The sequence below is a fragment of the Hydractinia symbiolongicarpus genome, chromosome 11, assembly GCF_029227915.1.
Source record: "Hydractinia symbiolongicarpus strain clone_291-10 chromosome 11, HSymV2.1, whole genome shotgun sequence".
In the NCBI taxonomy this organism is placed as follows: Eukaryota; Metazoa; Cnidaria; class Hydrozoa; order Anthoathecata; family Hydractiniidae; genus Hydractinia; species Hydractinia symbiolongicarpus.
Window position 1 is genome coordinate 7,858,140 of NC_079885.1, and position 105,155 is coordinate 7,963,294.

General features: G+C 33.6%; 8 protein-coding genes across 9 annotated transcripts; 6 read left to right on the forward strand and 2 right to left on the reverse strand.

The window, feature by feature from the left end:
• Positions 1-3,921: 3,921 nt before the first annotated feature.
• On the reverse strand, positions 3,922-13,484 carry LOC130614106 (CCR4-NOT transcription complex subunit 11-like). 2 transcript variants are annotated; one of them, XM_057435507.1, is made up of 7 exons: positions 13,445-13,484; positions 8,160-8,390; positions 7,446-7,632; positions 7,025-7,284; positions 6,160-6,305; positions 5,575-5,749; positions 3,922-4,406 (listed from the first exon to the last, which is right to left on the reverse strand). In XM_057435507.1, the coding sequence occupies exons 2-7, from the start codon at positions 8,385-8,387 to the stop codon at positions 4,188-4,190; spliced, it is 1,215 nt and encodes a 404-aa protein (XP_057291490.1). In that variant the 5' UTR covers positions 8,388-8,390; positions 13,445-13,484; the 3' UTR covers positions 3,922-4,187. The 2 variants fall into 2 exon arrangements, with proteins under 2 accessions (XP_057291490.1, XP_057291489.1); XM_057435506.1 differs by lacking the exon at positions 13,445-13,484 and adding an exon at positions 10,693-10,880.
• A 509-nt stretch (positions 13,485-13,993) lies between these two features.
• On the forward strand, positions 13,994-23,534 carry LOC130614220 (uncharacterized). Its single transcript, XM_057435643.1, has 5 exons — positions 13,994-14,378; positions 20,582-20,635; positions 22,193-22,274; positions 22,804-22,844; positions 23,385-23,534. The coding sequence occupies exons 1-5, from the start codon at positions 14,025-14,027 to the stop codon at positions 23,448-23,450; spliced, it is 597 nt and encodes a 198-aa protein (XP_057291626.1). The 5' UTR covers positions 13,994-14,024; the 3' UTR covers positions 23,451-23,534.
• A 2,086-nt stretch (positions 23,535-25,620) lies between these two features.
• LOC130613829 (collectin-10-like) lies at positions 25,621-33,437 on the forward strand. The gene is made up of 6 exons (XM_057435178.1): positions 25,621-26,670; positions 29,805-29,850; positions 29,954-30,136; positions 30,615-30,811; positions 31,812-31,830; positions 33,231-33,437. The coding sequence occupies exons 1-6, from the start codon at positions 26,590-26,592 to the stop codon at positions 33,353-33,355; spliced, it is 651 nt and encodes a 216-aa protein (XP_057291161.1). The 5' UTR covers positions 25,621-26,589; the 3' UTR covers positions 33,356-33,437.
• Positions 33,438-41,813: 8,376 nt separating this feature from the next.
• On the forward strand, positions 41,814-63,554 carry LOC130613828 (uncharacterized). Its single transcript, XM_057435177.1, has 30 exons — positions 41,814-41,954; positions 42,652-42,885; positions 43,241-43,456; positions 44,503-44,970; positions 45,053-45,205; positions 45,581-45,745; positions 46,276-46,440; positions 46,616-46,946; positions 47,641-47,966; positions 48,782-48,978; positions 49,419-49,546; positions 50,066-50,320; positions 50,691-50,886; positions 51,804-51,975; positions 52,578-53,117; positions 53,594-53,722; positions 54,109-54,345; positions 54,752-54,964; positions 55,694-56,122; positions 57,298-57,459; positions 57,727-57,888; positions 58,433-58,585; positions 58,866-59,027; positions 59,423-59,544; positions 60,027-60,085; positions 60,593-60,726; positions 61,322-61,438; positions 61,744-61,813; positions 62,077-62,201; positions 62,710-63,554. Exons 2-30 carry the CDS (start codon positions 42,741-42,743, stop codon positions 63,060-63,062), a joined length of 6,084 nt encoding a protein of 2,027 aa, XP_057291160.1. The 5' UTR covers positions 41,814-41,954; positions 42,652-42,740; the 3' UTR covers positions 63,063-63,554.
• A 2,378-nt stretch (positions 63,555-65,932) lies between these two features.
• On the reverse strand, positions 65,933-71,692 carry LOC130614250 (vesicle-associated membrane protein-associated protein B-like). The gene is made up of 7 exons (XM_057435668.1): positions 71,502-71,692; positions 69,474-69,626; positions 69,101-69,213; positions 68,603-68,692; positions 67,447-67,629; positions 67,054-67,107; positions 65,933-66,460 (listed from the first exon to the last, which is right to left on the reverse strand). The coding sequence occupies exons 1-7, from the start codon at positions 71,572-71,574 to the stop codon at positions 66,314-66,316; spliced, it is 813 nt and encodes a 270-aa protein (XP_057291651.1). The 5' UTR covers positions 71,575-71,692; the 3' UTR covers positions 65,933-66,313.
• A 3,684-nt stretch (positions 71,693-75,376) lies between these two features.
• Positions 75,377-80,707, forward strand: LOC130614347 (small nuclear ribonucleoprotein Sm D1-like). The gene is made up of 3 exons (XM_057435770.1): positions 75,377-75,532; positions 79,040-79,116; positions 80,278-80,707. Exons 1-3 carry the CDS (start codon positions 75,519-75,521, stop codon positions 80,568-80,570), a joined length of 384 nt encoding a protein of 127 aa, XP_057291753.1. The 5' UTR covers positions 75,377-75,518; the 3' UTR covers positions 80,571-80,707.
• A 3,185-nt stretch (positions 80,708-83,892) lies between these two features.
• LOC130613401 (interferon-induced, double-stranded RNA-activated protein kinase-like) lies at positions 83,893-86,585 on the forward strand. Its single transcript, XM_057434751.1, has 9 exons — positions 83,893-83,919; positions 84,131-84,227; positions 84,515-84,585; positions 84,672-84,739; positions 84,871-84,925; positions 84,967-85,062; positions 85,254-85,688; positions 85,880-86,017; positions 86,382-86,585. The coding sequence occupies exons 1-9, from the start codon at positions 83,893-83,895 to the stop codon at positions 86,583-86,585; spliced, it is 1,191 nt and encodes a 396-aa protein (XP_057290734.1).
• Positions 86,586-94,763: 8,178 nt separating this feature from the next.
• On the forward strand, positions 94,764-104,484 carry LOC130613838 (thyrotropin-releasing hormone-degrading ectoenzyme-like). The gene is made up of 19 exons (XM_057435185.1): positions 94,764-95,535; positions 96,014-96,161; positions 96,435-96,557; positions 97,927-98,047; positions 98,149-98,303; positions 98,840-99,085; positions 99,556-99,621; positions 99,709-99,774; positions 99,940-100,109; positions 100,274-100,347; positions 100,659-100,792; positions 100,904-100,959; positions 101,082-101,229; positions 101,812-101,885; positions 102,064-102,168; positions 102,665-102,838; positions 103,464-103,607; positions 103,893-103,971; positions 104,303-104,484. Exons 1-19 carry the CDS (start codon positions 94,826-94,828, stop codon positions 104,468-104,470), a joined length of 2,961 nt encoding a protein of 986 aa, XP_057291168.1. The 5' UTR covers positions 94,764-94,825; the 3' UTR covers positions 104,471-104,484.
• The last annotated feature ends 671 nt before the right edge of the window (positions 104,485-105,155 follow it).

Consider the following 105,155-nt stretch of genomic DNA (forward strand, 5'->3'; position numbering starts at 1 on the left):
ACGGGCAAAACCGTGAATTTTTCACGGACCACCGACTAGTTTTAATAAAATTGAACTTCTGCAATCTCATGCCCAAGCCTTTATTTGTTCCACTATTCAAGTTACATAACCTACTCAATAACCTCCTTTATAAGGCTTCATAACGTCAATGGAAATATGACAAAGTCGTTCCCAGAGCTGATATGTTGTTCTTAATAGCTGTCGGTATATCACAAGCATAGAATACCAATTGGGACAAGGATGCTAATGTCGGCATTTTAAACGCCATACACTCCGATAAACGTTTTTTTATAAGAATTCTAAAATTATATATTTCTCTATTTTTCTAAACAATAGACCTCCTTTATTAGGATAAATTTTCGCAGGGATTAAATTTCGCAGATTTTGGCTATATCCGCGAAATTAAGTCCCCGTGAAATTCTGGAAAGTAGCCGTCCGCAAAAATTTATATCGCGAAGTTTATATAAGAAAATTTCCGTAAAATTTTATAGTGGAAATTTCCACTTCCACAAGCGTTCGTACATAGTTTTCCTTACTTCCCTTGTCACCTCCCTATTATTCTATAAAAAAGTAAAAATTATGAGATACAATTTATTTTATCTTTCAAAATAAACTACCTTTAGTCATCGATTACAAAGAAAAGTATTTACTTTTGAACATTCTTTCACAATAGATTTCGCTGTTTGTCAAGAACATTAACCTAGACATAGAGCTAATTTTGCCAGTTTTGAAAAATAGACTAAAATGTCGAAACGCTACAATAAGTCCTCGCGAAACATTAGAAAATAGCTCATCCTTGAAAATAAGTCCGCGCGAAATGCTCGATTTTCGCGAATAAGCTTAACCACAAAATTTAATCACTGCGAAAATTTATCACAATAAAGTATTGTTTTTAACCTGAAATCCTCGTGAAAAAAAAGTGCGTATTTGAATTCAGACTTGTAGCTAGCCAATAATTTTGGCAATTTTTTTTATCTGCATCAACGATCATAACCAATAATTGCATTTTATAATTCATCAAGTTGCATTGTTTTTACATCATTTAAACTTTTGAATTTGCAAAACATTCTAACCCTCGACACTAATACTTACCGATCTTGTTTTTTGTATCTCTTTTATACTAAACTTGATTAAATTAATACCCTGGGAATAAAGTTGGTTTATGAAAAGACCGATATAGATTCTTTGAAAACTGAAATTGGTTTTTGGTATTGGTTGAGCGTATTTTCTCACAGGAAATATAGTTTTTAGAAATATATATTTCAAGATGAAACTTTTGCAGTGGTTTCGAGAGACGGAAAATTTCAGGTCAGAAATATTACTTGTTTGATACACGAACTTTAACGCATATTTCTGCGGAAGGGGCAAGTGCGTAGTCCAGTAACTAATCTTATATTTTTTAATTTTTGATATTTTTGACGAGAGGAGGGAAAAAAGATAGCGCACTAAAAAAGCAGAGTTGCAAAATCAGGACAGACATTGAACCGTGAGAGCAGAAAAAAGAAACAGGTATCCTGTCTTGCAAATGCGCTAATATTTAATGCTGGCTAAAATAACCTAATTCGTAGAGATAGGAAAGCTTCATTCTAGCAATTGAATTTCGTACAGAATCTTAATAGAATAAGATAGCACGTTTTTTTTCTAAACAAAAGTAAATAAAAGTAAACTATAGAGGCTTTTCCTATAAATATCCATGTTTTCTACTCCCCCCTTTCCCCACCTTTCCCTTTTTATTTGGTACCTCGCAGTACTTTATTTTCCCCCATTGTGAACAACAAATTTTTACCCTAATTTTCTAGAAGATATTCCCAACTGCCAAACATGTCAACAGAAGAAAATACGGCGTCAAAAATTAACATACGACGTTCTTCACTTTACCAGAACGGTAACAAAAAATATTCGCAGTTCACATGTTCTACAGGTAGACGAAAAACCATTGATAACGTACTCCCTTCAAATAATGAAGCATTATCCTCCACCAGCATTTTAAACCGAAGACATTCAGCCAAACCATGTTCGAAAAACACATACAGAATGGCCGGCGGATAAAATAGAGGAACGTCGAAGAAAGTCGATAGCTGAAAGGTCGTCGTCAATGCTGCCGACAATTGATGCATCGACATTAAAACGCCTGCAGCGATTAGCTCTTCAAAAGTCGTTTGAAGAATGGAAAAAAGAAAAGGATGAAGCCTCTAAGAAACAACTAGAAAAATAAAAGCGAAAAGAAGAAGTAAGAGAGGCGAAAACTAACAAAGAACACGAAGAGTTAAAAAATAAAAAATTGAAGAATGGCTGAGAAAGAAACATGAACAAGACGTTGAAACCGAGTTGACTAAAATACAAAAACTTCATCAAACGAAATCTTTGAAAGCTATACCTTAAATTGATTAATTTTCGCGAATTTTATCTATACTTGCTAAAACTTATCTCCGCAAAAATTCCCGGGAATTCCAATTCGCGAAAAATAAATCTTCTCGAAGTTATTAAATGAAACTTACGGAGCGTTTGAAAAGACATATTTCGTTTTATTTTCTTCGGTATTTTATTTTTTATTATTTTTATAAAAATAATCGTCAGTCTTAACGATTTGGCACAAGTTTAAAATAACTACCTTATCTCTAAATAAATCTGAAATGAATCAAAATAACAAATTAAACTGGATTAGTAAAAATAACTCATTGCAAAAAACTGGTTTATTCGCGAAATATCTGGACATAAGTGATTCACAAAAATTAATCTCCCCGAAATGCATTTTTTGGAACTCAAATTCTTCGCACTTATTAATCAAATTAAGGTATTAACTATTTAATCAAAAAATTAAGAACCTTATGTTAGTCAACAGTATATATCTGTAGTTGGATTTAAATCATACCTTTCGGATCATATGGATTGATTTTTTTTGTTTTATTTGGCAGGAAACAGTGCTTCAACAATATCAGTGTTTGGAATGTCAGTCGGATAATTGCACTTGCTACATATTTTGTGTAGCGAGGAAGAACACTGGAAGTACGTCTAAAAAAGACATTATTGGTTAAAAAAGGGCCTGCTTTATAGAGATATTTATATAAAAGTTTGACCTCAGAGTCATTTGACTTTATTACGAAGTTTCACAATGCACAGGTCTGGGCACTAGCGATTCTTACAGCAATTTGAAGCAAGGAAATTCAATACATATTGAATAAGAATGTATATTATCAAGAAGAAAACAGTTTCAAGACCTAAACTTGGTTATCAATTTGTTTATGTTGTAGCTACAATCCCGGTCAAAATATATTGGCAGTAAGCTACAAAAAGTGCAGTATAATCCTTTCCTACCCCCTCTCCCCCATTATCAATGTTTGGAAACGTGTTAGCACAACTTTTGAACATTGATGCTGGGGAAAGGGGGCTTTGTACTTATCTTGCTCTTGCTGCACGTGTAAAAAGGGTTTACTGCCATTATTTTTCACCGGGATTGTAGCTACACTCAGTTTTGATGATAGCTACACGAAAAGTTAGCAGTCAAATGAGAAATAAATTTTATTTTTGGTAGCATCGCAAGTTTTTTTAAAAAAATGCTTCATTTTAATGAAAAAAGGGGCTAAAATTACCTTGGCTTGGCAGTCCTAAAAAAAGGCAATTTGTTCCATTTTGATTTGCTCCTAACAAAGATTCTTCGCCAAAAAAATCAACACTAGTGACTGCATTCAAATTGACTAGAAAGGCAAAGCAAGACGGCTACAAAAAGCAAGGACTGTATTTATTTTTCTGCCACGCCAATTTTCAACCGCTGAAAGATTTTACTATAAAATCTGCTGTCAAAATTCATCGCGCAAATTACATAAACACTCCCTTGTTGTTTTTAACGTTAGTCACTTAATAAACGGCCATTTCGCAGCTGTCATAAAGTGAGAAATAAAAAAATAAATAAAAAGTACAACATTTTAAGGTATTCAAAAAGCTCTTTAGTTTTAGTTTTCTATACATACAAACATTCGTCCACAAAAGATTCAATTTCATATTTCTAGTCTTTTTATTTTTCTCGGATAGCCTGTTTGTTTCCAACGAAATCAATCTACCATCTCCACCATTGATTTTAATGGCACTTTAGATCTTCTTTAAACAAAACTTGAAAACAAAACCAAATAGCGGTGCTTCTGTCACGTCACTTTGCAATAACACAGTACAAGGAATCCAACGAGACCACATCAGGGCTTACTTCCAGTTGGACTAGTGTTGTTACTGCCACCAGCTTTCGCCGTCATACCGTCACTTCCGTCGTTACTTTCAACAGATCGTAAAAGGCGAAACAAACTTGCGGCTTCTCGTATGTTACTAAATTCGATGCAAAAAGCTTTGACTTCGATGGCTATATCTTGTATGTTTATGCTTTTGTTTCGTATCAATGACTGAAGAAAAACGCACACCTATGATGAAAAAAGTTAGTATGTGTGAACAGGTACATCAGTAAAATACGTAACACTGAAATTCTAGGATGCGCTGGAAGGTTTAACATCGATTCTGAAGAGAAGATACATATTAAAAAAGAGTAATGGAAGAAAATAGACAGGGCAGGTAAATTAAAGCGTCTTAAAAAAGGATAAAGTGCTAATTTTTTAGTATTCCTATTTTCCCAAACTTCGGTTGTATCCGCGTATATTAATACAGTGGAATATCTCTATCTCGACTACTCTTTATCTCGAACTTAAGTCTCGGTCCCTTTGTGGTCCGCCTAAGGTTTTTCCTTTATTTATCTCGAACTTTCTCTATCTCGAACAAATTTTTTGGTCCCTTGCAAGGCAAAAGACATTGCATTGATTGTAAAACAAACTTCTGTAAACATTATGTGTTTTTTTCCCAACTTATACGAAGTGACCCTGTCACTTCGTATAAGTGACCCAGGCCAAAAATAAAGCTGACATCGACACAATTACGAAGAAGTATAAGATACTCAAAGAGACAGACGAAGGAAAAACTTTTCAAATACAATATAAAAAGTAAACCTGGATATGATTGAGTCTTGTTTATAAATTGCGTTTATAGCCTTTCAGACTAAGTTGTACGAAAAAAATGAAAAATATCTCGATAACTGAGACAAACTAAGCCATTTTATAAAAATCCTATTCACAAGGAGATTCGGTTAAGCAGAACACCCGCTGACTAGGACATTTTTTCTCGGTTCCTTGAGCGTCTTAAAGAAAGTACACTGTACTTGCAAATTCTTCGTGAAAATTCACGTCAAAGGCTTAAAAGATTTTTATTCGCAAAAATAAGTACTCGTAAAATAGGATTTTTTAAGAAAATTCAGAAAATTAAGTCATGCAATATTAGTATACCTAAGATGAAGGTTACACAGATTACACTGGCTGTCTGTTAGCTACATGTACTAATGATGTGACCTCCAGTCATAGACACGGGTTACTATTGTAAATTTGGGTCATTCCAAAGTTTAATTGCTGCTTTGGACATGAATTGTTACAATCTCTTAATAGACCTGTAGTTTTGGTCTGCATGCTAAGATTTTACAAAATAAATACTAACAAATCTACGTTGCAGAAGGAATTACCGAACTCAACAAATGGTTCAATGGCTTACCAATCTAACCAAACGACTTTGCATGTATTTGTCTTTTATCGTTTCACATTTACTGATGCAGTTCGAGATGTAGAAGTGGATGAATTCTCGCGGTAAATCGACAGCTGTCGTTAATCTGTTGACGACTTCCATGGAATGTAACGACATCTCCATGTTAACAAGCACAGAGAAGTATCTGCGAAAAAAATAATGATGTTTGTGATAGAAAGAATAGCTTAACTGGTAAAATTTAGTTGATATTAACATGATATTATTAAAATTTCAGGACTGATTCTAGTTCCTAATTTCGTTGTTCACGCTTGACTCGAAATAAAAAATCATACAGCACATAAACTAAGGAAAAATGAGGGAAGAAGGGTAGGTGATTTTCAACTGTACGAAGAAAATTCTTAAGGATAATAAAAAAAAACACAAAAAAACGGGTCTAAAAGAAATAACACTTCAAGAAAGGCAACACCATATAAAACTTCATAAGGGATAGAAATTGTCTCTAAGACATTTTTAGGTTTGTCCTGAGGCAAAAACCATGTCCTGAGTATTGCATCTTTCCGTACACACGCGCGCTGATAAAAAATCAACACGTACTCTGTTATTTGCGTCGATTGCATCATCTTGAGAAGGACTTCAATGGCGACCAGAGGATTATTCTCGACGAGGTCCGGAAGTTTACTGGGAGTGAGTCCAACATGATACACAAGTTTGCTGTCTTTCTCAAGTGCAACTAACAATTGCTAAAGTAAGAGGTACAAAACCAAATCAAAATAAAGTCCAACAATTTAAACTGAACATTTTATATTTTCTACAAAATCAAATTCTATCTTAAGACAATTTGGCACAGCTTAGGAAAGACTTTTGTAAATCATGGATGAGTCAAATAGCTACATACAGCTTGAAACAGGTTCCCCTTTAGAACCATTCTCTGCCCAAAAACGTTAGTGAATACGTTTTTTTACAAAGCAATTATATACAAAATAAGGGTTGCCATAAAAATTCAACTTCGTTTCTGTGTGTACAAAACACTGTGGCTTATACACGTTAGCTATAGAATAAATAGCAAAATAATTTTTGGTTGACGGTCTGGTTAGTCAGGGTGGCCACAGGTTTAAGATTTTGCTTGATAAGATTTTTTGAAGAATTTAGGAAGAAATCATTTATTTTAGGATATTGTAACATGGCAATAAAGAGTTACTAATATTAAAGTCTGTTTTTTTCAAAGCGTAATAACAAAATATAAATAAAATATAAATACTGTGAAAGAATAAAAATGCATGTGGCTTAAAATAATTCTAGATTTTAGGGGCAATCAAAATTTTGGGTTATTTAGGAGATTTTAGGTGTTGCTATGTGGTCAGTTTTGCTAGTGAACCCAAGCAATGTTATCCACATTAATATTCCCATAAGAAGCAATGCACTAACAAAAAGCATAATGGAGGAAAAAGATGAAATGTACCTGTTGTTGTGGCAAAGATAATGCACCTTTGAATGCTTTTGCCATTAGCTGGCGTACTTCAACTTCTAAAGAATTTTCACTGCACATCATTTCATCCCATTCGATTGAATAGTTCTTTTCCAGTGGGTTCATCCACACAACCTCACCATGCTCAGGTTTATGTAATGGTGGAGCAAGACTTACAAGCGGTGGTTGGAAGGGTTGCTCTAGTTGAGGCTTAGGAGCATTGCAGATTAGAGCTTCAATTACTTGGTGTGCAGCTACAGGACAGAGACACCCAAAATCTTTTTTAGTTACAGAAAATTAAATCAAGGCAAAAAAATTGACAATATTAACATTTTGAATATTGTTTGATTCTGCACAGGCTTATAAATTTTTTATAGGTTTGAAGAAACAAGACTAAATGTTATCTGAATCATACCTTGAAGATTTACACTTCCATTGCCATCTAGATCAGGGTCAGGTATAACTGGACTAATGCCTGATCTGCTTACTTGAGGCAAATCTTTTTGCCTTTCTTTTAACGACATTTCCAAGCCGTTAACATCAATACTGACAGTTGAGGGGATCTCAGCAGAAAGCACTTGGCGAGGTGTTTTCTTTAACAACTGTGAAATAAAATATAACATTTAGTTCTAATCGATGCTTAATAAGCTAAAATGCATTGTAGATAAACAATGTGTCATAGTAGGAAATGGTTGACCCTGATGGGGAATCATTCCCTGCATTACACACTTTCATTGCGACCAGTGTTATTTGTGATCCCCGGACCTCTTAAGTAGACAGGCAAAATAATGCAGACGGTAAGCCGCCGTCTATCCCATTTTTTTATTTTCAGGTAGAGGCATTTTTTGATCTGGAAATTAAAATATAGCTTGCATGTTGTTTAGATTTAGAGCATATATCAGTTAAAGATGCTAGTATATAGCCACAGTACAAAAGCTTTTAACCATAAATTGACTTTCTTCACCTAGGGTCTGCATTTTTTTGCCTGTTGATTTTTATGAGAATTCCTTAAAAAAGTAAACATTGAAACTTGTCTATTAGGGTACTGTCTTTGAGTTGTTTCCACCAGGCCAAGCACAGTTGTTGTGGTACAATTAAATATTTTAAAAACATGTAAAGCAAAACAAACCTCTCTCGTTAAAGCAGGTGAGGTTACCAACTGATACAAAAAGACTTTCTCTTGTTTTGAAATTTCCATCACTGGGTTCTTATTTGGATTGTCAGACAACACATGAACAAATAATGGAGCAAATGGATTCTTCACCACCGGCTGACTGCGATACATTTCAAAAAGAAGAAACAAGACGCTGACTCGTTGGTTTGGATCTGGGAGTAAGTCAGGTTGCTGAAACATCATTAGCTAAAAAAAACACCAGCTGTAAAAATGTTTTTTATGGTTCTGTGTAATTTTTGTCAAGCAAATATATATACATAGAACTAAATATATATAGAACTACTTATTTCATGAAATTGACATGCATATAATCATTACGTCACTCAAATTCACAGTGAAATTAACAAATGCCAACAGAAAACTTTTGTTGTCAATTGTTACATAAGTTATTTTTATGGTTTATTCTTTCCTTTTTGACATTTGTTATCCTCTTCAGCCCTCTCCTCAGAGTGGAACTTGACCTTTCTTTGTAATTTTTTTAAGTTCTAAACCCATTTTTTATCCCATTTTATGAAAGTCTTTTGCAGGGTCATTTGCATCAAATGTTAGGCACCTTAGGACGCCTAAATGGTTTCAAGCGTGTGATTAATCGCACGCCTGAAAAATAAATATTGAGTTTTCAAAATCAACCTATAAAATCCATTTTTTCGCTTGCGATGGCAGCCCTTGAAATAATTTTTGAAGACTCCTTAGAAAAAACGTCCGATAAATTTCGGACTGGGTCGGACACTTTTAGATCTCAGAAATTATTGAATAGTCCTATTCATAGCCAACCTGACCATCCTAGCTAATTCACTGCTCCTGACTTAGTTTAAAGAACTACGTAGACATAAATATATTTTGCCTGGCCCCTTCATCATTGATAACCAGGTCTTACCAAAAAATCCAGCCATGTAGGTCTTAACTGGAGGTGAACACTGACGGAGCACGGATGAAGCAAGTCTGCAAATATGCACTTACAGGCAGAATAGACACTTTATCATGGATTTAATTGTATATAATTACTTTATTTGACAAAACAATTGGAAACCATAGCAGGTCGGAATTTAATGGATTTTTTCTTTATGCCTGTAAAAATGAAACCCATGTGCGGTATAATTTTTTTTTGTAAAAATTTTGTTAAAGTGTAGCTGAGCTTTCTGAATGAATTTTGAAGTTTTATTTAAGCCACATGGATGAAGATTTTTTTCAATTCGAAAACAAAGCATATCTTTGCCTATTTGCTTGTGATAACCTGAAAAATAAAAGAGAAATATAAAAATGACAGTATAGTCATGCATACTATTTCGGACATGTAGAAAAGGAAGTTAAGATTGAGAGAGTTGCTATACCAGTAGACGCTCGATCATCGTGTTTGGGGTTCATGATTTAAAACGTCCCCCAATTTTCTACGGCACAATGAATGCGCAACAAAAATAACCTCAGAGCCCTATCACATGCATAACATTCTTTGCATGTGCATTTTATATCGCACATGTTACTTGATTTACACGTGCGAATCATCGCACACCTACTCAATTGTTCCTGAAAAAGGCTGTACTTTCGTCCAAGGTTGTCCCATTAATAAACTGGCTGTGCCAACCATGAACGTACTGACTACAGATGCGGTCAAACTTTAGACACAGGACTGGGGGCTGGCAAACAACTTACAAAAATACAAAGCAAAATACGAATTGAACGTTAGTCATATGTGTGCATTGAAGTGTATTTTTTGAAGTGCATTTATTTGGAGTGTATTTTATTTTGCCTAAAAATGCGTCTGCATTTTATGACTTACAAAAATCGAAGGCCATAGTCTTAAGTCAACTAGTCACATACTTTACTGCAATGAAACTTGGGCCGACCAGGTCATCACTTCATTGACTGTATTTACTGTCTTCAACGTTGCGCATTGAGACTCATCTCATTTGAACGACAACTATCCCATTCCACCCCCCCTTTTCTTTTATCTTGGCATTTTGAAATTTCCTAATTTGGTTCATATGAAAAAGATACCTTTTCTTTACAATCTATTTCATGAGAATCTTCCTAGGGCAATTCTTTATACTTTCAATTTTGACTTTCCTCCTTCTCATCGGACTCGTGGATCTACTCTTGGTCTGATAAATCCCCCCCACTGTGTCCATCAAATCTTTGGGCTCAAATTCTATTCGACTATAGTCCATTTATTCATGGAATTTTGTGCAAAACGACGGTGTTAGCTCTATTTCGAATATTTGCTATTTACCTAATCTTAACCAACAATGTAAAGCTATACTGTTGAATAAATAATTTTATTCTATTCTTTAAATTGTTTCATTTTAAAATGGGATTAAAACTACCCTTTTAAAAACATTTTAAATTTAGCCAAAGTACCATATATAAAAATATAAATGGAGAAATTGACAATTGGAGAACTTTATTTTTTTCAACAAACACGCTCAAAAAGCAGAGTCTGGAAGGTCATGCAAAATTGATATATAATCAAATCTTTGTCCTAAAGTCTTACCAAAGTAGTGCCAACTCTGAAGTAGTCATTTGGTCCAAAATAATGATGCAAAGCATTTGAGATAACTTCAAACGATGAAGAACCAGACACTGCTTCTTCCGATAAAATGCTAAGGATAGATGTCAGCTCTTTTGGAGAGAGCGTCATATTTACTTTTTCTAAGGAAATTTGTATAAAGGTATATAAATTTTAGGAAGCTAGCTAGCTATATAGAAGACTTGCTATCTTGGTAAAATTTTTAGTTTTTCGGCAGGCAAAATAAAGCAATTCAATTAGCTAATAATTCTTTTTGGAGGATCTATTTGGTTAAAAAACTATTTGCCTACTGAAAAAAATATAAACAAAGCTTATAGCAAGTCATCTATTATATACAGTACTGTGAAAAGGTTTGTTAACATCGTGTTCGTGTAACGAGCGTGGTGCACACGAACCACGATAAAATCGTGGTCTTCGTGTATAACAAATATTCAAACATTCTATCGTGGCCACCACGCTAATATAATTATCTCCACGAAGGATCGTGTGTCCCACGATCTTTTTCGCGAGCTCCACGATTTATATAGATTTAATTTTTTTTCTTTTCAAAAGCGTCGGTAATTTGTTTTATTGAGTTTAACGAACGGACGCAATTAAATGTTTTGTACGAAATGTTATTTTGTAAAGAAAAGTTAAATTTGTCTGACCATAATTTAATTTCAGTTTTTAAAACTTTAATAACGCCTGTCTCAAACACATCTCATTGTTTTGCCGATATTTTTTTGCCAAAAGAACTCTGTTCAAGAAAACGTTGAACTGAAAATATATGCAAAATATTTAACAGTCATTAAATTAAAGTAGATTTTAAAAGCGTATTTGGTCATCGAGTTTTTCTTTCTTTTATGTCTTATCTATTTTGCCGATGTATCTTTCTCTAATTTTGTCGGCGTCTTTAAAAGTCAGCTGAGCAATTAGTTTCTCTTTGAAAAAAAAAGTTAAATATGGATGCTCTGTTTGGCGAAACCATTTATACAATTTACAAATCAAGACATGGTGCTTCCAAAATATTTCAGACAGCGAATAATAAATCTTAAACAAAAGAGAATGACCTATACGCAGATTAGCAAAATTATTGAAGAGGAAGATGGCAAAAAGATTTCACGGCAAACAATATCAAAAATTGTTCGAAGATTTAATGAAACGAAATCGCTAGACTTAATAAAAATTAGTTTATAAGAACATGCTCAGCCTAAAATCCCGCGCAATATGAGTCTAAAATTCATGAAAGAAATATTATTTTCAAACATTTTTGTCTATTTTATTTGTACAGAAAATGCTTCGAAACTTCACATCATTAATAATTAATTTTCAATAACAGAAGCCACGTGGACTTTTTATGAACGTAAAACCTGATGCAGGTATTTTGTTGTTATAAAAAAATAGTTCATAAGAACGTGATCAGCAGTTCAATGCGACTTTATTTCTGAATCTATTATTTTACTTTTTACGTACAGATTTTTAATAGTATAATTTTAACAATCTATTTAAAAATTTTAATATTTTGGAAGAAAACAAATAAGGAAATTTAAGGCTGAGAAAGGGTTACGAAAAAACTCTTATAAAAAACTTTAAAAAAATCAACTCGCCCCCAGGGTTGAAGCCCTGGCGTGGAAAAAGAAAGTGTAAAAAAAATACTAACCTCGCTCTTTTAAAAAAAATGTATAATAACCAGAAATCGCCAGATAATATTAGACCTGTTTCACCAAGTAATAAAGCGTTAGCGACAGTAAGGTATATATGTTTAAAAACCGTAAGAACAAGTATCTTGACTTTCATATTTTTTGAAGCGCAACCATGGGAAAAGAAGTGGATATTCTGCGTAAAAACGTCCGTATTGTTATAAGAACATATAGTCGTATAAATTTTTTTTCATTTGACCTCAAAATTTAAATTCATGAAATAAAGTCGCTTGATTGTATATACCATGCTTGTGACGATGAGTAACACTAAAATGAAACAACCTTTATAACATTTATTTAGAACAGAGATGCGTTTTTAAAAAAAAAATAGAAATAAATTTGTGAAAGAATTATTTAAAATTTTACAGTTTTATTTAATACCCTATGGACGGCGCTTGATTCACGAAGGATTAAAATCTTTTATATAGCTAGCCTTATAACAACGAATTAAAACAAAAAAATGTTAATTTATTTTTTTGCCGTCGGTTTTTAATTTAATTGATAAACTAATACGGTCTTTGTTGTTTTACAATAGAAGTTATCTATCGTGGAAGCCACGATGTAATATTTAATTTTCGTTCGTGTAGTCCACGAAACATGATCGTGAGGTCCACGATTTTTAAAAAAATACGTATCGTGGGCTATCGTGGTTCGTGCGTAACATGAAATAAACACGAACCACGATGTTAACAAACCTTTTCACAGTACTGTAGATAGCTTAGCAGCTAGCTAACAGATGTGTGTCATTTATGCATGTGCTAAATTAAAGGTGTTATACTAGTTTTATGCAAGGAAAGTTTGCAAGGGAGCTGAAATTGTGTGCAAAATGTTTTTGTCATTCTAGCAATCTCTAGGCTAGCAGCTAGCTACACAATGTTTGTTTCTTGAGAAAAAAAAGATGGGGGCTTATCAATTTCAGTGCAAAATGTTTGGCACACTTTGTAGCTATAGATGAAATACCGTGCGACATAATTTGTTTACTTTAAAATCTAGATTGTTGCTAAAATGCAAAAAACGTTGATGCAAAAACTACGAACCCACAACTACTGCCATGGACGCCATTTTACCTAACCTCAATGAACCATATTGTCGAAATTTGTACTATATTGATCCTTGTAATACAAAATAACACTGCGATTGGAATTAGTTTACGCATAACATCGTGCCCAAGACATTTTGCCTTTTTTAATAGCCGAATTCTTGGTCGCGCCAAGAATTCGGCTAATAACTTTGCCCCATAACTTTGGGGCAGGAAACCTTGGACGAGGACAGTTTTGCACTGCGTCAGCGTTTTAAAGTTTAATTAGGCGCATTATTTGCGATTAGTTTTTTTATAAAAAAAAATATTAAGTTTTAGGAGATTTTATCTAAAGGAAGATTATGTGCTTTATTTGTTTTACTTTGTCACAGTAACAACAAAAATCCGTCTCGGGTGGTGTAATAGTAGCGAAGGCGAATTTTTACTTACGTTATTTTTGCCTCGGAACCAAACTCGTCCCCAGTGCCTTTTGTCTCTTTTTTTTTACTGAACGGCGAGCCGTTCAGTAAAAAAAAAAGAGACTAAAGGCACTGGGGACGAGTTTGCCTCGGAACAGATCGATCTGTTACACGGCAATAATGGAGATTGAAGGTAATAAATTTTCGTTACAACTTTTCGAGAGGCAAAAAGGCATGTGTAAATGGAAATTCGGCTTTATTAAATTCGTTCTCTCTTATTCACTCACCCTCTTGTACCCAGATAAAAAAGGCAAAAATGCCTGGGAACGAGGATGTCCTTTATTCCGATGCGTACAGGGTTATAACGCTAAGTTAGCGAGCCACAAATGTGTGGACAAAACCAAAACAAAAATGGCTGCCTTGCGGATAGGGCTCAGACAAATTATTGTCTGCACTCGTAGTTTTACAAAAGTTCCTACACGTTCTATATTTATAAGTAACTTACATAAAGAGAAGGTTACGCATACAGGACAGGTATGTTTGTTCTTTGCCATTATTAATAAAAAAATTCTGAACTGTTTTGCATTAATGCACTGTTATGAAGAAGGGAGACAGATAGATAGATAGATGTGCATATTTTACATGGCTAGCCTCACAAATATCGAGGGATATACCCTGTCTATTATTTCCAGGAGGGGCCATGGCGTAGATGGAGAGTCCTAGAGTATTTAATGCTCATTTTGAGCTACGCAGACCCAATTAGAGCCCGCGGCTCTACTAGACAACTCCCGGCAACATCCAACGGCCCACACAGTGTGCCATCTTCCCAATTTCCCTCACATGGCTTGGGTTAACCCGGGGCTATGGTAACATTCACTCGCCCATGTTGAATTGCCGTCAAGAGGAATCGAACCCCGGTCTCCCGCACAGAGTACGAGAGCCATAACCACTAATCTACGGCGCCAGACAAAGCATATTTTGTAGTGTTGATGATGGTCCCTTACTTACCCACCACTACTACTGTGCTTCACTTTAAAGTGATGGCCATGTGAATGCTAAGATTCATGCAGACTAGTTTAAAATGACATAGCAATAATCATCAAGAGCGGTGTTTAATGGTTGTGGTGACCATAAAAATGATAAACAACGCTCTTCTTGATGGCGCTGCTGGATATATAGCTAGCTAGCTATCTCTAACAAAAAAGACAAGAGTAGACGCATACCCCAGACAAATAACCTGGAGTATGTGGTTTGCTTTTCTGTTTACAGTGTAAGTTTAAAATTAGCAATGCCCCCTTACCCAGGGGACATTATATTTTGTTCTGTGACTGCTCCCAGGGCCTGTCTGGGTACAATTTTACTTGACCACATCAGCATAATAATTTATGATATATAATTAAATAACCAAATAAAAAAAATTGAGGGTCGTACTGGAGGACATTAAACCTTGCCATGTAGCTTGCATGTTTTTTAAAAAAGCAAAATATGAGTATATATTATTAGCGTTGAATTTTCTCTGAACTCTAAAAATTTAGAAAAATTATATACTAAACTTATTGCTAGCTATATTTTTATTTTAAACTGTCTAGCGTATATATATACATCCTTATTATCTGATTATCTGAACAAACAGCTTTAACAAAGATCTGGCAATTCCACTTGCTACATAACTTTGTCGTTTAGATTATATATAGACGGGTTTTCCAATATTCGGTCCTATGCTTTTACGCAAACTGGCAGGCAGAACATAAGCAAATATGGCACACAACTTTATGAATTCCTGCATGTTTCTCAATGCCTTGTACTTCCACTGAGGCCTGTTGAATGATAGAAAGCGAAAACAACCTAAAACATTTTTAAAGCGCTGAAAAAAGAAAAATTTTAATTACGGAACCGAAAATTGCTGCCAAGCGACGTTGTTTATTTCCGCTTCTTAAAAAAGCATGTGGAGAAGATGGCGAGCGAGTATTATGAAAACTTAGACAATGAAAACAAAAAATATTTGATAAAAACTTACATTGAAAGATGGAAGTAAATTACCCAATCCATGTTTTTTACAAACTTGGGACTGTGATGTTTTAAACCTTCCAAACATGGGATGGGGAGATATGGAGCACTATTTAATACACTCTCCCAAGCAATTTACTCAAGAGTCTTTGAAAGCGTACAAATCTTTAGAGGCCTATGATTTTTTATTTGTGGGCACGTACAAGATGTCTACCACCACATTATCAGTGATCCAGATTTCTGTTTCATAAAATCAGAGGTGGGTGGAATAAAGTATTTCAATTCGTTTATGAGACATTCTCTAAGAAACTAAAGTTTAGGTTAATAATGGGTACTGCCAAGTCAAAGACAGGGACAAATGCAAAAATTATGCAATTGTTGGGTTGCACAAAACAGGATGGATTCTCACTAGCAACTGTACATGCAGTGCAGGGTAAGAAAAATAAAATAGATTATTTAAACTATATAAATATATTTTATTAGCTATTTACAAACTTGTTATTTAGACTTGGTTCTGCTTGCAGTCATGTTGCTGCCCTTTTATTTAAACTACAAGCATGTGTTCATTTGAAACTCATTAAAATTGCTTGCGCTAGCACATTGTGTTGGTGGAAGAAATCAAGACGCTAAGCTTAACCAACTTAATTAAAAAATATCATATTCAAAAGACGTAGAAAAACGATTGTTTACCTAAAATAAACAAGAAAACATAGTCAAATGTTACAGCTGCTATGATCCAACCTTACATGATGGTCATGAAAAACAAAAATTCACAAAATTGTTTCAAGTTGCACCAAAGGCAGCAATTTTAAATATTACAAGGAATATATACAATCAACATATGAGCATCAGCTAAAAAACCTATGTAAAATAATAAAAAAGCAAAAATTATCGGATAAATGGAACGTACATATAGAAGTGGGGGAATCACAGCATCCATATCTAAAATGGCTTATTCTAAAAAATTAGAAGCATCATCTAGAACTTTTATTCAGACTGTCATGCAATATTGTGACCCTGTAAAGGTGGCCGCCACTACATACGGCACTAAAATGGAAAATGCAGCCAGGAGAACGTATTTCAATTTGATGAACAAACATCACATTGACTTTCAAGTATTAGAAACAGGATTATATATTGATCCAAATAAAGAACGTTTCGACCACATTTTCCACCTATGATTGCATGTGACAGACCTGGCTGCAAAATAGAATGGTTTCATTTTTCTTGTGTCAATTTAAAGCGCACTCCTCAAAACATTAAATGGTTCTGCCCAGATTGTACAAAGCTAAAAACTAATTCACAACACTAGGATTAGCATTTATTAATGCACAAACAACTACCATAATATCATCTAAAAGATCAACTTGTGATATAGAAATCTTAGTGTTTAAAATGTTGTATTTTCTCAATCGGCCAATAACTCTTTCCATATGAATTCTTTGCCAGCATTCTTGATGTATTTACTTCCTTTACAGATAATTGCTTTTTCCCTTTTGTAAAGGCAGAGATTTTTAGTGTAGCACCTCTAGTAGCTAATTCATGATCAATGGTAAATCCTCTATCAGCTAGAATTAAATCTCCACTTTGTCTAAAAAACCACAATTGTTTGTGATTTCTTTATCTGACACACGACCTCCCCATCCACTTGATAAGAAACTCAACACTGGCTGGTGTAATATCAATAAAATACTTTATTGTATTGTTTTTTTTATAGGTTGACCAGGTTTGAGCCCTTACATTCAAATTTAAGGGGCGCTCGATAAATATTTCTGTGCAATCAATAATGCATATACAATTTTTGAACTTCTTAAAACAATTTGGTAAATTTTTTCTCACCACATCACATTCCCACCAAACTTTAAAGGACATTAACTCATTTGTCAACTTTGGTAGCCAATATCAAACAATTTTTAATATAATAACAGGCTTGACACCAAATCGATATGCAATATCTTTATTAAAAATCCCAAGTTTAAGTTTCATTAGGACAATCAGGAGACTATCCTCTTTGGTTAGACGCACCTTGAAAATGTTGTTCATTCAACATTTGAAAGTATCCACATAAATACTTCTTTTGTTACGCCAGTAAAAAAATTTAACTTTTCTTGGTCATTTTTTATGTTTGTAAATGATAATCTTGCATTTGCTAGCTCCTTTTTAGCAATATTCAATTTATTCTGAGACGGCACATCTTTTTATACAAAAGCAGTTTCAGTCTTTCTGGTGATCCAACTTGAACACCTGAAAGTATAAAAATAGATAAAGATACACACTAAATTTTCTTTTTTTTATAAGATACATAAGAGTCATATTTTTTACCTTTATCATTATTGCTGTTTTCTGAACTACTTGACTCAAACACCTCCCTCTCATCTTCCTGTCCTACCTCTTGTGATTCGATTTTTCTTCTTTCCAACAATCTTTTATGTCTTTCAACTTTTTGCTGTTTAGTTTTTTGGTCAACTTTTTTATGAGTAAATACAGATGGAACATAATCTGGATTGCTGGGGTCATCTGATTGATGACCTAAAAAAGATAATTTTTACCAAAGCTTTTAGAGCTAGCTAATAACCATTTATAATAATCTACTGGGGAGAATAGTTTACAAACCTGCGATTTAATCGCTGTTAACCAGAGCTTTCTTCAATGACCATGTCTCTTGCCAGGAATCCGGTAAAAACTTTAACACTACCTTTCTCTCTCCTGTTTGCACAGCCAGCAACTATCAGGCATCCCCTAAATAAACGTTTTAAAATATAAGTAAATTTAACTGTAAATAAATTGCTAAATATATTTATGCTTCCAACTAAAAATAGCATGTTGCGCATTTGTTTTGCCTGCCATGTTTATCGCGCATGCGCATTACATAGAAAATTTCTAAACAAATAAATCTGTCTATAAGCCATCCCTTAAAACACCTTTGCAAAAATGTTGATAAAAAGGACAAGTGTTTCCGCAGAGTCAAGAAATAAATCAGCTAAAATGTCGTAATCACATAATTTACATCTCAACTCACCCAATTATTTCCACTTCTAATTTCATTTACTCAGTCACAAAAAAAAAATTCACGTAATTTTTGTCCTTTTTAGTGCAAATTATTTAAAACTGAAAAATGTGGTAGATAAACTTATTTGGCTATTAAAAAAAGACCTATCAAAATTTGAAAAGGGGTGGCCAAATCTTCGGGTATTTAGGGTTAACAGTTTTAGTACTGGTTAAATTGTTAATATGGTAGATTCTATGATATCAGATATAAAGTCTAGCTTTGCATTGTTGCCAATGAATAGGGAAAGTTAACTAAAAAAGCGAAATCACATAATTTAGTTGCCCGTAGTATAGATGGTAGAAAAAAGTCACTTTTTCGTGGATTCAGGATTTTTTTTGACCTTCTGTTAGCTAATTATATATCATTCCATTTCCTCGTTTTTAGCATTCCTTCCGTTATGAGCTAGATTTTTTTATCACCAGTCTAATTATAAAAATGGTCATATGATTTAGCCACACGTCAATCATAACAGCAAGGATTGGTGTAAAAAATTAGAAACAGTGTCTTCGGTCAGCACATATTCAAACATCTTCAAACAGTGTTTGTTAATAAGAAAAATGTACCAAACAAGAAATACAAAGAGTTTACAAAATTTTGCTTGTTTCCTATCAACAAATTCTTCAAAACTGAAGATAAAAACAAATATTACTTTTTGTGCTTCAACACTTCATCATCTTCATACAATCTTTTGTTACGTTTTTTATGAAAAGGAAATGTTTTTTAAAGTTTGTTTTAGGCTGCATCAGAAAGCTGGGATTTTTAATTAGAGGAATTACGGTACTGCAATCTAGTGTTTAGCAGTTTTCATGACTATAATTGTATCTACAACAGAATAATGCTTTACGATTATCCTGCATTTACAGTTATTCAGTTATTCAAGGTCACGGTTGACTAGATCAGTTGGACACAATTTTTTTCTTAGAATTTTGGAGTTTTTACTCACTGACCAACTGACCCTATTTTTAGAGTTGAAATGACTGTCATGACTGCCATGCAAAGAAGTATTTTGAATAAAGATAGCAATTATATACTGTGTATAGTAAATATATTTGATAAAATGTGAAGCCATATTCATTTTTAAAATGTAAACATGATCATAGTTTTATTTTGAAACATATAAAAAAACTTTTTAAGACAACTGTCAACAGTCTAAAAAAAGTTAAGTTGTAAGCCTCTGTCTGTCTGTCTGTTTTTGTTGGGTTTTTTTATTACTGTTGTACAATATGATTTTAAAGAAATAAAAATTTATAGCAGAAAATTGTAATTTTTTATACATACAATTTTAAAAAGCTATGAAGACTTATTGTGTGGATCTTCTGATTATTTGGGGCAAAAAATTGAACATACAAGTGCAAAATTACTAAGATAATTTCGATGAGTCTAAATTTTTGGCAAAAAAGTTATTAAAAAATATCAAACATCTAGATATATGCATATACCAGCCAAAAAGCTGTTTGTAGTCTTCTGTACCCAACCATGAAGATCTCCATCAGATTGTTCACAAACATTGCGTAATACACTCGCACAATTAAGTAAAAATCATGTCTCCAGACAAGTCATTTTGCATGTGGTAGACTGTGGCAATTAAAAAGTGGAAAAGCAACCCAATCTACTTGCATGGTGACTAGCGTAGGTACCTAAAGGCTCAAATGTCTGACATTGTTACTATAATTTATTTTAGAAATATGATGAAGGAGACTGGAAACAAGTACGATTTATTGATAAGAAAAAAGTTGTAAGTTTTAATTTTTGAGTCTTTTTTGATTTTAAGGATCAGTAATATCAGTAATGAATTTAAGTTCCTTTAGTAGTGAAATAAATCAGGTCCCCATCATGACTATAGGCTGTAGCCCCTCTCCCTGGTAAGACTTGACAATGAACCGAAGTTTCAAACAAAGATGCCCTGCGTTGGGGTGACATTCACAAATTGGAAATGGTATGCTAAATGTCAATCCCAAGTAACACGGGGAATTCTTTCTTGTTTGTGATACTTCTTATCGTAAAACATTAATTCTTTGGAGTAAAGACGTTATTTTGAAATGATTTGTTTTCCACACGGTTGACAGAAGGTTACCATCATCTGCTCATACCCTCAGGTGATACAAGGGGAGGGGGGATGCCTATTAATTTTCAGATGTTTTTCCTACCACCCACAACTTATAAAGAACCCCCCCCCTCCCACTCTCGCTTATTAATTTCGTCCAATAAATAAGCTCCTGATGGTCAAAATTCTTTTTTGTTTTGAACGTTCATACAATCTGTATGTATCTCTTCTCTCAGTAAACATTCTGACCCACCTGTTTAATACCTCCCCCCCCTGCTTATTGGGTCTCAAAAACAGGACAGGATAAACTGCATCAGTTTAGCAATTATGAAACTTTTTGCTTTGTCGGATTAAAATTGAGATATTACCTACTGAGCCAGCCCACCTTCCATGAAAAAGGTAGATGATGACAAGGTACCCAAAATTTAAAACGTATTTAATATTGATGAAGTAGTTTGACATTAATTAGAAATCTTTACACTTCACATTCAAAAAATACGTTTATTTGCTATATATAAAGTGGAAAATATTACAATTTACAGTAATGCTTCGAATACACTCTCTTTTATTAGACGCCTTTTTGATTAAACGCCCCTTTTGGTAAGCCTCCCTCTACAAAATTACTTTATAGTCTTTATAGTCGATCATAGTTAAGAATGTTGGTGGTATTTAGATATGTCGAAAATACATATTCCTTTGTCAGTATTATACAGAAAAATGCCAAAGTTTATTAAATGCTGCTTTCGCCCCTTTCCCTAAAAATCGAAACAATAAAGGCCCCTAGGTGTTTTTTTATAGCATTGCGGTAGCCAATTTTTTTTAAAGGGATTCCGGAATATCTATATTATAATACCCGAATACGTCTGTCTGTCTGTCTGTCCGTAGCTTAGCTGCGCAATAGCGAAAAGCACGCAATGTGGTATAAAAAGGACGGGCGAACTCGTGGATTTTCCACGGGCTAAGGACTAGTCTGTCATAATGCTTCAAATAAAAAATTGGTATGCAATTTGGAGGGTGGAGGTTATACCTAATATGGGGTGGAGTATAAAATAAAAAGAGAAGGGAGTCGCTTTTATGCTGTTGAGAAATGTGTCTTTGATTTCAAAGAGAGCTTTAAATGTGCACGATGTTTTTTGAGCTCCAATATCTTTCAATGTCAAAAAAAACGTTTTTTAACTTAAATTCGGATAATACGAATGTTTCGTGTATCAGTAGCACAGTAGTAGTACACGATTTAATTCTTTGTAGGTAAACCCAAATTTTGCGATAGATTTAATAGACGAAATTCCACCAATGGAGGTTAGTGAAAGAGTGGTGTCCTGTGATGGAGGTAAGACTTGTTGTTTACATGGAACTTTAGCACTGTTATAAAAGTTACTGGAATTAATAGAGACGCTCGACTCGCTGTGTTGAAAAAATACTTACTGGTAACAATACAGAATGCGGTAATAAAAACCTTTAAACCTTAAAATGAAACTAGGAAAACTTACATATCCCCGAAAACCTTTATGGCGTTTTTTTATGGGCTTTGGTTATAACCAGGGATTTTTCTTGTTTCTGTCTGCCTATGGCAAATATTATAAAAAAAACTTAAACAGCCAAGCCTGGTGAATGTGTTTGGACAAGCCACCTTGTCGATGCTTTGTATTTTTTTGGCTGGCCTCTGTTGTTGACAAACAAAAGGACGTGTTTTGATAATATTGTTTATTGCCTGTTCACCACGTGTGATTAGTTGTGTATTAATTTTTGTCAGGTAAAGTTTGTCTTTGATTTATGTTAGGATGAAATTTCTGTATTAATTATTTTCAGAGGAAGTTAAAGTGGCCATACGATAATCACCTGATTTTTATTTTTTATAGGAGGAGGTGCTCTTGGTCACCCAAAAGTATTTATAAATTTGGTATGTATAGTTTGACGAAAGAATATATATTTATATCTAAATCAAGCACTTTTTCAGGGAGATAGTTTGAAAGCCTTAAAAGGTAAACCTAAAACATCTATTTTAAAGCGATTCTAAATCCATTCAACCATAACTGTAGAAAATTAGCATAGTTTAACCGGATTAAATTTGGCACGTGTTTGTTTTCGTGAATAACATTTGAAGAAATTAATTTTCGCGATTTTTGCTTGAAATTCGCAACGTCTTTCGTAGTATAGCCAAAATTAACTTTCATGGAGACTTCGATAGCCTAGGTGTGGTGTTCTTAGTGCCACCCTATAAATAGAGAAAACTTTAGATGTATTACACATGACCTGTTTTCTACGTTCTGGGCAGACATAAAAAAAAAAAAGCGAGAACGTTCTTTTTAGGAACTGCACATAAATGCTTTGCAACTTGTTCGTCTCGAAATATATAGTAGAATAAATAGTAGATATATTCCATTTCATAATAGTAGATATATTCCATTTTGTAGAAAGTGTTTGTTTTTTATTATTTCAGGACAAACCAGGAGATCATGCGTGTGGTTATTGCGGATTACGTTTCGTCAAGAAGGCTCACCATTAATAAATTCTATTGTCAAATAAATTGTCCTGTATATTATGTGTTTTTAAAAAATTGAAAAAAAATGTTTGGCCTTGTTTCTCACAGGTAGTTGACGATAAACTCAACATATATTTGACCTAGCCAACACGCGATTAAATTTAAAAAATTTTTTTTTAACGTCTATATTATAATGCCCGTATACGTCTGTCCGTCAAAATGGTAGCTAAGCTGCGACGGGCGAACCCGTGGGTTTTTCCACGGGCTAACGACTACTCTAATAAATATGGCATAGACTACCCAAAAGAAATAAAGCCTAATATAATTTATTTTACGTTAGATAAAATTACCGACGTAGAATGCCAGGTCCCTGACACGTCGGCAAACTTGTGTTTCATATTGACACTTTATATTTTGTTTAGTGTTCCCATGCACGAACTGACAAATGAAATGGTTACTTACAGCTTGGAGTTAAAAGTGAACGAAAGTTGGATCGTTTTGTGTTAGATTTTGACTATAGCTACTAGCAGTTAATTCCTGGTAACTTGAACCTCCAAGGGACTAAGTAAAATAGTGGAATGTTGAAGTAAAACAGGGGAAGTTATACAAAAAACGAATGCAGACAATTTAAAACAAAAATGTTTATATTATTCGCTTGAAGGTTTGTACAGTCAGACTTGTATAAGGCGACCCTATGTGGTCGCCTGAGGCAGGTGATCGTCTCATACTACATCTGTCTCAAATATAATAAGTTATATTCAACTTTGTTTACATACCTAAGGACACAATCTTCATTGCCGCAAAATGACATTTAGTCTCGGAGTACTTCTAAGGCTCGACAGCTGATGACAGAATCATCAGCAGAGGAGATATCCGTGATGGGTTTGTTCTAGAAAAACTCCGGGTTGTGAAAAACAAGCTTATTAATTGTTTCTAGAATCGTCAGCGTCTATCCAAGCTTTACATTACGTCAAAAAATTGTCGAAGAAAAATAATAGTTCAAGATAATCGAGTTGTCCGGTGTTCGAGTTACTGAGGGGCTAATTTAAATCTGTAAGAAATTCCAAAAATCGCCAATAGATGCAAATCCTCCAATATGGTTTACCACAGTTGCAAATCCTCCAATATGGTTTACCACACCTTTATCGTTTCTACTAGTTGTTCCAATGCAAGGTGGTAACGTAAAAACAGTAAAAATGTCAGAATTAGCTCGAAAATTCTGAACATATAGTTTTATAAGCAAACCAATGTGCCTCGCCCATTTTACATACGATGAGTCATCACGTAAGCAGAGAAACAAAATTCACCATTCAAGAATTATCAGGATTTGTAATCTACTCAACTTTGATATTGTCCAATTTTACTTCCACTTTCCTTACCAGGGATTTTTACGTTCTCTCGTATCAGAAAGGAAAAAAATCCCTGGAATCGAGGAAAGTTTCACCTTGTTACACATTCCTTTCTCACGTACGGAGGAGTTTATGTTTGTTTTAAGTAAACTTGTGTTGTCAATGCGATGATAATTTCGACATTGTTCACAATGTTGACACTACAAATACACCTCCTCAAGAATTGTATTGATAGATCTGCTTATACTCATCCTCAGGGTAAATTTTCCAGATGTTAAAGGTATCACCCGATGTAAGAGAAAATTGATTATAATTTCATGAAACTACTATAGTCTCTTCTCTTCTTGGTTAACCTCGTCCCCAGCACCCCTTGAGGTACCTGATATAAAAAGCGAAAGGAGGACGAGGTTGCTTTTAGGTAAATGTCATTCCAAGATCACATCAAGAATCTCATCCCTTTTTGCTTTTTGTGTGACGAAGAAAACGTCCTGGAAACGAGATTGCCTTAGGGCTTTAGCGGATATCTTTTTCGCGAAATAAAACATTCTTACTTAGAGTATGCGCAGCAAAAATTTTTACAAAACAAATTATGAAAATGAACTATTTTTTTTCCTTCTCTTGCTACTACAAACATTTTTTCCCAATCTAGTCAATAATTAAAGTGTCTATTTAATGGATCTATTCAAAGAAATAACAAGGCAAAGAATTAACGATCACGAAATTATTATCGAACCCACAACCTCTGAATTAGATGCCCAACGCGCTAGTCCTTTGCGCCACAGCTGCACTGATAGACATATACTGGACATTATAGAAACAGGATAGTTATATTTAACACAATAAATGTTTATGGATTAGGGAATCATCTGGTAACATAAATAATATTTTAAGAGTCGTGTCCAAAGTAAAAAACAATACGTACACTAAATGTCTAAACACCTCGTAAATATCCTAATTGATGACCTGTTTCGTTTTGCTTTTCATTTGATCAAGTGTCATAATGCAGAGAAAGTAATTACTACAAACAAACCTCGGCGTATGAAATGACTAACCATTTTCTTCAAGACGTTTGCTTAATCGTATTATTAGATGAGTGAACTGTAATCAGTATTCGTGTGTGAGAGGGCTTTGTATTGCGATTGATCGAAAAAGGAATTTCTAATTAACTCAAATTTTGAAAATTTTGTGCCTTGTTAATTTTCTGGAATAACAAGGAATGCTTTTGTCAGCACGGTTTGTGAGTCAGAAATTGTTTGTTGGTCCACGGTTGCGTTGGGTAACATGTAAGCTAAAAAATCTTAAGCAAATGTTCCAGATCTTAAATCGTTGTTGTTAGCACACACAAACTCTTAATAACTTTGATCTATTTGCTTCCTCCTCCGTAAAAATAAACTGAAGCATATTTTCAACTCTCCTTTCCTTGTCTTTCAATTCATCTCTAACTATATTTTCTCCAGAAAATTACATTTCGTCAACCTCCGCGTTGAAGCGTTTTGTTTTAGTAAGTAACAAAATCCTTACGGTCAACATTGGGCAAAAACTTATAAAGTTTGCGACAAACAAAACGAAATTTTATACAAAGATTGCAAGGCTGGCTGGCCAGTTCTCTACAATCATTACAATTTTAAATTCGCTGGGCGAATGAAATATTCTTGTTCCTAAAGTTACATGTTCGAGTCGCACTATAGTTATTGAAAAAACCTTAGAAAAACAAATATTGAAGAGATTTGTGTGCGCTTTGTAAACACTTGTGCGTAAAAGATCTCATTGCATCTGTCTTCCTTTACTACAAGAAGAAACAAAATCGAAAAGAAATGTCGAAAACGTTGGTGTTATTTATAACCACTTTGCTTTGTCTATTTTGTTATGCATGGTCAAACGATATCTTAGACAAGGTATGTTGTTGCTTTTACAATCTGAATCAACAAATTTGTCTGCATGCTCAGTTTAAAAAGTTAAAAATGAAAATTTTCTTTCACACGCATCTAGCCGGCATGTAATTTATCTCTCCAGAAATTCTGTTGCATAATTGGCTCGAACGTTATTTTTTTTTTCTCCCGCCACTAAGAAACTTTTATTTTTTTAGAAAGCGCGAACTTTACAAACCTATCTCTCCAACTCTCCTCTTTACAATCAAACTCTCCTCCACAAAAAAATCTGGAAGACACAGGACACCACTTTTTATAGAAAGCGTTTAGGGTGTAAAACTACTATGATGTCGTTGTACTGAAGAAAAAAAAAATTTTTGACAAGACTTTTTTTTTTATCAGCTTCAATCAAATATAACATATAAACCAACTTTACTCCAAGCAATTATGACGTTCATGGGTTGGCGTCAGAGTAGTGAAAACTGGTAACAAGGTGGGGGAAACCTTTTCTATGTCCTGTTCAAATATTTAACATATTTATTAAAATCTTTGTGTAAACAGACAAAAAGTGAAAAAAATAAAGAAAACGATAAAAAAGTTGGAACAACCACAACCATATTTAAAAAGAATAAGGCCGCTAATCAGCCAACCTCGTTCCCATGGCTTGTTTCTTACCGGCGCTGCGTAGACAAAAAATTCTAGGATATTTTGTCTATTACAGCGAAGCTCATAATTAATGTTTCAGCTGATGCAGTATCGGAAATTTATGTGTGCAAATTTCTTAAATTATTGCTGTGCACGATTTTTTTAATCACTTAAAGGCTTTGCATTCCTCTTTTCACATGATTAGAGCAAACACTTCGTCCGAAGTGTCCTGATTTTTCGTTTGTCGTCCTATTGTTTAAAATATATATGCAACAACTTCACATTGCAGACTGTAGTAAATGATGTAAGTTTTTTTGCGTGGGGAGTACAAATAAAGTTAAAAGAGGATTAATTCTTAGTCAAAAAGTAGTGAGAATATTTTGTTTGTTTGTTGATAATGCATGTAGTAACCATAGCAACATTTCTCACATCCAATACAAAGAAAAAAGAAAGTATGTGTCAGCGAGAAACCTTTATAAGGGCGTAGCAATCTTTGGTAAATATGGGCGTAGATTTGTGCGGAGGATGTGATTCTACACAATTCCTACCCAATCTAGGACGTAACAATCTAAAAATTTTACTCCAGCGCCAATGAGTTTTATTTAACATTAGAATCACGAAAATTTTTCATTTCACCCAGGAGACTTCACTAAAAAGTAGGTTTATATAAATTATCATTTTTTTATACAAAACGCGTCAGTTGTTTTTATTATAAAACGAGTCTGTTTTTTAATAAAAACGCGCCGATAATTCACTACTCAACGGATCGGAGTTATTTTTATTACACAACGTGGCAGGTGCGTTATCGGTAAAAAAAGTCGGCAAAAAGTGATCAAGTTTTTGTTAAGTGACTTGATATTTTTTAGCTATTTTTTTGCTCGATCAAACTTTTTTGCCGAAACGGCCTTGTATCATTCATTAGTCTCTGCGCTTTTCTTTCTAAATAATATTTCAAGTGAGCTTTGTAAAGGAAAGAGGAGAACCGAGGAGAAAAGAACGTAGCAGAAGTTAAAGACCAAAGCAGCGAAGGTGTCGAAATAAAGGAAAAAGAAAAAATAATCATTAAAATTGACTGATTTGATATAGTTTCCATCGGCCTTTTGTCGTTTTATTGAAAAAAAGAATTTAAAATTTGTTTTTGATCTGAACATTAGTCGGCAAAACGAAGTCCAAAGTGACTAAATGTTTCCCCGGATATTTTTTGTCGACCTTTTTTGCCGACTTTTGCTTATACCAATATTAAGGTATTACAAAGAGGGACGCTTTTGTACAACCTCGTCCCCAGGGCATCTTGTATCTTTTCTGACCCGGGGTCAGAAAAGATACAAGATGCCCTGGGGACGAAGTTGGCTTTTGTAGTCTTAACTCTTATCCATCAACGGCATAAATACTGCTGAATAAGCGCTTTGAATCTGTATTCTTTTGGGAAAAGCCATGCTCGGCCACAGAGCTCTTTGAGATAAGCTCAAAAGTAGTTTATCTCAAAGGGCTCTGGGGTCGAGAATGAGGGCTAACCTCCTTAATATTTCGGGGGTAGAAGAAGATGGCATACAGCGGAGGAGAGTTCACAATTCTTGGAAACATGGCGCACATGTGGCTAGGGTTAATAAATACTTTGTTTACTTATTTTTTCTCATATGCTACTTTTGCATGGTAATTACGTTTTTAAAATGTTTGGAAAACTATATATACTGCGTACTTAAAGAAAATATGTCAAGACAGAAGGGAAAAGGTACATAAGGATTTAATTTATGCACTTTTTTCTGTTAGGTTATGCCATCACAAACTAATTAGTGTGTTAAAATAATACAGACGTTGCCAAATCACCACACAGAATATTCATTTTTGATTGTCTTAAAATGTCCTAATTTAATAGATTATAGCTGACCTAGCGCATGTGATTTTGGAATTAGAATACCATTTTGAATTCTTTATTATGGTTGACCTTCTCTGTTAGTGTTTGTAGTGCCGAAGCTTAGAGTGGTAATAACTCTTGTGCTTGAGACCAGGGTTAGATTCTCCTTAGCTGCAATTTAATATGGGCAGGTGAATGTTGCTATAGCCTCTAGTTAACCCAAGAGATGTAAGGAAAATTGAGAAGATGGCATACTATGTGGGTCTGTTGGATGTTGCAGGAATTTGTTTGGTAGAGGGAAGACCCTAATTGGACTGAGTAGCTGAAAATTAGCACTAAATACTTTAGGGCTCAGCATCTACGCCATGGCACCTCCTGGAGATAAGGGTATATCCCTTAATATTTATGAGGCTAGCCATGTAATATATGCACATCTATTTATCTGTAACGCAATACGGTAAATAATCATGCAAAAACATACACAAAAGGGCTTGAGGGCTTGTTGACTAGTGAATAAATAAAATAATAACTAAGGCACATGTCAAGTTATACAACAATGAGTATATATATTTTATTTTTCATAACATTTATTTAAAAAAATTGAATTCTTGGCTTTTTTTAATATAGGCATATATTGATGTGAACAACTTTCTTTTTTTAGAACCAAAATAATGACTTTTATGCAAAAAACTACAAATGTCCAGAAGGTAGGTAGATGTGTTAACACGATGTCATAATTGTAGTAATTTTTTTTAACTTTTTTCTTTGTTACTGTTTTTACTTTTCATCAATTTATCTAAAAATGTTCAGGATGGCAACAACGTTGTGAAAAATGCTACCTGGTCGTAAAAGAGGAAAAAACATGGACAGATGCAAGATACCATTGCAAACAAAGAGGTGGCGATCTTGTCACTATCAAGGATTTTGCCACAAATATGTTTTTGACGAGATACGTAACATCTGTGAGTGATTCAACAAGAACAATATGGATTGGTAAGCTAGAGTATGTTTTTTTTGCAATAACAGGATTAAATGAGTACTTGTAGATCAGTGGCTAGAGCTCTTGTCTCAGGCCTTTGTGAATTCAGATTCTATGTGTAGGTTTCATGCGCATTTCATAAATTGATAGGCATGTGTGTCTTAGTTAATTAATTATTAGATAATTATTTTGAGGAAGGTTCTTTATGTATATATCTAAAACACTCAAATCTGTTGTTATCCTTGTGCCTGTGTACTGCATCAGTAGATCTATTTAGGGTGGTTTTTTGGAGAAATATCATGTTAATTAAGTGAAATATGTGGGGATTTTGTGGTCCCTTTTCTAAAATGTTCAAATTTGTTTGGGTTAAATATTTTTAAAGAACTTGTCTTTTCGTTTTATTAACATATGATTACCTGAAGGGATCTACATGCATTACACAACACCAGTTTTGATTTTTATTATTACTTCAGATGATCCTTTTCTATACAGGTTTAAATGATAGAGTGAATGAAGGGGAGTTCCAATGGGCAGATGGTTCAGAAGCAGTTAAACAAGAGTTTCGTTGGTACCCAGATGAGCCTAAAGATTCAACTCCTGGAGAGGATTGTGTGGAAATGTATGTACGGTCTCATCAATATCTTTGGAATGATGCACCTTGTGGTGACAATCTTCATTTTGTGTGTCAGGTCTGTAACATTTTTTCTATTATGGCCTATTTGTTACTTAAAGTATTCACATTCGATACATATATTCTGTGACGAAAAGAACCCAGCATAGCTTACTCAACTGACTTTTGCATAGCTATAAAAGCTGAGTGGATTTTGCAATAGATCAGACTGTAATGATTGTTCATTATTCAAATTGTTATGGTCACTGCACTGGTTTTGTCAATCAGTTAATCACAAAATTTATAAGTAAGAAATGGTTGACTATCTTTATTATTAGTTTTGAGTGCTTTGACTCCTCACCTGAACCAGATTTTATTCCAAAACTGAATTCTACTTAAAATGAACAATTGTTGTTTCAACTTTCACTGCTAACCCAGTGTATATTCAGAGTTTTGTAATTAGTCTAAGTACACCTCGTCATCATTCCTCACACAATGCCTAGCTAATCTATATCTTCATTTAATTTTTAATTTTATCTTGAAAAGTTTACGCTATAAATTTTTGTTTGTAATGTGCTGTTACCAGGAAGTATTATGCACCAAGTATTCTAGCAGTTGGAACATCCAGATTGCAATGTCGGGTAGCAAGGAAATAACCACTAAGAATTTGCTTGTTTTTTACAAATAAATGTGAGTTAGAAAGTAATAGCGTGTGGATTTTATATTAAGTAGATAAATTACAGAACCATTTTCAAGAACAAACTAAACCACTCTTTCATTGAGCTGTCATTAGCCAAATTTTTTTTATTCTGCCAGTGCATTTTCATACTTTTATTTATTTTCAGAATAACTTACTTCATACTTAAATTCATGACTGCTACGGATATTAGAAATGGTGGTTACCTCTAAAACAAATATTTCTCAACTAAGTTTCATTATGTTACTAACTGTTGGAACAATGTGTTTTCAAAAAATTTTATGTTTGTTAAAAACATCTTAAGAAAGAGCTAGAACTTTTTATTGTGTTCTTCTGTTGCAAGTTCATGATCATGATGAAATAATTTTTTTTGTTATTCTAGATTGACGGATGTGTAAATGGTGAGTATTACTTTTTAAGTTTAAAATAACTAATTCAGAATCCAGATATAGAGTTTACAAGTTGCAAACCCAAGTGCCATTACTATTTGTGAATTGTTTTAAGAAGGAAATGTTATATTTGTGAATACAATTTTTCTTTTCTTTCCGTTATTATCACAATATTTCTGTAAGAAGTATTTAATTGCACTTCTTAATGTCCTATACTGCAAGGCGTTTTTCTAGTCCTAATTAAATGTTGTGCAACCCAGAATCTTAAAGGTCTTACACGTAGCAAAATTTGCAATAGCAATTAACGTGCAAGTAACATAGTGTCCTCTCCAATCTGACGAGGGGAAGAAAACTCAGATATCCGATATTTTCCTATTTAAGGAAACTTTCCCCTAGGGAATTAAATTATTCTACTATATTACTTGCACCTACTGTGCCCCTGACCCTTAAGGGCTTTGTATTTGACTATGTCTCTCTAAGAGCTAAATTTCCTTATGTAAAAAAAAATAGAAGTCATCTTTTTATATTGTTTTCGCAAGTCACAAAGGAAGAAAAAAACATGTTCCAGTTTTGATGCTCTTGGATTTAAAGTCACTTGATTTGAAAACTTTTTTAAGTTCACAAAACAAATTCGAATTATTGTTTATGTGAATTTAAACAAAAGATGGTTTTAAGTGAGTGACCTCTATATTTTATGTGTTATGTAAATCTGTTTTTCAATTTTAGTAAGCTTTCCATAAAAATTAGTGTGGTTCCATACATAACCCTGCATTAAAGAGCCACCAATCAAATCATCAGATTTTTCCATACTAACCGGCTTTTTGTATTAGTCAGGTAATAATATGAGTAACAGCTGCTATTACGCTATTACAAGTTGTGATTTTTTTATATGTTTTAAAGCAAACAATATTTGCTGTAGCCAATAAACATTAAAAATGGGTATAGGTACAAAACTTAATATCAATAATTTAATATTTTTGTTTCTATTGTTAATTTCATTTAAAATTAAAGGAATGGAGATGTGACGTTACTGTAAATAAAATGTTAAAGAAAAATGTTTTAGTATTTTGAATTTTGTGCAAATAATTGTGCAAGCGCTTGAAAAATTACTTTTATTGTATTTGCTGTTGCAAATTTTGCTATGTGTAACAGACTCATGAGGTTGGTATTTATCAAATGCAGATCTAAAATTGACCTAGATCTATGCATATTAAAAGTACCTGGTCACTTTTATACTGATGAATAAAATAGGTAAATTAAGGGCAGGAATTTGTGAAAGAGTGGACATTGATTCGTATTAAATGTTTTAAAGAAAAAGACTTCAAAAAACTGGCAAACATTTAGTTAAGCTTCATTTGATATCACAATTATATAGATTTGAAAGCCTTTAGTCAATTTTTGTTTCACGCCAGGAACTCAGCGTTGTGATAATGGTAAATGCGTTTCCAAACAAAAAATATGCGATGGTGTTAACGACTGTGGTGATAACTCTGATGAGAAAAATTGTTGTAAGTTTTATTTGAAATTTTTGTGTTAATGTTTTATTGATGTAAAATTTGTTTTGTATTTGTATTTTTTTTTCTACCTTTCTCTTATTAAGTACATAAATGTCACTGTACTTTTAGCAACCTCATGTGGAGGATATATGTATGGAATGGCTGGTAATTTTACTTCTCCTAACTACCCAAACAAATATGGGGACAATCGAGATTGCACCTGGACAATAGAAGTACCAGAAACATATAAAATCGAATTAAAATATCTGACATTTTCTGTGGAAGAAGGTTTTGATTACGTTGAAGCTTTTGATGGAAAAACGCTGGCCTCAAAATCATTTGGTCGCTTTAATGGTCACGTTATACCAAAAGCTGTGATGACAACCTCAAACACACTACGAGTATCTTTGGTGACAGACCCTAGCGACAGTTTTTCAGGATTCTTTGCACAATACAAAGCAGGTATTAAATTACTATCATGTTGAATCCACCATGATTTTTATTTTTATAGTAGTTTACCTATTTTCTAGTTAAGGGATAAATGCTATATAAGAGTACCGTTATTAAAGGAGTTTGTACCTAAGAAATTTTTATAATAGTTTGTCTATTTCTTAATACCAGCTACAGGATTATGGTTTTTTAAATGAGTTTGAAAGTGAGAAATACTTCAGTATGCACTAAATTTAATTTTAAAATTTTTAGAAGTGTGACTAGATGAAAAAATGAGAATACTTTTGCTTTTTTTCGCAATTTAATAAATTTAAAATAAAGTTGCTAACAAATCACTAGTCCACACTTAAAATGGTCTATATTATCTTGTTAAGCATTATTTTGATAGAGAGGTCAGGTTTTTACTTTGTTTACAAATATGTTATTTTGTTATTTTTATTGATAAAAAAGTAACTAGGATTGATATTATAAAAAAAGAATATAATAAATCAGACTAGTGCACATAAATTTTGGATTTTCATACATTTTCTGCAGTTGGTTAAGGTAGGGTTAAGCAATACAACAATTTTGTTTTCATTGTGTAAGTCTTTAGCCATAAAAAAGTATCAATAATCAATAAAACACTTGGTTAAAAAATAAATCTTTTCACGAAGCTTTTCGTAATCTAAGTTACATTACAATTTATTTTCATGAAGCTTTTCGTAATCTAAGTTACATTATCATAATGTAACTCAGATTACGAAAAGCTTCATGAAAATAAATTGTTTTTTAACCAAGTGTTTTATTGATTATTGATAATTTTGTTTTCCTTTTTTACTTTTGGTAAGTTTACCAAAAGCACCTACTGTAACTACCCCATATATAGCAAATCTTAATTTTGTAGTAGTTTTATATTGATACTGTGTTATGTTTTAGTGAAAGGGGATTGTGATATTGAAGTGACTATCAAAAAGGGTGGTGTATATTACTTTAATTCGCCAAACTACCCCAGTGATTATCCAGATGAGACCAAGTGTATTTGGAAGTTCAAAAACGAAGATCCACTCAAAATCCTTACCTTAATAATTCTTGATATTGAAACAGAAAAAGATAATGATATTATTGAAGTTCGGGATGGAAATTCCAAAGATAACTTTCTTATTGGCCAGTACTCTGGTAATAAAATTCCTGACACAGTTTTTTCCTCGAAAGACAAATTATGGGTGAAATTTCAATCAAACTTTGTGAACACCAGGAAGGGTTTTAGAGCAGTAATTAAATCAGGTAGGAGCGTATTTTTAATAAGATGTATTGTTTAGAACCAAAAATAAAATAGCGAATAATCATGAAAAGTACTGGAAATATTTATCTATTTTTTTTTAAACAAAATTTTTAAAGCTGGTGTTTTATATTGTGCTTTTTACAACAACCTTGTTGAAATGTATTTTTCAATTGCACTTTTTACAATTAATTAATTTAATACCAGTGTTACCAGCTAAAATGTTTTATTGTATTTAGGATGCCTTGTTTCAATAAATGCTAGTCAAGGTATTGTGTCCAGTCCTGGTTTTGGCCGTTCTACATATCCCAATTTATTACGATGCACATGGTTGATAACAGAGCCAAAGAACCGGCCCTTGACATTTATTTTTCATCAATTTGACACTGAAAGGAAATATGATGTTTTGACATTGAAAACAAAAGGAGGTGAGAAGATAACTGAATACTCTGGTCAAAAAACAAAAGGATGGCTAACACATTCCTGGATTCTTGAAACAAACCAATCTTTCGTGGAGGTAAAATTCAAGTCAGACGTAACATATCAATTGAATGGTTTCAATGCAACGTTTTCCATTGGTATGTTGATGTATTTTTTTGAAAACAGATATGTTGTGTTTTTGTTTTGTGCAAAAAATGGTTAATGATAAATTTAAATTTTTCACAAGGTTGCTCACAGTTACCGAAGATAAATGGTGGAGTTATCATTGGACGGACACATTATGGCGCTGTTGCATCATATCAATGTGGAGATAAATATGCCAGAAAAAATGGCAACAGCAGGACATGTGAATATGGTGGAATTTGGTCAAAACCCATTCCATACTGTGATAGTAAGAAATTTTGAGCATTATCAAATTTGCTTTTGTTCCTTTTAAAAGCATTTATTAAAAGCATATTGTGTTATAAATTGTTTTCGTGTGATTTGCTAATTAAAAGAAATCAAGTCCGCAGCAGAGGGCATAACATGAAATTAAAAGTATACAGAACATAATACAAGTTCTGTAAGTTACAAAAAATTAAAAAAAAAAGTTTTTAGGAGTTACTTGTTATAACGGACAGTTGTAATAGCATACAAATTTATTTGATTAACGAAATATTGAATTGCAGAGTGCAATTTTTGAATTCATGATTGTTTAATAGCTTTTATGTCATTGCATGTATTAAATATGGCTTAATAACAATGCTTGCTATACATAAAAGATTTAGACTTAACTTTTTGTTATTTACCACATATCACCTTGTCAAAATTTTGTGTTACAAATACAAGTTTGTGTATTGTTGAAAAATAAATGTGAAAAAAGTATAAAAATATAACTAATATAGATATCAACACCATCTTCTACATTATTTTTGTTTTCAATCTTGTAGAAATTGATTGTGGCCATCCTGGGAATGTTAATAATGGTGGATTTCTTGTTTCTACAAAAAATAATGGAAGCTTTGATTTTAACACTATAATATCGTACTACTGTAATGCTGGATTTAAACTTGTTGGAAACGTGAATAGAGTTTGTCAAAACACATCAAGCTGGAGTGGGACTCAACCAGTTTGCAAAAGTATGAAACTTACGATCAGTTTTGGTGTTTATACCAAAATTTTAATTATTGTTGATTGAAAACTAAGTGATACATGGTTCTTAATAAAGTAAGAAATAACTGTTTTTTATTTTAGTAAACCTTTGCAAAGATCCAGGAACACCAGAAAATGGAATGAGAAATAGTGACAACTTCCAAGTTGGAAAATCTGTTTCATATTCATGCAAAAAAGGTTTTATGATTGAAGGAGCAACAACAATTGATTGTAATGCCGATGGGACTTGGAGTTCAAAGACACCTACTTGCAAAGGTAAACATTACTGATAATGCATATCTAAGTAAACCTTAACTGTGATGTCCTTGGAAATATTTTTTAGTAAAAATTTCCGAGTTTATTTTTTCACACAAGGTTAAGGAGGGGTGCACTTTAAAGTTATCATTTCATTATTCAAATAACATTAACCGATGATATCAGACTGATGACAAAAATGTTTGGAGATAGTCTAAAGTATAGTTTTCTATGAGATCTGTACAGCAGGGTGTTACTATGCATGATCAGTACAGAGAATCTTGACAAAGACATCTTGTTTTGAACCACAATGCAATATCTTTGTTATTTATGTAGTTGTTATTGCTTACCTGTTCAGGAAGAACATATCAGAGAAATAATTTACATGTTAAGAATATATCGGAGAAATTAAGTATGCTCACAGTAGACAAAACATAGAATTATGGGAAAGTAGCTTCTTGACTAATTTGACATTCGCTTGTTACTTTGCACAGAGACTGTTGATATTTGCCCTAATTTTGTCAGAAACAAGATGCAACTATGCTAATATTTGTTTTAAACTGTTTTAGCTATCTATTGTTTGAATCCAGTAGCACCAGATAATTCCATAATGACAGGCGTATCTATGAACACCACGAAGGTGCCCTTTGGTACAATTCTTAATTTTAACTGCAAAGCCGGATTCAAGTTGAATGGAGATTCTCAAGTTAAATGTGATGGTATGGTTCTATTTTTTCTACTTATTGTTTTTACTGGAATTGTGCTATTAAGTCATGTTGAAAAATATTTATAACAGCTCCAATGTCTTTTAAAGGATGTTATGTAAGCTTCAAATTATCTGAAATCATTTGATTTTTAAAGCAATGGTCTGTGTACAATTTCAAACTTTCTATTTTCACTGCAATTTCTTGGATTTGCCACTTATGATCGGTCTGAACTAACTAAATAATATCTTTAGCTTTTAGCCTACAATATACAGGTAAACAAGTAGATTTAAAAATTTAACACCAAATGAAACCATACTGCTTTTTTCATAATTATGAATTTTGTAGACTCAGGAGATATTCTCTGGTTGCTGAATATCAAAGGGTAACTCCACTTGTTCTTATAGTCCTTATGGTATTTTTAGCACCTGGTATATGGACTCCAAATCTTCCAACATGTACGGATGTAAACGAATGTGACAGACGTATGCCATGCAAAGGAGAGGGAAGCACTTGTGTAAACAACATTGGAAGTTTTCTTTGTATATGCGAAACTGGATATGAACGGGTGAATACGACAACATGCAAAGGTAACACTGTGATATTTAATTTGCTTGAGAATTGTTATTAATGGGGATAAGCGTTGTTTTTATAATTGAACTTGGAAATTGGTGTTTTTAAGGAAGGAATGGTTGCTTCAAGGTCTTTAAATCACGAAAAAAATAGACTAATGGCTAAAAGTGTTGTTTTGTGAAGTGAATTTAAACTTGTTTGTTTAAATTTGTTTTAAATTTTAATCATCATAATAAACTTCTTGCCAAATTTTTCTATACACCCAAAAAGCCTGAACAAAAAGATATAATTCTACAATTCTTTAGACTACAAAAATATATCAAATTCACATACTACGCATCACCATCTTTAGTTAAAATAGAACAGAGAATTTCATTTTTGCAATGCGTAACTTTATGAAAGTTTATGCTTGACCTTTTGTTTATACTCCTTTTTATGTTTAGACATCGATGAATGCAAAAGAACAAATAACACTATTAAATGTAATCAAATATGCAGAAACCAACCAGGAGGATATAAATGTGAATGTGAAGATGGATATTTCTTATATCATGGTGACAACACAACCTTGCATCGTGTCGAATTGAGAACTGCTATCGTAAACCACACATGTTTTGGTAAAGCTCTTTTTAATATATTAATACTGATGTTTCTTTTCAAGAGTCAACCGTAGTTGTAAAACCATGTTTTCATTATGTTGGCAGACACAGCTAACTATTAACCTGGGAACAGTAATTTTGCCTTAGCTCGCCTTTTAAATAAGGAGTTTGTTGACAGCAAATACCATCATCTCAATTTACTATTTTTTTATAAAGATTAAATAGCTTTATCACTTATGTTTTTTAAATTTTAAAAGTCCTAATTTAAACCTAAAAATAATTATTTAAATAGAAATTGTTAAAACTAAGTTTCCTTTGTAATTCCAGGTAATCCGTGTCCTGTTCCTGATATTCCTAATCATGGCTATGTAATCAACTATGGTAATCGTTATCCTGTCGTCCTTCAGTATTACTGCAACAATGGTTATGTTTTGAAAGGGAATCGCAACGTCAAGTGCTTAAAAGATGGAAAGTGGGATAAAACATTTCCAACCTGCGTTTGTAAGTTTCTCTATCGTCTTACAGCAAATTAAAAAGATAATTTGCTGTTTTCAACCTTCAGTTACGTTTCTTTTTCTGCTATTAGGATGACTTTTTCTGCCATTGTATGTGTAATTTCTTAATATTTTTGGGTTAACAAAGAACTATTTAGAAACCTTTAGAAGCCGCTAATTTACATGTTACAATGCTGTAAATTAAAAATTTGTAAATCTTCTTTTTTTGGTTGTTTACTTAAATACTTTATGCCATAAGAGTTTAAATGGACAATTAAAGTACTTTTTTTAAAGTACTAATTTTAATTGAGAAAGTTTACATGCATAAGTCATAATAAACCATACATCTGTAGTCATGTTTATTAGAAACTAAGATTTAGATCCACGTAAAATTCCCATAAAACCATGATATTTTGCTTTGTTTCATGACCTGAAGTAGGAATCCTATAGGTGACATTTGTTTAAGAGGATTTCACTAAGTGATTTTGCTTGGGCTTTGTAGAGTAATCAATTTTAGCATAGGTATTTTTCAATCTTTGTTGGTATATGTACAACTTTGTGTTTAACTATCATGAATTAGTCTACTAAAGATCGATTAACTCAAATACCAAGGCATTTAATAACAAAATAATCCTGCTAGCTTTTCATATATATTTTTTCTATGTATTATTATTTTGCATTTTAAGTGGCAAGCTGTGCAGAACCAAAACAAGTTGAAAATGCAGTATACACAGTAAATGGTACAAACCATACTACCGCATCTGGATATAAAATTTCCACAACCGTCACCTACACTTGTAACTCTGGTTATGAAAGAGCTTCTGGAAATTTGAATCGTGAATGTGTGCACAACATCAGCCATGCATTCTGGTCAGGAAATCTTCCTGTATGCAAAAGTATGTAAAAAATCCATTTTTGTGACCAGTTACTAGTCTCATGGATACCAGTCAGTCCCGAAGTTATCATTAGTATTTTGGCACTGCCAGCGTTATTATTGGCAAAATATGGCAGTTGTATCACAATACAAATAAGTTTTAAATCCTCTCATATTATTTTTAAAGTAAGAAATTCTGCTTTTATTGGCTGATCAACTTAATTTGATTTTCATGTCTCTCACGGCCTCTGTTTTTGGCTATATTGTTTTGGTTTTTCGTTCTTATCCGGCGCTATCTGTAATTGTGCTATTTGTAATATATATGTATAATACACGCAATAAGAATTTACTACCATGTAAAATGGTCTTCAAGCAAAACCAAGTTTAGAGTATAGTTGATTAAAACCGAACGAGGTATAGTACATGGTGTTTATTCAAGATTACAAAATAAATAAATTAAGGTATAGTCTAAGGTTAGCACTGAATGTTAACCAACACAACAAGACAAATCACAAGTTTTTTTGTACATTTTAAATGAATTTGGGTCAGCAATAGGCAAATATCAGTAATCAACCAGCCTTTCTAATTTACGTTGGCACGTTGCTCTCATTTTTTCTTTCAATTCAACTATTGTTTGCTTATGGGAGAGTGCAATCATAAAACAAAATATAAATCACCAACATAAAACATACGTTTTCTGGCCTGAAGCAGACAAATAGCGACGTAAATAAATTAAAGAAAAATGCAGTGAGGAATTGTTTACCTTGTTTTAGAGAAATCATGTGGAAGCTTGCCGAATCCTAAGAACGGTGCTGTTTCTACGACTGGTACTGTCTTTGGTGATGTAGCAACATACTCTTGCAATGGAGGTTATGAAGTAATGGGTGTGATCAATCGGACATGTGATGAATATGGTCTGTGGACAGGAACTGAACCAGTTTGTGCCGGTAAGGTTTGCAGCTCTGGATTCGAAAACAGTATATATCTTAGCATTTAACATTCATAATTTGCTTTTGAAAACTTGGGAATACCATAAAATTATAACAGATAAATATGTAGTATTTTTAATTTCAGATATCAACAGCTAATTGGAATCATTATTTTTGATTTTCTATATCATTTCAGCATCACCTTGCCCTGATCCTGGTGTTCCAGAACATGGGTTGAGAATTGGATCTGTAGCACTAGGCGAAACAGTAAGATACCTGTGTTTTAAAACTGGATATACCTTAAAAGGTGATGAATACCGAACATGCATGTATTTCAAAGACAAAGGAAATCAGTGGAATGGAACACTGCCAGAGTGTAAAGGTTAGGTTTGATTAGATCTGATAATAAATGCTGAAAAATTCTAAATTAAACTTCTCACACTAATGAGGTTATAAATTCTGTCTGGAAATCCAGTATTGCAAGTAATGAAGTTTTGCTTATTGGAAGTTTTAGATTTAAAACCTTTTATTTCTGGTTTTCTTGTACTGATATTATATATTTCGTGTAATTCATTAACGGACAATTTGATGCAGTTTCACAGTATTTTGTTTGCTTGACAAATTTTATCAACCTTCATAAATTGAAACTTCCCCATGTATTTATTTTTGTCATTTGAATAGATACAATGAAGCCAACTTTCAAAAACTGCCACAATGCTACCAACTTTGTGTTACCAAGATCTGAGAAAGAAATGTTCGTCAACTGGACCATACCAACTGTTACAGACAATAGTGGAGAAAAAGTGACTGTAACCGTATCTCCAAAGATATCACCACCTACCGTTCTAAAAGCTGGTGTTAATTTGATTACTTACATGCAACAGATAAAAATGGAAATAGTGCATCTTGCAAAGTTTTTGTAAATGTTCAAGGTAGGTTTGCGCAAATTTATTTTATTCCACTGGTCCTGGTGCTCAACTCTTCCGCAAGTACTGAGAAATCGTAAGACGATGCTGAAGAGTGATTACAAAACATCAAATGTTCAAGAACAGCAGTAGCCTAAGGAGCAAGTTTACTTTTAAGTGCCGAAATATACCCATGTGCTCGGACATACACACTTTAAAATGACGTTCAGTTTTGCCATAATATAAGTGGTGTTGCAGCCACAACTCTTTAAACAGTAAACGAGCCTGGAGCATATTGATGTAGACATTTTTTCTTGAAAGGCAAAGCAGTTACCTAGCCTCCTTTTAAGGAAAATATAAGCTTAACATCACAATGCACCAATTTCCGCCTAATTTCTTTGGTTCAAATGTTTTCCAATTTGTTAAAAAAATCTTTCGTGAAAAGGTCTAACTCTTTCTTGGGAGCAAGAGTTTAAGACACAGAATCTAAATACCTTCGAAAGTTTTTTATTCCTTCTATGAATAACCTTCAGGTTTTTCCTACTTGCACAGCACTAATTCAAAAGAATCCATTAACCAGGTTCCAAAAACTGTATAATAATACCAAAGGAGCACTAAAGAAGAAGCTGTTTGGACGTGTAAATGATTAAATACATATATTAAGGTTGAAAAACCAATAATATACTAACACGTACATTAAAGAAGAATTTTGTGTTTTTATTAGACAAGGAAATACCACGTATAAGATGTCCAAAGAATGTAGTTGTTGAAAGTGACACTTCAACTCGAGTATATTGGGGTAACGTTATATCAATGGACAATGTAAATACAAAAAGCATTACGTTTAATCCGCCAAATGGAACTATCTTTCACTCAAACAAATACCATAAAGTTGTTGCTATCGTAACAGATACCAATGGAAACAAAGACAGTTGTGTTATTGAGGTTTATGTTAAAGGTATAAACACGTTTTTTCTTTGGTTGATTCAGTTTGTGCTTTTGAGTAAGTTCTTTGATAAGAAGCTAATATTGTTTTTTTTTGCATTGTAGTTTCTTTTCCTGATTAAAAGAAAGTTGACTTAAAATAAAAATGCTGTGGGTGAACGAGAGTAATATTATGCCAGAGCTTTTGATAGTTTTCAAAAATTGTTTGACTTTTTTCTAAGCTGCTCTCTATGCATTCTAGTCATTCCTTTGGCAATTCAAGTTTACAGTAGAGTTGCTTATGAAAAATATGTGTAGTACATGAATATTTTCATGCTATTGGAGAGGGGCATAATAATTATGTTTACACATTTTTATTCAAATAACAGGTTGTGGATGTCTAAAACGGACGTGTCCCAATTACAAACCAGACAAGGGTATATCTACTTGTCATTTTAACAACCTTGGAACTGGTCTCATGATCAGTTGCAGACTAGAATGCCCAAAAAATCGATCCTTTGTTGATGCTCATTTTCCAGAGAAATCAGATATTCATTGTAGGCCCAAAACTGGATGGGAGAAAAAATACATTCCTGGTTGTGCAGGTATGTGTGTTAATGAATTATATTTTACAGCGTCGATAACAGGAAAGTTTTTCTTTGATAACAGTGTACTTAAAGCTTACCTTTCGCGAAAATCAAGTTAATTTTATATAGAAGAGAAAAAGTTGTCTACGAATTTGTCATTTTTTTAAAAATTCCTGATTGGTTTTTAAGAATTTGGACTTAGAAATTTCACTAATTATGCATGATGTCATGAGATCTGTGTGGATGTTGTATTTAACAGTTTTGTCAAGGCGTATAGGATTAAATTATTTTTTAGCTGTTTACTTTGGCGTTTAAGACATTTTACATAAATTTTAATAGTTGCTATATTTTTATCAATAACAGCAAATACATATTTTAGAACTAGTTCAAGACATTTCAAGACAAATATCTTGAGTAACAATGAAGACTTTTTTAAAAAAATAAAAGGATTCCTAGATAACTTTCACAGTTCTCTTATATGAGCTTAACTTGTTTTTTTCGCGGGAGGTGAGCTTTAGAAGAAAGAATAAGTAAACAAGGGACGTATAGGTTGAAAGTGTTGCGTAACAAGTGGGTAGAGGAGGGTATTGTACTGTGATACATTAAAGGTTTGTAAAAATAGCAAATTTGGGTGATAATCATTGTAGCCAGTTATATGTGGCGCGTGGCCTTGGCGCGTGGTTATGGCGTTCGCTTCGTAATCACAAGGTCCGTGGTTCGGTCCAAAGCGCAGGCATGATAAGCAAGTGTCTTTACCACAGTTACGGATCAACCCATGCCATGTGAGGGAAATTGGGTAGGTATTACCGGTGTATACTTTATGTATACATTCCGAACACAGAACCCACATTGATAACAGTGTTTCCTACACTGAAGTGGTTATATCCTGTATAAATATTCTGAAGAACAATAATAATGTAAATACCTGTATTTCAATGCAAAATTTGTTAAAATCATGCTCACTTTGTCAGCTAAATGATAATGCTTGTAAATTAGCATCTGTAATGTTATACTTTTGTAAAAGAATCACCTTTTTAACGCCTAAAGTTAATTCTTTTTTACAGCAAGAAAAAATATTACATCATGTCTAAACGCTACAATGACAATTGCATTCAACTCGACCATTACTGGAAAGGTTAACATGACCTCTTTGGATGACAACATACAAGGATTACTGAATCAATTGCATGCACAGACCGCCAGCTGTAGGGACATTAAATTCAACATTGTTCAAAATACTGTTGCTAGTAAAAACATTGTCACTAATTTCAAGTTTGATCCAAAGCCAAGTGTTTTTATCTTCCATCAAGTGGGTAAAGTTCTGGACGCTTGCTCAAAAGACTTATCAGCGACAATGCAAGCTAAAAAATCAGAAATATTAACTTTAGTTACTGATTCAAGAAATAGTATGTATGGAACAGATTTTAGTTTTACTGCAGTCAGTTGTTGTAACAACACGAAACATTATTGCTGTCCAACTGGTCATCTTATTCGGACTCCATCAAACTCGTATGTTATCAATGGAATTTGTTGTAAGTGTCTTTTTGTTTGAACTATAGACTTTATATTATTTAATGATTCGTTTAACAAATATATAAAACTTTGTTTATTTAGTGGCCTGCGGTCCTGGCACGTTTCACAATGCTACTGCAAACAAATGTCAAAGTTGTCCTGTCGGGACATTTGCTCCGAGTAATGGTTTTGGTGATTGTATGAAATGTCCATCAGGGAAAAGCACTTTATCGATTCATTCAACAGCTTGCACAGGTACATTATTGGATTTTCAAAAGGAACAACAATTATCTCAATACCCTAAATAAATTTTACTCTCGTAGGGGAAGATAATATTTTTAGGCATTATATCTATGAGTTAAGTTAAGAATTATTTAATATTTTTTCCCATTAAATCATTATGGAAATGAAAATGGAAAATATTCCAGAGAAAATATTCTGGAACTAAAATTAAATTTTAGTGTTGTGTGACCTGGTCTTCTTGTTTATATAACGTCTCTCTTTATTTGACAATTACAAATTTAATCTCCATGCTTGTTAAGGAGATCTCCACTATTACTGGGTAGATTAATATAGTACTCTGTTTGTAAAAGAAGAATCCTCATTAACAGTGGTGTTGCATCTTCCTAGATCTCTGCAGCCCTGGAAGTTTCTCATCAACGGGTTTACAACCAACCTGTAGAAAATGCGATTACGGTGAATATCAATCCCAATTTGGTATGAAAGAATGCGTAAAATGTCCAGCTGGAACAACAACTGCTAATAGAGGAGCCTCCAATGTAAAAGATTGCAACGGTAGGGATAACAATTTAATTTTTTATTAAATTCTGTGATTTTCTCAATTCCAGTAAAACTAAACAATACAATTCGGTTCATAATCTTTTGGATAATGGCTTCTCTATATTGATAAAGAACATTAATTGGATAATTTTTTGTAACCAGAAAGCTGGAGAAATTCCACTTTTGCAGACACATAAATTAACTAAACAGCCTGCAAAATTTGCTTGGAGTACTTACTGACTTAACTCTGTTACATCACCATTGGTATTAGGGCCTTTAAGACCCTTGAGATTCAAGGCAGGCTTCATCGATATTAGGAATAATGAATACTACTGGTATCTAATAAGAAATGATAAAGAAAAGTAATTGTAAAAATTGGTTTTTGTATGTATGATCTTTGAGATTTGACAAAGTTGTAGATGGTAGTTTTAGTGATTGAGCACACTTTTTATGTTGTTGCTTATTTTAAACATTAAAAAAAAAGTTAATATCCTCTTTAAAATCTATCCATTAACGTTTTCTTTATTCCTTACCGTTATATTTAGCACCATGTCCAACTGGAAAATTCTCTCCAACTGGATTATCTAACTGCACAGTATGTGAAAAGGGAACATATCAAGATGAAACAGGCCGTTCAATCTGTAAACAATGTCCTTCAGGAGGAATATATGCAGGAAAGCAAGGCGCAACATCTGTTAAAGAATGTCCAAGTAAGAATTTGTTTTAAACAACAACATTGTCGTCACTCGCAACTGTTAAGATCAAACCTTGTATTCAAAGTGTCCGAATGATGTAATCTAGGTGTTGAAAATCTGCAATTTTTTAAAAGTTTTTATTGTCAAAAGATGTGTAACAAACCTATGACCATCTTTTTGTTTGTACTAGCAACTAACCCATGTGATCAAAAGCTTTGCCAGAACGAAGCGCAATGTAACCCTGGTAACTACACCTTCACGTGCAGCTGTAAACCTGGATGGACGGGAAAATATTGCGAAATCGATATTGATGAATGTGAGTCATCACCGTGTGGAAACTTTGGAAACTGCACTGATCTCGTCAATGGTTACAACTGTACATGTATGAGGGGAATAACCGGTGCAAATTGTGAAACAAACATAAATGATTGTAAGAATGACAGCTGTAAAAATATGGGCATCTGCGAAGATAAAGTAAATGATTTTAAATGTTTTTGTCCTGCTGGATTTACTGGTAAAAGGTAAGAATTGGATTTTCTATGACTTAAATACAAAGTCAGGAATTTTTAATTATCTATAATATAATGCCCATATACGTCTGCCTGTCACGCAAAAATGTACCGCAAGTAGTGAGACGCACGTAATGCGGTATAAAAAACGGTCGAATCCGTGGATTTTTCCACGGGCCGCAGACTAGTCAATTATACTAATACATGTACTGTATTTGCGTTATTTTTCCACCATGAGATTTCGTGTTGCAATGCTAGAAATAATTGTGGGTTTACAAGAGAGATATGGGAATATCAGAGGCGGATTATTTTTTCAGTGCAAGAATATCGAATAAGCATCATTTTAACGAGAGAAATTTTGCCAGGTTTAACACAAATCTGTTCCGTATGAATAAAAATATACAACTTCTGATTGATATTCTACTTGGCAGCCTAATCACACAAAATGTAAGTGTGATACAAACCTGATAAAAATATATATGACAATCCAGCATGCGGGAGTATTGGGAGGCCGGATTATTTTTTCAACCCATGCAAAAAAAGGGTTTATTGGAGAAGCGGAAATATTAGAAAGAATATAGCATAATACTATTATGTTGAAAATGACTGCTTTGTACCAAATATTTCTCTTGGTTTTTCAAAGGGAAATGACTAAACTTTCTTAAAAAAATTATGTCAAATTATCTTTTAGATAATTATCTTTTAGATGTGAGATTGACATCAACGAATGCGACCCTTCACCTTGTATGCACAATTCCACTTGCACGGATCTAATTAATAACTTCAGATGTAACTGCCCGCCAGGTTATGAAGGCAAACGATGCGAAAAAGATATTGATGAGTGTCTGTCTATGCCATGTTTTAATAATGCAACATGTGTTGATTTGATCAATGATTTTCAATGTGTGTGTAAACCAGGCTATACAGGAAAATATTGTGCAGTGGATGTCGATGAATGCGAGAAGAAACCATGTCAAAACAATGCGTCATGCGTTGATCTTGTAAACGCTTACAGATGTCAATGCAAACCAGGTAAGATTTTCTTTACGTGGTTTGCTATTTCTCAAAATGGTATGCTTCCCAATGTTGTATGCTTTTTCTTATTACACTTTTTTCAATGGGTGTGTGCTATTATTCATTATGGTATGCATAACTTTATGATCAAGGAGAGAAGCACACGTAAATGCAAATACGTTTGTAGTTGCCATTGTTGTGATTAACCACGTTAAATTACAATAGTCAAAGCTAATTCTTTCTTTTCCACACTTTTCCACAATTTTGATGTGTTTTTTTTTATGTGTTTCTTAATTGTTTTTGCTGCTGGACGTTCTGTTACATGCTCAATAATTTGTTGGACGTTCTGTTAAATAATCAGTAGTTTGTTAGACGTTCTGTTAAGTACTTAAAAATTTGCAGGACAGTCTGTTAGATACTCAATAATTTTCTGGAGGTTCTGTTAAATACTCAATTATTTGGTGGACGTTCTGTTTAACACACAATAATTTGCCGGACGTTCTGTTAAATGATCAATAATTTCTGGCTTTACGTATTTTAAACTTCAATACCGATAGACTCTTTCACTGCTTGAGCACTGAGGTATGTGTTAGTAACATCATACCCTAACACAACACAACTAACACAAATTTAACAAGTTTAAAAACAAAGTTTGCATACAAAGTCACTGGGACAAGACCTTGTAGACAAAACCGACAGTCAGTTAAAGAAACCTTTAAATTTACAAAAAACTTAAAACTGAAATAACATGTAAAATACAAGTATCACAGAAACATTTTGCCTTGTAACAGTGTCGTTTTACAATCTCTCTTCTTATTTCGCTTATCTCTTAGGTTACACTGGATTCAATTGTTCAACAGAGATAAACGAGTGTGATCCATCACCATGTTTACGAAATTCCACCTGCACTGATTTGGTGAATAAATTCAAATGCAATTGCGAAGCTGGTTACTATGGTGATCGTTGTGAATTTGAAAAAAATGAATGCGAAAGTTTACCTTGCAAAAATAATGCGATATGTATAGACAAAGTAAGTGATATGCTGAGATGCAGTAAAAAATAGCTTTTTTCCAATTACGTTGTATCCAATATATTTATCGAAATTTATTCGACTGGTAGCCTTGTTGTGGAGCGTTTGTTTTCAGCGCGGAAAGTTTTGGTTTCAAACCCCGGCCAAGACATGCCAGAGACTATAAAAGTGTGAATCTATCCTGTCTACTTAGCGTTGAGCATGAGAAAAGGACTGATTTCTTAGGCGGTTGTGTAGTTGAACGATTGCTGTACTTGCACAACTTTCGTAACTTAAATTGGAGCTTTAAATGCGCTAGGAACCCCTTCGCAGGACTCTCGTTGATAGCAGTACCAATAGGAACTGAAGAGGTCATCCTGGGTAAATAATTTCAATAATAATAATAAAATATGTTCAAATAAAAAACGTTATAAAACAATAAAAACATAAAAAATGTTTAGGTCAATGATTATCAATGCGTCTGTCCTTTTGGATACACTGGCAAAGATTGCGAAACAAATATAGATGAATGTCAACCTAACCCCTGCTTGAATGGTGCAACTTGTAATGATTTGATTGGTGATTACAGGTTGGTTGTTTTTTTACTTTTATTTGCTTATTTGTTTTTCAGTTGTTGTTTATATCAGATGAAGTGCTGTATTGGTTTGTCATGATTAATAGTATTGTCTTCGACTTATAATTGGATCTAAGATATTTAATATTCAACATTAGGGATTGTTCATAAATGATGTCAACCTTTATCTAAATTTGATGGTTGACGAAGGAGGAGGGAGGAGGGGAGGAGGTGACACTACTGTCAACCACCACAATTTTTATACCCTTGATTATCAGTAGTGTGTGAAAATCTTTTCGTGTTGCTATTAAGGGGGATTCTATTTCCAAAAGATGACTGTAACTCAGGGGGAGAGGGTGCAAAAGTCTTTAAAAAATAGGTGTATATATCACAATTTTTTATTAAGCCCCTTTCTTATATAATACCCCCTTAATTAAACCTCCATCTAAAACCATGCTTATTTTTTTTTAGATGGTAATTTTGATCTGTTAAACAACACTTTTTGTTATAAATTCTTTAATATTTTTCGTCTAGTTGTACGTGCCAACATGGATACACAGGCAGAAACTGTTCCACCATCATTGACAACTGTGACAGTGCACCTTGCAAAAACAATGGTAACTGTACAAACCAAGTTGGCAACTATACATGTTTCTGTCCACCTGGCTACTCTGGAAGAGATTGTGAAACAGACATTGATGAATGCCAACCAGATCCTTGCAATGGAAGAGCTGTGAACTGTACTAACTTAATTGATGATTACATTTGCTATTGTCAACCGCGTTATCGGTATGTGTAATGTTTTTGACGATTATGGTGTCGTGGTAGCGCTTTCAACTTAAGGTTTCGGGTTTAATCGGCACTCTGACTCACTTTAAATGTCGTATTATCAGACCATTTGGTGCTATCTACTGACCGTTAATCGGCTTGTGTGACAGGCAAGTAAGTTAGAGCAATGGTATACGTATCTCTAGCGGTAATGTAACATATAGTTACAGTCGGATGGGAGGAAGAGCCAGCCATTACGATGGAATCCCCAAGGACGTTTAAACATCCCTCTACTTACTCAGATACGAATGTTTAAAGTATTACAGTGCATTAAAAGTCTTCTTACTGAACTCTCTTTCCATTTTCTTCCAAAGTTCTTTTTATTTCTTAGAGGAAAGAACTGTTCCATTGAGATTGATAACTGCAAGCCTCAGCCATGCTTTCATAACTCGACTTGCACTAACGTGTATCCAACCAATGACTTTAAGTGCAATTGTACTCTTGGTTATTATGGAAAGCGATGTGAAAATGAAACCGATGAGTGTTTGTCAAAACCGTGTCAAAATAATGGAAGTTGCACTGACTTGGTAAATACATGTTTTCCTAGTTTAGTATATAGCAGAGAAACCTTGAACCCTATCTTTCCTTATGAAGTCATATGGAAAACGGTGGAGTTGGTAGGAGCCAACCAACCTCACGCGGTTTTTTATGTTTTATTCAAATGTACTGCAAATTTATGCGGAGAAAGAAATTCGGATGAATTGTTAAAAAGCAAAGGGGTAATTGAATTTTGGAGACGCCCCTTAAAGTATAATAAAAAACATTTTCTTTGCGTGATCATATAAACCACCTGCTCTTCTTATCATATGCACTGTTGTGTTACACGATCATATATTGTGTATCAAATTTTATTTTCACTTCTTTTTCTTCATCAACATGAGCGACGAGGAACTTGCTGCCACTGTTGTAATAAAAAAAGTACTGGGTGAAGCCGTGACTGAGTAGGCGGCCATAACTCGGTCTTTGATCTCGGATTTGCGATTAGAAGAGGAGAATGAGTATAAAAATTACTTGCGAATGACGCCGGTAAATTTTGACGACATACTTGGGTTTGTTAAAAAAAAAAAATAAATAACAACATAACTTCGGCACAATTGAAAACGCTATGATGGTTAATATCTCAATTTCAACTTAAAAAATATGAACATATACATTTGATTATACAAAATCTCATCATATAGCGTATGTTACACGACCAATTTTATATGATCATATAGTATATGTCATATAAAATTGATCGTGTAAAAGTGACTTAAGATGTGGCAATGTATCTTAATATACATTACAAATACATGTTATATTTAAAAATGCTTGCTCAATGAAGCTCTTTATTTAAAAAATTTATGTGTGAATCATAGATGAGTGATATCTTTGTATTAACATATGCCTCCATGATATTAAGAATAAATGTTTCCAATGTAATTGATATTTTTTTCATTTCTAGATTGGCAAACACAAATGTTCATGTCCAACTGGATTTACAGGAGTGAACTGTGAAACAAATATTGACGATTGTAAAAACGTATCTTGTCTTAATGCTGGCATTTGCAAGGATTTGGTGAATGCTCACAAATGTGAATGTCCTGTGACGCACAAAGGAAAACGCTGCGAAAAAAGTAAAAATTCTCTTTTGTCAGTGTCGGCTTTCACAGCAAACTTATTGAAGTTTAACTTATCTAATACTTTTAACCCTTCTTTCTTATTCGTATTAAATTTGTACGTGTTCCTTTTCAAGCAGCTGATCTGATTTGTAATTTTGTGTATGTTGATATTTTGACGCAATTTAAAATTAATATAATTTTCGCGTATTAATTTTTCGCCAACTAATTTTTATTTCTTATTCTAAACAAATGATATAAAGACACACCTGCGTCTTTCACGTGTAATAGCTGCATCAATCTTCTCGCATTTTTGTTTATTTTTCGCAAATGCGCGAAAATAATACTCTCAAAATATTGCTGCGATGTTTTGATTTAAGGTAAGAATCTTCTTGAAAGTATTTAAAACGGAACTCAAAGTTGCCCAAAATGCAGCTTTTCACGCGAGAAAAATATGTATGTGTTGGTTTTAGCTAGTTGAAGGATCATCAAGAGCCTTTCTTTTGTGTTGCTTATCCGTTGTCTTTTCTTCTTAACTCTGTAATAATAAAAAAAATAGTGTTACTAGGTAAAATTTTGTAAAAAAAACTTTATAAATGACGTTACGCTCTATTTCCTAGAAATTCCTGACGAAGTTGACATCAAACTCCCTGGTGGTGCTGAATCATTCTTGATGCATCCAAACGTAAGCATGGCATCTGAATTCACCTTATCACTCTGGTTTAGATACACAACTAACCCAGCAAAGGGGACAATTTTAACACTCTTGAACAGCAAAAAAGCAAATCCCACTAAATTTTTGGAAATGGATGAGAAGAAGCTTATCATTGCATCTAGTAAAGTGGAAATTCAGCTCCAGGAAAGAACAATAAACAATAAATATTGGCATCATATCTTTATTGCATTATCTGGATTGACGAAGCAGTTGGTGGTTGCATTAGATGGTAGAGTGTTGGAAGCAAGCACACCAGATTTTCTGCAAAACATGACCTTCTTTAAACCGTATGGTTTGGTTGTTCTTGGAAAGAAAGTGAATGCATCAGCTTATCTGATTGATGACGGGTTTACTGGAGAAGTGAGTCAACTGGGTATTTGGGATCGAATGTTTACTGAAGCAGAAAGAATAGCATTGTCGAAGAATTGCTCGACTAATTTGAATGGTAACTTTTAGTTATTTTTGTGTGTACGATATGTGATTACGGTGCCATGTCTTGCAATTACTTTGGTTCATATAAAAATACACCGGTGTTTAAACTGTCAGGTTATTCTAACTTCATTTTACACTTCCTGACACACAGGTTAATCTAATGTGGTGCACCCGAGGTCGTGTAAAAGATGCATGAAATATTTATGCCGGAAATAGAAATTGCGAAAATATTTTTATCGATTCAGTACCCCGTAGAGCATTTCATGGCATAGATTTACGAAATATTTCCTGACTGATTTTCCAATGCGTCAACAACTAGCTAAACAAGGCTTTTAATTTTTCTTAACTTTTTATTGCAGCAGTTCTTGCCAGGAATGAAATATTTGCTACTGTAATGGAGGCTCAGCCATTGAAGGAAAATTTCCATGTTTATTTTTTTTAATTAATGTATTTTGGTTTTCTAGATGTAAAGTTTTTATATTTTTTTAGACTCAATCATACCATGGATCGGCCTTCTAAAAAATTCTGGAAAAAACGTCTCTCTCATTGAAGCATGGACTTGTGGTAAAAATCAGTGTCCATCTGATTACACTGGACAATTTTGTGAAACTGAAATTGGTGAGTGCACTGCTTAATAAAATTTTTATTTTGTGAATGGCAAATGGGAAAGTTAGCGACTAATTTTAATGAAAAAGACAATCCTAACACGTGCATATTGTAATCGGTTGTAGCAGCATACCAGGTGTTATCATTTTCTTTATGTTTTTTTTTTGTCAAAACTTCCATTATAATTTGTTTATTGGTAATAAATTTCGAGTTTCAATTCAAGAAGCGCAGACTCAAGTGTTGTTTTTAATAGCATTAATATTTTGAGACCAAACTGTAACATTTTTGTGTTTTGTAAACGGTACACATCATCTCATTACATTAGATTAAAAAGTAAAAAACAGTAAAACTTAGTGGAAATTAAAATATGTTCAAATGTATTGCTTAATATTTCGCAGATAAAACCGCTCCAACTGTTATCAGCTGTCCACAATCGAAGAAGGTGATCACACCCAACGCCACCACTAGGGTGTACTGGCCAGAACCCATCTTCACAGACGATAAAGGAATTGTTGAGATCGTTCGTTCGCATGCACCTGGGCAAGCGTTTGCATGGGGAGATTATATTGTGACCTACATCGCTAAAGACGCGTTTGATAACTCTGCGACGTGTACCTTTGAACTGTTTGTGACGCGTGAGTTCTTGTAATCTTTGTATACTTTCACAACCTACGCTGCAAGCTAGATAAGCAAGCACTGTTCTCTCGATAAGTCAAATCTTGAGAAGTCAAATCTTCAAGGGGGCAGTTTAAATCATCAAATGTGAACAGAATATTAAATGAATCTAATGTATTAAGAATAGTTTATTTTACCTCAAATACTATATAATCTTGATGATTGTGTTATTACATATCAAGTTATTAAGGGGACTTTTGGCCCAGTGAGCCGGTAAAATGATTTGATCTATCGCATGATTTACATAGACGGATTAAAACGGAATACAAAAAAAAGTTCGATTTATTGAAATCTGGAGTTACCTCTGGAGATTTAAGATATGGGGATTGTAATTTAATATACTTTACTTTTCATATATTTATTTAGCGTTTAATTGTCCTGATTTGTTAACACCTAACAACTCCATTGATGGGTGTGGCACCTGGAAATGGGGTCGTTTCTGTAATTTTGAATGTCAAAAGAATTTTGAATTAGCTGTTCCGAAACCGCCGTTTTATTCCTGTGGTAAAATGGGAACCTGGAGTCACGGACCTCCTTTGTATCCCGAGAATCCCGAAAATCTACTTCCGGGATGCTCAGGTAATTTTTTTTTTACTTTACCTGTACCAAACGACATGAAGAAACAAGAAAAAACGAAATACTTGAAAATTTCTTTCTGCCGTATAAGAATTGTAAAATGATGCAAAAAACCTTGAAAAACTTGCAGTAAACGCTTCAGTAAGAAGATAATTTTATGTTACATTAATTTGCTTAATGTATTGTTATGCGACGGCCTGCAGAGGTATAGAAAATAGGCCATGCTGACGATAGCAAGAGTTTGCGCGGTTTGAGGTTTCCGTAAGTGATTGCTTGCGGGCACTATTTTTGGAATTTTATTTTGATTAATTTTCGCGAAGTATTTCTTCGCGAGGATTGAAAAAATATGCATTTCGCGAATTAGTTTGTTGAGATACTTTCCGAATGAACCATGATAAGGTTTTTTGCAATATTTATTTCTGCAAATGTACTGGTTTATCAAGATAAAATAGATTGCTTGTATCGGACTGGCCATTATTTTTATCAATTACAAAAAAAAAAACAAAAAAAAAAACAAGAGAAGAATAAATGAAAAAATACTTTTGCTTCTCGAAAAAAAGTCATTTTTTTCAAATACCTTCACTTTGAAATTAAAGCTGACATGCTAAAAACTCTTATAGTAAATCTTCTTAACATTAACCTATCAAAAACTGTCATGGCTACCATTTCTAAAGTTGTCTTAACTGTCTTTGTTCACTGTATATTTTTAAAAAACCTTTACTTTCACCATAGCAACATCGAAGCCTGGAACTGCTGGAGTAAACAAATTCTCGTACCAGGTCTCACAATGCGACGAAACATTTAAACAAAACTTTACGCAACAATTTAAAAAGCTGATCCTCTCCCTACAAGACACATGGAAAATATGTGGCGATAGTTGTAACTTTGAAAACATTCGCGTCAAATGTACAGGTGGTAGCAGGATGCGACGCGACGCGTCGGCTGCGATCGCGTACAACATGGAAGTGAGTTTTGGTACTGAATTTCAAAATCAAAATCAAACGCTAACAACAGAATTGCAAGAAAATATGAAGGACGGACTAATTGTTATGACAGTGAACGTGGACGGTGTTGATGTTGTCATGGATACCAATACGACGGTTGTTGGAGAGACGAAGTTGAAATGTGGTAATGGAAGTACCCTAAAACAGGGTAGATGTGGTATGTAGAGATTTACTGATTCATGTTGGCCAGCATGGTGAATTTTGGGATAAACCACAAATTGAAAATGTGTACGCTAACCGCCAGTCCGACGTCAGGGAAAAGGGATTAACTCCTTTACTCTGAAATATTGATATTCGGGAATAACAAGTTTTGAGCTGATGGTAGTCTACAGGTTTCACAGATACGTATGTATACGAGTGCTTGTGATTTTAAAGATGTACAATAGTCAAATATTTCAGGAGGGAGGGAAGGAAGGAGGGAGGGTGGAAAATCGAAACCTTACATTGACGTTTAGTGTACTCTTTCCGATTTGTGATTTATTCCTTAAGAGTAATAAAGAGATATCGCTTTGCGTTCCTTTTGTTTTTATTTATGAAATGTTTTTTGTTTTTTTTGCTGAAAACAACAAGTATATCGTGGTACTGGATATCAAGGGTTTATTCCACGTATTTTGGTCGAAAAAATTCTACCAGAAAGTAATTCTGCTAGAAAATAATTCGAATGGTTAATTCCACAAACGTTCTCTTTTTTTACTCACAAGTAAAAACAAAAAACTGATTGTGGCCTGGAATCAGTCCTTTAATTGTGAAATTAAAAACTTTAGAAAGTAAAAAAAATTGAGTAAAACTTTTAAAGAGGCTGAAGAATGCAACGAAAAATAAAAAATAAAATCACCGTAAAATTCATTGCCATTCTTGTCAAAAATGTTTGTTTATTTTCATTCAAGCGGGAAAAGATATATCAATTTAGTTATTTCATATAAAGAGCGCGAAGAAAATAGACAACAGTAGAAAATAGACACGCGTATTTTAATAGTATCGTTGATTTCTTTGTCGTTTTTTTTTATAACGATAGATTAGAAAATGGAGAATAAGTTCTCTTCTACTTATTGTCTGATTTTGTGTTTATTTGTGAAAGAAAAAGGAGCGCGTTTGTTTAATTTCTAATTCGAATTATTTTTTAGTAGAATTTTTTCGACTAAAATAGTCGTAAGACCAGCTGTTGTAGAAAATGATTTACAACTAGAAAAATGAAATTAAAGGAAAGTCGAGGAACGAAATTTAGACAAAATGCAACAACTTTTTCACAGTTTCTTCTTTTTAAACAAAAAAAAAAGGTTTTTTTAGTTGAACGTGACTTGTATATTTTCATTTTCATTTTTTTTGTTCTAGTGGCATGCCCTCCTGGTAGCTATAAGAACGATACCTCAGATCAATGTGAGAAATGTCCACTTCACACATACGCTTCTCAGTTTGCTGCTTCTCAATGTACACCATGTCCGAGTGGAAGGTTGACTGTGAGTGTCGGAACCAGCGAACTTGCGAAATGCTTAGGTAAGGAGTTTTGTTCTTCACTTTTTTCACCCGTTTTATCCGTTTGTCATGTATTTCCTTTTTGTGTGTGACAATGCTCAAAAACAGGACTTTATTTAGCACGGTTGCCACGGCATAATATTTTCCATGAAACAACTTTGCAATAGGAAAATATAAAAAATCACCTAGTTGTGGAATACACCCAGTATTAACAGGGTTAACTCTTCTCCACTGTCTACCATATTTGTATTTTTTTATACTTACGAGGATAATTATTTTATTTTATAGCAAGTTGTCCAATCGGCCATTATATCGACACAAAGGATTACCAATGCAAAGCATGTCCAATTGGTTTTTATTCTGACAAAGTGGAGAGTACTAAGTGCACGCCATGTCCTGCTGGCTCAACAACATCCGTCAATTCTGCTACAAACAAAGGACAATGTACAGGTAGGTCGTATACTTAGTTAGGGAGGAACATGCGCAATACAATCGAGAAAATTTAAATCTGTGTTTGGGATCTGTGTTTTGGATCTTTAAGCTCAACGTTGTGAGAAAACGATACTCGATATTACTTTTTCTACTCGGGTTATACCGAAGTCAGCGACGCCATATTCTTTAATTAAGGTTTAAAATTAATTAAGCTTCCGATTTGGTTTGTTAGATGTACAGTCAAGCAACGTAATTTTATCTCCAATATTCCTTGTCATCAACATATATTCTCTTGACTTCATTTTCCTTTAAAATTTTGTTTTTATTTGATTGCATTTTGCGCAATGGCGAGAAAAGCTTACCTACTTTATTTTTTGCGTGCGCGCACTTGGACAAAATTTCTCACATTTTCAAACTGCGCAACTTGTGATCATTTTGCGCTATAATAGAAGATGCATACCTTAAATATACAAAAGAAGTCGGTTTCACTGACAATAATTAAATAATGAGTTATATGCTACAATAACTGTTCATACTATTTTGTTGCTTGTTTATATCTTAGTGACGTGTCCATTGGGTTCAGAACTTATTGCTTCCAAGTGTACGCCATGCCTACCTGGTTACTATAGAAATAAACTTACTCAGACGGAGTGTGTCTCGTGTCCATACGGTAAAACCACGTATGACGCTGGTAACAAAGATGGAAACTGCCTCAGTAAGTTATCCATTTATAATGTTACAATGTAAATCTACCTTTCGCATTTAGATGTGTTTACATGTCGACTATATTTTATTTTTTAAACGGTCAGTTTTTGTACATTTTTTTTTAGGGTTAAAAAATTGCAAATTTAAGACTTTAGATCATATAAATCTAAAACCTAAAATATCACTGTTGGTTGTGATCGTTATTGCGGATATAATAAATTGGCAAAATTATTAAGACCCCAATCCCCCGATTGCTACGATCCTGTGTCATATTTGAGTATGTCTTTCAGTTAAATGTCAACCTGGTCAAGAACTGTCGATGGATAAACAAAAATGCATGGAATGCAATGTTGGATACTACCGTGAAAAGTTGACCAACGTTCAATGTACGAACTGTCCAGATAAACACACGACTAAAGGCTTTGCATCAAAAAGTAGCAACGAATGTTTTGGTGAGATTATGTTGTCTCGTTTGTTTTTCGGACCAAGCACGCCCTATTTCCTTAAAAATAAGGTCGCCACTTATTTTTGTTTTTATTAATTTTTGCTCCTATGCTCAAGTAGGCTTATTTTGAGGGTTTCGAGGGTTTCGAAGTATATTCTGTACTAAGACAAATTTATTGAAGTTTAAAAGATTTATGTTTTACCCTATAAAGCATTGTGTAGAAGTACTAAAATTAGCCTAGGGTTTAGGGTCTAATTCTTTGCCTAAGGACAACATAGAGGCGCTTTTTGTAGGTTTTGTATGTTCTTTATGTGTAAAGTATTTTCAGACATTTCTAATTAAAATAAAGACAGCCATATTGTTCTGTTTTTTTATAACGGTTTTTCTGTTCTGCTTATTTAGCGCTACCAAAAGTCACTTTATACGACGCCACGCTATCATTCACGTCATTAACATGGAGCAAAGATATGACGGACACCAACAGTCCTGCATTTAGACGTACTGGTCATTTAATAACGTCAGCAGTAAGTGTGTGACGATAGTTTTTCGACATGACGAATTTTGTTGTCGTGCTTTCCCAAATGGCAAACATTGTAATGATATTTGTCTGTGATCTTCATAATATCGGGATTCTTCATAATATCGGGATTCTTCATAATATCGGGATTCTTCATAATATCGGGATTCTTTATAATATCGGGATTCTTCATAATATCGGGATTCTTCATAATATCGGGATTCTTCATAATATCGGGATTCTTCATAATATCGGGACAAATATTTAAAACCTGTTCCCAAAATTTGTTTTTTGTTTGTTTTTTCATCAACATTTTTTAGTGAGATTTATAAGCAAAATGTTATATTTTATCACAGAACGAAAAGGAGAGTTCATACGTTTCTGTTTTTGTTTATTTTTGTTTTTATTTTTTAACCTACTTTCTGCATTCGTAGCATTGTGTGCCAACATCAAAATATTCTTTGTTATTACAAAAACTTGCTTTTATAGCTCATATCTTCGTACAAGAACAACGCTAACTTGATTTCAATTGCAGTGAACGAGTTAAGGTACGTACCACGAATGGAATGCGACTGCTGTAGGGTGTCCGTGTGTTAGCATTGTCTGGGTGCCTTCGAAATTCGACATTTAGGAAAAATTTTGTATAATTACATTTTTATTGTAAATATTTTCGAATTGTTATCGATGTGCTGTATTGTTAACAATAATATTTTTTTAACACTAAACATTTGGAAGTTAGGGTTCTTTTGTAATACCTAAGTGAATAGGAAATACTTGTAAAATCTGCATGATATTTGAAAAATATTTTGAAATTGAAGACGGCGTATGATTAAGAATTTATTAGCCCCGTAAAACCTGAAAAAACGCAGAGCTATCGATAAGAACTCTCTTTTTAAAATATATTGCTGTGTTTTTACGTTTAATTTTAACTAAATTTCATGTTACACATGTCAAAAACACAAGGCCAATTTGTATCGGCTCTGGGAACGTTTTCACTTATCTTGGCCGTATTTACTGCTTCATTATTCTATATGGAGATATTGTTTCTTGTTTAGATCCGGCAGTGTGGTATCTGTGATGACGTTCTTGTTTTTGTCTACATTCGCAAATCCATTTGCACCTTTGAAAGATCAACTCAAATCAGGAAATGTGGGAGGAATGACTGTCAATGCGTCAACTTTCACGACAGGTATGACGATTTATATTGACGCTGTTTTCGCTAAATTTACAGTATTCTACCTCAAGTTAACACAGAGTATCGTCATCTAACAAATCGTAATGAAAGATGTAAATCTTTATAAAAACGACTGAGATAAACGAGACAATAGATTCTTTGCTTCACTTAACCCTAACTCTTAAATAAGGGTTTACCTTTTGTTTTGATTGTTACGAATTGCAAAATTCACCAATCATAAAAAAGGTGTGCTTTTGCACTGGTACCTTATCGGTAAAACGCTAATTGTGTAAAAATTGGACCCTAAAAATTGGACCCTATAATTATTTGGACTAATAAAACAAATAGAATTCAGGTAGCTGGTGAAGTCAGTAAAAATTTGCGGAGGTATTAATTATTAAGTAAAGTGTCCAAAAGATTTTTAGGTTAATTATGTTGCAGTCGGGTAAGGGAAACTTTTCTTCTGTGGCTTTCTTTTAAATATTTGTCGGTCATATGTTCATCGGCCTAATTTTCCGCTGATTGCCTTACTATGTAGCAAGCGGGATTATCTGTTGCGTACAGTATTTCGCTACAATTTTTTACTGACGGATGTATATTTTTACTGTAGATCGATGCTCGCATTTTACATGTCCACGTGATCAGTATTGTTGGTACAACGAGACAGGTGCTGGTTGCGCATGCCCAGCTGATCATTACATGAGTAACGACGGACAGAAATGTTTTGGTGAGTCCGTAGAAACCATGTGTTACTGTTGTGTCAATGTAATAAAAACCAGGCTGAATATTCAATCAGACCAAATTTTCTCGAATCTTTACGCGTTCGTTCGAGTTTTATTCTATTTATTTACGTTGTGCCCAACTAGCTACTGTAGATTTCTAGTGAATTATCAAATAAGCTTGAGAGCAAAGAGAAATGATTTAGAAAAGAAACTGTTGCCTGCTCGAAGAGCATTGTGCCCCCCCCCCTGCAAGATTGAGGAATGACAAAATTAAACGTGATTTGATGAAGATGTAATTTTTATCTTTCAGTCGACTGCAAGGAAGGATATTGTATGAATGGGGGAAGTTGTCGACGAAGCGAATCGGGAAGGGAATGCAGGTAAGTCTGTTCACAATACCTCTCTGATGGAGTGCTATCACGAAGGTACTCTGTTTAAGCAAACAGCTAGTGATTTCTTGCTGAAACGAGATATTAGGTGAAATCAGGTTGATATATTAATATTATTTTAGGATTTTCAAGCTTTTCTTTTTATCCTTGCGTTACTTGCTGTAGCATTCGCATTGCATTAACGGTATTAGGTCATTTTGAATTCTGTCGTTTTACAATCCTCTTGAAAATGTATATTTTGTTCTCCTTCGCAGTTGTTTGGGAAAATACAGTGGAGCGCGTTGCGAAGACAAAGACAATACTCATGATTACGCATTGGTGATTGGTTTAGTTTTGGCTGCTGTTTTGTTGCTTATTCTGATTGGCTGTTGCTTGAAGCGTTAGTTGTTTTTATTTTTATTCCTCATTGCAAGTACTATGATGAAACAATTCATCGCCGTCCGTAAATCTGGCTATGTATTTCGGAATTTTCTTGTGGAGATACCTTTTTATAAATAAGAACTTCATTCGAGGAAAAAAGTGTAAAAAAACAACCTGAGATCTACAGCGAATGATCAAACAGGATCATTTTCTCAGTACTCTGTATGTTTTACTATAGCAGGACTGTAAACGAAGTAAACGACCACTTTTCAAAATGTCCGCTCCACGGCCTAGAAAGATCCGAAAAATCGGGTAATTGGGCTGTGTTGACGTCAACAAAAATTAGTGCTATTTAAAATTTTATATCTAATAAAAGAGTGTAAGATCCTAAGTTAGAAATTAGAAGCAGCGTATTAATTGCTTGTGGTTGCGAATTTCGAATTCCGCCCTCCGTTCCACTAAATTATGTCCGGTGTTGTGGACATTTTTATACAAAAAAGCTACACAAGTATTATTTCTTTACACAGGACGAAAGCGAGCGAGCGCACAAGTGAAGGGAGAAGCATTAACCGACGACGTTGAAGTTATCAACGGCTACACGGAAAATGTGTCGACGACACCCATCGTTGTTCGCATCGAGCAGAAGAAAGAAACCGACACACTTGCGTTTGTCAATAACGCTGCCGACTTTGACGACGATGAACCCGACAACGCCGCTCCTGTACGACAATCGAGTAAAATGACGGTATTTCTTAAACCGAAATCGGATGAATTGGAAATGGATGTCGTGACGGGGAATACACACTTAGAAAAAAATGAAGAAACAGAAAAATCTAAAAATGAAGTAGAGACCAATAATCCTCATATGTCTTTTATTTAAATTTACTTATTGATTTTATTTACTCCATAAAAAGGTACCTCGAACGTTGATATTAATTCAATTTTATAAAAATGTTCAATTAGCCCTAAAAAGTACATTGAACCAACGACTTCAAATAAGTCAAACATTAAAAACCTTAAAAACAAGTCCAACCTTCAAAGAGGGTGAAAAAAACAAACACCATAAATTTGGTAAAAAGACAAACATCCAGCTTCATAAAAATCAACAAACGTTTGACTGTACCATATCTAATTCTTCTCGCTATTAAATTTTGTTTCATAAACTTTTCTTTAAAAAATTTTTGTAGATATTGTTAATTTTTTTAATCTTCCACGCATTAATGTATCCATCCGATATATATTTCATGCGGAGTTGTGATTTAGTGAACACTTTGTGAATTTTCTATCTCCCACTCAATGGCATCAGGAAAGTAATCGATAAGTCCTCTAATCCCTGTTAATTATGTTACAAAGATTATCGTAGATTACCGTAGATTAGAGTTTTCAATGCCTCCTTATCTTGATGAACTGGAACGAAAATTTTAAATGCGAATTTTGCAGCAACATTTGTGTTGAGGGAAAGTGAATGTCTACAAAAATGGCGAATTGCATATCTACAATATTTTTTGAAAATTTTGTAACAGAAGTTACCACAGCGGATAAAAAAAACAATTGGAATACTGACTTTGATTTGCAATTTATTGGTATAAAATTTGGCGCGTACTAATTTTGGCGCACCCTACTTTCATCGCGATTTCGCGCGTACTAATTTTAGCGCTCATACCATTTGCGCGTATGGTAAAAATTTTGGCGCATTTTTAGAATTTTGCACAAAAAATCGCTAAAATTTATACGCGCCAAATTTTACCAATAAGGTAGCATGAATACTTGTTTTCCTTATGAAAATTTTTTATCATTATTTAATTTTATTTCTAAATTCTCGTTAAGGTTTTTATAATCTGGATAATTGAGAGGAAAGGGATATACTAATAAAAGAGAGGAGGTAGATTTTTTAATTTTCGTAATATCAGGGTGTGGAGGAAGTGGAAGGGAATCTGAATAAAAAGTGCCTTTAACTCCTTATCTCCAATTTTCACGATCTCGAACCAATTTTTATTTCAACTTGTTTTTCTTTTTTCCACAAAAGTCTTTGTAACAGTTGTTGATACAAAGACTATTGTGAATTGGAATGTTCAATGCCTCCTTTTCTTGATGGACTGAAGCGAAAAATTAAATACGAATTTTTGCACCTACATTTAACTCGAGTTAGATCTTATAACTCGAGTTATAACTTCTAACTCGAGTTATAACTTCTAACTGCAGTTAGAAGTTATAACTCGAGTTATAACTTTTAACTCAAGTTATAAGATATAACTCGATTTATAACTTCTAACTCGATTTATAACTTCTGACTTAAGTTATAACTTCTAATTTGAGATATAACTTGAAAAGCGAGTTAAATTTTAGTACAAGTCGAGGTGGTACAAATATGGCACCGTACAATTGGGATAAATGTCGGAGTGAAGGGCATTAGGAGGTTAATGATTGGAATTTTTTTCAAATTGATAGTTGGGGGTGGTGTTGATAAATCAAATTGGATTGATTTTTATTTTGGGGTGTGGATTCGAAAGGCGGGTGATGAGCAATACCTGGTGAGGTGATTAAGGCGGGAGTAGGCAGTTGATATCTCATTTGAACACAATGCCTTCGATTAATAGTGACTTTGACAGAAATTTTAATGTTTTTACATAGCATGCATACTTGTTTTTCCTATAATAATTTTAAGACTTTTATATTTTAATTTTATTTTTAAATTCTCCTAAAGATCTTTATAATCCGGATTATTGAGAGGAAGAGGTTCTAATTAAGGGGAGGAGGTAGATTTTCCAATTCTTTTAAAATTGAGCTGAAAAGCTTCCTTGGGGTGTTGGTGTAAAGTGATATCGACCGTAACATACGTCAAGATGCTGAGCCTAAAATCAATATATTGTAAATATGCTATGTTTCATTCAAAAGGTAAAACAGAATGAAGGCTTCACAAAACGATTTCGTGGTCTTTGGGGTAGCAATTTCTTGTAAGTAAAATAAAGACAAACTTGGTTAGTTCAAGGCAAAGAGGGGGAGAATTTGGACCTTAAAATGACATCTGCTACACTGAGATTTGTTATGAGACTGGATAGGTGTCTGCTATGAAAGGTGTGATTGTATTAAATAATACTGACTATTTCGTAACGCAAAGATTAGGGGAAAATTGCTCACTGGCAGATCTCGCACTTTTCATTCACTGCCAGACTTTGCACTTTTTTGCAAGACAATAGTTGGAGTATTTTTTTAATTCCAGGTCAATCACGGCTTTGGTTGATCGTAGAATCGTGGATTTAACTGTAGAAAATTTTATATTTACAACCATTTATACACCTCTGTCACTTTCCGGCAAAATTATATCTTGTTTTTATTGAGGGGATATGTGCCAACACGAATGTCTTTACGTTCCGTTTTGGAGTGAAAACAGGAACACTACTTCGTGCCAAATCCGTATTCAAAATTTCAAAATTGTCGATTTTTGCCGGTTCCTTAAACTTTTCAAGGAACTCTGGACTACAAAAATACTCGTTATCTCGAATTCCATATCTCGGATTTTCACGATCTCGAATCATTTTTTGATTCCTTGAACTTTCGTTAAATCGAACGAAAAACGTTCCATTTCAAAAGTTAAAGCAACTTACTTAGGTGATTTACCAAAGATCGATCTCTCAATTTTACCCATGGATGCAATACTAACGCACAATAAACGAATCACAGTCCACTGTCACAACACAGGTATTTCTAGAAACAAAACTCAGGGAATACATAGAAAAAAAACAGGACCACTTGTAAGCCACGTTGTCTACAGTCTCTTTTACTAAAACAAAAATACAATGTTAGTATTTTTTGTTGCGTTTCACAAATAATCGTTTCTAAGATAAGTTAAACATAATAATTCAAAAGGAGTTGAAAATAGTAAAAATATATTTCTGCAGCGTCAAGAGATTTCTAAAACAGCACGCTGTATGGCTCATACAAGAATATACTTGCATATTTAGCAACAACACTACCAATCACCACGCCTATTTTTATATTCGCTTGACCTAACAGACCAATCAAAACTTAGCAAATAATTATAGTTTAATAGAAATCTATGCTTTTAAAACATCGATTAGTTTTTTTCATCTTTTCTTCTTCTTGAAATTTATGTGTGTCTTGTCATTAGGCTCATAAAACATACTTTCCCAGGATGATACCCATAATTAACGCTAAGAAAATCCCGATGACGAAAGACATTTGCAAATTCGTGTTGTCTTGTGTCACCAACTCAGTTGGAAGTCGATCTGATACTTTACGCTGTTCGGTTTCCACAGGCTAGAAAAAATAATATCGTAAAATGGCGTACACGGAAAAACAACGACGTTTGTGAGAGCCAAAGATAGTTTAGCCAAAGTAGTTTTGACGGACAATTCCACATTTTTTTCGACGGGCAAACTCCCCGCGGCTTTTTTCGTCAAAATTTTTTAAATCTTTAAATTAAGAATCAAACGAATAAACTTGTGATTTTGGTAATATTACGAAACAAAAGTTAGATTGAAACAGTGATAAAATTTGTCAGTGAACACTGAGTCAAGTCGTTTTTACACTGTGTCCAGTGGCAGAGGAAAACATGCACCCGCAGTTGGTTAAAAACATATGAAACAGCAACTACTTAAAGAGTTTAAACATGTGCATATCATAGCAGCGTAACCATACCCTACAAGTTCCAAAAATTTGTTTTACTTTCTCAACCCAATTGAATAACTACTACCAGTGAAGAAGCAAAGAAGATTCTTATAGAAAATTTAGGAAATCAATTTTTTTTTTTCTGATTGGGCCAAAGTTGTACAACATCCCGATATTTTGGAAATCTAATCATTCTGTCTGTGTCGATTTTTTACTAGAGAACATCCTACATAGTGTCTTACTTTAGTTGGTTGTGTCGATGTAGGTTTGGCGTCTTCAGCTTCCTTTTTAACAGGCTGAAAGTGAACGAATAAAATCGTTAGCAAGTGTTATCGCACAGAAAAAAAGAAAAACCTATCTTAAGAGAAGTGATTTTCACAGGAAGTGATTTCCGCGGTAAGAAATGTTTTACAATTACGTGTATAAAATCTTTTCGCAGGAATTAATTTTTGCGAATGAGGCTGATTAAGGAGAATAAGCTTCTTAAATTCATGCAAATTTCTATGATTTCTTTTCATCTGAATGCTAAGCTCTCTCAACGAAATTCGACCTACCAATGACAACCATTTTAAACTCAGATTCCAAATCATTTGCAAATCATAAGCAATCTATTAAATAAATCATTTTAAACCAACCTCTTTAACAACTGGCCTTGAAGGTTTTTTAGTTTGTGGTTTGCTGTCGATAGTTGTCGATGTTACTGGTGCTCTTGTTGTAGCTGACTCAGGTGGTTTCGGTGTAGATGGAGTGGATTCTTTGGGTGTAGAAGATACATTTTTTTCTTGAGATGTGCTGATAGCAGGCGTTGATTCATTTTCCTGAGGAAGAAAAAGAAGAATGAATAAAATGTAAAAAAATGAAAAATATTAAAGAAGTTGCAAAAGAAGACAAACTTAATTTTTTTTATGCCAGCGCCAAAAAGGTCCCCACAATTATGGTAGGGTTAATGGAAACTTTTGTGTTTTCGCAATTTTTGGTTTAAATTAGAAGGAAAAAAGTTTTCATTGGTATTTTGCAGGTATACACTTAGAATAAGTAAATTTTGTTATAAGAAAACACAACGTAGAGGTTTAAAACCAGTTTATAGACATTTCATCAAACTTTTGCAAGAAGATGCATAGAATATTCCAAATCAAAAGGAAAATATACAAGGGGTAATTTTTGAAATATACATGAATTTTCTGTGTACATAAAATGCGTATCGTAAATATCTTTTGATGAAAATTGGGGAGAAATCTAATTGTTTTGGATTTCTTTTAGAAGGAGAAAAATTGAGGAGAATTTTTAATTTGTAGAGGTTTGAGAAGTTTTAGGGAAGTGTGGAAACTGTTTAAAGTTGGATTGACTGCAAAATAATTCATTCCCTTTTGTATTCAAAATGTGAAAGTATCGCAAATTGACTGAACCTACGAAATGTTTTTAATTAAAGCATCTCGATCTGGTTAATAATTTTTTCTGCTATAAAAATGATACCAATAGATTTCCAAATCGAATTTGAGAAAACAGAGCACAAGCAACATGTCACGCACATAGAGAGATAAAAAATTTTTATTACTTATCCACAAATTTGTAAATATGAACAAGAACCCACATTTCACACAAAGACCATATCAAAAATTTCACACAAAATTCATATATATGTTACAATACGATGCTATCAAAATTGACACTCGCTAATTCTTTGATTTTCTAATAATGCACTTAAAATTTGCTTACTTTTGTCATTGCTAATTTATCATTTTAATTTGCAGGTGAACATACAGGTGTGTCAACAAAAACATTTTTTCTCACCTTCTCTGCACCTGCATCAGAATTTGGCAGTTCAAACACACATTTTAGTTTCGAATCCATAACAAGATAATTCTCAGGAAGGTTTTTCCACTGAAACAAAAAGAATACTATTTTTACAACAACAATTCTACTTCCCTGATGACCACAACAACAATAAATGCTTATGTTTTCTTTTTGCATAATGTGAGAAAATGAAAGTCTTGAATATATATTTCAAATTACTAGTCCGTCAATCGTGGATAAATCCACAGGTTTTTCCATCCTTTACCACATTTCGTGTTTTCGTAATACGTTTTTCTTGCAGACAGACACACAGAACACGGCTATTAATAACGATACAACTACCTTTAGAATACAGATTTTTTACAACACCTTTGATATGTATCGTAAAAACTTGAATACACAATAGCAATGACTTTTAAACTTAAATATGGCTGAAATGACTTAAACTTACATTCAAGGAAAACACCTAAAAAACTTTGAAAACTCTATACTTACCAGACCCTCTACTTCACTGGCTTTAATTTCCTCTGTAGGTATAATTGACTGGACCAAAAACTTGTGTCTTTTATTTTCTGATGGGTCTTTGTAATCAAATGGTTGTAGCATCACTAAAATTTTAAATATTTACTATGCTATTTACTCAAACATAATTTTTTTCGTTATCTTGCTGACTGTCTTTTTTAATTAGGGTAAGATTTCAGTATATATATTTAAAAAAAGAGAAACTTTGATTGAGGGGATATACATTGTTTCAAAGGAGATGATTAAAAGTGTTATGAACTGTTTTTAAAAATTTTTAGGCCTGATTTGTGACTGAAGCCCATAATTCTTGGTGCCACATTAGAAATGCTTTAAAAAATCGGTTTACCAGCAACATTAACTGATTCTTCTGGTTCAATGATTCCACAGTTTGGTCGGACACAATATCTTTTTGGGGCAGTGGTTTTCACTTTGAAACATACTTTCTTTTCTGTAGGGTTAGTTAACTTTAGAATAGTGGTGACAACATCTTTGAATGGACCTAAACCAAATAAACAGAAAAATCTTTAGGTAACTTTACTATTATTATTATTGAAATTGTTTACTTAGGACAGCCTCTGCAGTTCTTATTGGTACTGCTAATAACGAGGTCCTACCCCCCCAAAAAAAACACATTTTACAATTTTCAGTGGCCTCTAAACCTGTTCCCTGGACTCTTTTTGGCTAACGGATGGTCTATTATATTCTAAACCTAATAAAGCCCTGGGAACAGGGTCAAGTGATGCAAAGCTGTCTAGACCCTAAGCAAATTTACTTTTGCCAATCGCAAAAATCCTAGGAAAAATCACACCCAGCCAAATGACCAACTTATTTTTGCAATGACTGATAACATTTGCTGGTAAAAATAATTTTCAATGTCTCCTAAAAAAAAGAAAAGAATTACGGGTCACTCGCATATTAAATTCCCCTAGTACACATTGTTCAAACGCTAACTAAAATACTCAAAATTCAATAAATTAAAAATTTTTGTCTTCTTTTTTTCAGAGCACAAAACATGCTGCTGGTATAAAGGACAAAACATAAAGATTGCTACTGTCTAGATAAAGAAAATCTATTTTTGTAAAAATCTGGTTTTGTAAAAACACTTTGGAATATTAAAAAACACATCCAAAAATATAACTCAAATAAAACTAACAATCTTTTTCCCACATGCTTATATCACTTTAAAGAAAGTAACACAAAATACAGACTGAAGGTTGAGCTTCGGAAACTGTTTGTGACTTCCTGGCTCATTGGATGATTATTCTATGTAATCGCAGTGGCTGCTGTTGACTGGCTATAATGTTTTCGATGTTCATCTGTGAAAGCGCTGGGATTGTGTTCTGAGGACATTATTATTTTATTATATAAAACGAGTGAATTTTTTAGAGTTTTTATTAATGATAAAAATAATTTCACCCCTAGAATGATGAAAAATCGACATGTGCACAAACCAGTTAAGTGCAATAAAAAATGCACCTTTTAACCAGTCAGGATGAACTGATATTAGCCCATAATAGTTTGATGTGGGATAAGCTGCTCACATGGCTAATTATACGATAGAGATTTTTTTATTTAAATTTCTTCGGGCAAAATTTTAAGTTTTTTTTAAAAACTTTGGAAGTCGTCCAACAGCACTGTGGTTTTTGCGGCGTTTCCAACGAGTCGGCACCCTCGTATCAGTTCCCCTGACTGATAGAGATAGATGTGCATATTTTACATGGCTAGCCTCACAAATATCGAGGGATATACCCTGTCTATTATTTCCAGGAGGGGCCATGGCGTAGATGGAGAGTCCTAGAGTATTTAATGCTCATTTTGAGCTACGCAGACCCAATTAGAGCCCGCGCTCTACTAGACAACTCCCGGCAACATCCAACGGCCCACACAGTGTGCCATCTTCCCAATTTCCCTCACATGGCTTGGGTTAACCCGGGGCTATGGTAACATTCACTCGCCCATGTTGAATCGCCGTCAAGAGGAATCGAACCCCGGTCTCCCGCACAGAGTACGAGCTACAACACTAATTTTAATTGAAATTTATGTGTGCATTAAAAATTGTTATAACATCCTGCTTACACTGCTATGTAGCAAAGATATTGGAGAATGTGGGTAAGACACAATTCCACGGAAATATACAGCAATCCCACACACACATGCAAGATGAAGAGGCAGGATTATATTTTTAACGCATGTCAAAAAGACATGTAAAAATGTAAATATTAGTAAGGCAGGTATAATTGCCTACTGGTGTTCCAGCTAAAACGTAGTTAGTTAGCTAGCTAGCTAACGATAACCAAATCAACAAAAGAAAAATCCCAAGACAGTTATCTGCAAACGTTTAACAAGAGCTATTTTTAAAGGATTTTTCACTTACCACGGAAAACAAGTTCATTATCTGGTTCAATTTTTAAAACCTGTGACATTTTTTCTGTTTTTTGTGCACTCATGATTAAATAAAATATAGGTTCAACACACTGGTATTATGAGTATATTTTTATGTTTTTGTTTCACAGCCGCTTGACAGCCATCTTGATATGACGAGACAGAACAGAACAAAGTCCGCTGGGAAATGATAAGTACAGCACAGTTTGGACACGCAAGGAGTGGACTGCCTCATAATAAATTTATTACCGCAAGTGGTGTTTTTTCTATGAAGTAAAATGTGAAATGGACAAACGAATGTAAATACACTTAAATGACTCTGACTCATTTTCTTATAAGCATAAACCTTCACAAAAAATTCTGCGGCACTGCATTTCAATTTTTAACATCACCCAGCCTCGTTCCCAGGGCTCTTTTCACTTTTTTATGGCTGACAAAAAAGTGAAGAAAGAGCCCTGGGAACGAGGTTGAACATCACCCTTATAACTATTCAAAACAAAATGCACCTCGATCACAGGACCTGTAGACTGGAATGACTAGATCAATGGCCGTAGCCACACAGATATTTTATAACAAAATTCTGGAAATCGTTGGTGTTACCTACAGTTGAGTACTGCTGCCAAATACGGAGTGCTCACAAACAAAGTGAAATTGCATCCCTCGAAGCAGTACAGTGGAGTTTTTTTCATAAAATGAATAGTTCAAGAAACCAAAACTACTGGGAGTGCCTCAAGAGTAACAAGCTATATTCGCTTCAGCGTTGCAGAGAACGCTACCAAATAATGTATTTTACTACACCCTCCTAGACGTGGTCGATTGTAAACCTTAACTCCAGTTCTAACCAACATACCCAAATCCCTCCAAAATAAAATGTATGAGGGTTTAAGTCTTATAGGTCCAAATTTATTCAACGCTCTTCCGAGACATTTGCAGGACCTCTCAGTACCAGTTTCTGTTTTCAAAATTCATCTTGATAAGTCCTTAATCCATGTTTCTGACAAACCCTCCACTGCCAGATCACCAAAACAATAGAACTTACGACACAAACAGCCTTCTGGCTGTTCTGAGAATAGATTCTCCTGCTCTCCCTGACCTTCATTTCAGGTCAAATGTTGTGGCATAAGAAGTCGCCGGCGTCCTCAACGAAGACGAAGCTTAGATGAGCCGAAAGATTATCAAAGGTATCAAAGTTAAGGTACATAAAGGCAAACCTGTCTATGTAGTTGACACCAAGTAATAACGGACACTTTTTGAGATAGACTGAATGGTCAAAATATTCTATGTAAACCTCTACCGTCTTTTACTTAACGCATCTTCTAATAGTCCGTATGGTCTTATTTCGAAATTTCCTCTAATTTTTAGTGTCCTTTTACTAATTTTTGTTTTTTCTCTAATTGAATGCGACACTAAGGTCGGATTTTGCTCTAATAATTACAGTGCGAACCTGATTTAAGGTGGTTCCCCTAGAAAAAATTTCTAAATTTCAAGAATTGTCATTGAGCTGTTTTCTGACAGCAAATTCATCTTAGAATACCGTGGCAAGTAGTGCTTATGACAAATTTAGGTTTTTATTGCGCATTCTGCCACTTTTTCCAACCAACCGCTAATATAAGAGCATAGCAACGCCCATAGCAACCATTTTCGCATTTTTAGACAGCTTTCTTGTCCCTCCATCGATGTTTAATTCCTTGCAATAGCTAGGAAATTAAGGTCTTAAGTATTTGGTGCTTTACAGGTCGAAAAAATGCTGGCGTACACCTTTTGTCGATTCACAAGTCAAGAATTTCCATAAAATAATCTTTAAGTTTTTTGCCGTTTAAGTTCGGAATCCACGCGAAACAAGAATTCTCAAGATCGAAGCACGCACGATTTACAATTTCTTCTGTTGATGCAGGCATTAGTACCACCTACTGTTTAAATGAAACCAATTTTCAAATGGAAGTTTCGTCTTTCAGTTATTTTGTCGAGATATTGCCTGTTTCGCCCTGTTTTAGCTTTTCTGTCGTCCAAAAAATACCGCATCAGTTTTCTGGAAGACGAGTTAGCCTTTTTTTGTAATCTGAAAAGCTTCGTGAAAAAATTTATTTTTTAACCAAGTGTTTTATTGATTATCGATACTTATTTATGGCTGAATACTTGCACAATGAAAACAAAATTGTTGTATTGCTTAACCCTACCTTAACCAACTGCAGAAAATGTATGTAAAATCCATAATTTATGTGCACTAGTCTGATTTATTATATTCTTTTTTTATAATATCAATCCTAGTTACTTTTTTATCAAAAAAATAACAAAATAACACACTTGTAAACAAAGTAAAAGTCTGACCTCTCTATCAAAATAATGCTGAACAAGATAATGTAACTTAGAAGATTACGAAAAGCTTCGTGAAAAATTTATTTTTTAACCAAGTATTTTATTGATTATTAATACTTATTTATGGCTGAAGACTTGCACAAAAAAGTAAATAAATACAACGAAAAACAAACACCGATGAAAGAAAAGTGTGATAAGAAGAAAAAAAAAGGAGAAGAAAACTTAAAAAATGTTATAGTGCGACCCTCCGAAAATAATTATTAGTTTGACCCTGCGAAAGTAATTATTTTGCACTAAATTAGAGGAATGACGGTACATAACGCAGCATTTTTAGCGGGAACTTGCCATATTATATGCTACTGAATCCGAAAAGCCATTTACTGAGTTCTACCCACACATTCTTAATAATTACTTTATCTTTTACGAGGAGCGAATTCCAAAATGGAGTACATTATTTAAGATGAGAAGATGCGGACTGAAAAATTAAAGAATATATTCCTTAAACTTTCCCTATTTAAAAAATACAGTAATCTAAGTTTATAGTAGCAGCAAAATTACCATGACTTTTGCTAATTGTTGCTACCTCGAAGAGTATTGTAGTTATACACGTTTATTTAGCACGGTTAATATTTGATCCATTCCCCCATGCCGGGATTAATTTTTGTTGGAAACCGTTATCGCAGTTATAGCGGACATTTTTGCAAAGAAACTCCGCGAGCTCGTCATCCTCGTTCCCAGAGTTTGTTGGCGCTTCCTTGACAGCTAACACAGTGTTTTGCCGCTGGCACTGATGTCAAAATGGAAGAAAGGAGAGGTTGCGAGCTCAAAACAAAGTAAAAACAAGAACATTTTGTTTATGACTACGTGAAATTTAATATCTATGATAACAAATGGTTTCAGGTTTTTGTGTCTCTCGCAAAAAACATATCGCATACTTTCAGTTTCACGCGCAAGCGAATGCGAAGCTACACCTTGTATAAGAAAATGCTACATATCCTGGGATTGAGGTTAAGCAAAACTGAAAAGTGTTGCAATCTGTTAATTAAATGGAGTTTTCAGTTGTCCCAGTCAAGGTGTCTATTTTTTCTCCCCTGCAGACTATGGTGATAGTCCTTGTCTGCACACAAAGCCAACCTCGTACCTCGTACTTCTAAGCCGCATATTAATTAAGCGTAAAAAAAGCACTGGGAAAAAAGTTTTTGATTATCTTTAAAAAATGTTCGTCATTTCTACCTGATAATATGAAGCAAAATGAAGTTTTAAATATAAAACAAACTTTGTCCCGGTCCGTCGCTGTACTACACCATCACATAACCCTGTCAACAAAGCCTCCTGCACATATGGTTATTACCTCACCAAAAAATACTCGTGCGATGGTATATAAAATTTCAGGACCAAATAAAGCTAAATGTAATTATGTTAAAATGTTTATTTTGCAACAATTGAATAAGTATTAAAAGAAGTTAAACTTATTTCCACAAAATAGTACTCCGTAATGGCTTTTTGTTTAATTTATCAGTATTTTGTTAAGAGAACAGTTGAAAATTGCTGGTCACTATTTTATGTCGCAAGCTCATCGGCGGGAGACTTCAGTCTTGTTTCTGCCTTCGTTAATGGCGGTTTAATTTTTGGAAGTCTGCTCATTTCTTGGGTGGAATAATCTTAATTTATCTTCTAACTGTATGATTCAAAGATGAAATTGGTCAGGTAAGACCGTATATCAATTTTTGCAGGCTTAGTTATTTTTGTTATTTTTAAGAAGTTAAACTCTAGCTACCAATTTTAACCCAAACACAAAAAACGTTTTGCAAACGTAGGAAAAGGCGTTAATTCATGTACAGTGCATTCTTCTTTTAGTTACATTTCCCGTACTTTGAATTAAGAAACCACACGAGATTGGAGCCCAAAATCTGTTCTGTTTTATCGTGATAGCCCTTTTTAAATGTTCGAAAGTATTCAACCGCTGCAAATCCGTTATAAATGCTCCCGTCTTTAGACTATTTCGTTTATTTATTAAAACCTGCTTTTAATGTGATCTTTCTTTCGTTTTTTTAATGTGGTGTTAAATTCCTAAAAGGTCGGTCAATTGGCCAGCGAAAAAACTCAAAAAATTGAGAAAAATTGTTTAGCTACAACTATCAAACCATAAATGCGCACCATTACGCTTTGTTTAATTGGACATCTGCAGGTCATTTTAAACTCATGACCAAGCACATAGGTACATACGATAGGTATATACTAGGTACTTGCTGTGGGGAGAGACAATACACCTTTACGATAATTCGGAAAAATTAACACTCCATCGCAGCTTATGTGGCGATCAGAGGAGGTAAACATCGCACTTTTATATTACCTTCCGTTAGCTAATTATTCTTCCATTTCCATATTTTTTTATACCCTGGGAAATTTAAAAAATGGCAGATGTAGAATAAATGTGATTCGTCAATTAAGCAAAATGTCAATCATCACTACGGCAACAAAGCTGAACCGAATCGCCGAATAAGCATGAATATTTTTTGTTGCTTTTCTCTGGCTCTCAATCTCAAAAATTGCAATAAAAAATAGGGATGTTGGGCGACTCTAACATCAAAATATATTTGTGATTTGGCGATCAGAGGAGGTAAACATCGCACTTTTATAAGAGTTTATTAAGGAGAAAACACGTTTTTTCGTGATAACTTTTCTTGCTGTGTTTTGTTTTTAATGAAAAGTACACATAAGTTGTATCTTATTATTATTAACGTTTCCTGAAAATTTAAAAGAAATTGATACGACGGAAGTTAAAAAACTGGAGAAAACACACTTTCGTCTCTAACAAACTCTCATAAAAACACGATTTTTACCTCCTTTTTTCCGATATTGTAACACGATGGAGAACCGTAGGAACGCATGTACAATTGAATTATCGTAAAGGTGTATTTAGCGATTCAGTTTGACGTCATAACAATATTTTTGGAGGTGAAAAGTTTCTGTTTTTTAGGTGAAAAGAGTGCAGAGCTAGACACGTTTTGGAGATTTAAGAACAATGTTAGGAAGTTTGATCAAAGATAATTTTTTGGAGCAAAATCTAGATAGCTTCTTCTCCTTCTTCTTAAGCATCATTTCCAGACAGATTTTTATTGTGTTGTTACCTTTCGTTAGCTAATTATTCTTCATTTCCACATTTTTTAGCATTCTTCCCCCCTACGAACTAGGTTTGTTTTCACCCTGGGAAATTTTAAAAATGGCAGATGTAGCATAAATGTGATTCGTCAATTAAGCAAAATGTCAATTATCACTACGGCAACAAAGCTGAACCGAATCCCCGAATAAGCATGAATATTTTTTTGTTGCTTTTCTCTGGCTCTCAATCTCAAAAATTGCAATAAAAAAATAGGGATGTTGGGCGACTCTAACATCAAAATATATTTGTGATGTCTGTTCTAAGTAAGGAAAAACTTTTAAATAAGTTAAACAGTATAATTAAGGGCCTAGTACATCCTACTTTAGTGGCAAATTGCTTATTTAAACTGTTAAAAGCAAAATATTTCAAAATTTTGCTTTTAAAAGTTTGTGAAAATATTTCACACTTTAGGCTCATGCCTCTACACATACTGTAATTTCTCTTAGCGTGATGGTTAAAAAAAAGTTGGTTAACAATTAATTTTTTAAAAAGTTCTTTCATTCTCAAGGTATTTGCATCAAATACTCAAATCATATTCAAGTATAAGCAAAGACATTTTCTGTTGTCAGTAATTTTAGACCTGAAGAGACTTGTTAACCAAATCTTTAAGGTCTATAACAACTCCAACATCATTTTAATTCTAGGTAACAGAAGGTCATAATAAAAAAATTAGTTCACACTGTGTAGACCAATTAATATGAAGAACATTTACCCTAGAAAACCCCAATGTCTGTTCATCATCTGTCAATGTACAGCCAATCATCATATTTTAAACACCTCACATGATGACCATGGTCCTGGATAATCCTGGACAAATTAACTTCTCCTGAAATTCCTGGAAAATCATGGAATTTTGACAAAAAATTGAAGATGTCCTGAAACTGTCCTGGAAAGTGATCATGTTAAGAGAAGTATTTGCAACTCCAATTATGTAAATCTCTTTACAAAGTAGTACTAGTTAAAATCTTTAAGCTAGAGGTTTCTTAAACTTCTTTATTTTACATCATTAAGCATAATTTTTAATTAATTTTTCATGTTTTCCATAATCTATGAATGCAATGTTGTTAAGGTTTTAGTATTTAGAGACTGATATCTTTTAAGGAAGCTTCGAGAACTTTCTTTTTTAGCTTGTTTTATTAAGAAAAAATTTAAATTTTATTTTGAGTCTAAGTTTTTCTTAAAAATAACAAAGCGTTTAAATTTTGTTGAGATTAATGAAAGGTCTGTTTGGCTTCTTGTGGTCCACAAATACTCTAGATTGCATTTATGCATCTCAAAGAATTGCTTGTATTCCCAGAGGTTTTATTTGGCTTGTGATTTTTAAGGTTAGCAATTTCTGCCGGAATAGTCCTGGAATATCAAAAAAAATGTCCTGGAATGTCCTGCAATTTAGATTTTAATTTTCTGTGGTCACCATGCCTCAATGAGTTAGAAATTAATTTAACAACAAACTTGCCTTAATATGAGGAGCCTTTAATCCAGGATATTTATCTTTTTTGTTGGACAATTTACCCATTAGGACGAAAAGGCTGGCTGAAGGGCTGTAAAGCTTTGAAGAATTTAACAACTTTTTAGATTTTGTTTCACAATTATTCAAAAGCTTTTCTTGATTCCTAGAATTTCTGGAATGGGTGCCCATTTAGTCCTGGAATCGCAAACGGCTTTGTCTGGGATAAAATATTGTCCAATTTATTTTTTAGTTTTCTGTGGTTACTTAGGCATATTACCCTCGATTTACTCTTTTCCCAGCTAGTTCCCAATAATTTGTTTCTAAAACAAAAAAAAAGCAAATGATTAAACAATATTTTAACCACATAGTAATCCTGGAATCTAAAGCTGGTCATTAGACCCAAATCAGGAATTTCAAAGGATCCCCTCCTCAGGACGTACCTAAGAAGAAAATGATTTCATGATTTCAATTAATTCTGAGAGTTATGTTTTAACCATTTAAGAAGATTCATTTTAGTTCTCAGAAAGTATTCAAAGCAGAAAAAATACTATGCCTACAGAAAAAAATATAGCTAGTTCTATGTTTTGTGATTACACTTTAGGTTTTTGATGAAACTCAGTCATGAGACTGTTACCATTGAACTGAAGAATGGAACAATCTGTCATGGAACAATTACTGGTAAAACTTATTATTTTTATCGTTTATATATTCAGTTAGGTTTGATTAAATAAAGCTGAAAGAGCATTATATAGATTATTTTATTGGTTTAAACACTGTTATTTTTATTGCAGGCTATAACTTGGTATAACCTGAAAAAAAGCTTTTTTCTGTGTGTTTAGCACAGTTTGTTACTGTAGCTAAGATTCCATATTTTAAACGAGTATTATGAAACTGATGCCCTCAAAACTTACTCTTTTTTATTTATTATACTAATTATTATCCAAAACTTGCAGTATTGCACGCAAAATGCGTTAACCCTATTTGGTCCGGGAGGGGGATTCTGCCCCCCCCTGACGGTTTTTTTTAATAACTCCTGATTGCTTTCTTATATGGCTATGATACTTACTGAGTTTCAACATTTATCTATTAGACACCTGCATGCTAAATTTTTAGGTCCCATACCTTTCAGAGGCTTTGATATTGGCCATTACTCGAAACTACCCCTAAAATCTATATGAAATCCTTATAATGGGGAAAATATAATAACTCCTGTTAGGATTATCCTTAGAACTTGAAACTTGCAACACAACTTTGTTTCATCAAGAAGAATCATTTTGAATAATTTTGACACGTGACTATTCCGATTTCCCGATTTTGTCGGATTTCACCCAAAAATCGGAAAAAACTTTTTTTCGGGCAATTTTTGGCAATTTTTTATTCGATCCATGTAAAAACTGGAAGATATGTTAAAAAAATTTTATTTAGCTTTCAGAAACTTCAAACAGTATGTAAAAATTCGCTCTAGAACAAAAGTAATTATATTTTAAGCAGATAGTGGCATTTTTAACAATTTTCAAGCTTCTGATGACGTCACAGAAAATGTGCTGACGCAAAAATTTATTGCCGCCATTTTGTTTCTTTTATGACGTACTATAAGTGTGCCAAGTTAGATTCAATTTGAACAATCCTATAAAAAGTTATTGAGGGGGGGGGGGCGGAATCCCCCCCCCTCTCCCGTCATAGTATGTTCGAAAAACCCCGGACCGAATAGGGTTAACGTATTTTAACCGCACATTGTTAGCATTTCAGTTGTTAGGTTTGCACTCTTCAATAAACAACATGCATTTAAAAACATGTATAGAGTTTAAAATAAGATAATAATTTTTGCTCATTGTTTAGGTGTGGACATGAGTATGAATACGCACTTAAAAGCTGTCAAAATGACACTAAAAGGAAAGGACCCCGTCCAACTCGAAACGCTTAGTATACGTGGCAACAATATCCGCTATTTCATTCTTCCTGAAAGTTTGCCGCTCGATACACTTCTGGTAGATGATGAACCTAAAGCAAAAGCTCGAAGTGATCGTGCAGGTGGGTTACGCGGTAGAGGACGAGGAGGACCACGTGGTCGTGGTAGAGGACGAGGAAGAGGCGGCCCTCGCGGTAGAGGTGGCCCACCAGGAAGAAGATAAGTTGGGAAACATTTTTCTACTGTAAATATGTAGCATAAACTGAAAGCTGGTGATACATCGTCATGGTAGAAGAAGCAAGACATTAAAAAAATAGCTGTAAACTTTCTCTTCTGAAAAAGAATTTTCGTAAATATAAATTTTATGTATTTCCTTGTGATTAATTTGCGAACGGGTGATAACAAAATGTTTTTAAAAGTTGTCATACTTATTCAGAGCGTGTCCACTCCGCCATGAATTTCAAAAATATCAGGAAAACGTCAGAATAGGATTTTGGATTCAAATGGCCAATCAGAACGACTTTTCCAAATTATGACAAAGCTTATATGCAAAAACTGTTCAATTTTTTTACAGTCTGTTCTGATACATGTTTTTTTCTTATTAGCATTGAATTTTTGAAATCAGGCACGGGTATGCTTAGCATTAATTACAGAAGATGCTCACATTATGCTAGGAATATGCTTATTTCCGTTACCGTGTCAAACCCAATAACCAAAATAAAGAACAAAGATTCAAATATGTTAAACTATGCAGCGAAACAAGGGCTCACATTTATGCTTGCAATATGCTTATTTTTTCACTAACCCTGTGCCTAAAAATGCTTATAAACGTTATGCTTATAAAAAAAACATGGAGGTTTTGTCATTAGGCTTGTTAAATTTTCACATAGCATTTAAGTGTGTTTATTCAGACATAAAAATTAGGACGTGTTTACATTTAGGGGTTTGGGAACGTTCACCCAATGCTTTTTAAATGAAAAGTTACTGATGCTCTAACTAAGAATACTAGCTCTTTTGTTATTGTACTAGTTATGTACCCTCTACTCTGACCATGTTCACATCTTGGTTGACAGATATCATTCCGGAATGTAATGTGTACAGGCAAACTAGAACTGACTCAAATGTGTACAGGCAAATTAGAACTGACTTAAAAGTGAATCGCCTAATACATCAAGTGAGAACTTGAGCTTTTATTTTTGTTCGCAGGATACTGTTGCAGTATCAGAGCAAAAGCATTTCACTTTTTGCATTAAAACGGACGCGTTCCATACCGAACAGGCTCACCTTTGTGTGGACAGACACCCTATCTGCAACGTGTGAATAGGGCATCAGTAGGGTGCGCTAAACCGATGCGCGATGCTGAAAATGATAACAGTTTATTTACTTTTTCCAAAATTTAATGAACCCAGATTAACATAAATATTAAAACTCTCACCTTTCCCTTACACGAGTTGCAAAATTGCCTTCGCTTATAACTTTGTTGTTTGCATGCTTGAAATAACGTACTTAATTAATGTTAATAAGTACATCTGTGAGGGTCGATAAATTTAAGTCAGTATTTGAAAGTCGACAAAAACTGAGTCCATTTATGAACATTGACAAATCTTAACTTCAATGTATACACCAGCCTGTACCAACAAATATTGAAGCAGATAGATAAGTTTCTTAATGTACCACTAGATCAGCTAAAAAAACATTCACTGTTCTATTAATATCATCATAGAATAAAGTTCTTTAAGAAAAATGCAAAGTTATGTTAGATACAACCGACATGAAACAAATAATTTGGTTTGAAACACCTGTGATACCTCAGATCTCACCCACTAACAGGATAACACGATATATTGCAACTAACATGTCATCATGTACAGTGGAAAGAAATACTGTTGACATGAATGGTACTGCGCTTTTGTATCATACAAGCAATATCTAAACGACATTTTGTTTGACTTTTTTAAGTGAAAACAAGCAAGGGGACTTTTTACATTACATAGAATAATCTAAACAAAATTCATTTTCCCATTACATATATTTTCATGTATGCTTGTAAAAAAACTTTCTCTTAAAGATAATTAACTCCTATATATACGGTGGTGTGGCACTCAAGGGCTAAAATATGCTGATATCAGCAGCAAAAATCTGAAAATCATAAGGCAGAACCACATTTTTTCAAAATTACCCAGGGTTCCTCGACGTTGTCCATCATATTGGCCAGCGCTGAAACTTATGAACGAGATGCGGTTGGAAGCCAAGGAAGTCTTAATTAATTTTTTTTTTTTCATTGGATTTACAAGAATTTGAGGTACCCCATAATGACAAGTAAAGAACAGGAACGCCTGTTGATGAAAGATGATCACATCTGGATAATATTTATTTTGTGATTTTAAGCTACCATGTCAGCACTCCAGGGGCACATTTGTCATTAAACAATGAAGTAATAAAGTACAAAAGCTGAATATGTTATTTTATGTAGCTACCTACACAAAAGATTTTTCTAGGTATTCTGTCATTTTAAAGTGAACAGTCAAGACTTGAGTATATAGCTAGTTAGGTATGTAAGGCATTGCATGTTGGTTAAATATGTTGTCACAACAGAAGAAAAAATCTCAGGATTTTGTACAGATTTATTCAATTCAAGTTACTATCGTTGCAGTCAAGAAAATTTGTTGTCATGAACGAAGTAAGTCCATCTTGATCTATGCCCTTCAGTTTGTTTGTTTGTGTATTTGTTTGTTTGTTTAAAATGTGAAAAAGTGAACACACTAACAATGCATCATGAAAGCAGTTCCCCTGAGACGATTATTAAGTGGTAAGACCTACAATCAGTGGCCAATCATTTAGTACAACAGCTTTTTGTAAGCACTTTTCAAAGTGGGGAAAAACCATCAACCTCGCAGTCGGCATGCTTTAAAAGTTGAAATTCTTTATATGCGTTTAAAACACGCTAGCCGCACTTACTAAGGAAGTGCTAAAAGCAGCCACAATTAGCAGAGCTCAAGAGTTTAGATATAAAAAAATAACCCTAATGTATGAAGTCCGCTGTGAACATAAACAAGTTCAAACTGTGAAATCTAATATAGAAATAGCCGAGATTATCACTTGTGGCGACAAACTTCAAAATTTGCAAAATTTGAAACATGAAGTTAAAACCGCTAACCACAAATACACCGGTTTTATAGCAAATGATATTATAATCGATAACCAACTGCTTTATTGCAGAAAACTACCTGGCTTATTGTAGAAAACCGACTGGTAGTCTTGAAGAAGAGTGTTTCTTTCCAGTAGGAAAAGTCATAAGTTTAATCCCTTGCTAAGGCATGACTATAAAATTGTTAGATAACACAAAAGATAAGATACATTTCACTGTCACTGTCACTATGATGCACAAATTTCAATATATATTAAAAATGTAGATCTAATTACCAATGTGTGTAGGAAACACTGATTTCGCTAAAATTTGAGTAGCCTTAATATGTGGCTATTTAAAACTGACAATTTGTTAAAAAAAACACCGAGAATATACCGAAAATAAAAACAATGTTATAATGCATCAAGACACATTGACAACAAAGGTTAGGGACGACTTTTAACCGTGCAGAAAAAGTTAAGCAAGAAATTGAGAGACTGTAAAATTTTGAATGGGAATGACGTCGTAGGAGATTATCTAGTTCAGCGGTTGCTGTGCATACACAGCTTCCATAGCTCAATTAAAAGTTTAAATGCGTTGCAACTCCCTTCGCAAGTCTTTGATAACAGTTTGAATTGGGAAAATCTGGATTTCAGGCATTTTCTCACTATCAAATATTGCAAAACATTAGGATATGTTTAATGGATCTTTTTAAGACCACATCAGCTCCGCTAGATTTAACAAATATTGAATGTATTTATCTGGTGCAATATGTATATAATTTATTTAAGCAAATACTAAGGAAATATTAAAAGACAAACATTTGCACCATTGAGTCGAAGTTACTTAATCAAAATGAACATCTCCTTAAAGCAATCCGCAATCTTAAGTACCTAAAGGTAGCTAAATTTTTAACTCAAACTCTATTCGATAACAGTCCATTTATTTATTTTGTACAAATCTCCTTTTTGTTTTCACTCAACTAGTCTATCTCCTATGCCAACTTCTTTTCTGATTCAGTTCTTTTTTGCATTGTGCAGCTAAGTCTTTTTTCCAAGAGCAAGAAAAGAGACAGAAGAGGAACAGTATTTCATCAGATGGAAAAATGATGGTGGGTTTTCACCAATAATTTCGACAGTTTTTATTGCTTTAGCTTTAAGTTCTCTGGAAGCAAAGTCAAAAAATGTATTTTCTTAGAAAATCATATCTCTGTACATAAATTCATATAAAAAAGCATTATCTTCATTTTTTTACCGTGCTTATGGGTATAAGTCTCAGTTCAAAAATCTCTAACTATTTAATGACATCAAATATATATGACGTCAAATATAAAAAGTCCTCTTTCAAAAAAAAGTCTTTTTGCGAAGAGTCGTATTTTTGGCGTTTTTTAAAACAGGTATTTAACTAAATGGTCAATGACAGTTAAAAGTCAGATATATCTAAACATTGTTGTAATACAGACTTTCGAAGTATTTTTAAAATCTATTTTCAGTCAAAGATGTATTCTTTGTGGAATTCACTACAGTTAGTAGACATCAAATATGCGTTCTCAATGCATCAACCTTCTCGTTCTTGGATCGACAAAATGGTACGTTTTTTTTTCATGTTTTTCTAGCTTGTAGATTTTAAAATGCTCAGTAATACAAAATAAATTGTTCTATGTTTCTTGCCTGTTGTCAGGGTAAGAAAGTCCAATGACAAACAGAGTTGGACTGGAGTTAAGTACAAACGTTTAGGTGACAAGCAGTTATAGATTTATATATTTCTTCTTCTTTAAAGCATGATTCAGGAACATATTCATATTTCAACAACAGCATTAAATTGAGCATCGTTGCAGCAAGATCCCCTGCCACTGACAGCTTGTCATCACTTCAAGTTCAGTTTAACAGCAGCTTTGTCAGCTTGGGAAGTATTGTCAGCTTAGAAAGTCTATTGCATACTAAGAGTTGTATTTTGACTCAAAGTGTAGCTCCATCAAATTCACCAAAAGAACTGGTTATCCCTGAGTTGACATCTGATATGACTAATGCTCGTTTTGATGCAGCATTCAAAGTTATGCAGTATTTAGGAGGAGGAGCATTTGGTCGTGTCTTTAAAGCTGAAGTCAAAGAGACTAAAGAAGAAGTGGTCATCAAATTCTTAAAGCGCGAGACTGCAGAACTCCCTGATGAAGTCAAATTCATGCGACAACTTTGCCATCCAAATATTGTCGAGGTAATAAACATATGCACAGATTGAACAGGATTTAGGAACAGGGCACTGAGAATTATAAGAATCTAGGGTGGATTTTTAAAAAACATTTCACGCTGCAGCAATGAAGATGCTGTTTATGGTGCAATTATAGGAAAGAAAATAAGATTGTACAGAACAAGAACTATTAATCTTATGTTGCGTTACTTGTTTAGTATCGATGTGTTTCAGCAAATATGGAATATGTGCAAATTGTTATGAGTTGTCATGGACAAAAGTCAGCATCATTTGAAGCATACAGATCTTGTTTGTTCTCATTCAGTGAAACTATGTTGATGTTCTTTGCCCGACAGGTTTGTTTACATTTTGTTACCTTTTTAAGTAAAATTGGACCTAATCTTACTCGAAAGATTAAAATCTAATAGACTAAGAAGTTAACTCTCTGATGACGCATCACGGAATGTCTGAGCAAAAGTCACCTCACATTTAGACTGCAAACACTCCTAAGGACTATGTCGCATAAAACGTGCTCCGGATTTTCTAAAAATAGGATAACTTAAAATAATCCCAACAGTACCAACATTAGCCTTGTTGATCTTGTCTTCTTTCGGAAAGCTAATTATATATTGACCAGGAAAAGGGTGGTTACAAAAACAATTGCGTTATCTGGGGGTTAAATCTAAACAATAATGATGCTTAATTTTTTTTCTTATTTAGTTTTTAGCCGGAATCAACTACATCCACCGTAAAGGAGTTGCGCATATGGATTTGAAGGAAGCTAATGTCATTATTAATAACAAACTTCAAATTAAGATAATTGATTTCGGATTATCCATTCAAGCCTTAGACCCTGGCTTCCATCGTCCCAAATATGACTCTTTCGGCACCTCATTGTACATGTCCCCCGAGTTGCATTTCTGATGTGGATATTACGGAAGAGAAGCAGATATGTGGGCGTTTGGTGTATTGTTATATCGTACGTTTACAGGTTTATTTCCATTTAAGCTGAACGGAAGAGGTTGCTTGATTCCACCAAATCGATATCGATGCCGGCCAATTAGAAGACCATGCAGCTGTGGTAAGCAGCTTAATCTATGATATATCCAGGCTTTTGCCTTAAGGTTGTTGTATTTATTAATTCCACCAATCATTTATCATCTGTGCCTTTTTACGGTCTGATCAATTTATTTATTTTCATAGGTTTAAAGAACTTCTTCTGGCAGCTATTTAATCCACATGGCGGCAGAAGAATATCAGCTGCTCAAGCCATACGTCATTATTGGCTAGGGCGAAGTAGACTTACCAACATCAAAGAGGAATATTACCATCCATTCCTCTTGATGTAAAGTGAAAATACTTGTGATGGTGGTGGAGGAGGAGGGTAGGTGAAGGTAAAAGAGAAGGATAAAGAAGAAGGAGTGAGGTATTCCTCTTGATGTAAAGTAGGAACACTTCTGGTGGGGGAGGAGGCGAGGTGAAGTTAAAGCAGAAGGAGGAAGGGGTGTGGTACTTCTCTTGATGAAAAGTAGAAACATTGTGGTGGTGGAGGAGGCAAGGTGAAGTCAAAGAAGAAGGAGGAAGGGGTAGACAGCACAATATTCGCAACCAAATTGAAAGAGGGTTACTAAGTAGGTTACTGAGGCGAATTTAAGTTGATTGCAGTCCTTGAAATTCTCGAACAGCTGAGTGAGGAATACATTCACTTGAGAGAATATACAGAGCAGCACGATCTACATATCACTAACCTGGAAGGAGACAACGTAATTAATACAACAAATATGTTTAGGAAAAGGTACTGTGTGTTGTGATTCATAATTTATGTGGTTAGTCTTACTGGTTTCAAGGGATAGACCCTATCAATTGTTTCTACGAGAGACCATAGTTTTTAAAGCTCTCATTTGTACTACAGAAATCTCTGCCCAACTCTGCCCAACTAGAAAACGGCCTTATGAGGTGATCGAAACCAAGACCACAACTTTCCGTTGGATAACTTTTTTTATTCATCGTTTTTTCACTTAAAGTTATAACAGTTACAATACTTTTTTTAGAAGTAAAAAGAAGAAACAAAAAAGTATAAAGGTTCAGTCTACCAGTATAGCTTCATTACACTTGTCTATTTGGACAGGTTTGACCTTCCCCAAGTCACTCCAGAACAGTTGTATTTATAAAAATCTAAGGTATATTTTCTTAACTTTATTTTCCGTGTTTCTCACTGCATCAATGATATGTATTGTTAATAGCTACAGTTAATATTGTTTTGGTAAAATACGGAAGAACTAACCGGAGGACCAGGCTTCGAAACGAACAACGACGTGTTGAAAGAAAGCATATAACACAACAAAAGCGAAAGGAAGCTTGGTTGTTTTAACAAGAGCTCGTTTACGCCGAAAACTTTCGTCATCTTGTTGTTGCCGGCATTTGAGACATAACTTGTCATCATATTTACAGGGAAATGACAGATGTGGCTAAGCACCCCATTTTTATCTAAAATTAATTCAAAGTTTATTAAAGACGGGCGTTAAATTAGGCATTTGTGAGATACGTATGTGGATGTGTTAATAAATGACGCCCTATATGGAAATTTGTTTTTGTGAAGGTTCGCTTCCATATTTGTTTGTATTTTCCGCTATAGCGCAAAAAGTTCACGAGTAGCGGAAAATGCAATTAAATGGAATCGCAACCTTGTTCACAGGGTATTTTATCAGGTGTCAGAACAACAAAAAAGGTTATTGACATCACTATCGACCTGTTTAAAAATTTATCATAACACAAGATTTGGTAGAATTCTGCATCATGCACGACAACGTCGCCACCAACCACAAAATTCTCAAATGAAGATGTGTAAAACTTTACCAAAGTCCAAATTATCATAAAAATACAGCGGAACGGTACAGTGGATGGTGAACTTTCAGAATGAATGCCTCTGTTTCACAGTACCTTTATTATGCGTATTATGATCAAATTTGCATTATTATTAAATCCTTCCAAATGCTGATATAAAGTACAACCATCAATCTTACTGTGATACCTGACATTAATAAAATTCGCGATTTCGCATATGTTGTGAACAATATCTTAAAGCTAATACCAATACCATGACCATTTCAGTTTTTGTGAGAGCAACGTTGTATCAACGATGTCATTTGGAAAATTTGCTACTGGTTATATAAAGGCAGACATGTGCTCCAAATATTAACAATTTGTTAAAAGAAGCAGAATTATTCGGCGTTTTGTTTTTACAGTATTTTTAAAACAACAAGTTATCACGTAAATATTGTATTTGGAAAGATCAAGAAAAAAATTGAAAAGTTATTTTGTTGTTGTGTTCCTTTAACTACCTTATTACACGAAAATAACTAGTCTACTAATTAACGCGAATTTCAAAATTTCGCGTTAATTAAAACCATGTTAATTTTATACCTACATAAATTTCTCCTCCGTTAATTAATGGTTTGCGTTAAAAAAAACGTATGTATATTTCAACGCATCTTATTTTTTATATGTACCTTTTGCAAAATGCCTTTCAATAGTATAATGATATGATTTCTAGATCTTCTTTTTAATCTAGAAAGCGTTCAACAAATAATAAAACGGATAGTGGAGTGTTCTTTCTTATTTCTAACAAATTAACAAAAGTCCTTACAAGCGATTTTTTAAAGATATCAAGCTAAAAATTCCATATCTTTAATATCATCTTCTTCTTCATCGTCATCCTTGTCTTTTTCGATCCCTAACATTTCCAAGATTTTTTAGAGTCATCTACATATTCCCCAGACAGCGGGTACTCAACATCTTTCACTTTTTAAATTTGCGTTGATTACCATACACTTAAATACTAAAATTTATAAATTCGCGTTAATTTCATGTATCATAAATAATCCCGCTTCATTAAGTTGACTACTTATTTTCATGTAATAAGGTATACAAATTAGCCAACGCCAAAATGCCTTCCACTCAGCTAGGAAACTTAAGCCTGGTCCCCATTATCTTAGCCAGTATTTACCGCTAACACTACTGCAATACTCATAGATCCTAAATAAACTAGTGCATAATCCGAAATTTGTTTTTACTTGCGACATTTATAGGTTATAACTAAAACTTAAAGAACATAGTTGTAAAAGATTCTATAGTCTCTTACATGTCCTTGAACCTTAAGGGTCCGTTACACGTAGCAAAATTTGCAATAGCAAATAACATACAAGTACTACCATGTAATCTTAATTCACTAAGGATGCTATTGCAAACCCCTTTCGTTTGTCTGTCTAATAACCATGGTCGCACCCAAAAACGTTTGCGTTGCTTTCTTTTTTTGCACTGACTTGTCTTCACTTTTACTGCCAGCGATAGCGCCAGAATTAAAACAACGTCTTCTTGTTCGCAAACCATTTTCAAAATGAGCGCGCAAACACTCACATTTGTTTTTTTTTTTATTTGAAGTCGACAAACCTTGTGCAAGTATAAAAACTTGCACAACTGCTTGTACAAGTACTTGCAGAAGTACTTGTATGTTATTTGCTATTGCAACCTTTGCTACGTGTAACAGACCCTTTAAACTTGTTCGCTCGTTTGAAGCCAGTAAGGCATGGTTTACATTGGTCTCTTTCGTCAAGAGATAATAGGGCGCGTTGAAGTTTGACGTCAGCAAAGTGAAAAAAGAAGGCTTCTTCACAAATTGTTTTCGTATTAAAGTTACATGAAGTTGTCTTACTACATAACTTGTCTCCTGGAAATACAACAAGATGAGACAGGAGAAGTTTCGATGTCAAAATCATTCTCGACCCTAGAGCTCTTTGATGTAAACCTGGAGTTTATCTGAAAGAGCTCTGGGGACGAGAATATGTCAAAATAACAATATAAACCAATTACCATCGCTAGGAGTTTTGAAAGACAGGCAATAAACATTATTATTGAAGATATATATAACGTTATTGAATCACTAATGTTAAATGAAAATATCGAGTGTAGATTCGCCTTTATTGACGACACAGTAAGGAGAAAATTGTCCCAGAGAATCTCTTTAACATATAGACCTTGTTTTTGCCTTTAAAAAGCTCTCAGGACCGAGATTGATGTGTTAAAACAACCCCTTTTTTGTGTCCTATGATTCTGCGTGCTAGTTTAAGGACCCTGAGAAACTTCGTCCCCAGGGTCCTTTTTCGCTTTTATATACTGGATATCAATGGATAAAGCAGCGAGGTTAAACCCTGAAGAAAATTATTTTTCCGATATAATTAAGAAAGGTAATGATATTTTTTGAGTTAAAAAAATAAAATTAAGTCGACAGAAGCAGTATTATATGGGTGGTTAATATAAGTCTTAAGATCGTGCTGGGTCGATATCGGCAATACTCAATAAACAGAAAACTGTCAAATAACAGCAAATAATAAATCTTTATAATCTTCTTTACTTGATAAAATAGAAGAAGCAATCGGTGTGCTACTTTGTTAGGGTATTAGAGCCATAACAATATAATCGGTATATTGCATGCACTTTTAGTGTGTAGATGAAATCTACTGCCTTCCTACCTGGCTGACTATGATCCAAAATGTCAGCTGTGAGTAGCGATGGATAATTCCTGTGTGTTTGTATGAATTTAGGAAATGGAAACAAATAAGGGAATTTATTTTCGCTGCTAAATTATTGCATCCAAGAGCAAAAGTTTGAGAAAGTTTATTTTTAGGTTTAATACTTTAAAAGAGCAACTTCCATTCCGGCATAATTAGCTTGTGACCGCATCATCATTGTTAAGTGAATTGCTCAGAAATTTCTACAAGGAACGCCAATGTAGACTCTTGCTTACAACACACGGCTTTTTCCTTTTAACAAAGCTTGTTAAAACACAGGTTTTTTGTATGACAGTTAATTATACAATTTGTACACCAATTTAACAATACACCTTTCCCGAGACTTATTCTTTTGATGTGCCGCAACTTTTGTTGTTGAGTTTTATTAAAAACGGACAACAGATTTGAATTCCTTATCAAAAATGCCATAATCAAAGAAAATTTCGAAACAATGCAGCAAGTAAACAACCTGCTATTTAAAGTTTTGTGGCATGTCAAACCTCTTTTTGAAAACGAGGCGGGACATGGTAACTTGAGCATTAAGAAGACTTTAACTGTGATATATATCTCCTCAAAATAGCACTTTCTGTTGGCGTATCAAGTTAAACTTTCACACATAAATTAAACATACTATGTTGAATTCAAATATGGTATTCATATTTTACGAGTTTAAAAAAAATATGACTCATGGTCTCGGGAAAGGTGTATTGGTGCACATATACAATAGCACGGAAATCGAATATAATCCTGCAAAAATTCGAACTATCTTTTTGTTACTGTTGTTGTTTGTTTGTTTGTTTGCGGCATGTTTTGCACTAGAAATGTTTTGTAACCTCCACACATGTAATCTCGTTTATAGGTTTTCTTAATTTATTAGTGTTCTAATATAAAAAATTTAAGATCCTGGCACAGAGATTAGCAAAACATAAAATCACAAAATGTGGAACCGCAATTCTCTTCCACAAGCTCTATAATTTTGGAATCTTGTGGCGCTTGTGCAGAGATTTGTCTGGTAGAACGCGAACCCTAATTTGGTCCGCGTAGCTCGAAATGAGCATTAAATACTCTAGAACTTCCCATCTAAGCCATACGTAGCCCTTCCTGGAAATAATAGACAGGATCCCTCGATATTGTGAGGCTAGCCATGTAAAAAATGCACATCTGTCTATTCCAGGTCCTTTAACATTATTTTCTATACCGCATTGTACCAACGTCGTTCCTAGGACTCTTTTCTCTGCTAGGCGCTTCTTTTAATATTACCTCCAGACTGGTTGTGTAATTCCTTATTGACTGGTAGCAAGCAGAGAGTCTGGGAACGGGGTTGCAGTAAGGAGCCTCGAGAACAATTCAGTATGGAATTTGAAGAAATTTATGAAAATTTGTTATTCTTGGAAAATAAAAACCTCTGGGGAAATTTCCATTCGTCAATTGACAAAGTTATAACGCAGGTCAGAAAATAACTCCAGAAAAAGGATTTAAAAATGCCACGCGTTAGTCCATAGAAATCCAATTTGGTTCATAATAAGAGAAATATTTCTCATTACGCAGGCTAATTGATGTTCAATTTCTGCCAGATTTTGTTTTGATTAACAACTACCTTAAGACTTGGCATATAAAACCATATTTGAAGGATAAAACAGCTATACATCTATACACTCTATAATAAATCGCTTTTAGCCATCTCTTTTGCGTGGATTCTATGAGTTAAACAAGCGATTTTTGACGTCGTTAGGTTGGGTAATTAGTCGAGCCTTAAAGCTTAAGTATCTCAGAGTGATGTAATTGCTTCTTTTTTGTTTACATAAAAATAATTTCGTATTTCTAATTGCAGCTACTCTATGGCGAATTTACGTTATTATAATCGTTGTTGTTTTGAAAATTATAATTATCTTTTTCTTTTATGATGAAGTTAAGTTGATCAGAAACACATCATGAATAAGGAACGTTTCTTTATTCGTCTATCTGTTGCTGTTACCCAATGTTCAAATAAGCGCCCTATTGAAGAAAATTGAATAAGTACCCAATGAACGCCCAAGTCTACGACGAAAGAGGGCGGGTGTTAAAAAAGTCAGGAAGTTTTTTTAGCAGGAAAAAATGTTTATTCGAGGAAACAAGGAAGCCTTTAATAATCATTTTTTCTGACCTAGAATAAATCTTTTTTTCACATAAAACATTATCATCAATATTATCAACGTCAGCGATATTAAAAAGCTGGTACAGCATCGACCTCCTTTCAATATTTTCCGAAGATCCTTATTCAACATTTGTATTATATTCTGAATAAACGCTCCTAAAACAGCAAGTTTATTAAAAGGGCGTCTTGTTAGAGGGGAAAACCATTTAAAGGGCGTCTAATAAAAGGAGGGGAAATTTATTCGAAGTTAATTAAGTTAGTTTATAGGTTATTTTTTGACCACGGAATTTTATAAACGTATACACTCTATAACCAAGTGTTTGGCGCGTAAAATGCCAACTTTGTACCATCAAAGGACTTATTCTTTTCTTCATAATGAGATAAAGAAGCCTGGGCATGAGTCTGACGTTCCCGCATTATTATATGTTCCACATTTACGCTTCAAATTATGTGATCTGCTTCTTTTTATTTGATGGTAAATTAAGCTTGACCAACTTGCAGAAATACACAGAACACACATACAAATGATATGCTTTCTTTTTATGGAAATTAAAAATTTTTGTTCCTCGCGTTATTTACTTTTTGTTATTAGTATGTTATGCATAATTTAAATGATTTTTACCAAAAAAAAATTGTGTTGAAATAACGGAGTTCATATTGTTATTCTCGTGGTGGACCTATAGTGAAGCCGAATTACGTTTTATTATTGCAATGGTTGAGTTACGCTATGATTTATTATATGCTTATGGATAGTTTTTTATGGTCGACAAGTTACTGTTTAAAATTATATCAGTAAGATTGGAACGACGCACGCTTTCTTTTTTTTGGGTGCTTTTGATGATAACGTTTTTGTCCTCGCGCCATCATATTATTTTCTTGAAAATAGTTTAATTTATAACAAATTGCAAGTGCTTGAGCACTTCTTCTGTTCAACTCTAAATTTTATTATATTTTTGTACTTTTAAGTTTATATTTTACATGCTATATACGATAACATTTTACACTTGTTTAGACTACAAGGCCGTACTCCGTCCTAAAATAACTTTCGTTTCCAATCCCTTGAGAGTGCATTATCAAATGTTAGCGGTAAAAATGGTAAACGCAGTGCCAAACATTAAAAAACACATGTCAATAGCTATGCTATATATGAAGTTAATTTGAAGGCTCAAAAGAATTCAAGTGTTTTGAAAACATAATATATTTGTGTAACTAGGTAGCTATCTACATTTAACCCATTTGATGTATATAATAACCAGCCAGCTAGCTAGCTAATCTTTTGCTGAATTTTAAAAAAGTCTAGCTAACTTTTAGCTAGCTAGCTAGCTAGCTAGCTAGCTAGCTATCTACAAGTCTAGCCAAAAATTGAACAATAAAGTTTTTGTGAGCTAACGTCTCATAGTTTTTGTTAGCTAACTTCTCATATTTTATTAAGACCAAAAATGCTTTGGTGCTAGCTACAAACGATGTTGGGTATGGATATGTTTATTGATGATGTCATTCGTCAAATACATGTGGAAGATCGAAGAAGGGAAGAAAATGAAGCAGAAAAACATTTTAAAAGAAAAACAATATTAGATCATACCAAAATCAGTAAATTAAAATCTGATCAAAACAATGATTGGGTGGCAATAGTGGTTGGTGTTTTGTTTGTCGCTAGTGTAGCTGGGCTTGCAGCATATCAAAGTCTTACCCCAATTGATGATGCAAGTAATTCTAATAGTCTGCCCAGAATTAGTTATCAAGAACTAAATGATGTATTGGAAGACGCCCCTTTCCCATCAGACATATATGCTAGTAAAAAACTACCAGGAGATTTATTTCCAATGTCGTATATTTTATACGTAAATGCAAATTTTACAACCAAAAACTACACTGGTCTTGTGAAAATAAGGGTTAAATGCACAAGAGAAACTTCAACGATTATATTGCATTCTGTGAAGCAAAAAGTATATAAGGTTGCTATAAAAACTGTAAACACAACAGATATTGAAGATATTCTCGTCAAAAGTCACAAGCGTAATAAGAAAACGCAAATGTTGATATTTTCGTTAAATCAACAATTAAAGCAATCTGATGAATATGATATTTACATTGGATTTTTTGGTCCACTCACCTACGACACAGAAAATGGCATATATTTATCTAATTTTAAAGATGGCTACGGGGTGACAAAGTAAGTGGTGCTTTTTTCTTCTTTTTTGATATATACATTTTCAGAAAGTTGAGTAACATTGGGTCTTAACCAAAATTTTAAATAAAAAGTTATTGTCCAATAATGCAACTTTAACGTAAAACGTAAGGTGACGTCAGCTAACAGCTATTTGACATAGCGTCTATTATATTGTAGTTGCTTTTGGAGTATCCAGAGTCAACAAAATTTTTAATTTCTTGTGAAAACATATCTGGTTATTCATAATCAGGTTTTAACATTTTTAAAACTATGTACGTGTGCATTTTAATTTAATAATCTCAGAGCTTTAGTAGATCATAAGATAGACTGCAGAAACTTTTAGACAGGCTGTTTTATTTCCAAAATTATGTATATTTTAACTTTACTCAATTTTTATTTCAAATTTCTATTTAAAATATAACTTATATACTACTTCGTTGATTCTAATGGTTAACATATGTTACTGCTTTATTTTTTCCAGAACTGCACTGTCTGCAGTGTTCAAGCCAAGATTAGCAAGGAAGTTTTTTCCTTGTTTTGATTCGTTAACATATAAATCAAAATTTCATGTTATTATTAATCATCCGAGAGAAATGAGAGCTGTCTCAAATGCTGCAGCAAAGACAAGAGTAAGTTATTAGGTTTAGTTTTAAACACTAGTTCTTTGAATTCGAAAAATCCAAACCTGTCCTGAAGTAATTGTTTTTTCCCACAACCAAACTTCCGAAAAACAATTTAGGTCATTCAGTCAGTCAGCAAAAAAAAATTTTGATAAAATTTGCAAATCAAAAAAATTATTAGTAAATAATATGGTGAAGATTCTTTGCGTGTGCAAATTAATGTTTTCTTTATGTCTATCAAAATTTGAGTAATAGTTAATTATTATTTTTTTTTATTAACAGGTTTTAGTTGATGACACCAGCACAGTGGAGACACATTTTAAATACTCGCCTTCTATGAGCACATATCAACTTTCATTTTTTGTTGGTGAATATAACTACAGCAGCATCAGAAGCAGAGTGAAGGTATCCTGTGTTTTTTTTAATAAGTTTGCTCAAAATTAAGACTTTAATTTGTTGTTGTTAGTACAATACAAAGACCATGTTACTCTTGTAAAGCTTGAAACACTAATCATGCAATGGGAATAGTAGATTAAATATAGTCGCAACCATGTTCTTTCCTGGCTTGCTTTTAGGCAACAACAATTGCAAAGATCATATTAAACAACACAACCTTTTTTATTTATCACATAGAAAAAAGTACAAGCCCCATCATTGCAATTAACTTAAACCATATTTTAAAAGCAACAGTATGTTTTAAAAACAACATTACACAAAATTTTCTATGAAGAATGGTATGCATACACTTACATTACTCTTAAAATACACCTTCCCCAAATTTCATAAATTATAAAATTTTGAATGACATCCAAAATTTTATAATGGTTTTGTGCTTTTCAAATAAGGATATTCAGATAGAATATTAAATTATCATGACAAAAATTAAGTTTTTAGAGCAATATAATATTCTAGTTTGATTTTATTTAAATTTAAAGAAAATTATTAATTTGAAAACGAGGCTATTCTTAGGAAGCTTGGCCTAATGAAGGGTTTGACCGTAACTTTCAGCTTGGAATTGAGGCACTTAACGAACAAAAATATTTACGGAATTAGGTAATTTGTTCTACCTTTTAGGAATAAGAATCGACCTCTTTATTTGCGTTTTGCACAATTAGGAAATTCGGGAAAGGTCTATTAGAAGCCATCTTTAATCTTACTGTGAGATGCAATTCTTGTGCTATGAAGCCTTTACATCATTTGTATTAAAGTGCAGGTTTAACTGTACTGCCATCTGTTAATGAACTACAATCAAATTTACAGCTTGCAATCAAGTGTCAAGTTCTACAAATATTGTAAATTTAAATTCATCACGTTTTAATAAAATACGAATGAAAAAGAAACAAAATTGTCCAAAATTTCTTTGATGCTGTAAATAATACTTAACATTTGTATCAGTGCTTTAAGCTATTAATCAATAAAAACCTATCTTCAAATAAGTACCCAGTCTAAAAAGCAAAAAAAAAACTAATAATAAAATCCACGATTTAAAAATATATTTCACAAAAAAAAATTTGACTAAAATCTGTTTCAAGTCCATTCAAACACTTTCGAATATTGAAAATATTTCCTTTTTTATATTCTGCATTGTTCTTTCCAAATTTATTACGTTTTTTTTGAATAAGCATCCTCTTATTATGGGTTGGTGCTTTTGACTTTATGTGCAAGGGTGCAAGTAGATTGTTAACATTACTTTGACATTACTGTACGTAATGGTCTATTTGTTTTTATATGTTGTATATATTTATATTATACTTATATATTGTATTTTATGTAGATTGGGTTATTAAGCCCCAAAGGAAGGGAGGAAGAAAAGAATTTGGCAGAACAATTTTTGCCTTATTTTAAGACATTTTATGAAAAGAAACTACGAGTTAATTACAGCTATCCGAAAATTGGTAAGTGCAAAATATATATTTGTGTGTGACTAGAACTATTCAAAGGGCTCTGTAATTTTAAGAAGAAAAAAAATTGTTTTAAAAATGTTATTATTTGTTAGACTTTTCACCAATTACAAAAGAAGTTGGTGAGGTATCTGAGGCCACTGGGCTAGTTCAAATTTATGAACCTGACATACTGTACAATGCCAACTCTGGATCATTAAAGCAATTGGAAGATATTGCACAAGCTATTGGACACGGTTTGGCAAGTCAGGTACGTTTCTTCTTTATAACTTTAAATTGTGATTAATTGACTTACTTTTCAGCATGAATATAAAGCCAGCCTATAGTGTTTTCTTAATGTCTACGATCTGTGAGACACCGAGTAAAAAAAATTTACTAGGAAATTTTCCTGGATTTTATTGATTGTAGAAAGCCGAGTAAAAAAAGGTTAATATATTAAACTACAAAATTAATTTCTGCAAGTTTCTTGGAGCAGTATACGTTTTTCTCTTTTCATCGAAACCAAGTTTAAAGAAAGGTATATTAATAAAATTAAAAGTCTTTAAAAAAGTATATAAATTCTCCATCAACAGAATTTTATCCCTATGAAATGTACCATTTCTTTTTATCTGTACGAGTTATCATAGACATACCTTTAAAAATACCTTTGGGTTTTGTTAACTGGCAATAATTCACTAAATATCAACACACAGTCTATTTTGTCGAAATATTTAAATATTTTTGACTCTCTTATCAACTGCTTTATTGTGTAAAACTTTACATTACCTTTTTTTTTATGTTCCTTAGTGGTTTGGTTGCTTGGTTACCACAAATTCTTGGAAAGATGAATGGTTGATGACCTCACTCTCAACATATTTCAGCACTTTACCTGTCGAGTATTATTATCCCTCATGGGATATGAAATCTTTATTTTATAAATCGATGATGAACACTGGCTTGTTGGGTGATGTAGGAAAATTTGTTCATCCTATTTCTGTTAAGAACAACGATATCAGATCATTGCAAAGTGGAAAATTTGACAAAGTGAAGAAGGTATATATTTATTTCATGATTGAAAAAGTGTATTTTGTTAATAAAAGACAGCTTATATGTTGATTATGATACAATATGTTTTATTTTTTACGTTTTTAAATCTACCAGGCACTGAACTGCAAAGTTGTCTCAGGATTGCTCGTTTTTTCTTCTTTGCATTTTAAATCTTAAAAAAATTTTTTAGTTTGATTTTTTAAGAAATATTTTTAGGTAGGTTAGAAGTCGAGACAGCTTGTTAGGTGTTCCAAAAATGATTGGCAAAAATATCGGCCTTTTTAAGCCCCTTGTTGACAACTGCTTTGTGTTTGTATTGAAAATATGTATTCTAATCCAGCTTCCCAATCTTTTCAATTTTAATGAGCAACAGAGCTTGTTTAGGATTAAGTATAGCATTTACGTCATGACTACTAATTTTGAGCCTTGTTATTGTCGCTCTATCTTTATTCATTTACTACTTTGTTTGTTTGTAGGGTGCGTGTGTTTTTCAAATGCTGGTTGATTATGTCGGAGAGGATCGATTCATGCAAGCTTTAACTGTAAGAGGAAAAAATCATTTTTTATTGTTGTTATATTTCTATAAATTTATCGGATTTCTTGAACAGACTTTTGCATTCACTTTTTAGAAATTTTTGAAGAAACATCAGAATGGTAATGCAGGCCTTGACGCCTTTTTCTCATCTTTTACAGAGGTAAGAATTTCCAACCCTTCCCCAGTTAATTCACATCATCAAGAAATTACTTTACAAAACGCCACGCTTCAACATCTTTGCCTGTTGATATTGCCGTTCTTACAATGTCTACATTACCCCGGCAAGTTGTATTCAAAAAGATAATTGGCATAATCTATTTTCCAGGATTTTCCAGACTATGACGTTGTAGATTTTCTGCACCCGTGGTTGTATCAACAAGGCTTTCCAGTGGTCTCGATTAGCCCAAGCGCTGATAACACCCAGTTAATAGCAGATCAACGTCGATTTGAATTTCAAAACCACACCAGTGTTATTGATGACTTTGAAGAGATTGTGTAAGTTATTTAATTAGAATTTTAAACATGGGTGTTTCATGACTCACTATAATACTTCAAATATCACAACCATTCTATAGTTGATGCATTTCCAGTCATATGTGTCTTGCATGGTTTATAAATACTTTAGTTCAGCTATTGTTTGTAATCACTTTTGTTTGCAGATGGCGCATACCATTATATGTGAGGTATTCTTGCCTGAACAAGACGAAGGTACATTTTGTAGATTCGCAAGCAGGTATGTTATGTGTCAATTGTTTATTGTGTAACATAGTCAGAAGGTTAAAAATTACATGGATTGGCGGATTTGTGACAAATTCAAGGCGTCTAAAAAGTACAATGATTGACGGATTTGTAAAAAATTAAGGGCGCCTAGGTTTTTAAAGAGAAATGAGACTATTGTTCTTTTTTGAAGTAGGATTTTGGATCCTCCTGTCACCAATATTTACACATCTCTGTCATATGACATTGTCGGGTTAAAAGATTTAAATATTGTTGGAGACATTTAAACTTCTTGATTCACAGGCGGCCGCTTCTTCTTTCTTCTAGAGCGATTCCCTAACAGTTGCAAAGGCGCGAAAAGTTGGTATAAAGCAAATTTCGGAGCGACCGGTTTTTTCCGCGTCAATTATGATGATAAAAACTGGCGAAACTTGTTGGCACAGATCAATGAAAACCATTTGGTAAATGTTCACAGATTTTTTAAATGTTTCAGTATATTGCTTCGAAATGTATTTGGAAACACAATAAAGTAGTGTAATGAAAAGCAAAAAAAATGTTTTTTTTTTATTTAGGTATTTCCAGCAATCGATCGTGCGAATTTACTCTCGGATATTTTTGAATTGGCAAAGTAAAATTACATTTTTTGTTTAGCTACCCTACCCCCTTTTGTTTATTTGCTATTGTCGAAAGTAGAAGCCATGATCAACTAATGTCTTGGTTTATTGTAACCCTCTCATCTGCTATGTTTAGCATGGGTTACCGCAACATTGGAGATGCACTTGATTTTACACAGTATCTGACGAAAGAATGTCACTATGTCCCATACAGCATTGCACTGCACCAGCTGCAAAGAATGGTGAACATGTTTCAAGGTAGCAAGGCCCACAATTGTGTCAAGGTGAGTAATCTTTGACTAGCCTTGATTTATTGTTTATGCTAAAATGGGTTAGAACTGTTTCATTCTAGACTAAGTTGGGCTAGTTTAGGGTGTTGCGAATCGCTTCTAAAAGAGTCTTTGTAATGCTTTTTACACCCTGTAAGTTTAATTCTTCGCATTTACTCACCCGGTAATCTTGTTTATCAATCTCTCTAAAGAATGGGTAATAGCTCTAAAAGTGTATGTTACATGTCAATCCGAGGTTGTGTAGGACAGGGGGAAATCCATTGACTTTAAGTACTTATAACCAGGAAACATTGATTTTTTTGGAACGTTTGTTTTGTGCTGTGGTTTCAGGGATTGATGATATTCAAATATTGAATTCTCTGATTATGATTTTTGGAGCAGGGAGGGGGTAGATTCTAAACGCCGAATTGATATTTTCCGACACTTTTTGATTTATGATTAATCCCTACAAATGACCCAAAATCAAAATAGTCAACATGAACCTCGCATTGTTCTTATGCATCTAGACATGTAAAAGCGTTTCTTTGCTTTGAACGTTGGTTATACTTTTCTGACGCGTTTCGTTTTTATTTACAGCATTACATGTTGTCATTAGTTTCGCCAGTGTTGGAGAGGCTGAGTTCAAATACATCACATGGCCACGTGGAAAAGTATGTTAAAATTGTATTATTCATTTTTTGTATTTGTATTCAATACTCTGCTGGTACTACAAAATATTTGAGTACCATCTTTTACCTGTGTATTTTTGTTAAAAAAATAAAGAAAGAACCTAGTAACTGGGATCGTCATTGATTTGTTTATATCAAATGGACCATGTTTACCTTTTAGAAAATTGATTGCACTTTTAACTGACGTGGTTGTGACGTACAAGAAGAATTTCCTCACAACCGAGTTGGACAATATGTTTTTGAGGTGGTTGATCAGTTCAGAAAGGTTAGCTTGAAGTTTTTCAACTTGTTTATTTGTTTGTTGGTGTGTTGCTTTTTTGTTTTGTATTCGCCAACACGGATTGTGTATCTTTGTTGATGACACCTGCTAATGTTTGAGTGCTGATATGTTAAATTTTCAGACAGAGTGGGATTCAAACTATGAACTTTAAACTCCCTAGCTTTAAGTAACGGTCTTTTCTAGGGCTGATCAGTAATATATCCATCAAATTTAAAAGCTTAATATGAAACTTAGGTATCATTTCCAAAAAGACACTCACGCTTTAATAGATCACAGAAGTTGAACACTGACCCCCAACACTTTATTGAGGTGGTTGCTTTGCTAATCCTGAACATTAGGGGCTTGTTTACAACGAGTAGAAATACTGCTAGGTTTTGGTATTACCTAGAGCAGATTTATAGTTTGAATTTTAAGAAATAATTGGAAAAGAAGCAAACAACGTATAACATTGTTTTTCAGTAACCGCTGACTTTCTTTTTAGAAATATCATTCCTGGAAACATGAGAGAAGTGGTGTTAAAAACTGGTGTATTGAACGGCAACCATTTTGAATATGAACTTTTGATGAAATACTATTACTCGGCTGTTTCACTAGCAGAGAGAGATTTAGTTTTAAAAAGCATTGCAAGTTTCCAAAACAAGCAAATCTTGAATAGGTGAGTTGTGGTGGGCAATAAAAGAGATAACAGTGATATAGGTAAAAAGAAATCCAAATTTGATTGTAATCATAAAACCGAAAGTTTCTTTCTTTCTGTATTCCTCAATATTCGCAGAAAGTTATTTGAAAAGACCTTTTCTTAAGACGTTATTTTCTTTCCTTTTTTATATTTTATTCAACAAAAATGCACTCATCTCGTAAGCCATGCTATATCTTTTTTTTAGAATATGCAGACATTTCTTCTAACAGTTAGATGGCCATAATAGTTCCTTTCTGCAGAGAAATAAAAAATATCGTTAAATGCATGCGTTTTGTTGTATAGAAGGCGTGGCGACAGGCTGTTTTTCGACTCTTTAATGCAGTAAAATCACATTGTGCCCTCATGGAAAAAGCAGTGTGGCTTTAACGCTTAGGAAAGGCTTCAAGACCATGACTTTTATCCTGCTCCCCTTTGAACTTTTAAGTTTGGTGCTTGTTTAAGTATTGTGATGCGTTTTAAGATATTTGATCAATACTTTTGTGCTAAACATTTTTAATGTATTTAAAATAATGCTTCTCTCTGTGTAGGGCTGCGTTATATACAGAATGATTCGCTCGAGTTATTAGTGATAATATTTTTTTAGGTTTGTTGATCAATCAAGCAACACTTCTGAAATCTATCGCGACGATGAGATAAAGGTACTTGCGTATGTTTGTCGCAACCCGATTGGTCAGGCCGATGCATGGTCGTATATTCAAAAACACTGGAATCGTGTTTATGAAAACCAGTAAGATTTTATTATTTGTTTATTTTTCGTCGTTTTAGTCATTGTCGTTGTTGTTGTTGTCGTCGTTATTGTTGTTGCTATTGTCCTCATTGTCGCTTTTGTCGTTGTCGTCGTCGGTAGCTGCCAGTGGTTGTTGTTGTTGTTGTTGTTATTGTCGTCTGGATTGGCGTTGTTGTGTCGTGTTTGTCTTCTTGTTTATTCTTGTTTCATTTGTTATTCTTATATTTACGTAACTAAATTATGAAAAGGAACTTGTTTTAACGGTTTACTTTTTCTGTTTTGTAGCCATAGCAATGTACGAGGTTTGGTGGAAATGTTTGAAAGTTGTTTGTCATCAGCCAACACTTCAGAAGCTATATCAGAGGTATACCAGCATTGCGATAGAGCGATTCAACGGCTTTTTTTGCGCCCTCATTCTGATGAATAAAGATAGATTACACTGTAAAAAAGTGAATATTTTGGATTTTTAAAACTAAAGGTTTTGATGAAGAAAATATAAGTTTCCAGTTTTCAAGAAATTATATTCTAAGAGAGTTGCAATTGATGCATTCCGGTGTATTATAACTACAGTAGTATATTTAGCTTGAATCTTGCAAAAGGGTGAAATTGTGCTTTTTAACATAAAAGCATAAAACTTTGCTCATGTAACCTAAGCCGAACACTAAGCCAGTTAAATCAGATGTCATTTTTTGTAGGTGACGAGGTTGATGGAACTGGACAACACAAAAGTATTGTCGCATTTCTTGAGAAGCATAAGGGAGAAAATCTTTTGGAATATAAATTATTCACAACGTGTTGGGGAGGTGACGGCTTGGTTTGAAAAGACAAACGCATCTTGCTTGGTAGCGGATGTTCTTTTTTAGGTTGTGATGTGGAACTAATGTAGAGACCAATGAAATTTGCCAGAAATTGCACTTTTTTTTGCAATATTGTTTAAAATGAACTGTTTTATTTTTTTAGTTAAATACTTTGATCATGTATTTGTAAGTCTTTGTGAAGTTGTTTTGGCTTAATATTCTTTCTCTCACTACTCTTTCTTCGATAAGGAAACGGTTTAATAACGTCTGAGGGTTTACCTAAAACCCAAGTCATACTGTGAAGAAGCAGAGATGGTTATGAAATAACAATCCACGTAATGTATGACTGATATATTTTCAGGATAATACACTGTAGTGTATGATATGTTTGGTGCAAATTTTAGTTAAAATTCTGAATATATAAGTAGATGGACGTATCCATTAAGAAACTTTTGAAATAACAGCAGTGAAAATATAAAAAATATTGGGAACCACACCCCTCAACAAGTTTTTTTAAAGGAAAATGCAGGTTTTTGATACGTCTTATCTTAGCGTGGTGAGTTAATAACGCCCTTATTCGTCTCGCATATATCTTGCTTTTACCATTTTTTGGCCTTTGACGTAGTTGATATATGTTGTATAATTTATAGAATATTTTACATTTTTCTTGTGCTGTTTTGTGAAATTTTGTAGTATTTTTTTTTAATACACGTTCCGAATTTTGGTAGATTATAATATCTCGCTATCAACC

What these genes read in the sequence shown, in the direction of transcription:
- LOC130614106 (XM_057435506.1), bottom strand. Translation starts at nt 10,839, where the DNA reads ATGACGCTCTCTCCAAAAGAGCTGACATCTATCCTTAGCATTTTATCG. An exon ending in TGGAAGTGTAAATCTTCAAG is followed by an intron (nt 7,285 to 7,445) that starts GTATGATTCAGA and finishes TCTGTCCTGTAG; the next exon opens with CTGCACACCAAGTAATTGAA. An exon ending in AAAGTCGTTTGGTTAGATTG is followed by an intron (nt 4,407 to 5,574) that starts GTAAGCCATTGA and finishes TTTTCATCATAG; the next exon opens with GTGTGCGTTTTTCTTCAGTC.
- LOC130614220 (XM_057435643.1), top strand. Translation starts at nt 14,025, where the DNA reads ATGGAGATTGAAGGTAATAAATTTTCGTTACAACTTTTCGAGAGGCAA. An exon ending in AGGTTACGCATACAGGACAG is followed by an intron (nt 14,379 to 20,581) that starts GTATGTTTGTTC and finishes AATTTATTTTAG; the next exon opens with AAATATGATGAAGGAGACTG. An exon ending in TTATTGATAAGAAAAAAGTT is followed by an intron (nt 20,636 to 22,192) that starts GTAAGTTTTAAT and finishes AATTCTTTGTAG; the next exon opens with GTAAACCCAAATTTTGCGAT.
- LOC130613829 (XM_057435178.1), top strand. Translation starts at nt 26,590, where the DNA reads ATGTCGAAAACGTTGGTGTTATTTATAACCACTTTGCTTTGTCTATTT. An exon ending in CAAACGATATCTTAGACAAG is followed by an intron (nt 26,671 to 29,804) that starts GTATGTTGTTGC and finishes TTCTTTTTTTAG; the next exon opens with AACCAAAATAATGACTTTTA. An exon ending in AACAAGAACAATATGGATTG is followed by an intron (nt 30,137 to 30,614) that starts GTAAGCTAGAGT and finishes TTTTCTATACAG; the next exon opens with GTTTAAATGATAGAGTGAAT.
- LOC130613828 (XM_057435177.1), top strand. Translation starts at nt 42,741, where the DNA reads ATGGACAATGTAAATACAAAAAGCATTACGTTTAATCCGCCAAATGGA. An exon ending in TGTTATCAATGGAATTTGTT is followed by an intron (nt 44,971 to 45,052) that starts GTAAGTGTCTTT and finishes TTGTTTATTTAG; the next exon opens with TGGCCTGCGGTCCTGGCACG. An exon ending in CGAACTTGCGAAATGCTTAG is followed by an intron (nt 57,460 to 57,726) that starts GTAAGGAGTTTT and finishes TTTATTTTATAG; the next exon opens with CAAGTTGTCCAATCGGCCAT.
- LOC130614250 (XM_057435668.1), bottom strand. Translation starts at nt 71,574, where the DNA reads ATGAGTGCACAAAAAACAGAAAAAATGTCACAGGTTTTAAAAATTGAA. An exon ending in TAATGAACTTGTTTTCCGTG is followed by an intron (nt 69,627 to 71,501) that starts GTAAGTGAAAAA and finishes TATTTGGTTTAG; the next exon opens with GTCCATTCAAAGATGTTGTC. An exon ending in CTGATGCAGGTGCAGAGAAG is followed by an intron (nt 67,630 to 68,602) that starts GTGAGAAAAAAT and finishes TTTCTTCCTCAG; the next exon opens with GAAAATGAATCAACGCCTGC.
- LOC130614347 (XM_057435770.1), top strand. An exon ending in CTGTCATGGAACAATTACTG is followed by an intron (nt 79,117 to 80,277) that starts GTAAAACTTATT and finishes CTCATTGTTTAG; the next exon opens with GTGTGGACATGAGTATGAAT.
- LOC130613401 (XM_057434751.1), top strand. Translation starts at nt 83,893, where the DNA reads ATGCATCAAGACACATTGACAACAAAG. An exon ending in AAGACACATTGACAACAAAG is followed by an intron (nt 83,920 to 84,130) that starts GTTAGGGACGAC and finishes TCTGGATTTCAG; the next exon opens with GCATTTTCTCACTATCAAAT. An exon ending in AGATTTAACAAATATTGAAT is followed by an intron (nt 84,228 to 84,514) that starts GTATTTATCTGG and finishes TGCATTGTGCAG; the next exon opens with CTAAGTCTTTTTTCCAAGAG.
- LOC130613838 (XM_057435185.1), top strand. Translation starts at nt 94,826, where the DNA reads ATGTTGGGTATGGATATGTTTATTGATGATGTCATTCGTCAAATACAT. An exon ending in ATGCTGCAGCAAAGACAAGA is followed by an intron (nt 96,162 to 96,434) that starts GTAAGTTATTAG and finishes TTTTATTAACAG; the next exon opens with GTTTTAGTTGATGACACCAG. An exon ending in AATCGTGTTTATGAAAACCA is followed by an intron (nt 103,608 to 103,892) that starts GTAAGATTTTAT and finishes TCTGTTTTGTAG; the next exon opens with CCATAGCAATGTACGAGGTT.